This window comes from Dreissena polymorpha, chromosome 1 (genome assembly GCF_020536995.1).
Source record: "Dreissena polymorpha isolate Duluth1 chromosome 1, UMN_Dpol_1.0, whole genome shotgun sequence".
Taxonomy (NCBI): Eukaryota; Metazoa; Mollusca; class Bivalvia; order Myida; family Dreissenidae; genus Dreissena; species Dreissena polymorpha.
Window position 1 is genome coordinate 179,663,865 of NC_068355.1, and position 143,949 is coordinate 179,807,813.

Genomic DNA, 143,949 nt, shown 5'->3' on the forward strand with positions numbered 1-143,949 from the left:
AGCTAAGTATTACAATCATGTACATCCTAGTTCATGCATACAACTACAACCAAATTAAACACGATAAAGAGTAAACCACTTTACAGTCAATTCAGATAATTGCTTAAAATTGTTCTTTTTATTGGTAGCTTAGGGTTAATACAAACAGTGCGAATTATTATCAGAAAACACAAGTGGGACAGCCACATTCATTCTTACAAGAAAAGCCTAGCAAGGCAACATTAAGGTTATACAATTATCTACAACATAACATGTCTGCGCATTTTAATACAATTACCTAACAAGGGATGTTTGTGAAACATGCATGCCCCCCATATGTGCTCTCAGTTGTAGTGACAGCCATTTTGTAAATATGTTTTTTGTCACTGTGACCTTGACCTTTGACCTAGTGACCTGAAAATTAATAGGGGTCATCTGCGAGTCATGATCAATGTACCTATGAAGTTTCATGATCCTAGCCATAAGCTTCCTTGAGTTATCATCGGGAAACCATTTTACTTTTTCGGGTCACTGTGACCTTGACCTTTGACCTAGTGACCTCAAAATCAATAGGGGTCATCTGCCAGTCATAATCAATGTACCTATCAAGTTTCATGAACCTAGGCATAAGCGTTCTTGAGTTATCATCTGGAAACCATTTTACTATTTCGGGTCACCGTGACCTTGACCTTTGACCGTGTGACCTCAAAATCAATAGGGGTCATCTGCGAGTCATGATCAAACTACCTATCAAGTTTCATGATCCTAGGCATAAGCATTCTTGAGTTATCATTCAGAAACCATTTTACTATTTCTGGTCACTGTGACCTTGACCTTTGACCTGAAAATCTATAGGGGTCATCTGCCAGTCATGATCAATGTACCTATGAAGTTTCATGATCCAAGCATAAGCGTTCTTGAGTTATCATCCGGTAATCATTTTACTATTTCGGGTCAACGTGACCTTGACCTTTGACCTAGTGACCTGAAAATCAATAGAAGTCATCTGCCAGTCATGATCAAACTACCTATCAAGTTTCATGATCCTAGGCATACGCGTTCTTGAGTTATCATCCGGAAACCATTTTACTATTTCGGATCACCGTGACCTTGACCTTTGACCTTGTGACCTGAAAATCATTAGGGGTCATCTGCGAGTCATGATCAATTTACCTTTGAAGTTTCGTGATCCTAGGCATAAGCATTCTTGAGTTATCATCCGGAAACCATTTTACTATTTCGGGTCACTGTGACCTTGACCTTTGACCTAGTGACCTGAAAATCAATAGGGGTCATCTGCGAGTCATGGTCAATCTACCTATCAAGTTTCATGATCCTAGGCATAAGCGTTCTTGAGTTATCATCCGGAAACCATTTTACTATTTCGGGTCACCGTGACCTTGACCTTTGACCTAGTGACCTGAAAATCAATAGGGGTCATCTGCGAGTCTTGATCAATCTACCTATCAAGTTTCATGATCCTAGGCATAAGCGTTCTTGAGTTATCATCCGGAAACCATTTTACTATTTTGGGTCACTGTGACCTTTGACCTAGTGCCCTGAAAATCAATAGGGGTCATCTGCGAGTCATAATCAATCTACCTATCAAGTTTCATGATCCTAGGCATAAGCGTTCATGAATTATCATTCGAAAACCATTTTACTATTTCGGGTCACAGTGACCTTGACCTTTTACCTTGTGACCTCAAAATCAATAGGGGTCATCTGCGAGTCATGATCAATGTACCTATGAAGTTTCATGATCCTAGGCCTAAGCATTCTTGAGTTATCATCCGGAAACCACCTGGTGGACGGACCGACCGACTGACAGACCGACCGACCAACCGACCGACATGTGCAAAGCAATATACTCCCTCTTCTTCGAAGGGGGGCATAACAATTGTTTATATTAATTTTGTATGAGAGAAGTTTGCCTAATTGCTCCAGATGTATGTTGTTGAAAAAATATAAATACAGAAGAAATGTAATGAAGTAGTTTTTGGATAATTAACATGTATTAACTTACAAAAATGAGGTCTATGCCCTGCCCTGTTGTAACCTTCTAGCTCTTGAGCAATATATCAAAGGGAACATATAACGCTGCCATTTGAAAAACTCAGATATCAACAAGAACAGCAAATGAACGCAAAATCAATTCCATACATTACTGAAAAAACTAATTTCTTTGTCATGGTCTGGATCGCCATGATTTAGTTGTATTATGCAGCAAACACAATGACCTTATTGTTGTTTTATGCAGTGAACACGTTGGTCTCATTTACATGTATTTGTATTATGCGGCGAACATGTTAACCTTATTTAATTGTATTATGCAGCGAACACGAGAACTGATTGTTGTTTTATGCAGCGCCCCCACATCAATTTATGTAGATCATTTCTAAGGGGTTAAACAATGTATGATCATCATCATGCTTCTAAGTGTATAACAGTCCTGCAAATCCCTCTTAGAGTAATATTTACCTCTACCTTTAATCTTGATTAACATCACAGGCATCAGGGTGTTATATTTTACTACACAAATAACACAATTGTACCACACAGGCTTTTTTATTTAAACAAAGCAGAAGACCACAAAAGCAAATAAGATTATAAGAAACATACAAATATTGCTACATTTATGAATATAATCAGTCAATATGTTAGGGTCGAATGGTATAGCAAGAGGGTATACAAAATCAAATAAAATTCTGCGACAAAATTTGCTTTAATTTCCTTTGTTAAAATTATAAAGTAGTTTACTTAAGTTCAAATACATGTACTTCATCAGAATGTGATTCAAACAGAAGAAAGGGAGAACAAACACAAATGTATGTTTCTCTCCTACCAGTTGATAATTAATTTACAAATTATAATAAGTTTAAACTAAGTGAGAAATTTGAGTTGTAACCTATGTTACTATTTTTTATAACAGACAATGGGTATATTAAATATTCTAGTCTGATCGGGATATATGTTATTCCAACTTCATGGCACATTTACATTATTCAGGGATTGGTTGCAATATTTTACAATTGGAAGCATGAACTTATGATTTTTTTCAACATAAGTTATTGATTACAAATGATTGCAGGACTCCTATTAAGGGTTTCAGAATGCATTTTCTGTTTGTTTAAATGAATTACTCCGCGTATTTGTTAATGATTTTTATTTCGGAACAAGGAATTGCAAACTTTTAAATAATGCTATTGGATTTCTATCCAAAAACTGGTACTATGAGATTACTGGTTAAAATGCTCACATTCCAAAAAAATATTTATAATTCTGATGTTTATTCTTGAAAATGTATCTTCTTCACTAACAATAAATGCCACTTTTGCTCAGAAAGAACAGATACTGATGCTTAAGTTGTTTTTTGTTTTTAATTTCAATCAGCATAAAGCCTATTTTCAAGTGCATTGTATATTCAGCAACAATGCAGAGTTCATTGACTATTTTATACTGAATAAAAACATGTTCAAGAAAAGTGAAACATTTCATTAAACACTCCATGTCTATTGTCTAAACAACAAAATAAAGGCAAAGTAATTGACATATCAGGTACTTCCTAATAGTAACATGACAATCCCTAAGGATGGCACCCTAGCAACCCAGTGATTAGTTCCTATGTTCCAATCAATCTGTTATGTCATTATTTTTTTTAGGAAAACATTTTATGTTTGTAATATTTTTTTAATAAATTAATAATCAGTGATTTTTTTGGCCAGAAATTACAGCTGATATTCGGCTGCTTCCCAATTGCAAAAATTGACGTTTTTTCCCAAAAATTTGATTAAAATTTCCCAAAAAAAGACAAAATTGTCCCAATAAAGTCAATAAGATTACAATGTAATTAAGCAATAATTTCGAACGAGTGCCGATCGAGTTGCCAAGTCGTCGCCGAACAACAACTGACTTACGTATTGTTCGCGAATTTAGCCGAATACGATTTTACGTTGCTATCCACATCTCTCTCTATATTGCGGGGGATACCGACGATAGCCGATGTATCCCGATTGTAAACGCCTGTTTTTACACACGCCCAAGATGGCGGCAAGCAGACAAGAAATTTGCGATGAGCGGCGAAAATGATAAATAACATTCAAATTAACAATGCCTGAATGGATATCATATGGTTATTACGGAATAATTTAATGCGTTTGTCAATTAACGCAAAATATAACGTTTGAGATAAAAACAACAAATATTTATTACAAATCTTCACAGTGAATGTGCATCACGGAAATCAGTGTTGGGAAATTGGAATTAGTCTACCGTTACTCACAAAGTTAAATGCATTTTAGATGCGCATCGTTCGAAAATGGAGACAAACATGATATGATTTACCGTAAAAAGTTGTGTATAAGGCGCACTTTTTTACCCCAAAATTTCATTTTAAAAACTTGATGCGCGTTATGCACAACTACAGCCATGCCAAGACATTTTTTCGCTGTCAGTTACCCAGTAGCGGTAATTCGCATCATTCTGTTTTCCGGTGTTTTAACTGTAACTATGTTAATAATAGTGTTATATTGACGATCTGAATAAGATGAACAAACATTATAAAGTTAACATATATATTTTCTATCTTTTTCAGGTACGTACAGAGCATTGAAATCAAATAAATTTGAAGAAGAGAATGAAAAACGAGGAAGCCATTTTTATTTAAATGTTATTGTTTACTTTTCCCACAATATTATACCCCACTGTACTAGGGTTACACAATTTATTTGGGGGCACTTGTCGATTTACAATAGTATGTCGGCAAGGTATTTCCCGATATATTTAAGATTATTTTTCTTGCTTTTCAAATGTGTTAATAAAATTGATGCTGTGTTTGTTTACACGTTTTCATACGTCTTGTCAAGATTGAGGATGTGATTATTGAGCAATTTGCGTCACCTGTCAAGTTTTGTGTAGCTGGGCTATTATCAAAACATGCGAACCGGCAAACGGCTTCACACCTCCATTGTTTCTTTATCGCCGGTAATGTCGTGATGGTGTTGAGAAGTTTGAGTCGTTAAAGTCTCCTGTCAATTTTAGACACTCGAAAAGAACGCATGATATCGGCATTGTAAATAAAACGCGCGGTTGTGAATTAGTCATGCATGAATAACCAGGTGACAATACCAATCAATAATGTCAGTTTCTTAGTTATAACTAATCCATCCGTTATGTGTCCTCCACGATAAAATCGTGGACAGTTACTTCGGAGACATATGATGAAAACCTTGATGGTATCCTCGTGGAAAGTGTGCATTTCATGCATAATTCATTTAAATCCAAACATTTATTTTTACGCATAATATGATTAAAAAAAAAAACCAACTAGTTGTATCGTTATCGTTTTAAAAATAATTTATAATTGAAGCAATAAAAGAATAAGTAAGATCGGCAATGTAAATATAAGGATTTTCAGTTAGCCTGCGGAACGGAATTTTTCCCCCGATTTTTTTGCTTCAAAAACTTTTTTTCCCGATTTTTTAGCTTTAAAAAGTAGATGCGTGTTATACATAAATGCGCGTTATACACAACGTTTTACGGTATATGTTAGTGGATCTATGTAAAATCAGATTCATATGCATATTCTGCTTTATTATGTTTGTCACGCTTTACAGTTTACTGAAATAGCATTGAAGTGCAAGATGTTGAAAGGTAAAGAAATGAAATAAATTATTTTAACTCCATATAATACATCATTAACATAGCAAGACCACTAAAGCGTTTTTTTATATAAATATTTGTGAATGTTTTCACCGCATGATATTTAATTTAAAAGAATACTGAATTAAATTCTTACTGTTAAAGAGTTTATGATTAAATGTTATATCAGGGACCTATACAAACAAATGTTTGTATAGGTCCCTGGGTATATTTAAGAATCTATATAGATTATTGCAAGTTCAATATGAATGTGGAAGGATATTAACTTAACATTGTCTTCATTGTAAGAACACATTAAATTAGTACTTTATAATATAAAAATGCTGTCAAACATACTTTAATAATTTTAATTCTGTTCTTATAATCATATTTAGTATGTTTCCCAATTTCATGGTTTATCGCGCTATTTTTCCCAATTTCATGGTTTATCGCGCTAATTTTCCCAATCCAAAAGGCACAGGCTGTAAGAAAAAAAATCAAAAAAAATCACTGATAATGTTTTAGACTAATAAATAAAATCGTACTGATTTAAAGTGAATATTCTAAAAATTATTGGCATTTTATTTTACATGTGTAGCAAATTTAGCTAAATCTTAAATAAAGGCCTTTTTTCCAAACTATATATAATATTAATATTTTGTTAACAAAAAAATAAATTACAGTAAGGCCAAAGCGGCACAAACATAATCCGCGGCTATGCCACGGCCAGATTATTAGTCCGCGGCGGCCGAATTGTGTGTTCACGCGGAGTATCGCCGTGGCACTCGGCATCGATCCGCGCAACGAAGCCGAGTCTGTATTAACCTTGCGTACTTTCGCGGAGTAAATCCGCCGCATACGTACGCGGCGGATCGAGTGAAAAGATATCCACATACATGTACATACATGTATGTGTAGCGTAGAATTAATTACGCGCAACTGTTTATGTTTCGTTCAATTATCATTATTAAATTTGTAATCCGAAACAAACACACTTTTGAATTTTAATGCTAACGCGTCCTTTGGCAAATTCTAGCGTCAAATAAACAGTGCTTAAATATCCTTTGTTTCATAAAAAGCCCGCGAAAATTATGCAGACATATAGAACGTCGTTTGGAAAGTTTGGGTGTATTTTGTGTTGTATAATACATGAAAATCACGTCAGGCGTAAATCGCGTCTTCATTGGAAAAAAAAACGCCCCGATTAGACGTTATTTCATCATCTCTATAAATAGTAACAAATGCCAAAATGTATTTGATACTTAAGGAAATATCGAGAATGTTTGTGTATCGTAAATATTTACCAGCATTTGCTTTAAAACTGGAATATACAGGATTATCGGGTAATTAGTAGCGATATTAACTGTATAATATAAACAAAATAAAACGTGTTTATATTAGTGCTGCAACAATATACCGGTATATCGGTATATATCGCAATACGAAATCCGCATATTGTATTGCGATACGATTTTCATCATACCGGTACGAAAATTTTACAAAAATTCATTCACATTTCGTCCAGAAAAGCCATCCGAAATAATGATAGCAAGGTAAACAAAACAAAGCAGTGTAAATATTTTTTTTCGTAAAAATAGCATTCTGAAAGTTTATTATCTGGAGTAGTGTTGTTACATCGGAGCATTTGTTCGATGCTTTTGAACAGATTATCGTTGAATTATTGCGCACAGCTGTAAATGTTTCGTTTGATTCTGAATTGAGCATTATTAAATTTGTAATCCTAATTTCGGAAATACGCTTCCAAATTTTACTGCTAATGCGACAATAAAAAATTCTAGCGTCAAATAAAAAGTTCTTTATCCTTTGTCTCAATAAAAAGCGCGCGAAAATTATACAGACATGTAGAACGTTGCATGGAAAGTATGGGTGTATTTTGTGTTGTATAAAAACGGGAACATCATGTCAGGTGAATTACGCGTGTTCAGTGGAAAAAAACGCCCCGGTTGGACGTTATTTCATCACATCTTAAATAGTAACGAATGCCAAAATGTATTTGATACTTAAGAAAATTTGCGAATGTTTGTGTTTCTTGTTATTCTTGAGCACATTTATAGTAAATATATACCAGAATTTGCTTTAAAACTGGATTATACGGGATTATTGGATAATTGGCAAGTTATAAATTTGGTACAAGTTAGCAATATATTGCGATATATTGCAATACAGGTTTTTGAACTGACAATATATTGCAATACGGTTTTTGGCGTATTGTTGCAGCACTAGTTTATATACACATATTCAAACAATAGTGATAATTAACAAAACAACAAATACGTCGTCACCGTCTTCATTATTGATGTGGCTTCAAACTGCTAGTTTTCTCAGCTAAAATATAATAGCAGAATCAACATGCAATTAATTTATAAATCCACCATATGCTGGAGCCTTGACCACTTGTATGTGCGAAAACATAATTACGTGACCTTGTTTATGTATAAAAAGATTATATTTTTTTCATGATGCGCATAGACTCGGCATCATGTCGCGGATCCCGGCATGCCTTGGCGGACAGATGCGAAGTTTCGCGGCGAAATGTGACTTGCCGCCGCATACTGACGCGGCTTCAACGACTGACGCGGCATCGACTCGTTTCGCCTTGCCGCCGCGGATCGCGAAATACGTTTGTTCCGCTTTGGCTGTACTGTATGTGATAGCATTTTTAAATACAAAGAAATAACTCAAGATTTATCAGATACATGTATGTGGCATAAAGTCCAAAATAAGTGGGTGGTCGAAGTTATAGGAATTTATGAAACTATCGAAAAAAGAATAACATGAAATATGTAGGGCCTGGGGGGTTCAAATATTGTATGCACTAAATTTGGGGCTTCTTTTTTAAGCAATTATATAAAGACTTCCTGACCAAAATCAAGGTAATATTACTTTTAAATCATTAACGTATTCGCATACACCAAGAAAGTTGTAGAATATTTGAAGGAAAACATACGCATTTATACGAAAACTTGTGATGTGAAATGTCCAATGGTTACAAAAATTACCGATCTTCGTTTTTTGCGAAAAACAGCATGTCGTGGTTTACAAAAAACAAATGACTGCACCCAAATATTTTAATGTTACTGACTATAACGGGTTGATACATGTATGATTTTGCTTCTCATTCAATAAAGTGACAATATCAAGGCCAATACACTTGAAATATGAAGGATATTCTGTCCTTTGGCCTATCCTATCAATACAGTGTATATCAATACGATCGGCAACTTCCGAAACCAATCGGAAAATGTTGCAGCGATTTTCCTTGTCCAATTGGGAAAAGTACCCGTACCGGTCCAATTGGGAAAAATTGAGTCGTGAAAACCTCAAAATTGGGAAAAATCGAGTCGTGAAATCCTGAAATTGGGAAAATCGCGTCGTGAAGTTTGGGTCTTATTGAATACATCATACAGTTCATACTTAATTGAACATACCCATTTAAATAATCATTTGCAGGCATGCCTTAATGACCATTAAGTTATAAAGTTTATATAAATAACAAAATATTATAAAGAACACACCAAATCAATTACTAGTTGTTTTAATCTCTTTTAAAGCAATGTCTCTCTCTTTCATTTTTGTGAAAATTTCAACAATCTTTGATGTTTGATCATCACTCAGTCGCTTGCATCCCTCCCTGCACAGCATCATTATTGCTGTCAATGTGTCCTGTGGTAGATGGTTCCGATTGGTTTTTTGGCATAATATTTGCTATTATGACTCATTTCAAACTACGATAAGGTTACAAACCAACGTAAAACAGTACGCTGGCTGCCTGGCAAAAGAACCGGAAACAGTAACAACTCTATTGATTGAATGCGCTGAATAATAAAACCCGAAATTAATCGAGCGCGTGGTTACACACAACTATACGATTTTCTTTGTTCGCTCGCCGAAAGTTGGTTTTTTACGAAACTTTCTATCGTTTTGAGAAAAAATTCGGACGCTGATTGGGATTTTTCCAGATGCCGATTGGGAATTTGGGAATTTTCGCTCGATTGGGAAAGTACCGTTTTGGGAATTTGGGAATTTTCGTTCGATTGGGAAAGTACCGTTTACCGGTACTTTATAAAGAAGGAGGAAAATCGCTGTGTTGACAGGCACAAAATGTTTTCAAAATTCTTATTTCTGCAAATATTCTACCACATAATGACATTTCTTGTGTATACCAATAAATAAATGATTTTCAAGCAATAGCACGTTGATTTCAATCAGGAACACTGTCTATAACCGTGAAAACAAATATTCCAATCTTTTTGGTTTACAATTTTTGTGATGTAAATAGCTTGCATGTAGCATGGAATTGAATTTTCTGTCAGATAAGTGTTTAGACTTTCTGGAGTGGGTGATTTCAGACTGTTTAATCCAACTAGAAAAAAAGCTCTTAAATGTTAGTTAGACTCATGTAAAGTGAAGTAATAAAGAACCATTTTTTGTCAACAACCCAAATGTGACCTCCCTTGTTGGATCATGTTACATTTGGAAATGGAAGTGACATATTATACGAGTAATGCCAGTCCAAGGGAGATAACTCAAAATTAAATTTTTTACCAAACTTCTCTGTTTGTCCAGGTATTATTACTTAATTTCACTTCATGGAATTGTAGAAGTTCTTAATGTCTTTATTAAACTGAAATACATACTGAATATACTTTTAGACATGAACTAAAGTCATAAACATGATGTTTGAGGTAAATATATGGAATTTATGAAATACTCATTCAAAATAATTTGACCACATTAATACTGGTGATACATAACAGGCTTGATAATGAATTGCTTAGAACAACTTGCTATTATCTGGAATTAATAACTTCAATGTTCAACACAAATTTTCAACACACAGTATCAAATTTGGATTTCTTCTCAATTGGGTAAGGTCTGCAAAGACATTTCCAAATTTTCCTGTGGTTTAAAGGAAGATGGCAAAAGCCAAAAGTGGTACTTGAAATGACAGGCAACACACATTTGACAGCAGACAATGACGGATCACAATATCCCATACCTTAGAACTTATACCATAGTTCAGCACACAACCTGTGATTGGGCTGCATGCCACTGAGGCTGTGGCTGTTATTGAAATATAGTTTATCTTACCTGACAATACTTGGCTTGTAATTATTGACTTGACAACTATCCCAGCCGCAGTCACTTCCACCTCAACAAGTTGGAGGTCAGTACAGGTCCACTGGCTGACTTTAAGTTCAATTCCTGCTGCTCACTTGACAACTTCCACCAAGACATGATGGAGGTCCGTACATGTCTAGTGTCTTGATTTAGTTCTGGTACCACAACTCACTAGACTACTATTCCAACCAGTCAATGTCACCTAGACACTTTGGATCATGTCAGTACATTGCCAGTGTCTGATTTGAGTTCCATTATGCTGCTCAATTGGCAACTATTACAACTACTGTACAGTCACTTCCATATAGACAGGAAAGGATCGGGTTAGTAGTATACTAGTACATGTCCAGTATCTGGCTAGAGTTCCATTTATTCTCAACACTCACAGAATATGTTTCACTGGCTGACCAATCTGCCTTCGGTACATCAACTGTGAATATACAAAAACAAAAATGAATGAGATAATTAATCTGATTTTAGTAAGTAAAATTATTTGTAAAGAAATCCGTTTTGTTCTCTACATACATGTACTACGTGTTAGTGCACCTAAAAGATATGTTTTTTTCAAAAATTCATACCTGTATCTACATTAATTGTATTTATATTCTTTATTAAATACCAAAAACTACTTTGAAATCATGAATCATAGAATAAAAAATGTTCCAAATCTTATTGTGTTGAGTGTTGTTTTTTTCAAATGTTTGTATTATAAGCTCGATTAAATAAGATTTGAAAAATTGGTTATCAATTGTTGAAGACATTACTAGGTTTTCTAGTTTTTGACCACTATTGACTTTAATTCTGACATAGCCTTTATAATGACAAGATGAACATTCTGACCAAGTTTCAATAACATTTAATCATCAATTTAATATTGATTAATCAAAACAGTACAGTTGGATTTCATTTTGTATAGAAATGATTATTTACTTTATTTTGTTATGATTTACATAGTAATGGAATAAAGTATCAATATATTCACATTTTAAATCATGATGCAGTTAAATGTTATATGTTATATTTTATGATGTTTGGGTTTTAAATTATGCATATTCTCTTATACATGGTGTTGATCTAATATGTTATTATTATAGTTTGTTCCCTTTACATTCTTGCAGTAATGTTTGTTGTAAGATATAATAATAAATAAAAGTTAAAAAAATAGCTTCTCTTTTCTTTATGTTATTATCCACCGCCATAGGTGGAGGGATATAGTTTTGGCATTGTCCGTCCGGAACACTTTTGTGTCAAGAGTAATATCAGAAAATTGCTTGAACCGATTTCATGGAAACTTGATATAAGTGTATATATCATAATAGAATGCTGTGTGTAGAATGCTGTTGCAATCCATTTACAAATAACAGAGTAATGGCCCTTTTTACTTGAAAATAAGCACACTTTTGTGTCTGGAGCGAAATCTTGGAACTGCTTGTGCAGATTTCATTGAAACTTGGAATGAGTGTATATATTGATAAGAGGATGGTGAAGGTAAAATTGCAACTCAAACAACTGGTCACTAATGGAGTTATGGCCACTTTTTACTTGAAAATACCTGTTTGTATTTTTACAGCTTTAATGATTACATTAAACCTTTATTTACGTGTATCAATGAATGACTCTAGAGCAGTAGTTGTTTACAGAATTTGGCGTTGCAAGCATTCGGTGGGTGATATCAATTTAACAAACTTGCTTGTTTATTTATATTTTTATCCAAGAATAACAACAACATTCATAGCATAATGCACACAAATTATACTGCTCTACATGTATATTCATGAAACAAAAATATGATTGATAAAAATTAGAATCAAAGTTGACTTTTTCACCAATTTGCTAGATCAAAATTTAATTATTTTCTAATTTCATCTATTATTTATCTATGAATAAGCAGCAGTTTATCATCAGTATTCCAGACTATTAATCACTAAAACTAAAATCCTCACTTTTAAATTTGTATGCAATGATAAAAACAAGATATATATACAGTTAGTGTTGAACGCCTTGTCTGTCTTCTCTTGACTGTTGTAACATCGGCTTTTTCATGGAAATAATGTGGGTTTAAATCATTTGTGCTTATAATAATTTGCTGTGTGCTTGCCATAGTACGCTGTTTGTTTTGGTATGTTGTGTGTTTGTAATGGTATGCTGTGTGTTTGTTTTGGTATGCTGTGAGTGTGTGATGGTATGCAGTGTGTTTGTGATGGCATGCTGTGTGTTTGTGATGGTATGCTGTATGTTTGTGATGGTATGCAGAGGGCCAGATAAGATGCGTATTTGCGTAAAATACGCATGAAAAGAAAGAAAATACGCATGACTTAAAATTTTGTGGAGTAAGTAAACTCCTGGCCAAATTTGGATTACGCATCGTGTACAAGTTCAATGTGTATTAGCCGTGTAAACATGACTAATTCCCGTCATTGTGTCTACACCGGGAAAACTTAGTGACATCACCATCTTTGAATAGAATGTGGTTCCCGATCGAATTTACTCCTCAGTCAGAACGGCATCATTTCATTTTGGCACACGATAAAGGCCGATGTTGACTAAACCCGCTGCATTGTTGAGAATCGATATACGCTTATGTTGAAAACTGTTGACATCACATTTGATAAAACCCGAATTGTCCAACTTCAAGCATATAATTTTTGCTATCAGTTCATCTCTTGTGTGGTACTATGGAAAAACTTTTTCCTTCAAGCACTTTTAAAATGGCAGCCGAAATACACATATAATAAACAAGTTATACGGATATCAGTTCACCCGCTTACCATTCAGACTAAGCACATGTTTAACCTGATAGATATATTGAAATCCGGTTTGCAATCAATGAATCAACTTGAATCATAATGTAATGCGAAAACTTGCTGCTTGCTTATTTTTCATATGACCGTCACGATCTGTGCTGTCCTGACCAGCAGTCTCTGTCTCGAAAGCGCTTAACCTTTTGTGACGTATTCCGCAGCGTCTGCATGTGTTTGTGTTTAAATGTCATGTAAATAAAACAAAAAGTAATGGCGAGCCAGTTAAAAATGGTAGATTCTTTCAAGTCGACATCGTCAGTAGTAACATCAAAAAAAATAGTACACCCTAATATTGACAGTATATTAACAGATGCTATAAAATCGGTGTAGAGAAAGAAACATGACTGAAATAAGGTCACAGAAAAGACTATTTCTAACTGGAAAGAATGTTTCCCGTGGCTCAAAATTGAGCCAGTGTGTGCTTAACAGTGGCTTGCTAAATCAAGACGGAAAAAGATATTAATGGCTGCTTAAGCCAGGGGCAAAAAAAACATAAAAACTGTTAAATAAAACAAAAATGATTGCTTAATTGTGTACAAGACTGCCTGTTATAGCAAGTTAACAGTACATGTACAATGTATTATTAATTCTGAACCTTTGAACATGAATACTCCTTTAAATTATCGGATTTTGATTTTTACTCATCAATTAAAAATTTCATGAGTGAAATACCCATCGGCTGAAAAAATTATCTGGAGCTCTGATGGTATGATGTGTGTTTGTGATGATATGCTGTGTGTTTGTGATGGTATGCTGTGTGTTTGTGATGGTATGCTGTGTGTTTGTGATGGTATGCTATGTGTTTGAGATTTTCATCTTGAAACAAGTAAAACGACACTCCTTACTAAATGAAATGTAAACTAGAACTCCGCGAATTAGCTTTGTCGCCTGATGGCATTGATGTCAAATGAAACGGTAAAAATGGGTTAACCAAGATTTTTGTACAGACTGATAGGACTAACACTATATGCCTCCCGAATCATGGTGATGCCGGGGGCATAAAAAATAATTTTTTTTATTAATGTTTCAAGTAAAGCTCAAGACATAGAAGTTATGAACCTTATTTTTGTCACAGATTATGAAACCTGAACGCTGACCTCAAATTCAAGGTCAAGGTCACAGGGGTCAAACATTGTATGTGCATGGAAAGGTGTTTTCCAGATACACATGCATACCAAATATGAAAGCAATAACTGAAGGGACACAAAAGTGATGAGCCTTTTTCGAAAAGTGTGACACCATGGACGCTGCTGACACCGCCAAAGCAAGTAACACCTATATGTCTTCCTGTCCATAGTCAGGCGACACAAAAATATTGGTCGTGACTAAAAGAAATGTTAACACTATTGGTTCTGACTAAAAGAAATGTAAACAATATCAGTTCATTCCTGGATAACCATATGATATTGATAAAATAATAAAGCATTTGTAATAATTTTTGTCAAAAATCTGGAAAATACGTTGATCAGCGTTTATATTTTGCCTTTAAATACTAAAGCCTGCATGGCTCTGCGAAAGCGTATTAGCTTTAACTTCAAGAGGCCTCTGCTTCGAACTCATAGTATTTTAATCGACTTTATCTTCTCGCTAAAATAATTAGTTTAGGACATTCAAAACATTATAATATATTTTTTGGTCAACATTTTGAATGACATTTTCCCAAAATACAAAATCTGTGAACTGTGACCAATACCCTTTAAGTACACTACGCGACCCGTAGAGTTTTATTTGAACTTTTGAAATGAGTGTAAACACCTAATGCTTAAGTTGATGTACATGAAATGTTTTTAGCTTCGATTCTGAATCAACCATGAATTGAAGCAACAATATTTGAGTTAGCCTTCTACCAGTCAAAACTCGGGGGTGCTTGGATCCCGTTTTTTTCCAACCTTCCATTTCTTATTCAAATCCATGTTATGCAACTTCGTGTATTTTCAGAAAATTCAAAGAAGCCGGCGATCACAGCTTGATTGCTTTATCCGTCTGTTTAACTGATTTTAATCGATTAGAGGTTAAACGACACTCGACAGCTAATTGGTGTTAATCTGTTGTGCAATGTCAATAAATGTGTGAAAACTTGCGAGTCCGTGTTTAGTACATGTTTTCCCTATCAGAGCGGTTTGGTGCGCTAAGATTAATAAGGTAAATGCAAGCGGAATAATTATCAAATTAAAGTTATTTAAAAGGATTACCTGTTTATGTTTTGTAATTATCGTGTATTGTATTTCATTGTATAAACTATGGCTGTGTAAGTGTGTTATCGTTTGTTATATGCTATACGTGCTTGATAAATAAAAAGATCTTTGTGTATGTTTAATGTTTCAGTCAATTTATTTACATGCTAACGCAGTGTAATTGTTAACTGTGATTCACATAAATTTTTGCCCGTTATACGAAAAGTCCACGGAAAGCATGTTTTTTTACATGCTGCGTATGACGCAATAAAACATTTTTTTGTACATGCATCGTATTGCATTCAATCTAAATTTAAATTTGTCGCCCAATGAAAGCTGTGTCCCATAATGCACTGTACTATTTTTCTAAGAAATGGTGCAGGGGTATGAAATTGTTAACGAAATATTGTTGCGTAAGTGATGTTGTAATTATACTGGATTATCGGATAAATGTGCACATTAGAAAAGAGGTATGTATACTGTTATCGTTCAATTCGGTTTATATGCATTTATTTGTGGATGACAACACAGCATGACAATACAGGACCTATATTATAGGCTATACTATACCTGTTTCTATAGCCTCCTTAAATAAATAAGCTCAAAACTTATAACGCTGTCCGTTTATAACGCTGTTGCGTGGCTTGGACCCCGTCATCCGCGTTATATTGGAGTTACAGTGTATTAAGCAATCGCAACCAAGCCTTTTGTGATTACAGTACAGGCGCAGTGTACTTACACAAACTCCACTCGCCGTGATGATCATCTCACTGTGTTCGCTTACAAATATAAACCCCGCGATGGGTGTTCAGATCAAATATGTCGCTGGAGCTGTTTGATATAAGGCGAACACAGCCAATCACTACAGACCCATAATATCTACAGCGGTGTTCATCGTGTTCGCTAAAAATAAAATAATTGAACATAAATGTATTGTCTTGATCCCTTTCATTTAAAAGTGATAATGAATAATGTATTTCACACCCATGCCAAGTTTCCAAGTTTATTAATTTAAAGCTCAGTTCATGCATAACATGACAATATTAGCAACAACAGGGTCTTCCGCAGGCCATTTAAGCGCCCCTTGCCGGGGCGCTTGAATTTCGAAATCAGAGTCCCCGGGGCGCTTGAAATTTTCCGATCAGTGTATTCTTCAGTAAAAGAAAGTGGAGATTGTCCAAAACAATCAAGGTTTCCCTATCAGTGTATCAATATTCCCTGTTTTAAAAGAGCACTCGGTACCTACTTTCACAAGTAATCGCCATAAACACCACATAGGGTAATGGATAGTCCACTGATAAGAGAATAGCATGACGCGCGTATCGATTATTCTAGCCACATTACACGGTCATTTAAATGCTGACAAGGATGTATCTGGTAACTTTCCAGTCGTCAAACTGTGAAGTTCATCGTCCAATCGGTTACGCGAATGCTTATGAGGGCGGGGTTAACTATCGACCATTATTTTTGATTGACGTCAGGCACGAAGTAAGAGTTTATCGCAGCTTGATTAGCAAGAAGTTGTACCATTTGAGTAATATAAAACCGGTAATTAGTACAGTACAGAAGATTAAAGACGGTTTCGGGCATCATCATCACACCTTTTTACTGTAAACAAGTGTTACCTATGACTCATAATTAATACGAGAAATTAATTGCAAGTGGTAAACAATTAATTATTATAGCGAGTTAGTTGTGCAAATGACTCCCAGTTACAATTATGTGATAACAATTAATTTAAATTCAAGTACATGTATATTTCAACATGTCCATTTATAGAACTGATTCACCACTTTTTTCTGACATTTATTCGACACGTAATGCGCTTTAACAAATTTTCGTTGAATTAATTACGCACACTTGTAAATGTTTCGTCCGATAATCGATAGTTAGAAGACTGATGATGGCAACCGGCCGTGATCCTCGTGGACAACGTGAATTTCATGCATAATTCCATCAAAACATTTATTCGACTCGTTAAGTGTGTAAACAAATTATCGTTGAATTTATAACGCAATGGTTAATATTTGTTGAAATCTCAAATGGGAATAATTAAATTTGTAATCCGAAACCCATTACCGTAAGTCTATGTTAACGCGTTTTTAATCCGAAACACACTTCCGAATGTAAATGTTACCGCAACGTTAAATATTTTTGCTTCAAATTAGCAGTGCAAATATATTTTGTGTCGAATCTTTTTCTCAATTAAAAGAGCGCGAAAATTATGCAGCATGTACAACGTCGCGTCTATTGCATACAAATATCGTGTATTAAGCGTTTTAACAAGCACACAACAGGTCAAGGGATTGACGCATATTCAGAGGCAATATTTCATCAAATCTATAAATAGTCACTTAAAAATGGCCAGGTTTGTGTTAAAGAAATAACTGAAAGCTTTTATCGTAAATATTTAACAGAAAGAGATTGATAAAAACGGAATAAACGGGATTATCGGGTAATAAATAGAAACTTGAAAAATAGTAAGTATACAGTAATAGAGTCGGGTTGAAACGGATGTATTGGGGAATCGTTCGAGTCAGGATTTTACTATCTGTGCGGAAAAGTTTTAAAACAATTAAACAATATAAAAAGAATATATTTTTACATGACTGGGGGATTTTTTTGAAGAGTCATAGCGCACCAAATGACGTCTTTTGACGCTGTTTTTTTTTTAGTTATAAAGCACCACAGAAAGTGAATTGACACGTTAAATTAAAAAAATCTACGTAGGGAGGGGACACCCCTCCCGAACCCATCCCCGGGGCGCCTGAACAAATTCCTGGGGAAGGCACTGCAACAATTATACAAAGTGCATCAATAGGTACATAGTTGAAGGGGCTACATACTACACAGCCAGGGCCCTCGACTTCCCCCATGAAAAACAATATCCTTTTTACCCTATTTTGTGGAAAAAAATATCCCTAAAAAAAGGAAAAAAAATAAACACACGCAAAACCCGAAACACTGAAAAGATATTGTAAGTGTTTTCCAGCCTTATCGATACGGCTGTATATGGGAAATATAACGTTTCGCGCACCTGCATGATTCATACATCTACACCGTTTCCGGATAATAAAATAATACACAATGCTAAGTCATACTAAAAAAATGCTTATGAAAACAATGATTTTTTCCTGCAAAAAATAGATTTTCTTTTTAAACAAACTGCATTAAATAGTATTCATAAAAAACCAACAGACAGTTACACACAGGCATCGGCGACCGCGTCATCAAATGACAACTCGATAGAAATTGAAGATGAAGATGTGCAAAATCATGAAACAGACTGTCACACACATGCATCGGCGAACAGGATTGTGATTGTCGAAAATTGTTTTCGTTTGTTTTATTAATAAAGTTATATCTTTATTTATCACAAGTATTTTCTATTTTATTCAGACTTCTCGATACAGTCATCTCTTATCCAACAGTTTATATTTATAAAAAAACATATGCGCTGACTTGTTAAGAGATGAGAAAAGAAGATGTGTCTTTTCAATACTTATTTGAGCACTGCTAATGGTAACTTGCCATAAATAAAATACATGTAAGCGTGTAAAATAGGAAAGAACAACAGAAGTTTCACCTCTGTTTTATATTGACATTTACTTTATAATACATCATAACAGTATAGTCTTGTATGAATGTCAGATATACTGAGTTAAAAAAGCAAAGGAATAAAGTGCAAACATTTACAAAACTTAAAAAGGAAGTAATGAGAAACTACGTAAAAAAATCCCCCATAAAAGGTAATCGATGCGAAAATTACCCCTCATGAGTGATGTGGGTGGCTTCTCCTGGCGACAAGAGAGGGCACTGACAGCAATTAAACATTTAAAGGGAGAGATTATTTATATGTAATACAACATATACAAACAATATTTTAACATTGAGAGCTGATGGGGAACATACAATCATTAAATGTTTAGATAAGCAAACACGTAGAACACGTTATGAATTAAAACTGTATCAATATTTCTTTAACGAACAAACAAAATTTCCTGTATGTACTGTAGTTGTGAGAATCGATGGACATTAGCGATTTAAATGTTATGATATTTGGTCTCGTGTAATATTTTTATCAATGAAACATAATTGCCCATGACAGTGTTTCCTGTATTAAATGCCGAGTATAAAAGAAAACCGAGTTCGCACATAGATGTAGGATACTGTACCTGGAGGAATGATAATTGCGTGTTTACGAAGGCGTCAGTCGATTGAACGCGTATTTGTGGACCGCAGAAACCCACTATTAGTTGTATCAGTTGGAGAAGTAAGAGAAAGTTATCTTTTCATGTGGAAACTGTTTATTTCATTGTTTCATTGGTAGACGATTTCCCGCAGAAAGTTATAAATTAATCTCCTTTTGAAGAACGTTGCTTACATCTTTAACAAGTAACATATATTTAGGTCGAGACGGCAAGTTGAATCGGTCTCAACTGAAATGAGATTTTATGTCGTTCTAGAGCTCTACTTTCAGTAGGCCTACAGGACTCTTAAAGGATCCTAATGGGGGACAGTCTTTGTTCCACTGTACTAATGGGGGGGGGGGGGGGGGAGGTCGAAAAGAAGACATATACAATTAATAGTAATGTATCAATATGTTGATACTTAATAAGTTTGCTTTCAATATATATAAGATAAATAAAACGCCGTGTATTAACTATGTTTAATCTTTATTTACATGGTTATTGAAATTCAACAGTTCAACAAGTAATAAATAAACTCAAAAACCACAATTTTCAAACTGTAATTATGGAATTTATTCAAACTTAGCACTCAATAATGTTGTTCCAAATAGATCCATATTCCAAATGCACTTAACGCACAATCAATAAGCCCTGTTTTTGCAGAGCGCGTCTTCAGTATAAAAAAAGTTAACAAATTGTGATTTATTAACCGATTTACGATGCGGTTTGTTTGTATTGTGTTAGAAATAATTTCCAGAGGAAACTATTTTCTTGCTGAGCGTGTTAACGAGCTGATGATTTATGTTAAACAATTTTTGAAGAAAACATGTTTTTTTATATTATAGTTGGATATTCGGAAGATAACTACTCAAGTATCGCACATAATAATAATACATACACTGCTGATCGTGATCATGATGATATACGGCGGGTTCATGAAATTCGAAAACGATAACTGATGTCAAAATCCTTACAGAAATTACCTTTTTCGGATCGCGGGTATATAGTTTGCTAATGTTCGTTTTCAAAAGTGCATACTGTAAAGCAAACACATTTAATAGTATGTTTATTTAAATACGAATTTTTGAAGTACTTGCCTTAATATTTGAACGCATTAACTAGTTTCGATTTTTATCCGTGAAATATATCACATTAACATAACAAACATACCGATTTGACCCTTTTGAATACAAAAAAATCCTTTTAAGCAAGGTTATGATTGTATATTTTTAGCTCAAAACAGAAAGACATTTATGATGAATACATTCCTTACAAGAAATATCTTTAAAAAAAAGATATACGGCGTTGATTGTGGTCGATGTTTATGAACGATCAAAAGTTATCTCTATGAGATAAAAAGTAGCGGATGCCTTTTTTCTGCGCAGTTCTTAGCTACATCACAAGCAAATCAATTACGGGGTGATGCGCCAGATTTCGTGGCTTATTTTGCTTTATGTGATATTATTACTCAGATATCTATATTTACAGAATAGAAAAACACAAGAAACATGAAAATAAACGAGTGCATATAGGTCAGCCGGCAATACTCGAATCTTATTTAATTGCATAATTATAGTATAGTGAATTATTGTGCTCATGCTTAATAAACTGGTCTAAATGGATAAATATTTCTAACTGATTTTATCAAAATTGGTCCTTATCATGCAAATGTTGAAAACATATTAAAAATCGATGATTGACATACCACAATACTATCGCCGAATATCTTTATTTAATATCTTTCTGATCAAAACAGACTTCAAGTGCACAAAGTTTACGAGACGGCGTTTATGAAGATTTCTGCAACTGACCGCAAACTGACCTTGATACCTTGCGGATTGGAATGCAATGCATTAAAGTTAGGTAACAATTCTGCTGCTGAAACGACGGCTTGTTTACGCCAACTGTACACGACCAAGGCAACAGCTGTGCCTAAAATATTGATATATCGACAAAGCGACTAAACGAACTATTTACTCCATCAGACAAAAATAGCATAGATTCCAATTTTTTCCTTCAATGAAAAGATCGCAACCCCTTCTGCGAACTCCGGTGATGAACTGTATATAAACTCTGACTTTCACAAACTGGCCGCGAATTGACCCGAAACCTCGCGGGTTGAAATGCAATGCAAGTATGTTTCCAATGTTCTGGTGTTACACTCAAATCAGCCAATGGAATAAATGAAGTGTATTCATTCGTACCTAGCCGCGGGAAATTTTATTTGATTATTATTGGACACTTACAAAGGTCAAGTCAGGGTGAAAAGCTGGCTTAATACAGCTTACGCCGAAAAAAAGCACACCTGAGAGATTCTAATTAAACGTTCCTGAAATAAAGTAAACAATAAGGTTGATGTGTATTGATTGATGTTTCTTCACAAATGTTACTTAAATTAGTCCTTCAACAATTGTTATAACACAAAAGACGGACTTCAGACGTCAATCTGAATACAAAAAGATTACGTCACTATATCGCTGACGTTACGCCGTTGTAATTGACGTCAATGACGTCGAGCGTCATGGTAACAGGGTTGAACGTGTTTTGTCAAGTTGTGCCGGTATCAGATGGATAAGTATTATTTATTTATTCATTTTATATTTTATTGTAAGCTTAACCACTTATCATAGCATATATTTGCCTGGAATGAAATTATCATATCATTGTAATATGTGCCAATTATGACGTCCTAAATGTACATTTGTCGAGAGAGGAATCGGCCACTGGTAGAAGAAGGTTGTTTATACAACCATACTCGCATTGTTTTTGTCATATTTACACTTCATTTGAAATATATGATTTATTTATTCAATCTAAAAACAAGTCCATTTAAAGTCCGGTTCCGTTGCCTAGGTAATGCCGAAATCGAGCCAGACGCTTAAGAAAGGCGTAGTGACGGAGGATGAAGTGCGACCGACGTCGTCGGGACATCGGTCGGGATCTCAGTGCTCTTTGCCGACAGGTGTGAGGTAATATTGAACGTGATTCTGATGATGATTTAGATAGTGAAGTGGTGGTGATTTTGATGGTGGTGATTATGATGCGCGAACTACTACTTCTACTACTACTACTACTACTACTACTACTACTAAAACTACTATCATTGTTACTGCTTCTGCTGCTGCTTCTACTGCTGCTGCTGCTACTACTGCTACTGATACTGCTAGTGCTACTGCTACTGCTACTGCTACTACTACTTCTACTACTACTAATACTACTACTGCACTACTACTACTACAACTACTTCTACTACTACTACTACTACTACTACTACTACTACTACTACTACTACTACTACTACTACTACTAATACTACTACTACTACTACTACACTACTACTACTACTACTACTACCACCACTACTGCTGCTTTCTTTTCATAGTTAAACTGATGTTTAATTGGAAACTAGTTTTTCGTCTTTATTTTGCAGCGTTATATTTTAAATAGTACAATCGCACTCAATGTGCGCGTGTAATTGTAATGAAGCTACTGTTGCTATGTTTATAGATCGGGTCCCCTTTGCGCGTTACGTACTTCTAACAACTACCAGCAACTTCAATACTATATACATTATATGAGCCTTGTTCTGAAAAAACTGGACTTAATGCATTTGCGTACAGTGTCATCACAGATTAGCCTGTGCAGTCCGCACAGGCTAATCAGGGACGACACTTTCCGCCTAAACTTGATTTTCGGTAAGGAGGGACTTCCTTGAAACTAAAAATACCAAAAAAGCGGAAAGTGTCATCCCTAATTAGCCTGTGCGGATTGAACAGGCTAATCTGGGACGACACCTTACGCACATGCATTAAGCACAGTTTTCTCACAACGCATCTCATATGTAGTGTTGCATTTTATCAGTCTAATATCAGTATAATAACACTCAATGTGCGCTTGTTTTTTTATTGTTGCTGTTTTTCTTTTCTAAGATCGGGTCCACAGTGCGCGTTCCGTACCCCGGCCCGCTGCAGCATCGTGACCGTCTACAACTTGGAGCAGAGGCTGGTGGGAGTGGGTCGGGACGTGCCGGACCGGGACGCTGTGTATACCCTTGGGCGCGAGTCTGCGCAACTCTTCAGACATCAAACGCTACCGAAGGGTTACACCAACATCCTCGCATTCGATCCGGACTCGAAATCATATCATGTAACCGTACAACGAAGTGTGCCCGACTAAAAATTTGAGAAGGACGTCAATTTGACGTCATGAATTTATTATTTCAACGAAATTCGAAAGTTAACCTTTGTTCAAATGTAAAAAAAGGACTAATATTCATACAATAACAAAGAAAATAATAATAATGAAATGACCTATACTGAAAACAAATCTAGTGTTGACATAATTTTATAAACACATGTTATAGAAAATACGTCAATTGCGGGAGGAAAGGGGAGGGCAAATAAAGACTATTATTCTCGGAAAGCTGATCTTTATGATAATGCATAAAGAGTGATTCTAGATAAGCCTGTGCAGTCCGCACCAGCTAATCAGGGACGAAACTTTCCGATTTATTGGATTTTTTCGTTAAAAGGAATTCTCTTCTGAACGAAAATTCAATTTCTGCGGAGTGTCATCCCTGTAAGCGTTTGCGGACTGCACAGGCCAATCTGAAATGACATTTTACGCACATGAATTAATCCCAGTACGAGGCCTGAACAATCTTATCTTAATAATGCACAATTTCTATTCTCAAAGTGGTGTGCACTGGGCGGGACTGGTTCCTCCACGGAAGTTTATTATGTGAACAGCCGGCCCACTTCCGGCCGATGTCGGCCCTTCGCCGCCGGACCAGACAGATCGTCCATCTCTTTAGAGGTAAATGGTCGGTAATTGAATAGAGCCCGTCTTATAGAGCATCATTTGATACATATGTATGGTCGGTAATTGAATAGAGTCCGTCTTATAGAACTTCATACGATATATATGTATGTTCGGTAATTGAATAGAGCCCGTCTTATAGAGCATCATACGATACATATGTATGGTCGGTAATTGAATAGAGCCCGACTTATAGAGCATCATACGATAATTATGTATGGTCGGTAATTGAATAGAGCCCGACTTATAGAGCATCATACGATAATTATGTATGGTCGGTAATTGAATAGAGCCCGACTTATAGAGCATCATACGATACATATGTATGGTCGGTAATTGAATAGCGCCCGTCTTATAGAGCATCATACGATAAATATGTATGGTCGGTAATTGAATAGTGCATGTCTTATAGAGCATCATACGATACATATGTATAGTCGGTAATTGAATAGAGCCCGACTTGTAGAGCATCATACGATACATATGTATGGTCGGTAATTGAATAGAGTCCGTCTTATAGACATTCATACGATAAATATGTATGGTCGGTAATTGAATAGAGCCCGTCTTATAGAGCATCATACGATACATATGTATAGTCGGTAATTGAATAGAGCCCGACTTATAGAGCATCATACGATACATATGTATAGTCGGTAATTGAATAGAGTCCGTCTTATAGACATTCATACGATACGTATGTATGGTCGGTAATTGAATAGAGCATGTCTTATAGAGCATCATACGATACATATGTATGGTCGGTAATTGAATAGAGCCCGTCTTATAGAATTTCATACGATAATTATGTATGGTCGGTAATTGAATAGAGCCCGTCTTATAGAGCATCATACGATACATATGTATGGTCGGTAATTGAATAGAGCCCGTCTTATAGAGCATCATACGATACATATGTATGGTCGGTAATTGAATAAAGCCCGTCTTATAGAGCATCATACGATACATATGTATGGTCGGTAATTGAATAGAGCCCGTCTTATAGAATTTCATACGATATATATGTATGGTCGGTAATTAAATAGTGCCCGTCTTATAGAACGTCATACGATACATATGTATGGTCGGTAATTGAATAGAGCCCGTCTTATAGAACATCATACGAAATATATGTATGGTCGGTAATTGAATAGAGCCCGTCTTATAGAACATCATACGATACATATGTATGGTCGGTAATTGAATAGAGCCCATCTTATAGAACACCATACGATACATATGCATGGTTGGTAATTGAATAGAGCCCGTCTTATAGAACATCATACGAAATTTATTATAGCAGCGCTCTGAGAAAACCGGCCTTAATGCATGTGCGTAAAGTGTCGTTCTATACTAGCCTGTGCAGTTCACTAGACGTTCGCGAATTATTGTACTGCCTTTAAACAAAACATACCACGCAATCAGACAGAAAGTGACATCCAAGATAAGCCTGTGCGTACTGAACAGGCTAATCTGGGACGACACTTGAGTTTACGCACAGACATTAATCCCAGTTTTTTCCATGCGGGTTTCGTATAAAGTTACGGTTATTTTGACGAAGTACAATAACAAGGTCTCAACCTCTCTGATAACTTACTTTTAATAGTTCTTTTAAATTCCTGACAATAATTTACAATCTCTTTATTTAAGGATATTATTTTGTATTAAGGTGAAATAACAGTGAGCATAAATTCAAGCCGTAACTATAATTATTCGTACAAAATTTGATGACAAATTACCAAGGCAACTTTTGAAACCTAAGGAAATTTCTTAATTTTAATAATGAATATGTCCTAAATCATTGTGTTGGTTCGTTTAGATGGGACATATTTTACACGTTTGTTATGAAGACTCTTTGGATTACACAAAGCTTTTGAATTAAAACACTGAATTTAGTCGTATGCCGGCTTCTCCGTTCCCTTTTAGAAATCGGTGCATGTCTCGTAATTACACTGACTCGACATGTTTCTATTTAGACACGTCACTGGTTTCGAGCATCAAATATGTCACTGGTTCCGATCATGTCTCCGATCAACACATTGTCCTTCTAATAAAAACAACAGTATGCGATGGCGTCATTTTTATCGATTATTATTTTCTTATTTTTTTTTCTAAAAAAAAATTTTTTCGTTTCAATTAGTACAACACGTACGGATGTAGTCAACATTATTGAGATACGTTTTAGGTAATTGACTGCAAACAATATATATAAACACGCTCACAATTATTAAACTTACGACAAGCTCGAAGCAGTTTTCGATCAGCAAAAAGGATATAACTGCTGCGATTACTTTAGTCTGTCGGTCTGTATGATTTTTCTCAATTGATTTAGCGTACTATACAAAAACTAAACTGAATTACGAATAAATGATAAATGTTCAGCGCAAAAATGCAATTAATGAAGACAAAAGTGGTATATTTATTATAACTCGTTTCACATTGATATAAAAAATGAAATATTTCCTATAGTAGTTGTAGTGTCAAACCCGGCTCGAGGCCGATTACTTGGATTCAAATAACCATAGACAAAACAACACAAGACACCATTGAAGGTTCCACAATGTAATCAGCGCCCTCTAAACATGTACATATCAGGGGATGCCACTCTAACAATAATCCTTGTAATATGTATAACAGAATTACTCACCTAAGACCATTGAATACTCATAACATGATACGATACTACAGTAGTGCAATCTTAAGTTTTTCACAATCACTACACAGACAGTATTCTTCTTTTATCGCGATTTCCTTAATTAAAAAAAAACGTTGTTTTGGAAGGTATCCGCTCCGAGCATGCGCAGTTAGCTGACTTCTCATATTTCAGCAGCCGGTCAGTCCTTTCCAGTATCAGAAGTTACTCGCTCTTGGTTTCCGGCCCAGTACCCTTTTGCTGGACCCGGACTGCGTGTATGACGCAACCAGCCACCGCGGTTGTAGTACGCATGCGCCGCGATCCCGGAAGGAGAGCCCGCAGAAACCGGATGCAACAAGCGGGACCGCGGCGCGGAGCGCTGTTGATCCACAAATGTGTCACGTCATAAGTCAATGATTGATGTTTATCATTTGTTCGCTATAACTCGTTCACACGGTGGTCTGTCTGTGGGGTGTTAATTAATCGTTTGTTCGCTATCAGGTTTCCGCATGTCGTCTGTTTAGATCACTTTTCAGTCCATCGGGCGCTATGCAGGATTTTTTTACCGCATTTATATAGCGCCCTTTTTATACAGTGCGTTCAGAAGCGCTTCACAATTACCCCCAGATCACTGGGCCATAAGTCGTCCGTTAACATTCGGCGCAGTATGCAGCCACGACACATTGGCTTATTTCCCTCACAGGTAACCATTTACACATCTGGGTCGAGAGGAGCAAAATGGGGTTAAAGTTCTTGCTCATGAAAATTCCAGTGGTCAGGGTGGGATTCGAACCAGGCACCTCACAATCTCTTTGCCAGCGTCTACCATTAGACCACTGCTCTCATAGAATAACTGCAAAAAAAATCTTCCCTTTTTCCCCGATAAAATTTAATGAGCCTCGTCCTGTGAATTCTAGGCTTCATGCATGTGCGTTAATTGTCATACCAGATTTACCTGTACAATTCGCACAGGCTAATCAGGGACGACGCTTTCCGCCTTACCTGGATTTTCGTTAAGATGACACTTCCTTTTAACATTAATTTCCATTAAAGCGGAATTTATTTGCTTAACACAAAAAAACACGAAAAATAATAAACCGTTATACAGTCATATTAACTCACAGTCTATGCAATTTTTTTTTCAAAAATAACATTTACAATTTTATTAATAATTGTAAAAAGAAAATATGTGTAATGCTTACATAAAATCAGTTGTAAGTGAATAGCAAATGTAACAAATATTAATTACCTTTAAACAGCGTTATTACATGAAAAATGGCGACATCTGTCAAAGAAAACGCCTTGTAATAGTCACTGATGATTTCATTTTAGTTGCCGTTTTTTAAACACTTCTGTTTTTTTGGTTTCATCTGCATCGATGTTTTATACACAAAACGATTTTCACGTGCACGAAAATGTTTTGACAGTTGAACGCACATGCTAATCGTGACAATTTGTAATTAACATTACATGTACTTATTAGAAGAAATGCGTAAGATTATCTCTTTAAACGCAAGTATTTGAAATATGTTTTGTCACGAGTTACCATTTATATGTTTGTCTCATGTTGATTAATGCCCGCCGCTGAAAATTGCATTATCGTTTTTTTTCTTTAACAATTTAGTTAAGTAATTATTATATTATTTTTTCCTGTTTTAAGTCGCTTAAGCCGGTGCAGCCCTCATGGTTTCAGTGACGCGGCAACGCCGGATGATCTAGCTTGCCCGGAGGCCGATGTCATGCGCAGTGACAATATCGACCGGATCGCCCCAAGTCTGCACATGCGCAGTGACACATCACCCAGTCGTCCGAATGCCGCAGTTTTCAGTTTCCGGAACAACGAAAACGTGTCTCACTCGAAGGTAAAATTGTTAGACTCCACTTACACGACCGCATTTTTGTTACATTCTATTTCGAGTTTTTGATTATGTTCGCAAACTTTGTTCCTTATGTAATGATCTGAGGTTAGTTAAAACAAAGAACTTAAATTGTATCTACCAGCTACATATGTTCGATTGGTCATTGTCGGCTCGGGTACTAATTACTAAATGTGCCCCAGATACGAAAAATAAACTAACGCGTACCCAGCCAATTTAGACTGTACCCGAGTTTTACTCCCGCCTAAAATTCGATGTCATAAAACGCGCTACGGAATACGAAACAAAATTTTCTTTGAAAAAAACAAACTCTCTCAAAATGCTTTTTTGAGCAGGAGTTTCGATAGTATAGTGGCCATTTTAAAGAATATTGACATAAATGTGAACATAATTCATTTGTAAAAAAAAGCCAACAACGACCAATATAGCGTTAGAATTTTCGGGTACGTTTCAGTATATTTTCCGCATCCGGGGTACATTAAAGTATACTTAAGGATACCCAGGGTACATTTAAGTAGTACACGAGCAGTCAATGACCAATCGAGCGATACTGTAAGTGATATAAATCATAAAATGTATTATAATTGCAAAGACGGACTTTGATCAAATATATCCGTCATACTGCGTAAGTAATTGTACCACCACCACCACCGACCACCACCACCACCAACAACCAATAATACCACTACTACAACTACTATTTATATAAAATCACGAACAGGTGCAGCACCTTATACAGACTCAACGTTCCAGTGCAAAGTATCCAGTTCAATGCCCTCGATATCCGGTCATCGCGACCAGTTGTCAAATCCTGCTGGGTCGTCGAATTTTGTACTACAGCGGATGTTGAAAAATCTATACAGTTGGGACTTAAGTGGGTACTGACCTGTTGGTGTTTTATCCGCACGATGACGCCATTAGACGCGAAACTGCGACCTATAGAAACTACATGGAGGTTGTTAACGCCCACGCAGTGATCGCAGCGTCTGCTGATAACGCAGTGCGCGGGAAACTTTAACACGAAGTTTACAACGGTCGATGTCACTCGCAACCTTAAAGCTACCATGAAGATATGAGCTAATTGGAATTGACTTTTTATCCCGCGCCATAGGCGGAGGGATATTGTTTTGGCGTTGTCCGTATGTCTTTCCGTCCGTCCTTTCGTCCGTCCGGCACTTTTGTGTCCGAAGCCCTATCTTGGAAGTGCTTTGGCAGATTTCGATGAAACTTGGTATGAGTATATATATGGATAAGAGGATGATGCACGCCTAATGGCATTGTACACCATCTGTTAATAACAGAGTTATGGCCCTTTGTATCTTGGAAAAATGCTTTTTTGTGTCCGGAGCCATATCTTGGAAGTGCTTTGGCGGATTTCAATTAAACTTGGTATGAGTATATATATGGATAAGAGGATGATGCATGCCTAATGGCATTGTACACCATCTGTTAATAACAGAGTTATGGCTCATTGTATCTTGGAAAAATGAGTATATATATGGATAAGAGGATGATGCACACCAAATGGCATTGTACACCATTGGGTAATAAATGAGTTATGGCCCTTTGTATCTTGAAAAAATGCTTTTTTGAGTGTCAAATATAACACTTTTGGGTCCAGAAGCATATTGGCGGGGGATATCAATTCAACGTATTTGCTTGTTGAAACTATGTCATCATGTTAATTTGCGTCCTTTGGTATATGTACCATAGCATGTACCAATAATGACTCGATTTTTCAGGTTAAGATTCAAGAGGGATAATTTCATTACCGCCATTTTAATTCAACCATCCACATACAGGCACAACTAAGCTTCCCTTCTGTAGTTTCAGTTTTTGTTTGTTTTAAATACTCATAAATATAATATATGTATTGATAATAATAACGTATAACATATTGAATCATTTCCCACTTCAAACACACAATTATGTTATGTATACATTCAACAGACTTAGAACAACTATAAATCAGCTTTGTTGTAAAGACATTTTAGTTTAGGGCCCTCTCTTATCAAATAACTTCAGACACATTGTGTGGACAGACCTACCAACAGACAGACAGACACGATGATGGACAGAGGGTTAGCCTACAGCCACCTATATCGGAATACATCTCTGAACACAAAGTCGTGTGTGTTTTTTTGGATCCATACTAACAAAACAATTTATTTTATTTTTTAACATTATATACAATAAACAAATATGACATGACACACATATAATATTTATACTATAAAAACAACATCTTTAATATATCTGCATTTTTAATATATCTTCAAAACAAGATTTTGATACCAAATATATATTTATAATTTATAATGTACCATAATATATTTCCCTTTGGTATCTTTACCATAAGCCATACATACCAATGTTTTTTACACCCTATAAAAATAACAATATATATGAGACACGCTCTGGGAAAACGGGTCTTAATGGATGTGCGAAGTGTAGTCACAGATTAGCCTGTGCAGTCCACACAGGCTGGTCAGGGGTCTTAATGGATGTGCGAAGTGTAGTCCCACATTAGCCTGTGCAGTCCACACAGGCTGGTCAGGGGTCTTAATGGATGTGCGAAGTGTAGTCACAGATTAGCCTGTGCAGTCCACACAGGCTGGTCAGGGGTCTTAATGGATGTGCGAAGTGTAGTCACAGATTAGCCTGTGCAGTCCACACAGGCTGGTCAGGGGTCTTAATGGATGTGCGAAGTGTAGTCACAGATTAGCCTGTGCAGTCCACACAGGCTGGTCAGTGGTCTTAATGGATGTGCAAAGTGTAGTCACAGATTAGCCTGTGCAGTCCACACAGGCTGGTCAGTGGTCTTAATGGATGTGCGAAGTGTAGGCCCAGATTAGCCTGTGCAGTCCACACAGGCTGGTCAGGGGTCTTAATGGATGTGCGAAGTGAAGTCACAGATTAGCCTGTGCAGTCCGCACTGGCTGGTCAGGGTCTTAATGGATGTGCGAAGTGTAGTCACAGATTAGCCTGTGCAGTCCACACAGGCTGGTCAGGGGTCTTAATGGATGTGCAAAGTGTAGTCCCAGATTAGCCTGTGCAGTCCACACAGGCTGGTCAGGGGTCTTAATGGATGTGCAAAGTGTAGTCACAGATTAGCCTGTGCAGTCCGCACAGGCTGGTCAGGGTCTTAATGGATGTGCGAAGTGTAGTCACAGATTAGCCTGTGCAGTCCGCACATGCTCGTCAGGGATTTTAATGGATGTTCGAAGTGTAGTCACAGATTAGCCTGTGCAGTCCACACAGGCTGGTCAGGGATGACACTTTCCACTTCAAGTGTATCGAAATTAAGGCCGAAAGTATCGCCCCTGTTTGGCCTGTTGAGACTGCGCAAGATAATCTGGCACTACACTTAAGCCACATGCATAAAGCCAAGTTTTTCCCAGAGCCAGGCTCAAATAAACAAACAATTCAAACGTATCCCTCTCTTTTGTTTCATTCATAAAATCATACATTAAAACAAACACAAATAATAACAATCACACTGATAAGGAAAGAACACTAGCTGTGGTTATTTTATATTTTAAGTAAAACTGTTTGGTTGCTCACTCGTAAAGATTCTCACATAAAAAGCAATAGATACAAAACACTTGTAGATGGCAAGTTATGCAATTCATATAAGAAAGTAAGTTACAGCAGTAAAGTTTTCCTCATAACAACTAAAATAGATACCAAACACTTGTTGGAAAATAATTTATGCAATTGATTATTAAAGTAAGTTATCGCAAATATTTTACCGAATGAAGATAGTGGGCGTTATACAAAAAAATTGAAACAGGAAAGTTGACTTATTTACCTAATTAAAATAAGAGGTAAATTGATAAATATCTGATTTACCAATTAATTTAAAATAGCACACCAAGCAATAACCTAGAGACAAGGGCTGTTTGTAAAACATGCATGCCCCCTATATGGGCTGTCCGTTGTAGTGGCAACCATTGTGTGAATACGATTTTTGTCACTGTGACCTTGACCTTTGACCTAGTGACCTGAAAATCAATAGGGGTCATCTGCGGGTCACAATCAATGTACCTATGAAGTGTCATGATCCTAGGCAAAAGCGTTCTTGAGTTATCATCCAAAAATCATTTTACTATTTCGGGTCAACGTGACCTTGACCTTTGACCTTGTGACCTCAAAATCAATAGGGGTCATCTGCAAGTCATGATCAATCTACCTATGAAGTTTTATGATCCTAGGCGTATGCGTTCTTGAGTTATCATCCGAAAACCATTTTACTATTTCGGGTCACCGTGACCTTGACCTTTGACCTAGTGACCTCAAAATCAATAGGGGTCATCTGCGAGTCATGATCAATATACCTATGAAGTTTCATGATCCTAGGCCCATGCGTTCTTGAGTTATCGTCTGACAACCACCTGGTGGACGGACCGACAGACCAACCGACATGAGCAAAGCAATATACCCCCTCTTTTTCAAAGGGGGGCATAAAAAATATATGGTTAAATATAAGCATTATGTAACACACTGCTAGAATAGTTTTTTTATGTAAAAAATACTGAATAGCGGCAAGGTTTAGCATTTGATAATATGTACTGTTATCACTCATAAAAAAATAATTGTGAAAAGACAAAAACATCTACGTGTGTTTCAAGTCCTTAAAATGCTCCATTAAAATTTTATTGTAGGCAATATGTTGAGTTTACGGACATAATGAGATATCACAACAAAGCCAAACGTACTTTATTCTATATAAATGTTACTAGCTTGATTTGTAAATAGCAGAAACATTAAAATGTAATCAACCGTTAAGGTATAAAAACAAGCCTTGCTCTGTCAGTAAAGGCGTAATAATGTGTGTGTAAAGCGTCGTCCCAGACTAGCTTGTGCTGTCCGCAAGAAACTTTCCCCAAGACAGGATTTTGCTATGATACTTCCTTAAAAAATTCACAGATATTACAGAATAAACGTACTACCCTTCAGGAAATAATTTATGTAATATTCAGAGTTAGGTCCCTAACCCTAACTCTAACCCTTAACAAATTAAAAGATATTACAGAATAAACGTACTGCCCTTCAGGAAATAATTTATGTAAGATTCATGTTAATATGTACAAGCTAAAGCAATAAATGGAATGTTCATGAACAATATTGACAAGTCACTAGCTCGCACAGGTGTTTTGCGCGTGGCCAAGTCACTTAACCACTATCAATCACTTTGACGTAAAAAAATAAAATAATGTATACAAGAACATATATAATATATCAGATTTTTTTTGTTGGTCATGGCGATGAAAATTGTTTCATGACATATTGATTGTGTCTTAGTGACTCTGCCATGAGCCAAACACCTGTGGCCACTTGGTATGATGACAAGATAAAAGAAAACAATAATTAGGCAACAAATGAACTCCTTAATAAGGGCTTAAATTCAAGATCCAGCTTTATAATTGAGCAGTGCTCAAGGAATAATGGGGTTAAATGCAAGTGCATTAAATGTCGGCCAAAATTGGCCTGTGCAGTTTGAACAGGCTTACCAGGGATGTCCGCTTTTATGGAATTTTTTATTTAAACTAAATTCCAGTCTCTGAAGAAAGTGCCTTTCCTGATAAGCCTGTGCAGTCCTTGGACGACACTTATCGCACAATGCATTAAGCCTGTGCAGTCCTTGGACGACACTTATCGCACCATGCATTAAGCCTGTGCAGTCCTTGGACGACACTTATCGCACCATGCATTAAGCCTGTGCAGTCCTTGGACGACACTTATCGCACCATGCATTAAGCCTGTGTAGTCCTTGGACGACACTTATCACACCATGCATTAAGTCTGTGCAGTCCTGGAAGGACACTTATCGCACCATGCATTAAGCCTGTGCAGTCCTGTGACGACACTTATCGCACCATGCATTAAGCCTGTGCAGTCCTGGAAGGACACTTATTGCACCATGCATTAAGCCTGTGCAGTCCTGTGACGACACTTATGGCACAATGCATTAAGCCTGTGCAGTCCTGGGACGACACTTATCGCACCACGCATTAAGTCTGTGCAGTCCTGGAAGGACACTTATCGCACCATGCATTAAGCCTGTGCAGTCCTGTGACGACTCTTACCGCACCATGCATTAAGCCCGGTTTTCCCAGAGCCATGCTCAATTTAATCGATTTGTTGACACAGTAGCCTCCCTTGCAACTACCCTCAACTAAGTAGCTTAGATTACACTAGACAATGCCAGACACGGACACTCTTACAAGCATAAATGAACCCACAAACATCATTAACACTTTCCCACTCAGAAGCAAAGTGACAATGGCTTTTGCAACCAGCATAAAACCAGAACAGCCTGCGAGTAACTCGCAGTCTGTTCAGGTTGTATGCTGTTTGCTGTAAATCAGGGTTGGAGATGAAGCCTTTAACATTTGAATCTAACAAGAAAGGTCTTTAATTAAATTTAACTCTCTGAGTGACTACAAGTGTGTCAAAATACGTATCTAAGTGGAAAAGGGTATAAAAAATCTTCAAATTGAATCACTATAGACTTTCAACTATTCACAAGCAGAAAACCGTTTAAGCAGGTATCAAATGTAAAAAAATACAACAACAAATGACTCACAAAATCTTAAGAGAACAATACAGTTAAATACAGCTGTACATTTATCTAATTAGTGGACAAACAAATAATGCCGTATAAATATCTATTATAAAAATGGCAATACCATTCAAACAGAGCTGTCAAACAAACAAAGAAGTGGCTTGTCAAGGAAAAAACTAAAACAAATCTTAATTTTATCACTTGGGACAATGTAAGAACAAAATATAACATTGTTTTCTGATTAAATTTTTACTAAAGGGTCATAAAGCTTGTAGGCTTTATTGACAACTGACAACAATTACTTGTAAACTGACAACAATGCCTGTACTTCTAACAATCATGGCTGCACCTTAAAATTCATTTAAATGCTTTAAATGGTATATTAAAGCGAGGGAAGGCCCCTTCTTGCTGTACACAATCAACAAGTTTCACACTTAAACGCATGAATCAAGGGATGAAGATCCCATACTTGGAACCCTTTGGTGATCCCATTATTGGATCCATTTGATGATCTCATTTTTTTCTATCCCTTTTGTGATCCCATTATTGGATTCCTTTGGTGATCCCATGTTTGGATCCCTTTTGGTGATCCCAATCCCAGTCGCAGACTAGATTCATACAGCCACAGTACACAGCTACACACAGCACCATAGCGATCCAATCTCAACAACATCCAACCGTTACAGCAGTAGAACTACATGTACCAGGAACTGTCAACATTCTACACCTGTTGTATATCACACTTTGCTTTCATGTAAGAATGTTTTGTTTTTCAAATTCAAATCCTAATACCCACGACTAACGTTTGTACTGCACCAGTTTTATCGCAATATGTAGTTTAGTAAGAAATACATTTACCGCCAATGATATCATTCCACACGTAATTAGTTTATTTTCTCTAGTTCTGTTACACTTTGTTTTCATGTTAGACAGCATCGAACATTTAAATTGTAATACCTACGATTTGTTTTATCACACTTGAGCTTTTATGTAAGGTTTCGTACTTGAGTTGAACCAGTAAACCCATGATTTGGTTTGATTGAATAGTCCTATCACTCAAGTATGTCACATTTTCATGTCAGAAAATGTCCACTTCTGTCCCTCTGAACCATCACATGGGCCTGAAACATATCGAGTGTATATAATAACATTCAAGTCCAACTTGGCAAGCTCAAGTATACAGATCTATACTCTAGTAATGTTTGTTTAAATACATCCTTAAGTTAATGAGTAGACTAAATAATGCCTGGCTGAAACAAAACCCCTATGAGTAGAATAAGATATGTATTCTTGAAATTAATCCCAATAAGTAAACTTTAACATGTATTGCTGAAATAAATACTTAATTAGTACACTTTCACATGTATTGTTAAATTAAATCCCCAATTAGAACACTATGACATGCATTGTTGAAATAAATCCCCAATTAGCATGCATTGTTGAAATATAATCCCAAATTAGTACTTTTTGACATGAAATGGGATTTGTGACTTTGCATATAGGAAGTGAGGCTTTGTTACCTTGTGTAAAATGAAAGGATGACATTTGTAACCTTGGATAAAAAGTTGGGTAGAGATTTGTAACCTTGAATAAAAAGTTGGGATGAGACTAGTAACATTGCATATAAAGTTGAGAAGAGATTTGTAACCTTGCATAAAAAGTTGGCATGAGATTTGTAACCATGAATTATAAGTTGGGATGAGACTTGTAAGCTTACATAAAAAGTTGGGAAGAGATTTGTAACCGTGCATATAAAAATTGGGAAGAGATTTGTAACCTTGCATAAACAGTGGGGTAGAGACTTGTAACCTTGCATAAAAAGTTGGGGAGATGTGTAACCTTGCATATAAAGTTGGGAAGAGATTTGTAACCCTGTAAAAAAAGTTGGGATGAAACTTGTAACCTTGCATAAAAAGTTGAGAAGAGACTTGTAGCCTTGCATATAAAGTTGGGAAGGGATTTGTAACCTTGCATAAAAAGTTGGGAAGAGACTTGTAGCCTTGCATATAAAGTTGGGAAGTGACTTGTAGCCCTGCATATAAAGTTGGAAAAAGATTTGTAACCTTGCATAAAAAGTTGGGAAGGGATTTGTAACCTTGCATAACAAGTTGGGAAGAGATTTGTAACCAAGCATATCAAAATTGGGAAGAGATTTATAACCTTGCAAATAAAGTTGGGAAGAGACTTGTAACCTTGCATAAAACGTTGGGAAGAGATTTGTAACCTTGCAAATAAAGTTGGGAAGTGATTTGTAACCTTACATAAAAAGTTGGGAAGAGACTTGTAACCTTGCATAACAAGTTTGGAAGAGATTTGTAACCAAGCATATAAAAATTGGGAAGAGATTTGTAACCTTGCATAAAAAGTTGGGAAGAGATTTGTTACATTGCATAAAAATTGGGAAGAGATTTGTAACCTTGCATAAAAAGTTGGGAAGAGATGTGTAACCTTGCATATAAAGATGAGAAAAGATTTGTAGCCTTGCATATAAAATTGGGAAGAGATTTGTAACCTTGCATATACAGTTGGGATGAAATTTGTAACCTTGCATTAAAAGTTGGTATGAGATTTGTAACCTTGCATAAAAAGTTGGTATGAGACTTGTAACATTGCATAAAAAGTTGGTAATATGATTTGTAACCTTGCATACAAGGTTTGGATGAGATTTGTTACCTTGCATATAAAAATTGGGTAGAAATTTTTAACCTTGCATACAGGGCTATCCTTTGACCCGAGCTCCCGAGTTTTGACGCTTGAAAATTACAGAATACCCTAGTTTGACTCTTGAGAAAAATTACATCATGCGTCACATTTGACCCGGGGGAATGTACCGACTTGCGTCAAAGAGATCAAAAGTTATTAAGAGTAAGCGATAATTGGCTTGGGGCAGAGTATCTTTTGGTAGACGCTAACCGTTATCGCCCGTTTCCAATCATTGAAGCACAAGTCCACCCAGTAGGCGGAGTTTTGCCCATTGAGAAATCTAATAATGACCAATTAAAACACTGCTGGTTCGATGACGCGTGTATCAACGTTCCATTATTTATCTGAGCGTTTGTTATCAGCTGTTTGCAGAAACGACATGTATTCAACACACCAAAACAGAATGGACTCACCCGCGTCAGTTTTAATAATATCCAATATATAATTATAACATCCCTATCCACAATATTTTGAGAAATACTTCCACAATATGTCAGAATGTATTTCCAATGCTGAATACAGTGTACCCAACCCTGTTTTATTCCATGTTTGCTCCGTTCAAAGACGCGCGAAAGTTATGCTGGCATATGTACTGTCTACAAAGTAAATTTACACGCTTTGCATCAGAGTTGCTAATAATAACCATAGAACTGGTATAACTGACCGTGTGGCAAAGTGACAAATTTGGATGATGCATCTGCTAATTGATTACAACATAGGTGTAATAATTGACCATTTGAGACTGCATAGAAAATCGACGTGTTTGTCGCACGTCCTCGGTAAAGATGGCACATGAAATAATTAAATCCGGATTTGAGCCGTCCAGGGTCGATTTTGAGATGATAGGAAATCCAATTAGTTAGTTTAAGGAGGTATTTTGATGGTAAACGGCTGGCACTGACATGAGAAGTAACTGACGAAACATCTTTTTGTTTTGTTTTAAAACATCTTCCCTACTTTCCCAAAACCGTACCATTCTACGAACGTTGCTATAGTTGTCCGCCAACTATAAATTATCTATTAGCAAAGTAAAGCAATATCATACTTAAAACAATATGTCAACCGAATTATATATTAATTGCGTATTTGCTAGGTTACTTATTACTGGCTTTCATTTTCTGCAGACAAACAAAACACATATTTTATTTCATTCGCAAAGGACGTATCTACCCGTTTTCGGATACGGTATGGTTCGTTGATTTTAATTTATTTCCAACTGTCTTTATAACATTTTTTATAGAATGACAAATACACATGCGGTGTTACGAATGGTCTTTTGATAAAATTTTGCATTGTACTCGCAAGAAATTGCACATAGACAGAAAATAAAGAATAACAATAAGCAAGGGCCGGAGGGGCTCTGCCCTCTATTCCCTTTATCCTACGGTCTCTGAATCTCTGCTTAATTTTACGTATTTCGAATTTGGGACAATTGACACCCCTGATATATATTACATGTATGTCACTACAAGTGTGAGTGTATTTTTCACAATGTTGGTCACAATGTATGTTTGCATTATCTCTTTTATTGACTGGAATATATTAAGAAATAAATGTTTAGATATTTGTAAATTTGTTGCTTTATATATATATATATATATATATATATATATATATATATATATATATATATATATATATATATATATATATATCTCAGTAATTCGCTTTAAGTACAAAAGATCATTGACTCTCCTGCATTATTATTATGACTCATACAAATTTGATTTTTACTCTTGAAAATTTGGTCCCAAGAGTCATTGACTCTTGAGATTGGAGGTCTAAGGAAAGCCCTGCTTGCATACAATGTTGGGATGACATTTGAAACATTGAGACAGGCTGAATTTGAACTTACTGCAAAATCGTTTATGTATGTTGGCACAAACCTTTGCGCTTTTTTCAATATAATCACTATTTTGTTGATAAGTAAATTGGATTTCAGAATTTGGCAAAGAACAACTTGCACATTATTATCAGTTGGGATCTAAAATTTGCAAATCAGTCTACCCACGAAATCAACGAAAATTAATGTTCCATGATGGCCCTGAGCTTTAATATTATCAAACATGCCAAGCTTGACGTCACATTATTTTTAGGAACTGTCAATTATAAAATGACATACATTGAAAATTCTGCACTCACCTATAGAGGGCGCCTCTTTGTCGGCATCGCTCGCCTTTCCTAGACACTGATTACTGTTCACATGCCGTAACTCATGTGTCTGAAATACAACATGTCTCAAAACCTTATTTGAGCTTCATTAATACCAATGAATAGAAGTGTAAAACATTTGAATCCATCATTACAAATTTAACATACATTGTCACAGTAAAGGGACACTCTTAATTTGAAAATACATTTAATTATAAATATATTTTATTATTTACAAATACATTTTACGGTATGTTATAAGGAATTATTTGGTACAAAAAAGTCTTAACGAGGAATGCTTATCATTTTGATACACGAGATTACACAAATAAAATTTTAAAATCATTTTAAAAAGAAAATAAAAACAGCCCTGAAAAAACTTTCCCCCGGGGACTGGCCTACCTGGCAGTACTTAAGCACATGGACAAGCAATACAGACATCATCCATTGACCCAACATGCAAACATGTACATCATCCATTGAACCAACATGCATACATCATCAATTGACCAAACATGCAAACATCATCCATTGACTCAACGTAACATTGATGATAGCTACCAATCGATACACCACAAAGAAAATTCAGTATTAGTTCATTTAAAGCAGAAAAGGCCAATCATACTTTACTGCATAGATGTTTACAGGCAATTTTTGGCAACCAGCAGATGAGTAACGTCATGCTCTAGCTAGCTTTTATACATGCAAAAAATAATACTGTAAAATCTTTTACATTAATGGGCAAGAAATTATGCCATTTTTCAAAAAATGACTTTCTGGTAGACATGTAAATTGTTTCATTTGTGTAGTTCATTTTCCAATGTGTTTGTGTCACATAAATTCTTTGATTTGTGTTGTTTATTTTCCAATATGTTTGTGCTAAATTTGTGGACTGGTCAACCCCATGAAATCAACAAAAAATAATGTCGCACAAATAACAGTGATTTTACAGTTTCATGCAGTCAGTGTCATTCAATATTAAACGACAGCAAATGATTATTACTTTAGTTGTACAACAGATTTTCCTATGTACAGTCAGCGAAGACATGTCTAACACAGTTTAAGGTAGTCAGTCAAGACATGGCTAACACAGTTTTAGGTACAGTCAGTCAAAACAGTTTAAGATACAGCCAGTCAAGACATGGCTATCACAGTTTTAGGTTCAGGCAGTCAAAACAGTTTAAGATACAGCCAGTCAAGACATGGCTAACACAGTTTTAGGTACAGTCAGTAAAACCGTTTTAGATACAGCCAGTCAAGACATGGCTTACAAAGTTTATGGTACAGTCGGTCAAAACAGTTTAAGATACAGACAGTCAAGACATGGCTAACACAGTTTTAGATGCAGTCAATCAAGACATGGCATTCACAACTTTATGCAGTCAGTTAAGAAATGGCTTATACAATTAAAGATAAAGTCAGACAAGATATGGCTCTGACTCTTTTTTAGGAAAAGTCAGTCAAAACATGGCTAGGGTTTTATGTGCAGTCAGTTGAAGACATGGTTAAAACTGTTTAAGGTATATTCAACCAAGACATGAATGACACAGTTTTGGGAACAGTCACTCAAACAGAGCTCATATATTGATCGATACACACAGCGAAGAAATGAAAAACACAATTAGAGGTACAGTCAGTTAAGACATTGCTAACACAGTTAGAGGTAAAGTCAGCTAAGACATGACAAACGCAATTAGAGGTACAGTCACTTAAGACATGGCAAACACAATTAGAGGTGCAGTCAGTTAAGACATGGCAATCAAAGTTTGAGGTGCAGTCAGTTAAGACATGGCAAACAAAGTTAAAGGTGAAGTCAGTTAAGACATTGCTAACACAGTTAGAGGTGCAGTCAGTTACGACATGGCAATCAAAGTAAGAGGTGAAGTCAGTTAAGACATGGCAAAACACAGTTAAAGGTACAATCAGTTTATACATGGCAAACACAGTTAGAGGTGAAATAAGTTAAGACATGGAAAACACAGTTAGAGGTAGAGTCAGTTAAGACATATCAAACACACTTAGAGGTAGAGTCAGTTAAGACATAGCAAACACAGTTAGAGGTGAAGTCAGTTAAGACATGGCAAACAAAGTAAGAGGTGCAAGTCAGTTAAGACATGGCAAACACAGTAAGAGGTACAGTCAGTTTATACATGGCACACACAGTTAGAGATGAAGTCAGTTAAGACATGGCAAACACAGTTAGAGAAGCAGTCAGTTTATACATGGAACACACAGTAAGAAATACAGTCAGTAAAGACATGGCAAACACAGTAAGAGGTGCAGTCAGTTACGGCATGGCAAACATAGTTAGAGGTACAGTCAGTAGACAAGGCAAATACAGTTAGATGTTAAGTCAGTTAAGACATAGCAAACACAGTTGGAGGTGTCGTCAGTTAAGACATGGCAAACACAGTTAGAGAAGCAGTCAGTTTACACATGGCAAACACAGTTAGAGGTACAGTCAGTTTATACATGGCAAACACAGTTTGAGGTGAAGTCAGTTAAGACATGGCAAACACAATTAGAGGTAAAGTCAGTTAAGACATGGGAAACAAAGTAAGAGGTGCAGTCAGATAAGACATGGCAAACACAGTAAGAAGTGAATTCTGTTAAGACATGGCAAACAAAGTAAGAGGTACAGTCAGTTAAGACATGGCAAACACAGTTAGAGGTACAGTCAGTAAAGACATGGCAAACACAGTTGGAGGTGCAGTAAGTTAAGACATGGCAAACACAGTTAGAGAAGCAGTCAGTTAAGACATGACAAACACAGTTGAATGTATAGTCAGTAAAGACATGGCCGACACAGTTAGAGAAGCAGTCAGTAAAGACATGTCAAACGCAGTTGAAGGTATAGTCAGTCAAGACATGGCCGACACAGTTAGAGGTACAGTCAGTTAAGATATGGCCAACAGCGTTTAAGGAACAGTCACTAAAGACATGGCCAAGCAGTTTTAAGTGTACTTACTTGAGACACAACTTAAACAGTTTAACGTACAGTCATGGCTAGAATAGTTAAGGTACTGTAAGTAAAGTCAAGCCTTACACAGTTTTAGGGACAGTATACACTCGGTTCAGAAAAATAAAATTAGAAGTACAAGAATGGCATGCAAAGCGCAAACAACTCTATATAGAATAATATATAAGTCAAAGGTCAACGATTATCAGTTTCCAAAATTTTTTTTTAACTAGGAATCTATTTGCTGGTTGTTATGTCTACACATATAAGCAAGGTATATAAAGAAACAGCTTGAACGGAAATGTCTGAATATCAGACAGTGTTTCACTTATATTGACAACTTTGAGATTTCAATCACAAGTCTTTTATGTTCATGACTATTGTGGTTAAGTTTAAGATGTTACATGTTAAAAACACCACTCCTCCATGGCCCTCACCATCCATAATATCCCCTGGCGCCTGCATGCGGGATCAGACATTGGTTCCTATGATAAACCGTTCATATGCTAATTTTGACACAAACAGACCTTGGTTCCTACATTATTTTTGACACACCGACACACTGGACAATGATTCCTTAATTATTTTCACAGCCTGGACATGGATTCCTAAATTATTTTGTCCATTTTGTCAAAATAATGTAGGCACCATTGACCAGGGTTTCAAAATAATGTGGGAACCAATGTGCAAGTTGATAAAATTACATAGGAACCAATGTCTGCCAGTATCGACATTATTTTAGGAACAATTGTTAATGGAGCCGATGTCTGGATACCCTGACCAGTAGTGCTACCTCTTTGTTATAGTCCCACTTGGGGCCATCTGCCTCGCACGTCTGGAACTTTATGACGCCCCGCGCTGACGTGATACATACGTTATCATCCATCATTAGTTGACCCTTACCCGTAAAGGCAAACACCTGTGAAAGACACAAGACAACACATCAACGAAATAAGCATGCAAGCCCCATACTGGAGAATTTCGAACCATCCTGCGTTTGTTTTGCAATCCAGATGAATCTAGATGCAACACAACTTAGAACCTGACATGTTCAGATTCAATATTTCATACAGACGGACAGGTGAAATTGTCTTGATTGTTGTTTATATATGAATATGGGCTTATTTGGTTGCTAAGTTCGATGACTGTCACTGTGACCTTGCAAACCTAACAGTTATAGCAGTCTCTGGGTAAGTTAAAGACCATCAGAAAAAGGTCATGAAACCTTCAATATGGATCAGTAAAACTGAAACTGTCTCAGGTCCGGTTGAAGTAAACAACACCCATGACCTACTTTTAATAGGGAAACATGTGAAAATGGTTCATAGGCATGGATTTTTTTTAAAGGCATAGCACTGATGGCTTTCTATAGTACAGTCTAAACCCGATGGCTCAAACTCGGTTGGATCGAATTTTTGGTTTGCTGGAACTCTTATCGAAGCACCAATTTTTATTGCTATATATTCATATAAATTTCTGTCAGATGGCTCAAATTCGCGAGGGTCAATTATCGGATGGCTTGAACTGTTTTCACAGCCCCGGTCACAAATTTCACACGTTCTTTTGTTCATTCGGCTTGAACTTGCTTAGGGTCGCATTAAGCTTTAATCGATAAGGAGCACTTGATTGAAGGCAAGCCATAATGCAAACGTGTCATCGACCAAATCTTTAATGGATAGCACAAGATAATATTTTGTATAAAATCTAGCGTTCTTTTGGTAGATGAAGTATTATTATGGCTGAAATTGCTGCATTACATTATGTACAATGTCAACTTGATGTTATAGAAATCGTTGTATCTATACGACAACTCATTAACAAAATACATACTGACATGATGTTATTCTTTAAAAAAGGAAGCAAATAAATAAATACATGTGGTGCTGTTTAATATTCAGCTACGAGTATAAAGTGCTTATGAATGTTTTGTTTTACGTGCTAATTCTAACATTTACCTGTACATGTAACATGTGCTTATTAAAAAACTTGCAGATACAATATACATTTAGTATATGATATTTTTTAATTGTGTTTGTAGCAGTTTTAAAATATTGATTTATAACAATAGTAAGTAGATATTTGGTTCTTATTCAATCAACATCAGAAAGTAGAAAGGAGTTTAGACAGTATGAATACTCTTCGACAGGAGAGGTAAATCTATTGCAGATTCACGTCAGTAAACATTAAATTTTATAGTGTATAAGAAATAGGATGACTCGAATTCCGGATGGCTCAAACATTTATTGTCGGTCCCGACGAGTTCGAGTCAGCGGGTTTCGACTGTATAGTGATGGACCACAAAGCCTCAAAAAGCAACTAACTGATCAGGAAAGCTGAGGTCTGTTCAATATTATAGTGTGGATTGGGAAGGTAAGATTTAAGGTGTACTTGATTAAGTTTTCTTGGAGAGAGTTCTTGGGACTGTTTATGTAAGTTAAATTGAGCAAACTGAAACAAATGGCTCCTTGCATGATTTTGAAAATTCACAGAGACTGCAGTTAGTAGAAGTATATTTCCCGTCACATGCTACTGTTAGCTGTTGCAAGGCACTAGTGGTTGAAACAGCAAACTCACAATCACTGCCTTATGTGAAGTTTAGAATACTTTGTCAAACATAGAAACTTAATTTGTTAAGATATAGCTTACAAATTCATGTCGTTTGATAATGAAGTGCGTTAAATCCAAACATATTGTTGTAAGTGTTTTTTTATTAGAAAATGTCCATTAGTATTTCTTTCGAAATATTTAATGAATATTGTGATACCAATATACCATTAATGATGTTGGATTAATTATACAGTCTCAATGACTTTTTTAATTAATATATTCTCCTCTGAATTATTTTCAAAAAATCAAGGGTAAAAAAATTATCATAATCAAGTTCGATGTTGTAATCTTAAATCTTACATAAAGCAGTGGATACACAACAATAAACGATATCACCTATCATCTCCAACAACAATGGAACATGGTAAAATGGTAATATGAAAATAAACAGAGCCATCATGGAGAAAGATGGACAGGGATGAGAACGGTTACCATGGTTAAATAGCTTATTTCATTCACTTATTAGTGAACTGTTAAACATTATTATTATTTTGACATACAACTCATTGAATGTTTTATGATTTTTCACACATATACACATTTCGGATCAAATTTGCCTTCTAAAACAACCTATTTTCCTCCATTTCTATCATATTTAGTGAGCCATTTGGAACATTGTTTATTAGATGCTTTTTTAAATATATTTTAACCCAAGAATGCCAATAAAGAAAAGCACTTTCATTAAAATGTTCCTTTCGTAAATACAATGGACCCACAATAGCAGGCTCTGTAACGTTTGCATCCCTGACCAGATAAACATGCTCAAAATACAAACTACAAAATCATGCAAAGTGGTGCACTACAATATTAACAAAGATTATTAGCACTATGCACAGAACATGACGAGCCACAGGCAGGGAAAGGCAGGCAGGCTTTCTTTTCTCAAGGAAGGCAGGGTCAGTTGCAACAGCCATCAGTTTGGTAAACTGTAATTTTAGGCTAGCTTCCATTTTGGACAGCTTTCAGTAAAGGTCATGTGCCTTTAGATCAGTTTGGACCAACTGTCAGTTTTGGTAAACTGAGTCTGAGATTGTCTTGGGACAGAAGGCTGATTAGACCAGCAGTCAGTTTGGGCCAACAGTGAGATTGACCCAGCTGCCAATATTTGACCAGTTTGGGCCAGCTGATTTGTTGGCGCCAGTCCCCGGGGTTGGGGGCGCCTACCTCCCGACTATACTCCCACTTCTGGTTACCCCCCAGCCCGTGACATTGGAACAGCTTCACGGGGCCGCCTATCGCAGACACATCGAGACACACGTCATCTGTCTGCAGGGCCTGCTTACTTGTGTACGAGAATATCTACAAGATCCGCAGAGAAACTATGAAATGGATTTAAGATTTGATGATAGAACTTGTGCTTTCTGACACGATCAAACCCAAAGGCCTGCCAAGTTTCTGGATAATCCATAAACTAAAACTGTAACTGAAAAGATGAAACTGAAGTTTAAACTCATAAGCAGAAGTTTTCCTCTGTCTGAAAAGTAGTTAAAAATGCTAGTTTTTAAACTAAATATAAGCATGTCATAACATAATATTTCTAATGCTAGTATGTATCTCTAATAGAAATATTGTTAAACACGAAACAAACCATGGACAATAAATTCTATGTTACAACTTCGGCACATTCATGTCAATGAATTCATTGAACCTATAACTATAGACAATGATTTCAATGTCACGTCTATATGGCATAACTATGGATAGTGAATTTAGTATAACACCTAGAACATAATTATGGACTGTTTATTCAATGTTACATTTTTTGTATAAATATGGACTTCAATGTTACAACTACGGTATAACTATGGATAAAAAAATTAATGATATGGCATAACTATGTACAATGAAATCAATGTTGTACCTGTGACATAACTATGGACAATTAATTCAATGTTCACCTATAGTATAACTATTGATACTGAATTTAATGTAACACCTATGAGATAACTATGAACAATAAATTCAATATTACACATAAGGACAATGTTTTCAAACTTAAACCTATGGTATAGAAACTGATAATTAATTCAATGTTTCAACTTAGGCACAATAACTGACAATGAATTAAATGTTACAACTATTTCATAACTATGGACAAAGAATTCAATTCAATGTAAAATCATAAGCCCTGCAGTCTATCAAATGAGAAAGACATGTAAAATAGCACTTAAACAGTTACATACAGATTTCTGATGTTGTTTAAGTACATATTAGAGAAACATTTCCATGATAATTGGTTTGTAACATACAGTACATAACAGGTTCTTAATATTGAATCTAGTTGTGAACAATGCACCACATTTTTGGGAATGAATCTGGGGCCATTTGGATTGGGAAAAAATCATGTTGATTTGACTACTATTGGGAAAATTATGTTGTTGTTTTTTTGGAAACAGATACTTCAAAATTGGGAATAAGCGTTTTCCGTATGAGATTTACTAAGGTTAAACTAACAAATCATAATAAGGAGATGAAGTTGAGATTTATGTTACAACAGGAGATGTGTTTGTCAGAAACACAATGCCCCCTATTGCGCCGCTTTGAAGCCATAAATTTGACCTTCGACCTTGAATGATGACCTTGACCTTTAGCCACTCAAAATGTGCAGCTCTATGAGATACACATGCATGCCAAATATGAAGTTGCTATCTTCAATATTGCAAAAGTTATAAACGTTTAACGAAGGTTATATTTTTATGACACACACATACAATGACTGACACAATGACAGACAGACAGACTGACAGACAGGCCAAAACAATATGCCCCCTTCTGCAACGCTTTTACGCCTTATATTAGACCTGTGACCTTTCAGAATGACCTTGACCTTTCACCACTAACAATGTACAGTTCCATTAAATACACATGCATGCCAAATATCAAGTTGCTATCTTCAATATTGCAAAAGTTATGACCAATGTTAAAGTTTTCGGACAGACAGACAGACAGACAGACTGACAGACAGACAGACGGACTGACGGACGGTTAAAAAACTATATGCCACCCTTCAGGGATATAAAAATCAGGGAGTGGGGGTGATACCTTCAATTATGAACGGTAGGCAATCATGTCGTAAAAATATGTACTTTTAAAGATTTGGAATTTTGGCGCCAAATATGACCGCCAAAACGCATTTGATTAAGTCAATTAAGGACATGCAAACCACTGCCTGAGGGTGCCAGGATAAAAGTTAAAAACTCCTCAATGATGGTAGGATAATGATATGAAAATTACACCAATGCCATGATAAGGGCAATGACAATAGAAAACTGATGTCTGACATTACAGGAGGAATGATGACACACAACTGATGTCTGATATGATATGGACAGGTCCGGGCCCCTAGACCGTCAGTTTCATCATACCTGGTTGGGATTTTGCTAAAAACACAAACAGTTAAGAGTTGGTCAAACAAATAAACACATAAACAGATTAATACATAGCTAGTAAGGCTTTTCTAAGATACCATTCCGAAACCCACACTGAAGTTTCTGCAGTCCCTTAGAAAATAAAATGAAATTGAAGACCATTCCTACTTGATTCAAGTTTCAAAGGTTTTACTCCCTATGTCTAAAGTAATAAGTACAGTAGTCTTCACTGGATATGTTTAAGTTTTTCTTAACTTAAAGCATGGTTCTGGGAAAACCAGGCTTAGCTCATGTGCGTGAAGTGCTATCCCAGTTTAGATAAATTAGCTAATCAGGGACGAAATTCTTCGCTTAGACATTTTTCCTATAAACAAAAAATTACATAAAAAGCTGAAAGTATTGTCCCTGATTAGCCTGTGTGGAGGTTAATCCGGAAAGAAACTTAACACACATACCATTAAGCCCAGATAGCCCAAGCCAAGGCTCATACAAATAGTGGTGACAATCCCTACCTGATTTCCCCCCATGCCGTGACAGTGGACCAGGCCAACTTTCTCTCCCGACTTACGTCCCATACTGTCAACACAACCCCCTGTCTGCTTGTTCTTGATCTGAAATCAGAGAGACCAGTCTGGGATCATAGTTTATAATCATTTACATTAAGATAAGCCTGTGCAGTCTGCTAATGTTGGGCGGTACTTTTCACCTAGACTGGATTTTGTTAAGAAGAGACTGCCTTCAAAAAGATCTGTAAAAGCGGAAAGTGTCTTCCCTGATTAGCCTGTGCAGAATCAACAGGCTAATCTGGCATGACACTTCACGCACATAAATCAATAAATATTTTGTCACGCAGATGCCCTATTAATCAACTGCATACCTCCCCCAGTGCATGGTACTCAACCCTGTTAATCAACTGCATACCTCCCCCAGTGCATGGTACTCAACCCTGTTAATCAACTGCATACCTCCCCCAGTGCATGGTACTCGACAGGCATCTGTGATTCAGGGTAGATGTTCTCCAGGTACCTCTTAAAACTCTTGCACTGCTTGTTCTCTCTGAACTCCTTCCGTGCCGACACATCGCCATACTCTGTGTTCTTCACACCTGAAATACGGTTGTATAGTACTTATCAGTAAGATATACCATTTGAAGCCCTTGCACTGCTTGTTCTGGGTGGACTTCTTACATGGCCTGAGAAATTTGAAGTTATTTGCATCAAATTTTATACATCAAAGAAGTACACTCAAAAACTACAAAACCAACCAACAAGGTAACTCAAATCTGAACTCTCCCTGCAGGAGATGATAATGTGTGGGGTGTATCATGGATACAAGGATATTGTAACTCCTAAGTTTACAGACTCTCTAAATGTTCTGTTTAGCCAAAGTAATTATTTTTCAGGACTTTTAATTAGGTTTTTGTCAATCATCAATGCCTCTACATTTATGGACAATATATTTTACAGCTCTATTTTACCAGATGTCTGCACTGTGTTCGTTTATCTTTAGACACTTCAATCATGGATTTTTAGAACCGGATTCAGGTCATAAATCCTGGCAGATGCATGCCTGAGAGCAATGAACCATAACATTTGCATACATGGGTATATAACCATTTTAACCTGTAGAAAACAATTAATTCACCCAACAGCATTTGAACTGATATGGCCCTATAAGGGAAGCAGTATGTTAAATGCTTTAACTAATTTGTTCTGTATCAATTGATTTATTGCTTTTATTTAAATACCATTACAATTTACGGACAACTAATTGTTGTCTCTAAATTTTCGGACACCTGAAATTTTTTTTTTTTGTATCTTCTTTTTCAGAAACACATTTTTTAAATTAGTTTTAAGTATCCGAAAAATTAGAGTACTAGGGTAGAAATGACTTACCAGGGTTGATCTTATAGAAGAAGTCCTTGTACTCGTCCATCCACACCTCCACGATCCTCTGTGTGTTGTGATTGATGATCTTGGCCACGCCCCCTGGCCAAGAGTACGGCGAAGTCTTCCTGAACACATGACCCACCCTGGAGCAGGTGACAATCAGCACCTTACCACCGCACATCCACACCTAAAACACAGAGCAGGTGACAATCAGCACCTTACCACCGCACATCCACGCCTAAAACACAGAGCAGTTGACATTCAGCACCTTATCACCGCACATCCACACCTGAAACACAGAGCAGGTGACAATCAGCACCTTATCACCGCACATTCACAACTAAAACACAGAGCAGGTGACAATCAGCACCTTATCACCGCACATCCACACCTGAAACACATAGCAGGTGACAATCAGCACCTCACCACCACAAATCCAGACCTAAAACACAGAGCAGGTGACAATCAGCACCTCGCCAACACAAATCCAGACCTAAAACACAGAGCAATTGACAATCAGCACCTCACCACCACACAGCAAGACCTGAAACACTGAGCAGGTGACAATCAGCACCTTACCACTGCACATTCACACCTGAAACACATAGCACATGACAATCAGCACCTTACCACTGCACATCCACACCTGAAACACAGAGCAGGTGACAATCAGCATCTTACCACTGCACATCCACACCTGAAACACAGAGCAGGTGACAATCAGCACCTCATCACCGCACATCCACACCTAAAACACAGAGCAGGTGACAATCACCACCTTATCACCGCACATCCACACCTTAAACACAGAGCAGGTGACAATCACCACCTTACCACCGCACATTCACACCTAAAACACAGAGCAGGTGACAATCAGCACCTTACCAAAGATGTCTTTTTACCTGTTTACTTATGGATATCTAATTTAAGCAGGTATTTATGTGAAGTTGTTGTAGCCCGAGTGGTTAAGGCGATAGACTAGATCTTTTGGGATCTTCCCGCGCAGGTTCAAATCCTGCCCACAATGCATACTTTTTACGACACGATTTATTTCTTTTCTAACGTAATTTGATTTAATATAGCATAAGCTGTGTTTATTGTTAAATATGTTGCAATTTTTATGCACATTCTTCAATTTTAAAATAAAAACAACATTATGGCTAAATTGGGTGATTTACTGCTGAAAATACGAATAATACATGTTGCATTTTTATCTTTATTTCAAAAAGTAAATGGTAAATCTGCCTATTTCTTGGTATTTTGGTTGTATATAGTGTAACTATAAAAACTTAGTTCCAAATATTACTAAAATGATACTATTTTGAATTTTATGACACTTTGCGCTCTTCCATAGATAACAAATTATAGATAATAAATGTCTGTAAAATAATACTTATTTCATCTTGTTTAAACTTTAAACACCTTTACTGCATCTGTACACACCAACTGACTGCCCATATTTGGAAATCAGGATGAATTATGGAAGTTTCATATACCCCAGGCCAGGGGTGCAAATAAACTGGACAAAAGCCGAGCATGGGGGTGGTTTTTAAAAAATCAGTATATTTTTTTTAAAGCATGGGGAGCCTACCTAAAAATGTGCATGTAATTCAGTGAAATTATGCTGATAAAGAAAATAATACATTAGATTACCGGTGCGCTACCTTTAATTTGGAAATTTTGGGTGTTGTTTTTACAGTTACAAAAACTGACAATTGACAATAAAAATGGCTTCAATAACATTTAATTAGGCTCAACTGTTTTGTTTTTTTTAAATATCTTCTTTTTTTATATCTTCATCTGTGAGTTTTAAGATGTCTTATTGTTTAAAATATATACTTTTAGAAATTGAGAATGGAGCAAATCTAAGTCCAAAATTTAACACGTGCAAAACACAGAACAAGCACTGACTCTGAATGACATCTCCAGATTCTCTGCTCCCCAGATGTCCATGCCCTCGTCATACGATCCCACTTCGTAAAAGTAGTCTCGGTCTATGGAGAATAGACCCCCGGCCATGGTGGGTGTCCTGAAATACAGCACAATCAGCCTCGTTCTGGTAAAATTGGGCTCAATGCATGTGCGTACAGCACAGTCCAAAATTGCTTATCCTGCAAAAAAAGCGGAAATTTGCTATATGCAACCAGCATAACTCTTTAACAGCCTGCAAGTGACTTGCAGACTGTTCAGGTTTTATGCTGCTTACATAAGTCTTCTGCTCATCAGTATCTAAGGGCTGGAAATGAAGCTTTTAAAACTTGAATCTATAAAGATAGCTCTTTAATTTAATTTTATTTTCTAAGAGGCTACGGGCGTTTTAAAAAACGGATCTGATTGGTAAAGGGTTGACTAGTTTTTCCTTTACTATGACCACAGGTTGCCCTACCTCACAGGCTGTGAGCGGTCCCCAGCACGTCTGTCCAGCTCTCGCTGTGGAACAGGGTACCAGCGGAAGTTCAGTTTCCAGTTGAACCCACCCCACGTCATGTCTGACCCCGTGATGTACTCAAACGTGTCATCACTGATCACGTCTATAATGGGACACGCCACTGAGGTCCTGAAATTATCAATACTAAAATATTAAAACGTTATCACATAATAAAACATTATACACATAAGTAGTTGCAGTGTTTTTGGACTTAAAATTAAAAAACTTAATAATAAGTTGAGCTGCATTCTGAGAAAACTGGGCTAAATGCATGAGTGGAATCCGCACTGGCTAATCAGGGACAAGACTTTCCCCCTAAACTAGATTTTTGTATAGAAGAGACTTCCTTAAAATGAAAATTACTATTAAAGCACAACGTATTGTTCCTGATAAGATTGTGTGGTCTGCACCGGATAATCTGGGACTTTGGGCACACGCATTAAGCCTATTTTTTAAACAGAGCCAGCCTTATATATGCAAATTTTGGGCAGTAATTCTGGAAAAAATATACACTTTTTATGTCCCCCACCACTATAGTGGGGGACATATTGTTTATGCCCTGTCTGTTGGTTGTTTGTTTGTGTGTTTGTGTGTTTGCGTCAAACTTTAACATTTGCCATAACTTTTGCAATATTGAAGATAGCAACTTGATATTTGGCATGAATGTGTATCTCACGGAGCTGCACATTTTGAGTAGTGAAAGGTCAAGGTGATCATTTAAGGTCAAAGGTCAAATATAAAGCTTCAAAGCGGCGCAATAGGGGACATAGTGTTTCTGATAAACATATTTCTTGTTCAGACTTGAAATGGGACCGAATTTTGGCTAAAATTTAACGTAACAAAAACACTGACCTGTCATGGTAGATCTCTGCAATGAGAGGTTCCAGCCAGCCCTCCGTGGCCTCACAGTGAGCATCCAGGAATGTGATGACCTTGCCCTTTGCCTTGGCAGCACCTGCAGTAACATAGCAACCAATAGTAGCACCTTCAGTAACATAGCAACCAAATAGTATAACCTGTGGTAATGTAGAAAGTAGAACCTGAAGCAACATATCAACCAAATAGCAGCACCTGCAATAACATAGCAACCAAATAGTAAAACCTGCAGTAACATAGCAACCAAATAGTAAAACCTGCAGTAACATAGCAACCAAATAATAGTACATGCAGCAACATAGCAACCAAATAGTAGTACCTGTAGTAACAAAGCAACCAGAAAGAAGCACATGCAGTAACACACATTATAACAACAAAATAACAGCACCTGAAGTAAAATACATGAGGCAAAGAGTAAGCAGCAGTAACAGTGAATTTAGTGTTATTTATCACAGAAATGTGATCACCTTGCCTTTTGCCTTCACAGCACCTGGAGTGACATAGCAACCAGTGAACAGCAATAACATAGCAAGCAGTTAACATGCAGTAACTTAGCAACCAGTGAATGGGATCTTTCATAAAGAGTTTAACGGTGTATGTTAGTAAGACTCATTGTCAAGGAAAAACATTATGTGCAAGAAGATCTATGAGAATTAATTGTACCAGGATCCAGCGACCCAGCACTGTCTCAAAATGAAGATGTGTCCACCTAGCAAGTAAGAGGCAGCAGGTTTGATCCAATCTAAATAACATTTAAATACTGGGCTAAAATTTGGCCCTTAAAATTTACCACAAGAGAGCCATGGCCCTGAGACCCAAAGAAACTCAACTATTCTGGGGTGGACTTCAGAAGAATAATGGTATACAAAACTTAAATGTTTAATTTCTAGGCACACATTTTTGACAAACTTTTGATAATTTGTGCTCAGATTGTGCTCAAGTGAGCTTATAACATGCCCTTTGTGTGTACCTTTGAGTCGTGCTCGTATGAGCCATGTGCGCTCCTCTGTACGCAGCACGTAACAGTGGACCGGCAGCGTAGCGAGGTAGGCGTCCAACTTCTCTCCCAGCTCCTCTGAAAGTGTAGCACTTTACCACTCAGATACGCATTTTGTAGTCCCTTAATCCTTTACCAATTAGATATGTGTAGTCCCTTTACCCTTTACCAATTAGATATGTGTAGTCCCTTAATCCTTTACCAATTAGATATGTGTAGTCCCTTTATCCTTTACCAATTAGATATGTGTAGACCCTTTACCCTTTACTACTTAGATACTTGGAATCCCTTAACCCTTTACCAATTAGAAACTTGTAGTCCCTTAACCCTTAACACTTAGATACCTATTTTGACGCATTTGTAGTCCCTTACAAAGTTATATTTATTTAAGACCATTCTTACTAGATTCAAGTTTTAAAGGCTTTATTTTCAACACTTAGATACTGATGAGCAGTAAATAGCTGAAAACCGGAACAGACTGCGAGTTTCTCGCAAGCTGTTCTGGTTTTAGGCTGTTTGGACATAACCATTTTCACTTTGCTACTTACTGGTAAAGGGTTTAACAATTTAACTTAATTTAAGACTTTTCTTACTAGATTTTGTGAACAAATGAGCCTCCTCTGAGAAAACTGGGCTAAATGCATGTGCATAAAGTGTCGTTCCTGTTAGCCTGTGAAGTCCGCATAAACTAATCAGGGATGACACATTTTGCCAAAACTGGATTTTTGCTTAGAAAAGACTACATTTAAACAAAAAAACATTATAAAAGTGTTGTCCCTTATAAGCCTGTGGGGACTGATCTGGCTTATCTGGGATACCAATATACGATCATGCATTAAGTCCGACTTCTCTCTGAAAATGTAACTTAGATACACATGTTGACATGTTGAAGTCCCTTTGAAAATCCAATTAATTTTAAAACCTTTCTTACTATATTTAAGTTTCAACGGTTTCATTTCCAACGCTTAAACACTGATGAGCAGCAAACACCATAAAACCCTAATAGACTTTTCTGGTTTAATGCTGGCTGCAAGTAGCCATTTTCACTTTGCTTCTGTGCAGGAATGGGGTAAGTTTGTGAACAAATCAAAACAAGGCATATAAAGTATTTAATAATATTTTCTTGATTAAAATTGTGCCTTTGACAAAAATAAGACGTGATAAATATGCTGTTTAATACCGTGAGCTGAATTATCTCCCCTGACATACAGTGTTCACTGGCATCATCAACCAGAATTATCTCCCCTGACTTACCGTGTTCACTGGCATCATCAACCAGAATTATCTCCTTCAGTAGCTCGGATGGAGAGCGGTTGATCACACTGTGGATGGTACGTAGCAGTGTAGACCAGGCCTCATTATGGAATACGATCACTACACTCGTGTCTGGCAGCTTGGAAACTGGAGGGTACTTCTTATTTCGACACCTGCAATAAAGGAGGGGTTTTTCATGAGAAAATTTTAGGGGATTGATGTACCCCAACAAGAATCCATTTAGAACTATCATTTTTATAATTTTGAGGGATCTATCTAAAATTAGATCATTTGGGATGTACCTACTATTACATCATTCAAGATTTACCAACAACAGGATCATGTGTGATGTACATACGCTGGAATCAGAGCTCCAGATAACTTTTCTGAGTAATTGGGTAAATACCCACTACTTTTGAGTTCAATTGGGTATTTTCATTTTTCAAAAAAGTCAGTACCCACTACTTTAATTGACAATTGGGTATTTTTGTATTAAATTTGGGTATTTTCTTTGTCTTAAATTCTCAAATGCTTACCTGAATGAGCTGGTTGAAGTTCCACTCTTAATTGATTAGTTTCAGAGATCTTGTGTTAATATGTAGGTGTATCCATAATATACAGTCTTGCTTAAAAAAAAAAGTTTGACGATTTGTTCAACAGTTTTCTAACAATGAAAGCACTGTCAGTGCTTGCCTACGACACAATATCGTCAAAAATTAGTTTCGCTATATTTTCCGCTTCTGATTTTGTGTTGCTCGCGTTTAAATAACTTAAAATTGAGTTTTTTTGTGCCTGGGATACCATATTTTGCTTTTTAGGGCCTCGTGGTTTCAACATTTTCACAACAATAAAACATAGTTACATAGACGCTTTCTTCCGTATATATTATTGTGCTGAAGGTTATACTGAAAGCGTTTGGACGACGCGGAAATTTCCGGGACAGATTTACTTGTTATGCAGAGGAAAATACAATATGTGTAATCGGCAATTTCAATTGGGTTTCGGTATGCAGAGTTTTATTTTTCTATGCGTAATCGGCAATTTTACATTGGGTATTTACGCAAATACGCACCTTATCGGTATCTCTGGGTCAATCATGCAGGATCTACCAACACTGGGATCATTAGGTATTTATCCACATTTGGATCATTTGGAATCCATCTACACTGGGATCAATTGGGATTTATCTACACTGGGATCATGAAGAAGCTACTTACACTGGCATCATGCAGGATCTACCCACACTGGGATCATTTGGTATTTACCCACATTGGGATCAATTGGGATTTATCTACACTGGGCTCATGAAGAATCTACCTACATTGTACACTGAAGTCATGCAGGATCTACCGAACCTAGGATCATTTGGTATTTACCTACAATTATATCATTTGAAATATATCTGCACTGGGACCATTTGGGATCTACCTACGTGGGAATTATTGGGGATCTATCTACACTGGGATCATGAGGAATATACTTACACTAGGATCATGCAGGATCTACCTACAGTGGGATCATCTGAGATCCTCCTTCACTTTCATCATGGAGATCTACACTGGGATTATTTATGATCAACCTACCCAGGGATCCTGTAATCTGGCAGGGTTCTATTGAGGGACATGATATCACTAGCCACAAGGTTGAACTGATGGATCTTGAACTTGTCCTTGGATTCCTCCAGTCTGTCTGCTGGGATACTGACAGGCTTTCCCATGTCACCAGGCATACTTGGCCGGCCCATCAGACCTGGAGTAATATACACATACAGTACAATATTAGCCTTGTTGTGGGAAAATAGGGCTTAATGCATGAACATGCATGCAGAAAGTGGCATCCCATATGAACCTGTGCAGTATGCACATGCTACATGTAATTAAGGACAATACTTTCTGCTGTTATGCTATTTATCATTTATAGGAATATTAAGTCTCCTCTGAGCAAAATTCCAGTGGAGAAAGTGTCACCCCTGATTAGCCTGTGAAGACTGCACTGGCTTATCTGGGATGACACCTTGAACAAATGCATTAAGCCAAGATTTCCCATGTCACCAGGCATACAATGCGTTCAATATATTGAAGTCTTTAAAATTGGCCTACTTTTTAACCTCATGAGACCCAATTTCAAACTTGGCTTAGATATCATTTGGACAAATGTCCTTACAAAGTTTCAAGAACATTGGGCAATAAATGTGGTCTTTAGAGTGTTCCCATGCCAACGTTAACAACACAAAATTAGGCAAAATCTACCGGTGTAATATGTGGAGAAATTTATGGGGCCCGTGGATATTTCGGGACGCTTTTGAAATACGTCCCGGAAGAACTTATTCCACTATTATAATTTTCTACAATAGAACAGTTACTTGCGTAGAACAAACTGTCCTATAATTATCATATTATCATCAGTATTATAATTCTAACCACTTTTAGTGACTTTCAAAGTCAATTTATCTCTCAAGTGTTTGAAATGAATATTGCGTTTAATTTTTTTTGGAAATCTTCAGTTGGGAATTCTGGGTGATCATTTAAGAAAAAAACATATACTTATTGGGAATGACAATTGGGCCAAATTTTCCCCCGTGTAATTGACAAAGCAAATCCACTGCATATTCACACATGAGTCCCTTAAACACATGAAGCCAAATGTCGTCAAGTTATAATATTAAAAACCATACTTCAAAATATAGTTCATAAACAAATCCCTGTAAGACACACAGAGAGAAAATTGACGCCTCCTAACTGCTTCACCAGAAACACTCCAGCGACCACATGACAGTTATCAACTTACCCAGTTAAACCCTTTACCACTTAGATACGTATTTTGACGCATTTGTAGTCCCTTTGAAACTTACATTTTATTCAGGTCCTTTCTTACTCAATTCACGTTTTAAAGGCTTCATTTCCAACCCTTAGTTACTGATGAGCAGCAAACAGAATAAAACCTGAACAGACTGCAAGATACTCACAGGCTGTCCTGGTTTTGTGCTGTTTGCAAAAGGGTTTATAGCGAAATGTATTCAATGAAGGAATTTATTATAGAAATATTTCTGGTGTTGGAAACTTTTATTTGAAAATTGTAGGCCGTCATTTGGGTAAAAATATAATTTGGGTAAAAATATACTAATTTATATGCTTTGAGATTGAAAATGGGGGCCAAAGTTTGATCACAAATATGGTTAAAAAACACTGTGTTCATGTATACATAATTATTCATATTCACAAACAAGTCCCTTAGACACATGAAGCGATATTTTGTCAAGTTACTTTATAACATTACTAAATATCATACTTGAAAATTCCGATGAAAAACATACATAATTCTATGAACAAGTCCCTTTACGACGCATGTAGAGGAAGATGAGGCATGTTCACAGCTATATCAGACACAGTCCAGCGACCATATGACAAGTGACATCTATATTTAGAAGCTTTACACACTCCATAAGACCTATGACATCTACATTTCCATATGTCAGGGACTGTCCAGTCAGACAGCTCTAGTGTTATACAGACATCCACAAGTCACTGGGTGTGGAGAATGTGAGATATTGTGAGGACAACCTGAGGGCAATGTGATGTCAGAATGTCTGTCAATGTGACCAACAGTTGATAGACGTGTTTAATATGAGGAAATAGTATGAAACTACTGCTGAAACCCTGGTCACAATGACCTTGACCTTTGACCTAGCGACCCCAAAATGAGTGTGGCGTGTAGAACTCATCAAGGTGCATCTACATATGAAGTTTCAAAGTTGTAAGTGGAAGCACTTTGATTTTAGAGCCAATGTTAAGGTTTTAACACGACGCGGACGGCAGACGACAAGCTGGCTATGAACAAGAGCAGTCCGAGGACATCGCGCTTGACTATTCGAGTGCTTGACAGTATAACGTAGGCAATCATGGGGAAATTGTTCATATTCAATCATTTATTAGACGATCTTTCAAAACTTAAAAAAGGGGAAAAAATATTTTGGGGAGGGGGGTTAGGGGGATGAGAGGGGGATATAATGTGGGGTGGGGTTATTTATTATACGATCTTTAAAAAATAAAAAAAAAGGGAAAAAAAAAAGGGGGGGGGGTAGGGGGGTATAATGTGGGATGTGGTAATTTATTAGATGATGTTTAAAAAAAGGGGGGATAGGGGGAGGTGGGGGTGAGAGGGGGTATAATGTGGGGTGTGGTAATTTATAAAATGATGTTTAAAAAAAAAATGGGGGGGGGGTTGGGGGGGAGTTGGGGGGGGAAGGGATTCTGGGTAGGGGCGTGGGGTATTGTTTGGGTGGAATCCATTGTGGTATTCAGGTACGTGTTGCTTTGTCAAAGTAATAATTAAATGTGATCATAAATAAAGAAGTTATGGCAATTTAAGCAAAATGTTCAATTATCTAAGTATAAAAGGAGCCATAATTATGTAAAAATGCTTGATACAATGGTCTGCTCTTGTTTATAGGTTGGGGTGATGTTGGTTAACAAGAATGCAAAATATAAAAGCAATATGTCAAAGGATATAGGAAATATTTGGGGTAGTACGCAAACTTTAACATAGATTTATCAATAATATGCATATTCTAAGTATAAAAGGGGCAATAATTATGATAAAATGCTTGATAGAGTTGTCTGCTCTTGTTTATAGGTTGGGGTGATGTTGGTTAACAAGTATGCAAAATATGAAAGCAATATGTCAAGGGACGATGAAAATAAATGGGGTAGTACGAAAACTTTAACATTTGCTGCATATTCTAAGTGGAAAAGGGGCTATAATTATGACAAAATGCTTGAAAGAGTTGTCTGCTCTTGTTTATAGGTTGGGGTCATGTTGGTAAACAAGTATGCAAAATATGAAAGCAATATGTCAAGGGACAATGAAAATAATTGGAGTAGAACGAAAACTTTAACATTTGCACGCTAACACAGACGATCACGCAGACGCTGGGGTGAGTAGGAGAGCTTTATATACAAGTTTTGTATCTTATATACAAATGTGGAGCAGATACAACAATTTTCCAATAACCCTTGAACGATATTTTTTTCCTCCGATGCTTGGAAAAATAGGCCGTGCATGCTCAGCCAAAATAACTTTTATAAGATTTATCCAACAAAAATATGATAAAATTGTTGTGATCTTGTAACAAAACTGTAACAGATACATCACTCGATGATATCCATTAGTAGTACAATACGATTGCAATAAGATAAGCTAGCTCTTGGACATTCAGGATTTGAATTGCTCATCTTGTTTTTACTGCTGTGTTGGTACTACATCTAGTTACTTCAATATCAATTTATTGATGTATCTTTTTCAACTGCAGATCATCATTAAACAAAACAATAATATTGTCAACATTGCGTATTGGAAATGGTGTGCTGCCTAGCTACCAGATCGCCACTAGAGAGACCAAGTACTGGTTCTACCCACGAAACAGACTCGAGAGCGTTTCAATAAGCAGGGCCCTCAATCCATTTTAGGGGAAGCGGGTCGCTACCCATAGCAGGGGAAATTTTTGAGGCGTTTCCCTATTTGGGGGATTTTTAACTTACTCTTTAAATATTACATTTGTACATGTTTGCACTATATTAATTGCTTATTTCATAATTTAGTATGTTTGACAAGATTAAATTAAAATAGAATTGAGTTATAATAATCATGAGACATCTATCTATAAAAAAAAAATGTTTTTTTTTTTTTTTTAGGGGGAATTTTTCCCCCAAAAAGGGGAAAAGTATACTTTTCAGGGGGGGAATGCGGCCAAATTTTGGCCATGGCTTTGACAGATTGAGGGCCCTGATAAGCCTTGGACTTTTGATGCAATTAAGCTCAAATAAAAAGGTCTACAATAAACTACCAATTATTTCACAGTTTCTTAGTCATTTTTCTGGTTTGAAAACTAATTACTAAGCTTTCTTTTTTGTATACATGTAGGTGACTTAATTTATTTTTGAAAATTATATTATTGCCAACATGAGAACAAATAAAAATATGCTAACTCACTTACATTTCCAGCATCACTAGCAACTAACGTTACATAGGATAAATAAATGGGAGGAAAATCAGGTAATATTCAGTGTTCTCCAGAAGCATCGGCAGCTGGGGATTTCATTCTATCTACATGTAGATACTGGCTATTTTCCCAAAATATCAATTGAAATGATGCGCAAATACACCAGTTTTATTGCTTAGTCGCCGGCTTCTTTAAAAATATAACTGGCTTCTGAAATTTTTCTGGAGAACACTGTAATATTGCTTCAGGTAGTATTCAACCAATATTAAACATTACAGATTAGAAGCAGAGTCAGTTTAGTTACTAAATACTGTAAAATCATGTCTATTTTCCGGCGTGAAATTTAGTGTTTTTCACAAATGACCAAAACAATTGTTGATTTACATGTAAGATTTTGAAAATAAAGAGAAATTTTCCAGGTAATTTTCAATATGTTTTAAATATGTGGACAGGTCAACTTGCGAAATCAACAAAAATTAATGTCCAACAAATAATAATGATTTTACAGTATTAAACAAAACACCATGCTAATTTGAAGAATTGGAAAGCCCGATGATTGTTGTCAAGGGATATTATTGCAGAGGGATTGTTGTCAAGGGATTGTTGCAGGTTCTCAAGGGAGTATTGGCCGGGGGGGGATTGTTTTGCAGACACCCTTGTCTCTTTACTGGCAAGCTGCTTTGGAAGGGGTCTATAAAGGAAAGATCTATAGTAACAGAGCACTGATTTATGCTCCTTTTTTCTGTCACCCCCATCCCTACTTTGGACAAGTCAAAACAAAACATGTAAGTCTATTGAAATACAATATATTTTTTGTAAATGTTTTTATGTTAAATGAAAAGATTTTATTTTACCAGTTTAAGTCTTTAATATTTGTGGATATTGCTAATTAAAAGATAATAAATGCTTAAAAAAATCTTGATTATTACAAACAATATAATACATTGGATTAAGCAAATTATTGCAAAATGTCAGCACAATAGATCCAACATGTCCTGCTTCCCCATTTCAGCAGCACAATATTCCTTTAGGGATTTTCTTTGACTTTCAGACAGAAAAACAGATGGACAAAAACAGTGTTGTTGTTTTTTTTTATCGCATTTTTGACGACATTTGGCCCCATTTCAAATCTTAAAAGGTATATATTTTCCAAATGACAGCCCTTGTTCCCACATGAAGATTTACCAAAAAAATTTATTCCCAATTATTAAGCATTTGTTAACAAAACAAACACACAACACCAATTTTCCCCATGTTAGATAAAACAATTCGATTTTTCCCAAATTTAAAGGGTTTGGGCCCCATTCCCAAAATGGTGGAAAAAAGAACACTGTTAAGTCTAAGGAAATCCCTGGCCTTTACTGCTCCTAGATCTTTCCCATAGTCTAGCATAATTGGGATATCTAAAAATAGTACCTGGAATAAAATCAGGCAGTTTATGTGGCTTTGGGGGCTCTTTTGGTTTGGGCATTTTTGTCGGTGTTATGTATTTGATGCGGGTGGGTGGAATGCCTGCTGGTTCGTCCGGGGCGACAGGCTCTGATAAACAACAGAATGTGCTAAATAATGGAGTCATCGATATTAGCACAACTCCTCGAGCTGGCCTTGTTAAGATAGGTGCAAAGAGTTCATTAGTTTTTGAAATCCAGGAGTTAAATGACCCTGTACTTGAAATTTTCAAAATACTTAAGTCTTGAAAATTTGTCTCTGAATCTTTGTTGCTTACTCCACAAAAGTTGATTTGTATAAATTTCAGTAACATTCTTAACAAAATTGTCATATGATAGGTTATAAACTATGCACCATGTATTGTGGCATTTACATGTAATATACTTTAGTAAACAATATCACCTATTTATCATTGTTATAGATAAACAGATATGCTTGACACGCTGAAAAACATTTTATTTTTAATATGTGACAAGAAAACCGGTTGTTATGGCTCTTAACAAAATTGATGCTATAGAAATATTTGCGTGACCAATGGAAATATACATGATTTTATAACATGTCTACACAGGGGGATATATCCTTGATATGGAAATGTAATGCAATGCTTAACTGGAATTGTGGAAGATGTGGGGTGTATATCAATGTCTCTTGTGAGTGTTTTGTGCAACAAGAGCTGTCCCATGACAGACTATTCTTCCTTGTATATACAAGTCGTGTACTGGGAAAATCAGACTTGATGGATGTATATAAAGTTTTGTCCCACATAAGCCTGTGCATTCAACATTGGCAAGTCATGGACAAGACTTTGGGTCTTAACTGGATTTTGTTAAGAAGAGCCTCACTTTACCAAAAATTTCATTAGAGCGGAAAGTGTCAGGGACAACACTTTACGCTCACGCATTTAGCACAGTTTTCACAGTATGATGCTCATAGAATACAAAATGTAATTTTTCTTTCAGTCACCTGATATATGCTAGCAACACATCAAATTCAGTGCAATACCTCAAATCAAACCCAAGTTATTGAGTGCAATTTTCTGAATACTTTTAGTAAGAAAATTTGACCCAACTAGCTCCGAATGCTCTCCTATACAAACTTCACCCAACTGGCTCCAAATGCTCTCCTATACACTTCACCCAACTGGATCCAAATGCTCTCCTATACAAACTTCACCCAACTGGCTCCAAATGCTCTTCTATACAAACTTCACCCAACTGGCTCCAAATGCTCTCCTAAACACTTGACCCAACTGGCTCCAAATGCTCTCCTATACACTTGACCCAACTGGCTCTAAATGCTCTCCTATACACTTGACCCAACTGGCTCCAAATGCTCTCCTAAACACTTGACCCAACTGGCTCCAAATGCTCTCCTATACACTTGACCCAACTGGCTCCAAATGCTCTCCTATACACTTCACCCAACTGGCTCCAAATGTTCTCCTTTACACTTCACCCAACTGGCTCAAAATGCTCTCCTATACACTTCACCCAACTGGCTCCCAATGCTCTCCTATACACTTGACCCAACTGGCTCCAAATGCTCTCCTATACACTTGACCCAACTGGCTCCAAATGCTCTCCTTTACACTTCACCAAACTGGCTCCAAATGCTCTCCTATACACTTCACCCAACTGGCTCAAAATGCTCTCCTTTACACTTCACCCAACTGGCTCCAAATGCTCTCCTATACACTTCACCCAACTGGCTCCAAATGCTCTCCTATAAACTTGACCCAACTGGCTCCAAATGCTCTCCTATACACTTGACCCAACTGGCTCCGAATGCTCTCCTATACACTTGACCCAACTGGCTCCAAATGCTCTCCTATACACTTCACCCAACTGGATCCAAATGCTCTCCTATACAAACTTCACCCAACTGGCTCCAAATGCTCTTTTATACAAACTTCACCCAACTGGCTCCAAATGCTCTCCTAAACACTTGACCCAACTGGCTCCAAATGCTCTCCTATACACTTGACCCAACTGGCTCTAAATGCTCTCCTATACACTTGACCCAACTGGCTCCAAATGCTCTCCTTTACACTTCACCAAACTGGCTCCAAATGCTCTCCTATACACTTCACCCAACTGGCTCCAAATGCTCTCCTTTACACTTCACCCAACCGGCTCCAAATGCTCTCCTATACACTTCACCCAACTGGCTCCAAATGCTCTCCTATACACTTGACCCAACTGGCTCCAAATGCTCTCCTATACACTTGACCAAACTGGCTCCGAATGCTCTCCTATACACTTGACCCAACTGGCTCCAAATGCTCTCCTATACACTTCACCCAACTGGCTCCAAATGCTCTCCTATACACTTCACCCAACTGGCTCCAAATGCTCTCCTATACACTTCACCCAACTGGCTCCAAATGCTCTCCTATACACTTCATCCAACTGGCTCCAAATGCTCTCCTATACACTTGACCCAACTGGCTCCAAATGCTCTCCTATCCTAGATCAGCACAAAAGCTACCTTAACACAAAATGCATGCTGGAAAATTTGTTGTCTGCTAAAATGTTGTCTGCTTAATTTCTAAAATTAGCATTTTCTTCAATTTTTTTTTCAAAGAATATTATCGAAATAGCAAAAATTTTGGATCCTGATGAGACGCCACGATCTGTGGCGTCTCATCTGGATCCAAACTGTTTGCAAAGGCCTTCGAAAATTCGGTTCCCGCACTGAAAGGGTTAACACAAAATATCACAAATCTGTAGGAGAAACAGGGATATGGAGTAGTTTAGTGTAAATGTTAACCTGACTTTGAAAGTAAAAATAGGGGCATACAAAAAGAAGGGCGGGACGATGTGGATATGATATCTGCCTATCCACCTGGGCCCGGTTGCTCAAAGTATCGTTAAGATAACATTACCGTTAAGCTTTACCTCAAGGTCACAGATCCAATCTCCAATGTAAAGTGTTCTTTCTACCTTCCAAAGATGCCAAGCACTGGTTCTGCCCATAAATTTAGCTTAAGAGCGTCTCAAAAATCAGTTGAATACCTGCCTTAGAAACATTGATAAAAAGATGTTGAATATATGCCTTAACGAGAGCATAATGCTGACACAAACATTTGGATGAGTAGTAAAGCTTGGATAATTCCCTGAGTAATCAAGCTCGAAACAGCCCACTGTAGCCATTTCAAAGCAAGCAAGAGAAAACAAATAAACAAAGATAAATAACATATATTTAAGTCTTTTCTGCCTAAAACCAAACCAAAACCTTAATGCAAAAAGCACAAAATGCAAAGTTGAAATCTTAAAACATAAAACACAGAACTTAACCATATAACTGAAGCCCTGTTCTGCAAAAGTAAAGCATTTACAAGGTTACAACAGCAATACTACTGAAGAGACTCACATAAAAGTAAAGAAAAAAGGGTTCCCCCTTGCATGTGTGATCTGTTCTTTGTATCCGAGATTTTACCAATTATTAATCCTAGATTGATCAACCACTTAATACTGAAAGTTTCAATCATCCATCCGTGGTTGTATAAATCACAAATCAAGCGTTCATATTCAAATGTGCATACATTATAATACATTAGTATCATATCATGCGCGTTATAACACGGTAAGGAATGGTACTAGCTACAACAATCACCTGATCAATTCAACCGGTCAATAACCCTGACCAAAATCAATCATTGTTAAATAAATAACAGCCAGGGACTTGGGTCCAACCTACATACGTGTAGCCTGGAGATAAGATAACAACTTACACCAGTCCCGGACATCAATGTAGAAGAGGTGCCAATACACTGCGTTTGTTAAAAGGCAAGAAAATAATTCATGTCATATGATCACATTGACGAACAAAAATTTCAAACCATCTCAGTCCAAACTCAATAGCTAGTGCCCTTGACATGTAGTTACAAATCATAATATTTTAATGTAATATGCCATTGCCAATTGCTGTGGATGAATGCAGGAGTATTTGGAGCTCACTGTGTTTGCATATCTATGACTGAATGTCCATGTCCGTGTGTCTGTGTCTAGGGAAATATTTCCAGAGCTAATGGTCAAATAGTTTTCCCCTTTTTTCAAACATGTGACAGTTGTCCATATATAAATTGGGAATAACCTCATACTTTTTACATTGTGAAATATTTCAAAAATTGTTTCAAGGTGCAAGAAAACAACAATATACAAGATTTATCATTAGTTGTTCGTATTAAAAGATACAGATTCATTTTCTTTTATCAAGCATTCAAGTAACACTCAGAAGTCACCATGCTCCGTTTTATATCTATAGATATGCTTGAACAATCATACGAGTCGTGTTCTGAGAAAACTGGGCATAATGCATGTGCGTAAACAGTCGTCCCAGATTAGCCTGTGCAGTCCGCAAAGGCTTATCAGGGACGACACTTTCTGCCTTAATTGGTTTTTTGCTAAGAAGAGACTTCATTTAAACGAAAAATGTCATAAAAGCGGAAAGTGTCGTCCCTGATAAGCCTGTGCGGACTGGACAGGCTAATCTGGGACGACACTTTACGCACACGACTCATATGTTAATACGAAATCAAATAGTTCTCTATTTTGCAGAGATGTCAGAGATAAATGTGAACCATGTATTAATTATAAGACTAACGTCAAAAACCCAAACAACTGCATGGGCCAGTAGGTCTCCAGAGAGTATTCAGGGGAGATAAACAACTAAAATTTCTAAGTGAAGAACATGGAATATTGAATACCTTTTGGTAAAATCCTCTGCAACAACGACTCCTCAGACTTTTTAACTGGTTTCTCATTGTTATTTGTGTTCTGACAGTCAACGGACGCGTGCGTGGCACAGTCTGTGAAGTACATGAGCAGGACAACATCAAGCAGGAACCAGACAAGGGACGTGGCCAGGATTATCTTGCAGTACTGAAGTTTCAATCGACTCACCATGGTTATTCTAGATGGTGGTTAATATTAGCCTGCAAGACAGAAGAATTTTGCTATATCCAAGTCATCAGCACCTTACAAAAATAAAAAATTACAGCCAACAGTGAAAATACAAAAACTATCAGGAGAGAAATTCTTCTAAAAAGCATAAATTGATTAATACTGAGGTAATCACCTTTGAACAGTATATACAAAGCAGTTGGGGTTAAAATAAATAGGGTTAAACTATAAACTAAACAAGAAGTGCTTTGACAATAGTTTGTACGCTTTCATGTGCATGTATGTGTTATTAAATGGCGCGATTGGTCATTTTTGGCTCGTGGTCTACTTATATGTACCCCGGGTACTCTTAAGTTTACTTGCAGGTCAGCACATAAGGTAGTCGTGAAGACTCAGCGATGACCTGTAAATAAACTCTGACATTCACACACTCTTAAGTATACTTACATGTACCCTGGGAATGGTAAATATACTTAAACGTAACCGGTCTATATTACACTGTTCACAAGTTGTTTTCCTGCCCAAAATCTGATGCCGTAAAACGCTCTACTGATGACCGTAAAACGGTATGGTTTATCTTAAACAAACTTTTCTTAAAAAAAAAAATGCATCAACATGCTTTTTGAGTATGCCTTGTAGTTCACACAAAAATTCCTCAAACTTTGTCAATTTGTATCCATTATGGTCAGGTATTGTCAGCTGACACCAAGAGGGTATTTTTAAAGTCTTTACAGGGCAAATATGCAGGAGGTATAGGTCGAATATATGTCCAAAACTACAGTACAGGCACTGCGTACTTAAACAAAAACGCCTGTCCACGGTGTTCACTTTTCCCTATGGGTGACAACACCCGAAATCGCCGTGATTGCACGATATCGTTAACGGGAACACCTGTGATCACCGCGATGCTGCGCAGCCACCGTTAACACCTGTCTGCAAGAGTCATTCACGCGTTTTAAATGTAAATGTACAAAAGAAAATCATATACTACATGTAGATATTACATGTATGTGCACATGTATGCGTACTTAAATTCAAACATTACGTAGTCGGAAACAAATTAAGCGTTTAGATGATCAATACTATTAACTCTTACGGTGTTAATCAATGCAATTGCCATTTTTAACAACAAATACAGAGTTTCAAAGAAATCAAGAGAGTATTAACTCATTTATTTACTTGTGTCCGACTTTAAGTACTGTCCGAATTTACGTATTGCATCCGTATGTTACGACAATTGTGTGCAGTCAGTATACAATACAATAATTGTTTCAATAATGAAGGAACTGATACAGCGCAACGGTAACGATACAGCGTATTTAAATGATATTTTAGTAAGAGGAAATGGCAATACCAAATAATTCGCGAGATACCCCGGTAATTAAGTTGAAATTCACAACAAAACTTTTAGTGGAAATTAAATGATCTCAATGTTGTATCCGCTACAAAAAATTTTAATTACAAATAAATACACCCACGCCAATTTTCGCGCGCTTTTAGTCTGAACAAAGAAATTCATTTATTTCATGTAGAATTTGTAACCTAAAATAGCTGTACATGATGCTTTCAAACCATGTCAGGTGATTTATGCATGTTGCAATACAACGGTCCTGATTGGGAGCTTTTTTCATCATATCTTTAAATAGAATCATATACCGAAATTCATTTAACACTTTCAAAAATTTCAAACGTTTGTGTTTATGACTCTTATCGTTGATATTACCCACCCATAATTTGATTTTAAAAATGGAAATCGGGCATATATGGGATTATTGCGTAATCGATAAAGATGGGAAAAGTTGCATGTATGCGATTTAGACAGTTGACACGTATGTATCGGGGAATCCAGAGACTCGGGATAATATGATTACTACATTCAGTTATGAGTTCTCCATGGCTTCAAACTGTTAACTGAATAATCACACACTCAATTAACACTCCTCCGGGTGCAGTATCCTACAGCTAGGTGCGAACGCGTTTTTCTTTTATATATGTAACGCGGTGTTTAAAAAGACAGAAAACACTGTCCTCGGGGCATGGGTGTGAAATACATTATTCATTATCACTTTTAAATGAAAGGGATCAATACAATACGTTTATGTTCAATTATTTTATTTTAAGCAAACATGATGAACACCGCTATAGATATTATGGGTCCGCGGTGATTCACGGTGTTTGCCTTATGGCAAACGGCCCCCGCAACATTTGATCTGAACACCTATCTTGCGGTTCATATTGGTAAGCGAACACAGTGAGATGAACACCGTGGCGAGTGGCGTTTGTTTAAGTACACGGTGCCTGTACTGTAGTTGCAATAGTTCAACTTTATAACCGCAAGGATTGCTGAGATGCTGAGAGTTGTAATGCACAATTTTCCTAAGGTGCTAAATTTGATCACCACTGCAAGCACTAAGGAACATTTATACTGCAAAAACTTTTCAGATTTATCTGCACAAACTCCTGAAAATGGTACCATAAAAGCAAGAAATAAATGCTTTTTATTTACTTTGTTATTTTTTCATACGCTCTATCCACCATATTAGAAAACTGTCTCAAAGATGCAGACTTTGTGTCGCTATCAGTTAGGTTGCAGTATGCTATATGCTTGTTGAGTCACCTGTTAGTAATACCCGCAAGGGAAGTTAGACAGTATAGATAGAGTCGTGGGTAACTTTCATAAAGTTGTAACATCACAAATGTCTTATATTATATGACTATGAAGCATCATAAACATAATAATTAACCTTTGGTCTTTTTCAAATGTTTATCGTCTGTAATAATAATAATAAATAATCAATTTGTTGATGGTGTCAAACTGCAAGCATGAAAATAGGTTTCTTGCTGAGCGGTGCATTCTGATTGGCTATTCCAATTTAAAGATTTGCAAATTATAAGTAGCCTTAAAACTGACATTCAGGGGAGGTTAATTGCTTTGTAAAACTTGTCAACAGGCGATGAAGTATGGAAAGTACTCCTTAAATAAACTATTTTGTGTTATTAAGGAACACTCTATGAACAATTTATAAAACAGGAAATAGTTGATAATACATGTAGCTGGAGCACTTCATCAACATACATAATCATTCATCATCATCTGGAAGTTTTTTATGAACACGGTTCCTGATTGAAAGTTTCTACCTATGTTGTTTCTGATTGTTCTATATTTGAAACCGTCTGGGAGGGGTCTTTTAGTCGTCTGGGAGGGGTCTTATAGTCTGAATGACGCAAATGATATTTTTTGTCCTTGATTTGACATTTGAACCGTTTTAACAAGAACAATTAACTATTATGGAAGTTGCTCCTGATTGTTTAAAATAACAATAAGAGCAATTCTCAACAGTTTACTTTGAAAACTGATCCCTTACTCTTCATAGTGCCACAAGATAAATAATATCTTCTTACCAAGTAATATATGAAAGTGTTATATATTGCTCATATAATGGATTTTGTGTGAAGTTAAGCTATAATTTACATTTTAAATAAATGTATGTGTCAAGGTGTAATGTTCAACTCATCTAAACCTGTCTCTGTTTTACCTGAGATACCACCTATATGTGTCTCTGTTGCTAGAATTTTCTTAATTTTCCGTGAATAATGAAATCTGAAAATGATTTCGGATAACACATTTAATTATACGCATTTGAAAATACTTCAATTAAATAATTCATTTTGTTATACAAATGGTCATAACACATAATGTAATAAGTAGGTAAATAACGTGTTTTGGGATTGCTAAACTATGCATATATATAGGTTTACATGTATGAATGACCTGAAAAGTTATATCACGATCCGGAATGAAAAGTAGATCTACTCTGTAAAATTTAAAGAAAGATGCGTTTTTATTCTCAGATATACACTTACACTTTCGCAAACTTTTCTGAAAGGAGGTACATGTAACAGTTTAGATCGAGTCGTTGATTTGTCGTAATGACTAAATATAAACGGTTCTCAATACTCTCAGATCCACAGCTTACCCCAGGGGTTCCAGATTGTTAAATGTACACCTATTGTGTTTGGTTTTACTTTTCAACTCTCGTAATGGTATTATATATACACATGGTATCAAACGCACTATATGCCTATTGCTGAAAGATTGTGGAACACTGGACGTGACCTTTTTCATCGAAAACACACATGTTCCCATGCAGCTGCCGACAACATGCAACTGCAGTCGTTAAAAGACAGTAAATGCAACGTGATTACACAACTAACCGTTCTCCTGGTCGGCTCCTGGTCGGCTCCTGGGGGGGGGGGGCAAATTTATCATACTGCTGCCTGTGCTCAAATCGCGTCACGTGATTTACACATGTTCAATGGGAATTCCCCAATCCAACAATTCAATTCGTATATGCACTTGCGTTAAATGGCAGACGACATTCATCGTCAATATTGGCCGTAATTTGGTTTTGAAAAAAAAGAAATCGTAATAATACTGGATTATCGGGTAATGGATAGAATCGGAACATGCAAAGATCTATCAATATAATATGTTTTTACATTGTACAGTATACTAAAAATGTGAAAATTTTAAAATTTTCTATTCTTTTTAGACCTCATTTGAACTTTTTATGCTCTGAGAATAGCAGTAGTTTGTCCCTAAAATGTCTAGAATTCGTTTTCAGTCGGGGCGGGGGGGGGGCCGGAGGGGGGGGGGGGGCTTTGCCCCCTCCCCTGAACCCCGTACCAGGGCTTTTACCTGGACCTACAAGGAGGCCTATGCGGCCCCCATGACCCCCGGCCGAATCGGTTGCTATTCCAAAATGATCCTTTGTTTACAATCATAATGACAACCCTGAGTCATACCTGGTTCTCGTTATGTCCGATTAATTCGTAAGCAAGCCGGATATTAACATAGGTAATTTTGATCTTCCCGCGATCTGTCAACATCTACACAAGAGTTTGAAGCGATCTGTCAATATCTATAATGGGGTTCGAAGGAAAACAGAGTATCCAGATATATAAGGCCTAAATTAAAATTGAGTTTGTTTGCCCTTCACCGACCGACCCACTTTTTACCCCCTGACCCAAAAAATTTTATTGCGATTTCTGAAAACTTATTTTTTTTATTTTCGTTTTTTTCGACGATGATAAAAGAGCCGAAAGCAATATTTATTCATGCGGGTATTTATGTCTATTATTATCGTCCCTGACCGATCTAGGTCGCTCCGATGGTTGGAATTTCATACGCCCCAGAATAGACAGTAATGCAAGCGTCTATAACCAGCATCGCGATCGGCGGTGTTCCGTGAAAATGGCCGAACGACATCATACTTAACCATTTGTTCGCGAAAGTAGTCGGACATATACGAGTTTACGTTTGTTGTACACATGTTGTTAACGTGATCCAAGATGGCCGACAATTAAAAGAAATAACGATGCTCAGCGAGAACAAATAACTATCGAATTTACGACGGACATCATATAATTAGTATCGATTAATGAAAAGAGCGTGTCATTCTACAATTGAGCATAGGTTTAGATACAAATAAAACTCTCTTTTTTTTGCAAATGTATTAACTGAATGTCACAGAACAAGTGATGAAGTGTTTGAAAATTGGAATGCAGTCTACTTGCAAAAGAAAATACATCTAACAGTAACAGGATTTTTTTTTGTCGAAAATGCAAAATAAAAGACAAACATGATTTGATTTATATGCAAGTGGATCTGTGTTTAATCAGATTCATGTGCATATTCTGCTTTATTATGTTTGCCACACTGAACAGTTTACTGTAATGGCATGTTAGTGAAATGGATATGTAAAGGTAAACTTATTTAATTTATTAATGTCTCTTAGCTAAATACATCAACAACACTCAAGTATATATGTTTAAAGCGTTAGTATATCCACAAACTGAAACTAACACCCACTGTCCTACAGTGGGACTAACCACCCTCTCCCCCGTTGCGCCTACACAGAAAGGTCCTGCAACGTACCTATCCAGATCCAGAATTTATTTCCCCAAATCAAGTTTTCATGCTTATGTTAGTTGCAATAATACAACTCCCAGCTATTGACCCTCTGAGCTGTACGTATGTACTCATAAAAGCTCAGAGCATTCAAGAAGAAATAATGCTTTATAATAATGTTCAGTTTGCACTTTTATGAATTTACTTTTCCATGCTGAGACTATGCACTAACCGGTCAAACACTTAAAATTGAGGCCTGTAAAAACTTCAACAGGCCTGTGAATTGTTTCTCCTGGTAGGCAAGTCTGGCCTGTAAAATGTGATGGTCTTTCGCCACGTCTGAATTTTTCCATTAAAGGCTTTGGGATGTCTTTCTACACTCCTTCAATGCTTGTTGCATGCTAATTAAGCCCAATTTAAGGGAAAGCTGTCTGGCTGTTAAATAATTACAAATGCATTTGAGCAATTAAAATCATATAATGAACAAATATTTGATGTAATAACACACAAGCATGCATTTGATATTAATATATGCAAGAAACAGCAAACAAGATAATGTTAAGCTACATAGGGCTTCGTACACTGCAACAGTGCTTTAATAAAAGTGTTTTAAATATTCATAGACTATTAGTGTATTAAAAATATAATTTTTCAAATAAAATAAAATAATTTTCCTACCTACCTACCCACCTGTAAAATTTAGGGTCGGTAAAGGGCAAACCAACAATATTTTAATTGTGGCCTAACTGGTGATTTCGTTTTCATTTTATTTTTTAATGGCTTTAAATGTTTCCATTAAAATTTGGTGAAGGAGCCAAACCAAACTCTCTCATGATGATCAAACTCAGCACTGCAGATGTTACAGCTTATGACCATTCAGCAGCTGTAGACAAGTGGCTGGTTAGATTTGATGGTTTTATGTAAAATTAAATATTGAATGAGGTTGTTAAGTAACAAACTCAAACCCACATACAGGACCAACAAAGTTTAATCCCTTAATTAAAAAAAAATCATCCGATATTTTCAGTCTCAAAAGCATTGGGATTGACTTTAAGACTGGTATAATATTAAAAGGTATGCTAGCCTACAACAGCTTAGCAAAATGAATTGTATTTTAGGCTCATGATACGGAGTGATGGTCTTCATTGACTAAATAATTATCAGCGTCCACCCAAGTCTATGTCTGATGGTTATCCTACGAAAGAAGATGAGTCAGAGGATGTGTCTTCAGACAAGGATTCAGACATTCAGGATGAAGAGACACATGCTAAAGAAGTCTTGGCAATGCATAATTAAAACATGCATTATTTGCATATTAATATGATAATATTAAAATATTGTTAAAAATCTCATCTTTGTTTTTCGTCGTCATTTTTCCTTTTTGGACCTAAAATGATTCAGTCCGAGCCAGAATGGCTGCATGATTATAGGACCTCATGTAGCTTAAATTGGATATGCTGGTTTCACAATATGGTCACCTACCAGTGAAACTCCACCATTTCCAGTATATTTTGTTTAATTTGTTGCCATCGCAACCATAATTTTAGACGTAGGGACAAAACGAATTGACGTACATAATCTCCATATTGCCATCTGTCCATGTTTCAAGTTTCATGAAAAAATATGAAGAACTTTTAAAATTATCGCAGGATCCAGAAAAGTGTGACGGACTGACAGACAGACTGACAGGCTGACGCACAGAGCGAAAAACATAGGTCCCCTCCGGTTTCACTCAGGTAGGGGACAACAAAGGAAATTACTCTCAAAATATGGAGGATAGAGTTATAACTTTTGTGAACTTTACATCTCTGTGTTGAGGTCTACCACCTTATTAAGTTTCAAGTTGTTACCTCATTTAGTTTTCAAGATATTCTCTGTGCAAAATTGAAATAGACAAATAAACACAGGGCAATAACTTTAAAGATAGAGGAGGAAGAGTAATGGATCAAGTGCACTGCATATTCACCATCTATAAACCTATCTTTCAAGTTGAAACCTTTTAATTTTCAAGACATGCTTGGGACAAAATTTAAGTACCTATAGTTTAAATTTGATCCCTCTCAAAACATTTTGAGACAAGAAATCCAATATTGTTTGCTTTGTTTAGCTTTTTTCTTGAAATAATTTTATTTAACACCAAACTTAGTTTACACAGTACAAAACAAATAGTATCGGAGTACTTGTTATACATACAGTGTACCCTAACGTTTAATTATAAATTATTTCTTAAGCAATTAACAAACGTTAACAAACTTTAATTATCACAATATTTACAATGTAACTTAACACTAATTAAATAGTTCTTGTATTCAATAATCAATAGGTATGAGTGAATGTTCCACAAATGCAAACCAAACAAAGGGCAATTACTCTGTAAATACTTATGAAATAGTTATGTTCCTCGTTCTCTACATTTTTTATAAAAACAATCTTTCAGTATATGAAGTTTTATTTGAATACCTTCAAAACTTAAGCAGATTTGTTCTCCACACAAGAAATAAACCATACAAACAAGAATAATGGAAATTACTCCAACAATACTGCCGTTTTTTAGGCTGCATTACCACGTCATATATCCAATTACAAAAAGTTTATATTTTTCCCCAAGTTCAGTCCAAATTTTCTCAATTAAAGGTTAAAATACCGTATTTTACCATGTATAGCGTGCTTCCATGTATAACGCGCATGCGATTTTTAAAAGCCAAAATGGAGAAAAAAAAATTCAAGACCAAAAACCTGAAAATTGGGCCGAAAATGGCCGCCATTCTTATATTGCGCAATCATTTAATCTAAGTTTTTCGGGCGCTTCATATTTTGTTTTAAAGTAGGGAGCGTTTATACGATCAGGAGCATGGGTTGCAGGGCACTATATTTTCAACAATTTTTAAGATTATTCTCTCAAGAACACCGTACATGTCCTTATTACCGCACACTGCGCGTGTTTTTTCAAGATCCCTGCGCGTTAAATTCGACCACTATGACCTATTCCTCACATTTGAACAGTGCAACATTTTCATAACCTGCCGCTCACAACATCGTATGACATAGTCTTCTGCAGGCCCGCAACATCGCAATGTCCAATTTTACGCAAATCGTCCGTGGATCCCATTTTATTTTTCATCGACTTAAAATATTTCCCCATTAAAAGATGCTCCCATTAAATCCAGTTTGACCCGGTATTTCGCGCCTTCACTGCGTCTAGTTAATTAATTTATGGTGAGACAAACAATACACCCGAACGCTCAATTCCATACAGTTGGCTTTATCGGCGTTATCAGCGTAAAGCCATTAGACAAATATCATTTGTTTGTCTCTATTGAAAGAACATAAAAGGAATCTATATCTCTATTGTTGGTTTGTAACCTACGTAGTATACTCGCACGGTAGCATATTAATGCAGAGATCAGAAAATCATTGATAAATGTATTCGTCGTTTCAATGCTTAGGGCCGAGTAATTTCGGCAAATCGGAATTCAACTTACGTAAAACACTTGCTCAATAAACAGTTAAACTCCACCTCCGTTCTCTGCAAAAGGTTTGAAGGCGGAGCTTTGCATGTGTTATTATTTAATTGGACGATTGCCATTGAGGAACAAACACAGGATTGGTTTGGCATGTTGATTGCTAGACAAAGGAAGTCAATTTTGTCGGCGAGAAACTTGTCGCTTTATTGCTTCAGACAGGAAGCGGCTTTCCTTTGATGACGTCAAACTGTCAATTCACAAAGAGTGTTAATTTTCGGAATTGCTAACATTAAACTTTGGATTAAATTATCAAAATAAAGCAAAAGCAAAGTTGAGAAATATGATTGAAATAATTAGCGTCATTTCAAATACAGTACAGCCAAAGCGGAACAAACGTATTTCGCGATCCGCGGCGGCAAGGCGAAACGAATCGATGCCGCGTCAGTCGTTGAAGCCGCGTCGGTATGCGGTGGCAAGTCGCATTTCGCCGCGAAACTTCGCATCTGTCCGCCGAGGCATGCCGCGGTCCGCGACATGATGCCGAGTCGATGCGATCATGAAATTATTTTTTTTTTAATTATAAGTTACATGTAGTTAACAAATTTTGAAAGAACAATTATAATAATAATTAAAATCATAATAAACTTATTGTGCGCGGATTTTATTAGCATATACATGTAAGCATAGTTAATGTGTCTGGCCAATTATTAAGTTTGTTTCCCGCCCGTAGCGTATGTATTTCACACATAAACAAGGTCACGTAATTATGTTTTCGCACATACAAGTGGTCAAGGCTCCAGCATATGGTGGATTTATAAATTAATTGCATGTTGATTCCGCTATTATATTTTAGCTGAGAAAATTAGCAGTTTGAAGCCACATCAATAATCAAGACGGTGACAACGTATTTGTAGTTTTGTTAATTATCAGCTTATTATAACTATTGTTTGAATATGCGTATATAAACACGTTTAATTTTGTTCATATTATACAGTTAATATCGCTACTAATTACCCGATAATCCCGTATATTCCAGTTTTAAAGCAAATGCTGGTAAATATTTACGATACACAAACATTCTCGATATTTCCTTAAGTATCAAATACATTTTGGCATTTGTTACTATTTATAGAGATGATGAAATAACGTCTAATCGGGGCGTTTTTTTTTTTCTCCACTGAACACGCGATTTACGCCTGACGTGATGTTCATGTATTTATACAACACAAAATACACCCAAACTTTCCAAACGACGTTCTACATGTCTGCATAATTTTCGCGCGCTTTTTATGAAACAAAGGATATTTTAGCACTGTTTATTTGACGCTAGAATTTGCCAAAGGACGCGTTAGTATTAAAATTCGGAAGTGTGTTTCGGATTACAAATTTAATAATGATAATCGAACGAAACATAAACAGTTGCGCGTAATTAATTCTACGCTACACATACATGTATGTACATGTAGGTGGATATCTTTTCACTCGATCCGCCGCGTACGTATGCGGCGGATTTACTCCGCGAAAGAACGCGTGGTTAACACAGACTCGGCGTTGTTGCGCGCATCGATGCCGAGTGCCACGGGGATACGCCGCGTGAACACACAATTCGGCCGCCGCGGACTAATAATCTGGCCGTGGCGTAGCCGCAGATTATCTTTTTGCCGCTTTGGCTGTACTGTAAGACGAGTTTTCATGACAACAAAAACTTTAACAAACAATACCACGACGACGCGGGGATCGATATACCTCGATTTTTTTAAATGAACAATCAATGAAGAAGTGTGAAAACACCAACAAAGACATTTTCTTCATCTTTTATTTTTTGTCAAAACTGTTACTACCCCGTTCATTCCTACCATTTCCCGCTATTTGTTGTTTCGACAACGGCCCCTTCAGTCTATAACATTATAGGGTGTAGTTTTCTGCAATAAAAAAATGGCGGCAATTGTGAAGATTTACGATCACAAAATGGATTTTTTGCAATTTAGCAACCAGGAAAGCGCTGTGTCAATGTATTATGCGCACTGAATTTTTATTTTGAAATTTGAAGGTAAAAAACTGCGCGCTATGCATGGTAAAATACGGTAGACATAAACATTTAACTGATATGTTAATGTTTGGAACTTACAGCTTTATATAAGTTAAATCATCAACAGTTGTAAAATGTTTACAGCAAGCAATTAGAAAATGTCGAAATTTATAGTAAATTGACACTAACATTCCCAATATGAGAGGTATATATCACCTAAATAATGAGACAATTAAAGCCATGAACTGACAACAGAGTTCTGGTTATTGTACTTTGCACTTCATTTCAATGTACAATTATAGGTTTATTTAAATACCTTCATACCGATTGAGTTATGCCAGGCACAAGCAAACTGAGTTAATTTCTCTCACTGCACATATAAACTTGATAGCAGCTTACTGGCTGAACAGATTTAATTTGTTACTTTATTTGTGCAAAAAATTATGGCCAGGGTGATTCAATATTCAGACAAGTGACTTTAAACAGCTACACAAACACACACACAGACCCAAGAAACAAAGTTGCCCAAAAACTTATTACTTTAAATTTAAAAAATTCATTACAAGTAGAATTTAGCAAATAATTATTTGTTTCCAGATAAATGACTATTAATTAAAAAAATGTAACATTAGAGCAGTTTACAATTGTTTTTTCTGATTATCAGTTCTAAATATTAAAATAACAAGAGCACACTCGGCTGCGGGTGCAGTTTTGAATAAATGAAAGTGTGTCAGAATATTTTTTTTGAGGTCACAGTGACCTTGACCTTTGACCTAGTGACCCAAAAGTGGGTTGTAGAACTCATCAAGGTGCAGCTACATATGAAGTTTCAAAGGTGTAGGTTGAAGCACTTTGATTCGAGAGCCAATTTTCAAAACTTTAACAAAATGTTAAGGTTTTAGCATGACGCGGACGGGGGACAACGAGCTGGCTATGACAATACCACAGGTTTTCTACGGAAACAGCCGAGCTAAAAATTGATATGCAATATACCCCACAATAAGCTCTCTCCACATGTTTTTTAAGTGTATTTGTTCGTATCGAACTGTCCTCGTCGATGCCTGAACAAAATATGATTTGGCACGGGGTTCACTTCCAGAAATTGATAACAGCGGTGCTTCATTTAGATTTTGATTGTTTTTTAATTGGCTATACCGGGTTTAAGTATATGTATTGAATCTTTTAAGCACGATTGTCGCTTCATATGCTATTGCCGCTTCATATTACCAGGACAATATGCTAAATAGATTGTACATGCGAACGACAAAGGCTTTATGAAAATAGTGATTAAATATGGGGATAAAAATTACAAAAATACAAGCATTTTTTATATTGTACAAGCAATAGTGTCTATGTTTGCCATTAAATTAGTTTTTAGCATAATAAAAATAATCTTATTTAGCAATCGCACCAAAGTATTGGATAAATTGTGTATTGCAAAGTAGGATATAAACTGTAATCATGCTTTTTAACAAATCTATTATTCCCTTTTGTTTTTAAATTCCGCAAAGGATGGGCCCCACACCTTTCTCCAAAAGGTAAAACAAGAAATTTAATAGATTTAAAAAGATATATGGCGTTGATTGTGGTCGGTGTTGATGAACAATTTAACAATATATCTATCTTCAACAAAGATAGTGAATGCCTTTTTTTTCTGCACAGTTCTTAGCTGCATGATCAACGCAAATCAATCACGGAGTTTTTCGCCAGATTTGGTGGCTTATTTTGCTTTATTAGATATAGATACAGTACACTCCACGCGTTTTCCCCAAAAAACGCGCTCCCTCCGCGGGTTTTTTCTGCTAGCGAGTGTTCACGCGGCGTTGGAAGAGCGAGGTGAACTCGATAAAACGCTCGGCGTTACGCCGCGTTCGCTATTTCCCGCGGCGTGTATTACTTTAGGCTAGTCGGTAAATGCAGACACTTTCCGTTCTTATCAGTGATCGCCGCGCAACGCCGCGTTAGCAGTGTGCTACTGGGCATGCCAAAAAATAAAAACATTGTTATAATAAATTGTTTAAATACTGTAGTACATGTATAAAAAAGATAATTGTATAGAAAATTAATACGTATAAAATTATGTTTTTTAATTCACAGGTACGTCTACAATATGATTTAGTCTAATATAATACATTTGACAAATTAATATTTAAATCATAACACATATGACACAAGAATAATGTTCCGTAAAATTTCCAAATGAGAATAATAATTAGTAATCTTAAACACACTACGATTTTAAATTGTGAACACGAAGTTTACAAATGCTTCCAATATACAGTCCTCATGTTTATATATTTCCCGACAAAAGCGCGCGAAAATTATGCTGCAATGTACAAGGTCAAGGTACAATGTATACTCCTGCAAAACGTGCGTGTATTGATTTTTTTTATAGAAACTTTGTAGCGCAGAGAACATTGAATTTTGTTGATTTCGGTTAAAAGTTTCTTTGGTATTTATTAATGAAATTATATCGCGAATAAGTTGATATTTCCTCTAAAATAATTTCAAATCGAACACGCCGAATCTTTATCGTTACGGTATTTTAGTAGAGTAATTATTTTAACACTAATTGTACTGTAAACTGAATAAAGAAGACATCTGGGCGGAACTGGATTATAAGTGTTTGATGTTATGAAAACACGCAAAGCTTGTCTACTGACCAATTGTGTAGACTGCTGTCTGCGGTGTTTTGACAAAAGGGATTAACATGTGTGAATGTCACTCTGCCGATTTGGTCCATAATTACTGGTAAACATTGTTTAGAATGTCGACGCAACAAGAATACAACTGTGAATATTAAATGCAATTATCAAGTCAATAGTTACCACCTTTTAGCAATCAATGGAATAACCTACAAACAAAGAGAAAATCAATGCATTAGCGAGCAGAGAATTGGCTTTGTTCCGACAATTAAAACCATTCCTTATGCATTCGTTGAACGTGTTCACTTGAGTAAGTTATGCCTTTAGACAGGAAGCGGCTTTTCTTTGATTACGTCAAACTGTCAATTCACACAGATTTGCGAGATATTTAGGGTCCTTGGTCATTTGTATACATGTTCAGTATAGAAAATCACCTGCTAACATGAAAACTTTGGATTAAATTATCAAAATAAAAACAATATTGCAAACTGTGTTTATATTAATTGGTTAGTATTAGTTAAAAGACGACGTTTTATGTGTCGTAAATCAACGAGTTTTTTTACAACAACTACTTCTACAACCACGTCGGGATCGATCAATCTTGGTTGTTTTTTTAAATTGTAAATATTATACTACATGTACATGTATATACTTGTAATAAATGTAATTTTATTTGAAAATCAGGAAGTCAAACAAAATTAAATTGATCGTTATCTCGTAAAACGCGGAGTTTCCCCCGCGTTGCCAACGCCGAGGGCCGCCGCGTCGGCTTATCAGTTTTGCCCATCGTTAACCGCCGCGTCCAAAATCATGCAAACGCCGCGTATAGCGGGATTTTCTAAATCTCCCTCCAGGTCGAAACCCGCGGAGTATGGAGGGAAATTGGGGAAAATGCGTGGAGTGTACTGTATCTATAGTTACATAAAAGAACAACACAGAAGAATGAAAATAAATGAAAACATATAGGCCAGCCGGCAACGCACAAATCATCCATACATATTTGAAATATTTATAGGCGTCAGAAAGACCTGTTTTTGTAGTTTGTTGGACATTGTTATTTGATTCCACTATTAATAGTGACTATAGTGAATCATTGCGCTCATGCTTAATTTATGGGTCTATATGGTTGAATATTTCTAATTAAATTAATCAAAACTGATACTTATGATGCAATTGTTGAAAACATATTAAGAATCTATGATTGACAACGCATGATAATATCACCAAATATCTTTATTTAACATTTTTCTGATCAATATAAACTTCAAGTGCACATTCTTAAAGCAATAGCGTTTATATAGCAATTTCTGTAACTGACCGCAAACTGACCTTGATACCTTGCGGGTTGGAATGCAATGCATTAAAGTGAGGTAACGATTCCACTGCTTGAACGACGGCTCGATTAAAGCGTTATACATTTATGTGTTTAACAGTCAATTTCGATTTTATTTTAAATATATTATGGTAAAAGCGTCTATTAACTTATATGATCTAACATTTATTAGTGCACAGCATGCAATATTGTAGTTATTACCAAATAAAAGAACACAGCCTTTAAGTATTAATGCTCTGGCGATTACAATCATCTAAATATATAGGGGCACACACACTGTTTTGCTGTTGAGAGTTGAGTGTGAAACTGCTCTATCTCTCAAGCCTCATCATTCGGGATCAAATTGTTTCATGCTGAATACGCAGTTAACATCGTTGCTAAACAAGCTGTAGTATCCCTTTTCATAACCAATAATTGAGTGATATTTTTACCTGCGAGTCCTGCGTCCTGGACGCTCAAAAACCTATGGGGCTAAAAAGTTTCCAATTATATGAGTTCCAAAACTGCATTGAACTTTCTTAAAAAATATTGTTTAATATTTGGACTCATTCTTTCAATTCGGGAACTCATAGATTTGCAAGTTATTGAGTTCCAGGACTCAGATGACAAAATTTGAAAAAATAGAACTGATAATTACCAAAATTAAAAAGTTTGTTTAGAGGTCACAGTGACCTTGACCTTTGACCTAGTGACCCAAACTCATCCATGTATAACTAATCAAGGTGCATGTATATATATGAAGTTTCAAAGTTGTAGGTGGAAGCACTTTGATTTTAGAGCCTATGTTAAAGTTTCATATTAGAGGTCACAGTGACCTTGAGCTTTGACCTAGTTTGACCTAAACATGAGTGTGGCGTGTAGAACTCATCAAGGTGCATCTACATATGAAGTTTCAAAGTTGTAGGTGGAAGCACTAAATTGATTTTAGAGCCAATGTTAAGGTTTTAGCATGGCAAACAGCGGACAACAAGCTGGCTATGACAATACCTTGGATTTTCTCCGAAAACAGCCGAGCAAAAATCAGACAATTCATTTATTGAACATCGAATTGAAGCAAAAAGGTGCAATATTGTTTCTACTCTAAAATCCTGTATCAATGGAATTTTATCATTGTTGTGTCAAGTTGGATCAAGTTTGGATTTGACTAAGACTGATTCCACAAAAATATAGTGTGGGTTAATTTGTTATTAAAACAAAATGCCACCAGTGTTGATCTTTTGAATGCCACTTATTAATGAAACAAACGTATTTCGCGATCCGCGGCGGCAAGGCGAAACGAGTCGATGTCAGTCGTTGAAGCCGCGTCAGTATGCGGCGGCAAGTCGCATTTCGCCGCAAAACTTCGCATCTGTCCGCCGAGGCATGCCGCGGTCCGCGACATGATGCCGAGTCGATGCGATCATGAAATATTTTTTTTTAATTATTAGTTACATGTAGTTAACAAATTTTGAAAGAACAATTATAATAATAATTAAAATAATAATAAATTTATTGTGCGCGGATTGTATTAGCATATACATGTAAGCATGGTTAATGTCTGGCCGATTATTAAGTTTGTTTCCCGCCCGTAGCGTATGTATTTCACACATAAACAAGGTCACGTAATTATGTTTTCGCACATACAAGTGGTCAACGCTCCAGCATATGGTGGATTTATAAATTAATTGCATGTTGATTCCGCTATTATATTTTAGCTGAGAAAATTAGCAGTTTGAAGCCACATCAATAATCAAGACGGCGACGACGTATTTGTAGTTTTGTTAATTATCAGCTTATTATAACTATTGTTTAAATATGCGTATATAAACATGTTTTATTTTGTTCATATTATACAGTTAATATCGCTACTAAGTACCCGATAATCCCGTATATTCCAGTTTTAAAGCAAATGCTGGTTAATATTTACGATACACAAACATTCTCGATATTTCCTTAAGTATCAAATACATTTTGGCATTTGTTACTATTCAGGGTTTTTTTTTACTAAGAAAGTGACGCCGATATTCGGCGTCTTCCCCTACCAGAATTTTTCCCCTCAAAATACAATTTCCCCACCAAAAATATCATTTTTCACCAAAATATAATATTTTCTCTCAAAGAAATGTTTATTTTTCCTTTGGGCATTCGACAATTATCCAATTTGCACCATGTACAACGATCTTTCTCTCTCTCTCCAGACGAACACAAAAAATCTGGGAATCCCAGTTATTCTAAATATAGCTCTTAAATAACGTTATGTAAACTGGGCAACTAATCGTAATAATCATGTGACTATTTAACTGGATACCGGTCTTGCGCGAGAAGGGTGTTTCGTCAATAAATTACCAGAAACCAGTCGAATTTTCATCCGGGCTATGTGCAAGCCAAGATATAAACGTGAAAACAGAAAAAAAATGTCTCACAATTGGCGTTCTTACACAAACAAAATAAAACATTCGGAATTGGAAGATACTGAACGCATCGAGGCATTTTTTAAGAAAGAATCATCGAAAACCGTTATAACCCATCAGGATTCTGAGGTAATCAACATCGAACATTGTGAAAGTGAAAGTAGACAATCGGCAGCTGCTGCTCCTTTCCCTTCCAATACTGTAGCAGATCAAGATCGTCAACCCATTCATCATGAAATTGAAATCACAAAATTGACATCGTCCCCCGGCCCCAGTACAGAAATATAGTTGAAAACATTTCCCATAATTAGATCTACACCTGCAACTTAATTAAGGACTTTGACTTTAATACGTGTTAAATGTGTTTAAGAACAAAAAGGACGGAGACAAGCCTCTTTTGATGAGTTATAGACATTGAAATGAACAGTTTTTATTTTTTCCCCTAATATGTCTCTTTCGCACTCGTTTTTCCCCTTTCAACCAGCGTCCAGCGTCTTCCCCTTTCTCTAAAAAAAACCCCTGCTATTTATAGAGATGATGAAATAACGTCTAATCGGGGCGTTTTTTTTCTCCACTGAACACGCGATTTACGCCTGACGTGATGTTCATGTATTTATACAACACAAAATACACCCAAACTTTCCAAACGACGTTCTACATGTCTGCATAATTTTCGCGCGCTTTTTATGAAACAAAGGATATTTTAGCACTGTTTATTTGACGCTAGAATTTGCCAAAGGACGCGTTAGCATTAAAATTCGGAAGTGTGTTTCGGATTACAAATTTAATAATGATAATCGAACGAAACATAAACAGTTGCGCGTAATTAATTCTACGCTACACATACATGTATGAACATGGAGGTGGATATCTTTTCACTCGATCCGCCGCGTACGTATGCGGCGGATTTACTCCGCGAAAGTACGCGTGGTTAATACAGACGTTGCGCGGATCGATGCCGAGTGCCACGGCGATACGCCGCGTGAACACATGATTCGGCCGCCGCGGACTAATAATCTGGCCGTGGCGTAGCCACGGATTATGTTTGTGCCGCTTTGGCTGTACTGTACAATAACTGGCCAATAACAGCCGTGGTATTCCTACTGAACACGCGTATATCGCCTGAGGCGATAATGAATGTATGTGCACTGCTCTAAGGCTAGAATCCATGATGATTTCATGCAACATTTTCTTAAAATCCAGATAAAGTAAAAGTATTTTTAAAGTGTTGTTTTACCACTACAATAGTGCAGTTGACAGCTTCACTTAGAAATTATGTGGACATTTTAATTGAGAGGACTAATAAAGGCATGGAATATGGATACATTCGGGTTATTTTAGTCGATTCAGGAATTTGAGTTTAAACCTATGTAACTATTTTTTATACCACAAAATGGGTATATTAAATATGCTAGTCTGATCAGGATATACAACTGTAGATTAATCCATGGCATATTTGCATTTTTCAGGGATTGGTTAACGAAATGGAAGTGACATATTATACATGTGTATGAGTAATGCCAGTCCAAGGGAGACACTCAAAATTGAAATGTACCAAACTTCTCTATTTGTCCAGGAATTATAAGTTACATTGTAAATTGAGATTTACCATTCACTTCATGAAATTTAAGAAGTTCTTAATGTTTTTATAAAACTGAAATACAAACTGCATATAATTTTAGACATGAACTAAAGAAATGAACATGTCTTAAACATGCTTTCATGTTGGTGGTAAATTTATGGATTTAATGAAATACTCATTCAAAATAATTTAACCCATTTAATACAGGTGATAAATAACAGGCTTGATAAGGACCAACTTGCAACTAACAACATTGCAATGAATAATTCTCTATAATTACAATGTTCAACCCAAATTTACAACACACAGTATCCAATATGGATTCATTCTCAATTGGGTTAAAACTGTTAACACATGTCCAGTTTTTAAAAGTTTTTCCTGTGTTACCAAAACATGACAGGCAACACACATTTGACAGCAGACAATGACTGATCACAATAGCACACATCTAAGAACTTAACCTCAGTTGAGCATGCAATCTGTGATTGGGCTGCATGTCACTAAGGCTGCAGCTGTTATTGATAAGAATGTAATCTTACCTGACACGACTTGGCTTTTAATCTTCACTTGTTTATATTGAGGTTAGTGTGGGGTCAAGTGTTTGGTTTCCGTTACATTTCTGCTGTTTACTGTACTACTGCTCCAACAACAAACACATCCACCTAGGCAGGATAGAGGTCATTTTAGGTCCAGTGTTTGCTTGTATTCCGTTTCTGCTGCTCACTAAAAAACTATCCCAACCACTGTCACTTCCACCTAAATAGGAGGGCCCGCCGTGATAGTGTAAAGTGTTTGGCTTGAGTAACATTTCTACTGGTCACTATATAACTGTTCCAACAACAGCCACTTCCACCTAGACAGGAGGGAGGTCCATAAATGTTCAGCATCTGGCTCAGGTTCTATTTCTCTTGCCTACAATGCTTGCGCCCCTTGCTTGCCAAAGTGTCCTCTGTACATCAACTGAGTATTAGAAACAGAAAAAATAATTAGCTCTGAATGAATTATTTCCCAAAAGGTAAACACAACTCTGTGAATACATACATGTACGCTATGAATGCGTTAATACCTGTTCAACCATAAAACACCTTATCAGGTGCTCAAAGTATGTATACAAAAATCATCTAATTGAAATCAACTAACCAACATTGCTAACTGATTTTGTTCGGGAGGGTGCGGGGAGTGCTTTTATCATAAAATAGTGAAAAAATATTTTATTTCCATTGATATAAAAGTAAAAAACATAATAAGAAATAATTATTAAAAGAAACAAATAATTGAAAAGAAGAGTCTAGAGTAGACCCTCAATTGGAAAACATTTTTGTTGTCAAAATCAAGAACTTCTCTGAGCATTCATAATTCATTAGAATTGAAAATAAAGTTCAATCGACCAGAAAAATCCAATTGACCAACTATGACTAATTTGCAAAATTTTGAGAGATTGGCCTACAAATTGCATGAATAGGTATAAAATATTGGGTATTAATAGCTTAAGACATTATTGGCAACATGTCTGTTTAATTTATATTATCAATATTGTTTAATTAGGCATGGAATATTTATCAAAATTGGGGGTAAAGTCAGCGATTTTCCTCCTTCTTTATAAGGTACCGGTAAACGGTACTTTCCCAATCGAGCGAAAATTCCCAAATTCCCAATCGGCATCTGAAAAAATCCCAATCGGTGTCCGAATTTTTTCTTATAACGATCGAAAGTTTCGTAACAAAACCCAACTTTGGGCGAGCAAACAAAGAAAATCGTATAGTTGTGTGTAACTACGCGCTCGATTAATTTCGGGTTTTATTATTCAGCGCGTGCAATCAATAGAGTCGTTACTGTTTCCGGTTCTTTTGTCAGGCAGCCAGCGTACTGTTTTACGTCGGTTTGTAACCTTGCCTCTGTGGAAAGGGTGTTCAGTCTAATGAACAATCTTTGCACGACCAATCAGAACAGTCTATCACAGGACACATTGACAGCACTAATGATGCTGTGCAGAGAGGGATGCCAGCAACTGATAGATGATCAAACATCAAAGATTGTTGAAATGTTCAAAAAAATGAAAGACAGAGACATTGCTTAATAAGAGATTAAAACAACTAGTAATTGATTTTGTGTGTTCTTTATAATATTTTGTTATTTATATCAACTTTATTATTTAATGGTCATTAAGGCATGCCTGCAAATGATTATTTTAATGGGTATGTTCAATTAAGTATGAACTGTATGATGTATTCAATAAGACCCAAACTTCACGGCGCGATTTTCACAATTTAAGGATTTCACGACTTGATTTTTCCCAATTTTGAGGTTTTCACGACTCAATTTTTCCCGATTGGACCGGTACAGGTACTTTTCCCAATTGGACAAGGAAAATCGCTGAAAGTTCAATCGACCAGTATTGACCAGTAATGACCACTTTGGGAGTATTGACCGGGGCAGTTTTAACCGGTAAAAACTGCTGGTTAAAGCCGGGGGCGGTCGCTTGGTGCCAACCATGATTGAATATAACTGATTTAAAATTAACGTTTTCAAACTATTATTAAACCTTTATCCCAGAAAATGCTGTCCTATTTATAGCTGAGCTCAGAGCTCCAGATAAGAGGCGTATCTGCGTATTTACGCATTGAAAAAATAAACAAACGCATTCAAAATCGGCCCAGTGCGTAACAAAACGCTTTACAAATCTTGGTACGTATTTAAAATCGATTAAAGTTCGTAACCGGTTTAACCAATAATCCAATTAAGTTTTTAGTGTCAGTTAACCTTTGAATCAAAAGTAAGTCAATCAAAATAAGCTTATAATAAAAATGGCCGCCTGTCATGTTTGTGGATCAAAAAGGGACGTTTTAAGCAACTTGCGGGAATATTTTTAAAGAAAGTTTGTTCATGTCGTCATGTTCTGTTTGAATTTAATAATATAAACAACAAATGATAAAACCGGTACTATTTCTAGATTAAACACGCCTTTTACTTTTTCTGTTTTCTATGGAAATGTTAAATACCCCCAAATATTCCTAACCCTTTATGGCTGAAACAAAGGAGTAAAATACGCATTGACAATAATATCAGGGGGTGAAATACCCTTTAGAGTAAATCCTTATCTGGAGCTCTGGTTGAGCTTCCTATACCTTTATCAATGATAATCAGCAAGGTATGCCGATTAGAAAAATCAAGCTATCTCAATCGGACTGGCTCGGTCTTTTACATAGGTCGCCATTGTGAAGAATTTGTTCATGGTATGATAACTTAGACGATGCTTCGCAGCATCGTCAAAAATGCTTCGCAGCATCGTCAAAAACAGTTAACATAATCTCTGAACTAATCCACACAATGCAACATTAAACGATTAACCTTCAAGGAGCTATTTAATTACCATAAAATATAAGTCAAATTTCTTAAATTGCACACTGTTTTGCCATGCAAGAGCTTCTAGTGCATGTAAACAGAAGTAGCATAAACAATTTGCATGGGCAACATAGGGTTAGGGTTATCACAACAAAGGGAGATGATTCCATTGCCATTGGCAATACAATTGCTGTGTTTACACTAGTGCAGTTTTCTGCTTCGCTTTGCAATTTTTGTGGGAATTTCTTCATGGGACCATTTCATAGCCGCTTCATGCAAAATGGGTCTTATGGCATTTTGGCCGCCCTAGCTCAAGCCAATCATGTGCTATTTGCGCAGTCTGGTCAGAGGCAGAGCTACCTCCGATAAAACCACTCAGAGTTGTTATGGTCCCATTATATATCTCCTGACCAGACAGCAAGATGCGTAGGCTGGCTGGGCTATAGCTATAATGGGCACATATGGCATATGACCCATTATTGCATGATGCGGGTCATTAAAAATATAATTGCGTATTGTAAATTGCACATTTTAGCACAATGCTTTTCGATAGAAAATTAATTTCAAAATAGCAAATATAGCAAACTGGTAAATTAGCAGAAACAATTTCAAGAGGTCCTGACCAAGTACAGCAAACATGAGGGTTAGATACACCTGTAATTAAACCACTTCTCTCTTATCGAGATACTACTATTTCAGTAGTGTTGTTTTTTCATCTTGAAATCAATACTGTGTTTATCGATAGTCAATTAAGTCTGCCCCTGACAATTTAGTGACCGAGTAGAGACCCACCCGGAAATTCTGCACGATGGATTTTAACGCGTAATTGTAACTGGGCAACAATATGTGTCTGTGTCGTTTGAACATGCAGAGAGTAGTCTGGAATTCCTTAAACTGAACAGTGTTACAATTTACATGTATATTATTTTCGCTGTGCACAGACGCAGTGATGTGGCCGAAGTTCAAAGGATTTCTCTCAAATCAACCACTTAAATATTTGAATGCATTCCATCGTGTCTGATGGTGTTATGTTTATGAAATGGTCATTAAAGATGAAAAGCTGGGTAAAAATCAGCAAATCAGAAAAAGCTCATTAGTGTTCTGTACTGATGTTATTAAAGGGTAAGGGACTGGTTAACACCGTGTGAACTGCTAAGGTAACAAGTCAACAACAAAGTATCGGTCAACAGAGCCATCTTTATGACTACTTAATTCATGAGTAAAAAGTATTGCTCGCGGATTTATTTTTCATTTATTTTCATCAATTATCTTTTTGTATAATTTGAAATAGTTTATGGTGTCAAAAAGATAACAGTTTTCTAAAGGGAGTATCTATCATGAAATAGGTGTCATCAATATTCCAACAATTTTCATATAATAACCTTCTTTCCTATCTATTCTTTCAACCCTTTAATTTTGGCCACCCCCTTATTTTGGTAATTATGAAATATTTCTGATAAAACTTAAGTTAGTTATGCTTATTTAAAAATATTTATAACATAGACATTGTATTTTGGTTAAAAACATGTGAATTTTAGATTTTTTAAGGGAAAAATTAAATTTAGGTAAAAATTAAGTAAACATGGCTACACATTCTGCGTAAACACCAATAATTCTGAAAATATTCATTTTGAAACAGTATTTTCGTGTTTTTTAGTCTTTAAGCATATTTATTTAATGATTAATATCCAAAATACTTAAAAAGTGTTATGTTTTCCTACAAAAATGATGACTAAACAGATAGATAGGAAAGATACCAACAAATCAGGGTGCCAGGGTGCCCACCTAGAATCGGCCTGTTACTAAGGAAATATGTGCGATGTAAATTATTTTGCCATACTTTTGTGAAGAAGATATAAAATGTTTAATTGAATGTCTCACTTGTGCTGAAAATCTTTTCTTTCAGTAGAAAAAGTCAATTTCACTCTTAAGTGGCCGAATATACAGGAAAAGAGGCTATAATGGTGATTGCAAATTTTCTTTGCTTATAACCTAATTCTAATTATATCGAGGGTTTGGCGCAAAACTATTGTAACTCACATTTTTAGAATTTTACAGGAGATCAAAAAAACATCCTTGTTTCCCTAATTTTCACTTCCTGATAAAAACCAGGCTAAAACTTGTAGTAAATAACTGTATTTAAACATAACAGTTAACAATTTGTTTAAATATTGATTCATTTAAATGTATTTGATTAATATCAAGATACAATACTGTTGCGTTAAAATTTATTCCTTTTTAGCCAATATAATTTGGTGCAAAACTATTGTATCTAAAGATACATTACTTTTGCACTAAGTTTTTATCTAAAATTGATGGTTTTGACATATCCAAGAAATATTGTAACTATAAAGGAAGATTTTTAATGGACATGTCCTTTTGTTTATAACCTTAATTTTATAACGTAATTATAAAGAAGGGAAGAAATCTTTTAATGACATTAAATTAAGTATACTTCGATGGACGGTTGGTTTCATTTCAACTGTTACAGTAGAAAATGCACACCATGACTGGCCAGGTACTTACAACTGACAAGACTGGTATCTTACAAAATAACATTCCATCAAAATAAACAAATTTAAATGAGTGTATTATGATAATAATATCAATAATCATTGATACAATGCCACATAACAGTTGCAAGTGAAAATAAACACTTAAGTCTTGATATGATAGGTATCTTTAATATTTACAAAAGTAGATTTACCTTAAGTACCTTTAATATAAAATTAAAATATGTTATTTCCTTAATCTTATTTTTTTTTATTTAGCAAAGATTTGTTTAATTCCCATTGTATGCCATTATACTAAAATGCCATAGTTATAATCAAATAATGTATAAAGACAGTCATTTAATTGCAGAACTTGTGAAATAATTGGCAATTGATATGTGAATTAAAAGTCTGCATTATGCAATTAAAACATGTATTGTTATAATTACACACTATTCCTATATTTCTTATGTTTAGGTCCATAACTTCATTATAAACAAACAAAACAAAAAATCCAAAACATTAAAATGATACTTAATGCTAACATCCAAACATTACTTCATCAGTAACTTTCATACAAAATTTTCATAAAGGAGGAGAAAGAAGAATGTATGGTGGACACCAATGGAATGGCATGAGCTTTGCAAAGCATTAAATGTGCCTTTTTCACGTTTTGGTAAATTGAAAAAATCAAAAAAAGTTGTTTCAGATTTGCAAATTTTCGTTATAGTTATGATATTTGGTGAGGAAACAGTAAAATTCGGAACAATTACGATGCTCTAAATTATCCATTATGCATCTTTTGACAATTTAAAAACCTGAAATTATAAAGCGTTGCAACAGGAAACAAATGAATAATTTGGAGAGTTCTGTTGTTGTTTTATATTTTGTTAATCTACGAGGATTGCTTACGGTATATAAAATATCAAATACATCAATCATTGTATAAGCACAGATGGCCGAGTGGTCTTAGCGGTAGACGTTTACTCCAGGACTCCAGGGGTCAGTGATTCCAGCTCAGCTGAGGGTTACTGTTTTTTTTCTTCTTTTTTTTATTTCATTCTTGTTTTACTGGAGTTTTGTTGATCCAATGTTTACAATTATCAATATAAAGCATTTAATGACAATCTTCAATACATGCCAAAATCTGTGAAAAGGCCCCTTATGAGGTCTCTGTCTTTTTCCCATTTCAATTTGATTCAACAGAATCCTCCTTTGAATTTCTTGGTCGTTGCATCAGATTTAACTCATGAAACCATATCGGTACTGATAAAACACCAATACCCGTGTCCATTTAACTTAATTGTACTAAATGTTATTTATCATAGTCAGCAAAACCATACGTTGACTGATGTACCCGACCGTGTAAACTCAAACATCCTTAATGTTATTCATCAAAGTCAGAAATATCATACCTTGACTAATGTACCCTTGTAAATTCAATCATCAAAATGTTATTTATCATAGTCAAATATGCCATACCTTAAATAATGTATCCGTTTAAATTCAAACATCCTGAGTGTTATTTTTCATAGTCAGATATACCACACCTTGACTTAATATGTACCTGTGTAAATTCAAACATCCTTAATGTTATTTACCATAGTCTGAAATATCATACCTTGACTGATGTACCCGTGTAAATTCAAACATCCTAAATGCTATTTATCATAGTCAGGAATACCATACCTTGACTAATGTACCCATGTGATTCAAATATCCTAAATGTTAGTTACCATACTCAGAAATACCGTAACTTGACTAATGTACCAGTGTAAATTCAAACATCCGAAATGTTTTTATTTATAGTCAGATATTCCATACCTTGACTCAGATGCACCCGTGTAAACTCAAACATCCCAAATGTTATTTATCATAGTCAGATATACTATACCTTGACAAATAAACCCGTGTTAATTGAAACATTCTAAATGTTATCTACCACTGTAAGGAATGCCATGATACCTTTTCTAATGTACACGTGTAAATTCTTACATTCTAAATGTTATTTATCATAGTCAGATATACCATACCTTGACTAATGTACCCGTTTAAATTCAAACATCCTTAATGTTATTTATCAAAGTCAGGAATACCATACCTTGACTAATTTACAAGTGTAAATTCAAACATCCTAAATGTTATGTACCATAATCAGAAATACCATACCTTGACTTATGTACCGGTGTAAATGTAAACATCCTAAATGTTATTTATCATAGTCATATATACCATGCCTTGCTTTATAAACCTGTGTAAATTCAAACATCCTAAATGCTATTTACCACAGCCAGAAATACCATACCTTAAATAATGTACCATACCTTGACTGATGTTCCTGTGTAAAATTATCCTAAATGCTATTTATCATTGTCAGGAGTACCACACCTTGACTAATGTACCTGTGTAAGTTCAAACATCCTTAATGTTATTTACTATTATAGTCTGGAATACCACACCTTGACTGATGTACCCGTGTAAATTCAAACATCCTTAATGCTATTTATCATAGTCAGGAGTACCATACCTTAACAAATGTACCGGTGTTAAAATTCAAGCATCCTTAATGTAATTTATCATAGTCAGGAAAACCATACTTTGACAAATGTACCGGTGTAAATTCAAACATCCTAAATGTTATTTATCATAGTCAGCAATACCATACGTTGACTAATGTACCCGTGTAAATTCAAAAATCCTAAATGTAATTTATCATAGCCAGCAATACTATACGTTTACTCATGTACCCATGTAAATTTAAACATCTTAAATGTTACTTATCATAGTCAGAAATACCATACATTGACCAATGTACCCTTGTAAATTCAAACATCCTTTATGTTATTTATAATAGTCAGATATACCATACCTTGGCTAATATGTCCTGTGTAAATTCAAATATCCTTAATGTTATATCATAGTCAGATATACTATACCTTGACGAATGTACCCGTTTACATTCAAACATCCTAAAAGTTATTTATCATAGTCAGGAATACCATACCTTGACTAATATACCCGTGTAAATTCAAACATCCTTAATGTTATTTATAGGGATGCAAGAAGTAAACCGGCTAACTGGTTAACCTTCTGAAACGACCAGTTAATCGTTTACATTTTCGGAAAAGGTTAACCTAGAAAAAAATATTTGATTATGTTGCTTTTTTCATGGAATAATTCGTACTTGTTTACTTTTTTCGTGTGGCATACTGCCAACTTGCGCTGGCGACTTGTAAGAACAACAGGCCGCACCATTGCCGGTAATAAATAACATGTCAACAAAGTAATAAAGTAATTAATCAATACCTTTGTGATAACAAATAGGGGGTACGTTTTGATAACTGATACTATTAGTCTTTTGACTCGCTAAAATTTAACTAGCGAACTGCGGTGAGTTGGATCTACCGGTATTAGCGAAGACGTAATTGCCACGTTTATTGAACTCGCAATAAAAAACAGTTGAGACATTGGACGGCTTATTTTGATGTTTTGTTAACCAATATCCAACACTGACTGCTCGCGAAAATACCGTGTTTATAAGTAACAATTTTATGAAGAATTGCATTCGTAGTTACAATCTTTACGAGTTAAAAATTAATATCATTGTGATAATGTACGTCCAACAATACGACCATTACTGTCCGATGCAAGTTTTATTTAAGAAAGCAAATTATGAACTAATTAAATTATTAAACATCAAATAGAAATATTTTAAAAATAAACCCATTAAATTTTTTATTCGTGTAATTGCGTAAAATTTGTGCGCTATGGTACGTTTACAAACATACGTAACTATCAGTATTCAAGATCATTATACTTAGTTACATCGCTATTTAATAAATGTACTGATTATATTAAATATTCAACATACATTTCGTTCAAAATTAATTTAATTTGCTTTTGTGTCCTTTATTTTATGCACATTTTTTATTGTAAAATGAAAATCAAACGATACAGCTTCATCTACAAACGATAAAATGCAAACAACAAAATACATTGTATGCAATTATCGAATAAGAAGAGGTGCGGATTCATTGAACACACATAGCCCACTTTACGTCGCATTGAAAGGAAAAAAACATTTCTATATTAAGGCAATTTGAGTTTTAAATATTATAACAGAACGAACAAAGGAATACGCCATTTTTGTGAACGATACGAGGCAAACGTAATATAAGCGGCCCAACCAAAAATAAGTTAATAAAACATAAAAATGAACATTGTGTAGTTCTTTAATTTTTTACTCCTATGCATTTACACAGGAAAAATAGAAAAATATATAGCATACATTTACAAAATTATGAAAATAATTTGTATAGTACATTTTATTATCAAACTGGCATGTTATCAACACAAGCGATTTCAAATTTGAAATAACTTTTGTTTCTACGGAGCGGTTCGAGCTGTATGACATTTTTTACGTACTATAAATTATTTAAACTACATAAGGCTTTTCGGTAACCGGTTAATAACCGGTTACTGAAAAAGATTAACCAGTTAATTATATTTGTAACCTCTTGTATCCCTAGTTATTTATACCATAATCAGAAATTCCATACCTTGACTAATGTACCGGTGTAAATTCAAACATCCTAAATGTTATTTATCATACTCAGATGTACCCGTGTAAATTCAAACATCCTTAATGCTATTTACTACAGTCAGAAATACTCTACCTTCAATAATGTTCCTGTGTAATTTCAAACATCCTAAATATTATTTACCATAGTCCGGAATACCATACCTTGACTAATGTACACGTGCAAATTCAAACATCCTAAATGTTATTTATCATTGTCAGAAATACTATACCTTGACTAATGTACCTGTGTCAATTCAAACATCCTAAATGTTATAAATCATATGGTCAGAAATACCATACCTTGACTAAAGTACCCGTGTAAATTCAAACATCCTAAATGCTATTTATCATAGTCAGGAGTACCATACCTTGACTTTTGTAAATTCAAACATCCTTAATGTTATTTATCATAGTAAGAAATACCATACCTTGACTTATGTACCTGTGTAAATTTAAACATTCTTAATGTTATTTACCATAGTCAGATTTACCATACCTTGAATAATGTACTCGTGTAAATTCAAACATTCTTAATGTTTTCTACCACAGTCAGGAATACCATTCCTCGACTAATGTACCCGTGTAAATTCAAACATCCTAATAATGTAATTTATTATAGTCAGGAATACCATACCTAGCCTTATGTACCTGTATACATTAAAACATCAAAATGTTATTTATCATAGTCAGAAATGCCATACTTAAACTTATGTACCTGTGTAAATTCAAACATCGGTAATGTTATTTACACTGAAAATATATTGGAAAAGCAGTAAAACTTGGTTCATTACTATTGTAACTCAAGTTACAATAGTTTCGACAAAATATATTTATATGAAAATACATGCAAATTAATTTGCAAAACTATTGTATCTTGAGTAACAATAGTGTTGCAATAAAAAGGAAAACATATAACTACTGAGTTTATATGTGCAACACTATTGTATCTATAGATACCATAGTATTGCAATATGACTTTTTGTTTGGATTCAAATATGTTATTGCAACACTAATGTATCTTGAAATTCAATAGTGTTGCAATACATTCTTTACATATTTTAGATACAACATTTTTGCAGGATCACTATAAAATTGTACATGTTAATTATATAACTGTGATATTTTTTTATGGATGCAGGGTATGAAAATATGTACAATTTTAGTGGAAAGTGGTTTTGAGAAAAAATCATAGTTACAATAGTTTTGCGCCAAACCCTCGATATACAGTTTTTATAATATTTTTAGAACGTTTAAAATCGACATTTTGTTGTATTTTGTGTCTAAGTTATCTCTATAACTTAATTAGGGTGATTAACAGTGCACATACATCTTGACCATTCATAAAGACACACTTGTTCTAAATGTGAATGGGTTGTATTTATTTCAATCTTGCATTTAAAAAAGCAATAACCTAATTTTGAAAAATGGGTTGCGTCTAAGATAATGCAATGGCAAACAACTTCGTTGCCTTCATCGCATTGATTAATGTAAACAAAATCATCGATATAAGGCACATTTCTGCACTTGGTCACATAACGATATTAGTGTTTTTTCCAGGCCATTTTAGCGTGGCGAAAAGCCACGCCGCCCTCCCGGATCGCCATGCTGCCCTTTTCAAAGGCAAATTTCGCCACGTGCCCTTTTTTTCAAAGGCAAATTTCGCCACGCGCCCTTATCGATAACATCTTTATTGCTTCCTTGATTGTCTGTGACGCTCCGACTGTGCTTGATTTACTCGAGAGACGTCACGTCTAATCGACTATATTAATTGAGCAGATTTAATCTCTAACAGTGCTCGATTTATAGGTAGGTCTTACTGACTGCTCCAAAGCTGTGAATTAGTCATGCGTGAATAACCCCGTGTCAGTATCAATCGATAATGCCGGAGGCTATGTTATACCAAGCGCACTTTTCGCTCGGCAATGTGTACTACTTTACGATAAAATCATTACTTCGGAGACTTTTGATGAAAAACTCGATGTTATTCTCGTGGCAATTGTGAATTGCATGCATTATTCAGTTATATCAAAACATATATTTTTTACGCATTATTACATTTAAAATCACAAACAAATTTATTCTTTATTGTTTTCGTCTTTAAGATAAATAGATCTAATTATTGAAATAATTACTGAGACTTATACTTATTAACAAAATGCGAATCGCGTATACGATTTAACGTTGCTATGCGCACCTGTCGCTTACATCATTTGACATTTTATCAACATGGCGGACTATACAGAATTAAATTGTGACTTGGCAAAAATGGCAAATAACGTCGTAAACGATCGTATTAAAGATGGAGATTATACATTAAGAAGGAATACATAAAAGGTCTGTGATAATCAACGATACATAAAAATGTTTTAGATAGCAACAATAATATTTATTTATTTGTAATCTACTCGCTGGATGTATGTCACAGAAACGAGTGTTTGCATACTGTTAGCGATCAATTTACTCGCAATGTTATTTGAAACATATGTCGAGATTATTGTTAGAAAATGGGATAAGACAAACATGGTTTCATTTATATGTTAGTGGATCTGTGTATAATCAGATACATATGCATATATATTGCTTTATTATGTTTGTCGTGCTGTACAGTTTATTGAAACAGCATGGAACTTAAATGTACATTGCAAGGTAAATATATTAATATAAATCATAGTAAGTGAAATACATCTACCGGTATTACCATTAAATGTGCTTGTTTATATGATAATTGTTATTTTTTCCACAACTGCTTCTGATGCGATTACATGTTTCCCCGTAATTCAGGTATTCAGGGAACGTTTTTGCCCTTGTTTGCCTAAACTGCGCGCTACAATGCCCTTTTTGAAAGTAAGGCGCCATGCCCCTTTGCCCTCCTGGGAAAAACACTAGATATTTAAAGAAAAGGGGAGCAACTCATTCATCTTTCTTGAAAAAATGTACAGTTTACTATTCATTTGTTTGAGAAATTGACATTGTAGGAATAAGACCATCGTAAATTTGTAGTAATTGAATATAAATACATGTAAGAAACACATATTTACCTTTTTCATTGCATTATAGAAGTTATATTCGTTACTAAAATGCATGTTTCATGTGCGTTCACAAAATGCGTTGTCAAACGCCGCCATCTTAGGTGGGTCGTGCTAAAAGGCGGATAAAAGAGCGGATGATATAGCGTATATAGTAAAGAGCGGATAATATAGACAAAGAAGGATTATCGGAAAGAGCGGATGATATGAACAAAGAAGGAAATAGGAGACGATATGGATTGTTATTGAACGATTGTTTTGTAATTGTTTTCGCGTTATGATTTGGTAAGAGCCAAATTTTGAAAAAAATAGGCCGAAATCGTAAATTATATATACAATAAATTAAATTTTGAAGCAAGTGTAATTAAATATATGGTACATAATATAAATACATATAATAAAAAAGAGTCATACATTGCTATTTATCCCGTATTATATTTTTATATAATAGAAATTATTACATGTTGCAAAAATTAGATAATTATCTATGACGATCAGCCGCCAAAAAAATCTGTAAAGAGCGGATAATATAGACAAAGAAGGATTATCGGAAAGAGCGAATGATATGAACAAAGAAGGAAACAGCGGATGAAATATACAAAGAAGGAAACTGCGGACAATATGAATAATTAATAAATCTGCGGATGATATATACAAAGAAGGGATTTGCGGATAATATATACAAAGAACGAAACTGCGGATGATATGTACAAAGAAGGAAACTGCGGATAATATGAATAATTAATAAATCTGCGGATATTATATACAAAGAACGAAACTGCGGATGATGTATACAAAGAAGGAAACTGCGGATAATATGAATAATTAATAGATCTGCGGATGAAATATACAAAAAACGCAACTGCAGATGATATGTACAAAGAAGGAAACTGCGGATAATATGAATAATTAATAAGTCTGCGGATAATATATACAAAGAACGAAACTAAGGATGATATATACAAAGAAGGAAACTGCGGATAATATGAATAATTAATAAATCTGCGGTTATATATACAAAGAACGAAACTGCGGATGATATATATAGTCTGCTAATCTTAGTATAAGTGTACACAGTATAACCAAAGACCTATAGATAAGAAGGATAAGAAACTCTCGTTTTACCTATCGCGTTTTTCTATACTGCCTCCCAGCAGACGTGATTCCGCGAGAGTCAGGTGCGCGTAGTTTGGAGATGCCGGAAATGGAATTAAATCCGCCGTTTATCGCCATTTTGTTTAATCGAGTGCATCATTCTACATCGTATTTTTCTTACATTTAGCTATATATATATTCTCCTGACTTGAATTGGTAAGTATTTGACACATTCTTGTTGATATTTATAATTTCAATGTCTTATTTGCTATTTTTCGCGACCGATTAGACTAACTCTGAGCTGATTTAGAATTAGTTCAATAGCAGTTAAGTTTCCATTGTTTTGATTTCAATTTCTGTCGGTTTCCGGTTAGTCGCCTGTTATGTTAGAATACAACGGAAACAAGAAAGGACATTATATAGGGTTTTGCGTCATAAATGCTAAAGTGTACGATTTCAAACGCTTTCAATCATGGATGTTTTAAGTCGACGATGTTGTTTTTTTTTAGGAATAATTTCGTCATTCGAAAAATTTGTAAGCAAAGGTATTTTGTGTTAGGAGCAGTTTGTTTATTGCTATGATAGTATTATCCATTAAGCTAACCAATATGGTTCATTTCAATACTGTGCACTTTGACAATTGGCAACAAACCTTATATTTTTTTTTTTGTGTCATCTGACATTGTGAGTTTTTTTTAAAGAGTTACTTGTATCAAATGATGAGGTTTCAGAGGTGAGTCGTTTCTGCTGTGTGAACATTTTAGCCGCTGTTATAAGCTCAATACATGTCTGGTACAAATCGCATTAATGATTAATTTAATAACATTAAATGAATTTAGCAGATATATTGCATGGTGAAAACATATCGTCCAGCGGATGAATTTCTAATTTATTTTAAAGCCGTCATTATGTGCGTTTTTTGTTTAACTTTTTTGTTTCATATATAAAGTATATGAAGCTACATTTTTTCTGCTAAGGCAGATGTTAAGTTAGTGGTACAACATAATAAAGTTTGAAAAAACTTATTTCTTGTTTAGTTCTCAGGCCTTCATGACATAGCAACGGTTCTTTTTGTAAAACTTTTTTGTTAGTCATGCATATTGAATGAAGTAAAAATTATCTGCTAGTAGAGATGGCAAGGTAGTGTTAAAAAAGAAAAATAAAAGAAAAAAAGCATTTTTAAGGATTTTAGCTCGATACAAGATGTTGCACGTCGAAAATTTCAAGTGATGAATTTTTTTCTAAATTTTAAAGCCATTATAACATGGCTTTGGTTCTTTTTGTAAAGCTTTTTTGTTTGTCATGCAAATTGTATAAGGTAAAGTTTTTCTGCTAGGGGAGATGTTAGGCTAGTGTTATAACAGAAAAAATGTTTGAAAAAATGCATTTTTAAGGATTTCAAGCTAAATATATTATTTGTATGTTGAGCATATTCAACGGATGAATTTCTTTCTAAATTCTAAGGCTGTGATGACATGGCATTGGCTTTTTTTGTAAAACTTTTTTGTTTCTCATGTAAATTGCATAAAGTTAAGTTTTTCTTCTAGGGGAGATGTTACCCTATTGCTATACCAGAAAAAGTGTTGAAAAATTGCATTTTTTAAGGATTTTAAGCTTAATATATTATATGCATGTTGAGCATATTCAACGGATGAATTTCTTTCTAAATTCAAAGGCCATCATGACATGGCATTGGCTTTTTTTGTAAAACTTTTTTGTTTCTCATGCAAATTGCATAAAGTAAAGTTTTTCTGCTAGGGGAGATGTTAGGCTAGTGTTATAACAAAAAAAATGTTTGAAAAAAATGCATTTTTAAGGATTTCAAGCTTATTATATTATATGCATGTTGAACATATTCAACTGATGAATTTCTTTCTAAATTCTAAGGCTGTCATGACATGGTGTTGGCTTTTTTTGTAAAACTTTTTTGTTTCTTATGCAACTTGCATGAAGTAAAGTTTTTCTGCTAGGGAAAATGTTAAGCTAGTGTTATAACAGAAAAAATGCATTTTTAAGATTTTAAGCATAATAAATTATATGGTGCATGTTGAATATTTTTTACTGATGAATTTCTTTTTAAATTTGAATGCTGTCATTACATGGCCTTGGTTCTTTATATGTAAAACTTTTTTGTTTGTCATGCAAATTGTATGAAATAAAGTTGTTTCTGCTAGGGGATATGAAAAGCTAGTGTTATAACTTATAACAGAAAAATGTTTAAAAAAAATGCATTTAAAGTATTTTTAGCTTTATGCATAATGTTGCATGTCGAAAACTTCAATAGACGAATTTCTTTCGTATTATAGGTCTTTGGTATAACGCACCAATGGCGGCCGAGCGTAAAATTTGCGATCAGCCGCCAAAAAAATCTGTAAAGAACGGATAACATAGACAAAGAAGGATTATCGGAAAGAGCGGATGATATGAACAAAGAAGGAAACAGCGGATGAAATATACAAAGAAGGAAACTGCGGACAATATGAATAATTAATAAGTCTGCGGATGATATATACAAAGAAGGGATTTGCGGAGAATATATACAAAGAACGAAACTGCGGATGATATGTACAAAGAAGGAAACTGCGGATAATATATATATAAATACGGACCATTAAATAAATAATAATGATCTGATGCAAATAAAGAAGTAAGCTGTGGATAATGTGTACAAAACTATCACTATAGAAATGCACTTTAAATAAATAATAATGATCTGATGCAAATAAGGAATGAGGCTGCGGATAATGTGTACTAAACTATTACTATAAATGAACTTACCGATTTCTGGCACAATTGCTTGTAAAATTCCAGGTGACCGCGCATGAAATCTATCACTTTAAATCCAGGGTATGGGAACACTGGGCACAAAGTGCTCGACTTAAGATACTTAGTCTGTGAATGTCCAATTATCATGGCCATTTCTGCACACACACACACACACACACACACACACACTCACACACACACACACACACACACACACGCGCACGCACGCACGCATGCACGCACGCACGCACGCACGCACACACACACACACACACACACACACAAAACACACGCTTTAATAATATTTATTTATTACGTAAAAACACCGTGTAAAGCTCACTATACTATAGATATGCTGTAAAGGTTTGTAAAAGCTGGATGATTTTGAAATATATATACGCAGTCGACATTTACTCTATCATTACAGCTAATAAAAGGTGTGACATGTGGCTTTGATCATATACTTGTTAATGTAAATTAAAGGTACAACTGACTGACGATCATTACAGTTTGATAAAGGTGTGACCTGTGGCTTTGATCATATACTTGTTAGTGGAACTTAAACGGTACAACTTACTGACAATCATTACTGTTTGTTAAAGGTGTGATATGCGGCTTTAATCATAAAATTGTTAATGAAAATTAAAGGCAAAACTGTCATCATTATAGCAGATCACAACAAATCCAAGTATCAATCTGTGAATAATTACAAACGTTTAACAGATATGGTACCTTAACAACATAATAAAAGTTGATATGTTGAGTATTTGTCTACAGTTGCTTCTAAACAAATTAATTGTTCCTTACTTATTACCTGGTAAGTTGTAAGACTTGGATGATCAAACAAAATTATCAGTAAGCCATGCATTTTGGTGGAAATGTGAGAAAAACATCGAATTAATTAATTCATTCATAAGTGAGCATATGAATTGCGATTACATCGACATATTGTGAATGTCGTTTTTTTTTACTTAATTAGAACGGAAACAAACACAAATTAAAACAACGACAAATATATTATACTTATTTTATTTCATGAAGTTTACATATTCATATTTGCTGCACATAATACATACAGCATTTATGTACTTTTACTTGCATGTGCAATTAGTGAAGATGTCATTAGAAAATATTTCCTTTGAAATTTGTTAAGTTTAATATTTACGTTATCTCATTCATATATTGGTAAAACCGTTATGCTACGCTTTAATGATCTGGGTTACTTGTTCTCAAGATTATTATCAGATTATCAACAATTAGTTTAAAATAACATGCCAATTTCTTGTGTACTAAAGGCAATCGATAATCGATAATGCGCTAAATAGCTTCAGTAAGGACACTAAGAGTGCGTATTAATGATAACAATAGGGAGTCTTAACAGTTGTTGTTTACTTTTTCCAGAAAAAAGATATATATATTATGATGCTTTTGTGGATAAAAATGTAATTCATTATATAAATCTAACATTACTGATGTGTTTATTACCAATAAAGTAATGTCTTCTATTAAAATTGGATGTGCAATAAAACTTGGTTTTACAAAAAATTAATAATCTTATCATCCTTTTTCATTGAATCATAGCCAAACATATTTTAAATACTAATTCTTGTTAGCCAGTCACACCATTCAGTCACGGAGTGTATATTGACAATCTAGAGTCCGTGATTCAGTGTAATATAGTATATTGTCTGTCCATTATCATGTCCACAGTTTCCTTATTTGTTCATATCATCCGCAGATTCATAATGTCCGCAAATTTAAAAATTATTCATATATCCGCAAATCCCTTCTTTGTATATATCATCCGCTGTTTCCTTCTTTGTTCATATCATCCGCTCTCTCCGATAATCCTTCTTTGACTATATTATCTGCTCTTTAATATTTACCCTATATCAAATATATCATCCGCAGATTCCTTCTTTGTATATATCATCCGCAGTTTCCTTCTTTGTTCATATCATCCGCTCTTTCCGATAATCCTTCTTTGTCTATATTATCCGCTCTTTACTATATACCCTATATCATATCAAAGACCTATAATAGAGTGTCTTTGATCATATGTATATTATGATGCTTTTGTGGATAAAAATGTAATTCATTTTATCAATCTAACATTACTGATGTGTTTATTATCAATAAAGTAATGTCTTCTATTAAAATTGGATGTGCAATAAAACTTGGTTTTACAAAAAATTAATGAATAATCTTATCATCCTTTTTCATTGAATCATAGTCAAACATATTTTAGATACTAATTCTTGTTAGCCAGTCACACCATTCAGTGTACTATGGTATATTGCCGTCTTTGTTTATCATATCATCCGCTGTTTCCTTCTTTGTTCATATCATCCGCTCTCTCCGATAATCCTTCTTTGTCTATATTATCCGCTCTTTACTATATACCCTATATCACCCGCTCTTTTATCCGCCTTTTATCCGCCTTTTAGTACGTGCATTCAACTAAAACATTGAGTAGTTGTGTAGCACTCTGTAGTGCGTAATTTCTAAAGAGTTCTTTTACTCTTCTTGCATAACAGCCATTTAACAATATGAGACTTGTATTATGCGGCTATTTCTTACATCCTACATGTGTATTGAGTATTTTGATGACGTCAATTGCATTCTAAGTTAGAAAAAATGAACAAGAAATGTTTTAATTTGCGTTTTCTGTTGTATGGGGCTTTTGTCGAAAAATGCTTGTCGAATATGGCTGCCAAAACGATGTTTGTACTGGGGTCTGCATTCGTATGACGTGCCCTTTTATTGAAATTAATGAACAACAACATATCGATCTTTAGAATTATACCAAGCTTGCAATAGGAGAAAGAAAGGCTTGAAAATTGCTATAAAAGTTTGCAGTATTATAATGCGATCCTTTCGGAATTGGATTAAGTGTAATTTTAATGGTAAAAGCACATATACTGGAATGTTAATGTTGCAGAAATGCATCTAAAAAAATTGTGTTTAATGATTGTTCGACTATTGGAGTGCTAGGCAATATGAGAGATGTGAATATTAGGTCCAAAATGAGTGAGCATGTAAGGTATGGGAAGTGCATTCGGCTGGGAAGGATAAGTGTTAAATTTCCGAATTACCCTTACTAGCAAATACGATGATCGTCATATATTTAAATTTCAGATGGAGAACAAGATTACAAAAATACACAATGACACGCATGTATTCCATTTACGCCATTGTCTCTTACTTCGTAGGCTTGATCTTTTATCCATTAAGCCACATATTTAAGCCACATATTGCGTTACAATCAGTGACAGTCTTGCTATATGCTGGAAGGATGTCATCACATCGTTCAGAACTTTATTTGTTCAAATATCTCAAGTTATTGAAATATGGAATTCAGAATTTGTAAATATAGATTGGAAAAAGGTATATACACTGTTGTTCAATTTAACTAGGGATACATATATTTGATGGTTGCAGTGTAGAATTATCCACAGAATCTTGGGAACAAAATCTATTAGATTCAAGATGAATATTGTTGCCAATAATCTATGTACATTCTGTAATAATGAAATATAAAACATAACACACTTGTTCTGGTACTGCCCCTTTACCCAAGAAATTGTTAAATTTGCTGTTGAAATCATCAAGAGAAGTAGACCTAGCTTACTTACTCAGCTGACATGTCAGGATCTAATACTTGGGATTATAAATTCCAAACTGACTGATATTAACATTGTATGCCTTGATATTAAAAGGTACATTTTTGATTGTCAAAAGAAAAATAGAAACCCCTCAAAATTTGGACTTGTAAATAGCATGTAACAAACATTTGAAATAAACAAAACTACAATAAAAACAGAAGAAAAATCGAATAACTGGTCATTAGTCAAAAGTTTTTCAGACATCCCCTGCAACAACCTTATTAATCATAACACCTTATATATGTATAGTTCATCACATCTGCAGTTTGTTAAATCTGCACCTTAAATTTAATACACATAATGCAACTCAGCAATTCATCTACCTTATGTGCATACTATTTTATAAATAGAAAAAAAATATACACACGTACATGTGTTACTCTACTTTTTTGTTACTTTACTTTTGTAAGTAAACCAATGTTGTTACTTTTACTTTTATAAGTAACCAACATTGTTATTTTTTCTTTGTTTTTTTTTTGTTGCTAAAAAATGAAAGACAAATATATGTTTATAGTTAAACAGGAATGGGATATGAGCGAAACTATGTTAATATTCATTAATGTGAATCTTCAATCTATGAAGTATATACAGAATTTTTCTTTTCTTTCATTTTTCCGAATTTGAATTTGAAACATGTGATTATGTAAATTTTGGATTACTACTCCCGTGGCTATACACACCCTACATGTACGTGTTTATTATTTGCTATGTATGTTGCACGATTTTACATGAATTGTATATGAATGTATGTATTACTATATGGCAAAAATAAAATGTATGCACAAAAAAAAGAAAAAAAAAGAAATATATGCGAAAAAATCTTAAGTGCATAAAAGACAAATGTTATTGCAGTCTTTGCAGTTTGTGCCGATACATCCTTTAATACGTCTGAACACGGAGCGTATATTGAGTCCTCTAGAGTCCGTGGTCTGAAATCGGTGTCAAAATTTCACGTTGCGTTAAGCATATCCGTGCATAACCGTGCAGTACACAAAGCATTTTTAAACAAGAACACATACTTTTTAAATAAAGTAATAATGATTTATTTCACTCTGCAATAAGCAGTATTTGAATCTGTCTTCTATACATTCGTTGTAATTCTTTAGAAAAATTGTTGTATAAAAGTTCTTAAAAATGCACCGATTAATCGGCGTGTTTACAATCATAAACGTTTAATTGGGAACCCAACAAAGTCACGTGATCCTGCACCATGGTATTGATGAAACACTCAATGCTGCAAGTACTTCACTAGTGCATGTCGGTAGTAATTGTTTGCGTTTGTTTTCGTACATTTTTAGAAAGTTCCAATAAGTTCAACAATTCGTTAATCTGTGAATATTTTCATTCAATGAATGTATAAAATGTAAATGAATTTTAAGAATGGTCAGGGCATCGTTAACAAAATAAATAACATAACATTTGCACACTTGTGTTTGTGTTGTTGTGGGTGGTTATGGCTTAATGAGACACTCTAAAGTTCGTTTCTTATGTAGAGCCAGTTATTGGTGTGTTTAGACGTCTTTCAAACGATCTACGATACAATACAGACTTTCAAGCATCCGCTTATATGTCAAGCAGTGAAAACTAAGTTTGACGGAGAAAACGCGAAATTAAAGCAACTATGGATACATACGAAAACTGTCCGTTAAAAAGATCCACGAAATACCAAACTTCAATCAGTGGTTACATCCATATTGGCGAAAGAGACGAAGAGAAACATATTTTTACAATCTTCACGAAGAGTGGTCGTTCCTTGCTCTCACATACAATCTCTGCCATCACAAGAACATCCTACCAGATTTGGAAGGATTATTTTTATATGAAAAGTAGTATAATTTTATTTTGTATTTAAAAAATAGTTTATAATTAGTTAAGGTTCATAAAAATACCTAAATAAAACACGTCAAAATAACAACGGGTAAACTATTGTACCACGTCGCTCGGCTATATCACGTGGTTAGTTATGGAGGCAGGACTTCGATCCAGCTATGCTGGTTCCAGTAAAATCTCTGCGCGGAGGTTGTAGTTTTTGTTGTTGCACGTGTCGTTGAATGATTTTATCGAAATACTGTCATGTGGGTAGTACTCTGCAATAATTATAATGTCAAGTATAATAGCTTTCCGTAGGATTCAAAATCGGGAACTCTGCGAGTCAAATAAAACGCGCTTCCTCTGTGTCTGTCCAGCTTTAATACTCTTCAGCCTATTTAAAGCGCCTTGTAAGAAATAGACGTACGCTCCAAATTATCATTATTCCACTCCAGATTCTTTGCAGACGCTTAACTATATTAATATATGTATTTCCTTTACTGCCCAACCGATTTATTCAACATAGTATATGTTCGAGATCTGAACGGTTACTGTCATACATGATTGAATTAATACCTTTATAATATGGGTAGTAAATATTTCAGTTTTTTGTTTTAAGTTATTCATTTAACATCTCTATGGCAAGCGAAATGCACATTAATTCCTTAAACCACGGTTTAACAGTTAACTATATAGTTAAGATACTTTGAACCCGGGTTCAAAGTGCCGTTTGCACATTAAATCCTTAAACCCGAGTTCAAGAGTTTGAACCGCAGTTCAAAGTGTGTCTAAAAATAGATACAAATCTGTTATTTGAGACAACCAATTAGCGGAGCTTAAACCACAATTAGCTATATATAGAAGGTAAATGCCGCGATTTCATTGGTCCTCTCTTAACTATAGGGTTAAGAGACTTTAAACTGCGGTTCAAAGTCTTAAACTGCGGTTAAGAGGCGCAGAATGCACATTAATTATTTAACAGTTAATTATATAGTTAAGAAATTTTGAACCCGAGTTCAAAGTGCCGTTTGCACATTAATTCCTTAAACCCGAGTTCAAGAGTGTAAACTGCGGTTCAAAGTCTTAAACTGGGGTTAACAAGCGCGGAATGTACATTTATTATCTAACTGTTGAATATATACAGTAATAATACTAGTTGTTAATTCATGTTGTCGTTTTATTACCAAATTTATGGATGTAATCTCTAAATTATCTCAATTTCTTAACCCGGAAGTGGATAGTTCCGATTTATTTACGGAACCACATACATTGATAAATATGAAAAAACACTAGTTTAATGATATAAATCCTTTATTAATCAAAATCATATGTTCAACCTCTCCTATACCACTTTACCATTGTAACGATTTGGAAAACAGACCGGACTAAAACATCCGTATTAATAATAATAATAACAACAAATAAAAGCTTTATTTTCAAAACGTTACACAAAAAAGAAAAATGGAAAAATGACATGACAACATTTTTTTATGACAATTTAACTTTACTAATACAAGAATAATGGTTATGCATTAATTATAAATAATTTAACAAAGCGGGATGCTAAGAGTTCTTTATCGACGCACTCCCACTCAATGAGGTCTATTAATGTATAAAGTTTCAAACTGATGCTATTAATACTTTTTAACGAGACAAACGACGGACAAGTGATCCCTATAAGAAAACATTGGGTAGAAAACATTATTAATGCACAGTATTCGATACAAAAGCATTTGTTCATTAACAGAAAATACTATGATTGTAACATAATTATTCTATGTACAACAACCTCAAGGTATACATAATGTAATACAAATTTGTAGTTGATTAAATAAATAAACTATAAAATGAATCATAAACATAATTGTCTCGCGTTCTGAGAAAACTGGACATAATGCTGGTTCGTAAATTGTCATCCCAGATTAGCCTGTTCAGTCCGCACAGGCTAATAAGGGACGACAATTTGCTCTTTCATGGAATGTTTCGTTTTAATGATGTCTCTTCTTAGCGAAAATCCAGATAGGGCGGAAAGTGTCACTTTACGCATAAGCATTATGCCCAGTTTTCTCAGAACACGACACAATTATGCATGTTCAAAACCATTTCTAGCTACATTTTCCCACATTCTCTTTCACTATTGCTTTAACTTATATTTTAATGGGACCGTTTCATCAAAGATCGTACGACAATCTTAATTTATAACTTAAATTAAAAAACAAAAAATATACAAGCTGTTGATAAATAGCTCCGCAAGATATAAGCCATCGGTAAGAAAATGATGAAATAAATGATTTTACTTGAAAAAAGCAAAAATATGCTTCGGTCTGTTAAAAAAAATGTTTCTTTGAAATTCGTATCGTATTCTAAATTTGTCGTACGATGTTTGATGAAACGGGCCCATAAGAATATAAGTTAAAGCAAGAATTTGACAGTATTTGAGTGATCTCAGCTATATCATACTCTTGGACACACTCAAATACTGTTTACAGAAAATACTATATTTGTAACATAATTATACTATGTACAACAACCTCAAGGTAGACATAAGTGTAATACAAATTTGTAGTCAATGAAATTAACAAACTATAAAATGAATCATTAACATAATTGTGTCGCGTTCTGAGAAAACTGGTCATAATGCTGGTGCGTAAATTGTTATCCCAGATTGGCCTGTGCAGTGTGTAAACTAGGAATAAATCGGCCTTTTTTGTGGAGATAAATAACGAAATACACTTTTGTACAAAGTCTACATCTTAACGTGTCTTTTTCGATCGTAATCACCTACCATTTATTGACCTTTTTGCCATTCAATAAAGCATATATTAAATTAAGAGTACGCTTTATGGAATGGCAAAAAGGTCAATAAATAATAATGCCGGTTTCACGGTCCTGAACAAGGGGTTTCCGCGCGTATATAGGAAAAAAAACTGCATATTTTACAAATTGAACTGTCTTTGCATGTATTTGTATATTGAAATCTGTTTACTAGTGATAATGAGTGACAACAATCTAGCATTTACTGATACCATAAATCTATACTTTTAATTTATTTTACGCAAGTATTTTATATCCCTATTGTGATCAAACGTGATTGCTTGTTTTCATGATATTTCGAACACTGCAGTAACGTACGATCTTTAAACGTAATAGCAGAGGTTACATTTGCCAGTACCCGTTAAATACGTTATTATTATGTTAAAACTGGCTAGTATATATACTATAATACTATGTAGTTCATGTTCATCCATTTCGGACAAATGTCTTTTTGTATGCCCCCGAAAGTGGGCATATAGTGATTGCACTGTCCGTCTGTCTTTCCGTTACACTTTGCGTTTAGGTTTCGAAAAATGTGAAAAAAGGAGCATATGCCATCCTATGGTGGCAAGCATTGTTTAAACATGTTAAAATATTGTATTAAAGCAACTGTTTAGTTATTGGCTTTAAACTTAGGCTTAAATGTCTGCTCAATATGCCAAGAGATGACATGAAGGCATCATAAATTGAGTTTAATGACCTGCCACATGTGGTTTAATTTTACTCAGGGACCTACACAAGTATAGGCCCCTGGAAAGGCCTGGATTTAAGAAACCCTGTTTTAGTCTGGACAGTATCCGATCATATCGAGATAATCGGTTTGTGATGAACGAAGTGGCAATTAAACACTGGGTTAAAAAGGCTTAAACAAAGAGTGTGAAAAGTCGTGTGAACAATTAAAAAAAAACAATAACATTTATCAAGAGGTTTTATTTAATCTGTAACAAGGTAAGTTTTTACAGACATATAAAGGTTCAAATCAGTTAATACTATATGTTGATTGCATAAAATCAATCTTTTTGTTGTTTGTTTTCGTCCTTATTTGTGTTCGTTCATTGAATTCAATTTATTCTGAAAGAATTTCCATTTCTGAATATTTTTTTGTTCTTAAAAATGGTCGCGAAGATGTGCCAAATAGAGATTGTTATGGTAACCGTATCACGATGCGGTTCATCAAATGCAAACATTAGCGAAATGGCCGCTGTCTTGACGGCCAAAACTTGCGCATGTGAAAACCTGACGTCATTATCGGAATCCCCAAAACCTCCTATGATATAAATAAGTAAAAACATCATTTTGAATGAAAAAAAAATCAAATTATAGCGAATAATCAATTTCTCTGAAAACACTATTTTCACTTACAAATATAACAAGGTATTCAACTCAAAATGACCCGAATATAGGGTGCATCGCTTTGAACAGCTATTACTTCATCAAGTGTGCAGCGATTTCCATGAACTCGGTCTTATTAAACGCAGAAATAAGCGATCCTGTAATGGCTGAATCAGTGTACCATGACATTCGCGCTGTAAACAAATAATATTTGTTGGAAATTTAAAACCGCTGGCATGTTTCAATAAGAAAGACATTTGTCTTTCGAGGTTTAATAATTTAATTACTGAATGCATTATGCATACGTTGCAATGAGACTCGGAGTCACTCGGCTTAGCTATCCGTTATACAGTCAAGTTACCATTACCGGATCAGTAGCGCAATAAAGTTGTTCTGACGAAAAGCAATAAATGTTTTGAGACTTCTTTTACATCAGTTTGATCAAATATTACTTTGCTTACTGATTCAGCACATAGTTTTATTTTTAATCGCAGGCAAAATGTATTTGTGATACCTTTTTTTCACCGCAGAATTCATGCATTAACGGATCAGTTGTAGCCATAACGGATCACGTGATCGAAACCACTCCGGGGGCATCTAACATGCTATTTGAATTGTCGACACATGAACTGTGTTGTTTACAATGACCAAGTTACATTGCCAGTTATAAATAATATTCATTATTTTTGTATTGTTTTCTATATGTGATCTTGTATATACACGTTTCGCATGGTGTTCTTGTGTGAATTATCTGTTGAAAAACCTAAATAGATCGAAAAGATGGGCATCTTATAAACCATGTTAATTGTTTTAATCATATCTAATCATCGGTATTGAACATGGAACATAAATAAAACATTACGAGTGAGATCATTTATTGAAAGAATCAACAAGATGTGCATATATTTTAATATATTATATTATCAATACGCATATTATCACGCTTGATCCGTTATTGCCCTAATTCTTCATTGCATTTAAGGTGTTGCAAAATCTTAAACACGAATCAAAACTGAAACGGACTTTTGCAGGGAGAAAGACTACTAAATGGCCTTTAAATCAATGCGTAAACTCTTTACTTTTCAACAGAGTTTTAGAATGTGGCCGCGAATAATGTTAAACCTCTTTTTGGAAACGAGACGGAAGTAAACAAAGTCGTATATACATGTCGCCAAAACATACCAAAATGTTTAACAACGAATAGCTCCAATTACGACTCAATCAATGCATTTAGAAAAAAACGGCCTTGAAGATGCTGTGTGCAAAATATCATCTAAAAATGTCAACTATTTATCGCGATACGCATGGTCTTCAACATCAAAGTGATGCGCTATGGGTAATGATCCGGAATGGTAACTTGACTGTACAGTCAGTCAACCAGTTTAGAATAACCTGGCAAAAAACGTTAATTCACAAGTCCAGTCCACAATAATTTATTTCGGGATTTAGTGTCAATGTGAGATGATGTAAAAATAAAGGGTAAAATTTATTTTGTATGATAACAGGTTAGGCCAGACGGCATATGCATTTTTTTGTCAAAAATAGCCAATTAAAGTTCACCTTTTCGGAAAATTATTTAAAATCTTTCAACTTACAGAATTAGTATTTCAAAACATTATCATGGCATTTGTTTTCAATCAGCAATTTTTGTATTTGAAAATAATAAAGCCTTCTATTTCCATATGCGCATTTCAAAACATAACTCATTCAATCAGTTCTGGTTAACTTTTTGCTGCATTTATCCCCCCCCCCCCCTGTAAGCACAATACAAAAGCTTTCTTACTAAAACTTTGTTACTTTATTCCTTTACCTAATGTAGACCTTAGACACTTATCATTTTTTTTTATTGGGGAATTATGGAAAATTAAATACAAATTAATCGGAACTGCTGATTTTCCAGAGCTGATTGACAAACTGTACACTAATCCGAATCGACTGTATTTCGGTTAGGGGTATTTCTATCAGATTTATACCATAAAAGGATCACAAAGAAATTATATAAATATAACCTTATTTGCTGCAATAACCTCACACTTTTGACGAAGTCTGCGTTGTCTGCAAAACCACTTTGAAGTTTTCTTTCTATATCTTGGAATGCTGTTTCAAACGTACGTAATAATTCACTAACTTCATCCGCCGCCATCTTGATAGAAATGCGCCAGGAACAAAACAATATCACATGACGATATTGGTTAATAATTAATGTGCAGAGACAACCAAACACCTAAAAGTCTTAACCTATTTTTCAAAGTCTTAAACTGCGGTTCAAAGTCTTAAACTGGGGTTAAAACGCGCGGAATGCACATTAATTATTTAACAGTTAACTATAGAGTTAAGAGACTTTGAATCCGAGTTCAAAGTGCCGTTTGCACATTAAATCCTTAAACCCGAGTTCAAGAGTTTGAACCGCAGTTCAAAGTGTGTCTAAAAATAGATACAGATCTCTTATCTACATAATTCAGAGACAACCAATCAGCGGAGCTTAAACCACAATTAGCTATATATAGAAGGTAAATGCCGCGATTTCATTGGTCCTCTCTTAACTATAGAGTTAAGAGACTTTGAAATGCAGTTCAAACTCTTGAACTCGGGTTTAAGGATTTAATGTGCAAACGGCACTTTGAACCCGGGTTCAAAGTCTCTTAACTATATAGTTAACTGTTAAACCGTGGTTTAAGGAATTAATGTGCATTTCGCTTGCCATACTATGCACATTAATTATTAACCAATTAACGCCCGTCCTTTCGTCATGTGATTTGTTCCTGGCGCATTTCTATCAAGATGGCGGCAGATGAAGTTAGTGAATTATTACGTACGTTTGAAACAGCATTCCAAGATATAGAAGGAAAACTTCAAAGTGGTTTTGCAGACAACGCAGACGTCGTCAAAAGTGTGAGGTTATTGCAGCAAATAAGGTTATATTTATATATTTTCTTTGTGATCCTTTTATGGTATAAATCTGATAGAAATACCCCAACCCGAAATACAGTCGATTCGGATTGGTGTACAGTTTGTCAATCAGCTCTGGAAAATCAGCAGTTCCGATTAATTTGTATTTAATTTTCCATAATGCCCCAATAAAAAAATGATAATTGTTTAAGGTATACATTAGGTAAAGGAATAAAGTAAATGCAGCAAAAAGTTAACCAGAACTGATTGAATGAGTAATGTTTTGAAATGCGCATATGGAAATAGAAGGCTTTATTATTTTCAAATACAAAAATTGCTGATTGAAAAAAATGCCTTGATAATGTTTTGAAATACTAATTCTGTAAGTTGAATGATATTAAATAATTTTCCGAAAAGGTGAACTTTAATTGGCTATTTTTGACAAAAAACTGCATTTGCAGTCTGGCCTAACCTGTTATCATAGAAAATAAATTGTACCCTTTTATTTTTACATCATCTCACATTGACACTAAATTCCGAAAGAAACTATTGTGGACTGGACTTGTGAATTAACGTTTTTTGCCAGGTTATTCTAAACTGGTTGACTGACTGTACAGTCAAGTTACCATTACCGGATCATTACCCATAGCGGATCACTTTGATGTTCAGGACCATGCGTATCGCGATAAATAGTTGACATTTTTAGATGATATTTTGCACACAGCATCACCAAGGTCGTTTTTTTTTTCAAACGTATTGATTGAGTCGTAATCGGAGCTATTCGTTTTCAAACATTTTGGTATGTTTTGGCGACATGTATATACGACTTTGTTGACTTCCGTCTCGTTTCCAAATAGAGGTTTAACATTATACGCGGCCACATTCTAAAGCTCTGTTGGAAAGTAAAGAGTTTACGCATTAATTTAAAGGCCATTTAGTAGTCTTTCACCCTGCAAAAGTCCGTTTCAGTTTTGATTCGTGTTTAAGATTTTGCAACACCTTAAATGAAATGAAGAATTAGGGCAATAACGGATCAAGCGTGATAATATGTGATTGATAATATAATATATTAAAATATATGCACATCTTGTTGATTCTTTCAATAAATGATCTCACTCGTAATGTTTTATTTATGTTCCATGATCAATGATTAGATATGATTAAAACAATTAACATTGTTTATAAGATGCCCATCTTTTCGATCTATTTAGGTTTTTCAACAGATAATTCACACAAGAACACCATGCGAAACGTGTATATAAAAGATCACATATAGAAAACAATTCAAAAAATAATGAATATTATTTATAACTGACAATGTAACTTGGTCGTTGTAAACAACACAGTTCATGTTTCGATAATTCAAATAGCATAATTATGTTAGATGCCCCTGGAGTGGTTTCGATCGCGTGATCCGTTATGGCTACAACTGATCCGTTAATGCATGAATTCTGCGGCAAAAAAAGGTATCACAAATACATTTTGCCTGCGATTAAAAATAAAACTATGTGCTGAATCAGTAAGCAAAGTAATATTTAATCAAACTGGTGTAAAAGAAGTCTCAAACGTTTATTGCTTTTCATCAGAACAACTTTATTTCGCAAGGAAAGTGACATAACTGAACTGTACCACTCAATGCGACCAACGGTTCCTGGAGTACTTAGTAGAATTAAGTACGAGTTCAGCGACCATAGCATAACATTGCGGTGTGCTGAAGAGCGCATCAAGGAGTATCTGGAGATCTTCATAGAAGACCATATTGGTGACCTGGGTTTACCTAAACTCTTACAATACTGGACAGCTTCAAACATTCTAGTGGTGCCAACGCTACATGTTTCCTTTACTTCTCAGGAAGGTGCGGGAAGGTGTCCCTTTGTGAACTCGTGCATTGCACAACTCAACCTGAGTAGAATGTTTGTTTCTTGTGAGGAATTTGTGCATGAGTTCAAGTGTTACTTGAACAGTGGGGAAGCACAAGAATTTGACAGTATTTGAGTGTGTCCAAGAGTATGAGATAGCTGAGATCACTCAAATACTGTCAAATTCTTGCTTTAACCTACTAGTATATTCTTATGGGCCCGCTTCATCAAACATCGTACGACAAGTTTAGAATACGATACGAATTTCAAAGAAACATTATTTAAACAGACCGAAGCATATTTTTGCTTATTTCTAGTAAAAGTATTTATTTCATCATTTTCTTACCAATGCCTTTTATCTTGCGGAGCTATTTATCAACAGCTTGTATATTTTTAGTTTTTAAATTTAAGTTATAAATTAAGATTGTTGTACGATCTTTGATGAAACGGTCCCATAAAAATATACGTTAAAGCAATCGTGAAAGAGAATGTGGGAAAATGTAGCTAGAAATGGTTTTGAACATGCATAATTGTGTCGTGTTCTGAGAAAACTGGGCATAATGCTTATGCGTAAAGTAACACTTTCCGCCTTATCTGGATTTTCGCTAGGAAGAGACATCATTTAAACGAAACATTCCACAAAAGCGGAAATTGTCGTCCCTGATTAGCCTGTGCGGACTGAACAGGCTAATCTGGGATGACAATTTACGCACAAGCATTATGTCCAGTTTTCTCAGAACGCGAGACAATTATGTTTATGATTCATTGCATAGTTTGTTTATTTAATTTACTACAAATTTGTATTACATTATGTCTACCTTGAGGTTGTTGTACATCTATAATTATGTTACAATTATAGTATTTTCTGTTAACGAACAAATGCGTTTGTATCGAATACTATGCATTAATATTGTTTTCTACCAAATGTTTTCTTATAGGGATCACTTGTCCGTCGTCTGTCTCGTTAAAAAGTATTAATAGCATCAGTTTGAAACTTTATACATTAATAGGCCTCATTGAGTGGGAGTGCGTCGATAAAGAACTCTTAGCATCCCGTTTTGTTAACTTATTTATAATTAATGCATAACCATTATTCTTGTATTAGTTAAGTTAAATTGTCATAATAAAAAATTGTCATGTCATTTTTCCATTTTTCTTTTTTTGTGTAACGTTTTGTAAATAAAGCTTTTATTTGTTGTTATTATTATTATCAATACGGATGTTTTAGTCCGGTCTGTTTTCCAAATCGTTACAATGGTATAGTGGTATAGGAGAGGTTGAACATATGATTTTGATTAATAAAGGATTTATATTATAAAACTAGTGTTTTTTTCTTATTCTCTGTACAAAGATTGATTATATGAAGATTTGCTACAGTGCATATTTATCAATGTATTTGGTTTCGTTAATAAATCGGAACTATCCACTTCCGGGTTAAGTAATTGAGATAATTTAGCGATAACATCCATAAATTTGGTAATAAAACGACAACATGAATTAACAACATACCTAATATCACATTTTCTTCGCATGCAATGCAGTGTCAACGGCTTAAACTCGTTGAAAATTGAGAAATGTTATCCGACGAGATTGATTTTTTACCCATCATCGTCGCATGTCATTTGCAAGGTCAACCGGTGTTTTGTGAACACTCGCACCGCATAAAACCCATTGAAATAAGTTATATTACACTTCATTTTGATTAATCATTACCTTTACTTGATAGGACATTCGCATGGTGTGTCAAAACTTTCATTTTAGTATTTTTACTGTATATATTCAACAGTTAGATAATAAATGTACATTCCGCGCTTGTTAACCCCAGTTTAAGACTTTGAACCGCAGTTTACACTCTTGAACTCGGGTTTAAGGAATTAATGTGCAAACGGCACTTTGAACTCGGGTTCAAAATTTCTTAACTATATAATTAACCGTTAAATAATTAATGTGCATTCCATGCATCTTAACCGCAGTTTAAGACTTTAAACCGCAGTTTAAAGTCTCTTGACCCTATAGTTAAGAGAGGACCAATGAAATCGCGGCATTTACCTTCTATATATAGCTAATTGTGGTTTAAGCTCCGCTAATTGGTCGTCTCAGATAACAGATTTGTATCTATTTTTAGACACACTTTGAACTGCGGTTCAAACTCTTGAACTCGGGTTTAAGGATTTAATGTGCAAACGGCACTTTGAACCCGGGTTCAAAGTCTCTTAACTATATAGTTAACTGTTAAACCGTGGTTTAAGGAATTAATGTGCATTTCGCTTGCCATAGTATTCAACAACTGACCTGTAAGTGTGATTATGATTTTTAGTTATGCATACATGCCTTGCACTTGACAACACCGTCACCGAATAGTCATCATTTCGGGCATTTAAGTTAAAATGTGCATCGATGATGAAGTTACAATCTGGACAAGATCTGCCAGACGCAATTAACTGAATCGTCATTGTGACGGTTGTTTTATCGAAAAGTATGTTATTAACGGTATATGGTTATTAAAATGTATTTATCAAATTACAACATTCTGGTTCGGTGTAATAATAACGAAATCAAAGAGAAAATAATGCCCATCCCTCTGAAGAGTACTTCCATTGCTTCGGTTATCATCGGTTATCTTCAGTTATCCTCGGTTATCATCGGTTAACTTCAGTTATCATCGGTTATCATCGGTTACCATCAGTTATCATCGGTTATCATCGGTAACCTTCAGTTATCATCGGTTATCTTAAGTCACCTTCAGTTATTCTCGGTTATCATCAGTTACCATCAGTTATTATCACTCTCATCGCATCATCATTAAATATACCACTTTACATAATTCTTTAGTAATATAATAACGATTAGTTAATAAAATATATATCGGTCATTCAAATTTATAATCAACAATGTTTAATAAATGCAAACATTCACATATCAGGAATCAAGCGAACAAAAAAAGCGTTGAATGTTTCTTCATGCCACTTGATGAATCTTTGGGTAAATATGAGCCTCTTTCTGGGAAAACGTGGCTTAATGCATGTGCGTAAAGTGTCGTTCCAGATTAGCCTGTGCCAGACAAGCGTACACACGCCGTATGCTGTTATATGGAGTTGTACGACGCAAATTTCTTCCTACACGGACTTATGATGAATGGCGTTCCACTCTACACTTTCTTAAGGTGATACGCTTTCACACTTTCTTAAGGTGATACGCTTTCTTAAGACTTTTTTTATCTTGTCGCACGTGTGTGTTCATTTTCATTGTCAAATCTTATTTCATATTATTTTATGGCAGCTTTTACACCATATGTTTAGATCAGCAGCAATCTCACTAATACTTTTGGTTAAAATTGTTATGTAAATTTGAATGACAACTTGTATATTATGTGTTTTCAACCTGAATAAAAATCAATCTATCAATCAAAGTAATTTCACTAATATGGAATACGTCTGTCAGAAAAGTTCTCTAAGGTGGAAATTTAATAGATAAATATTGTGTTTTAGATTACATTTTTCGGTGTTAATTGATTTTTTTTTTAAGTTTGACGTACTTTGGGGGGGGGGCGGGGTTGTCCGAGATTTGTGACAGCTGTGACAGGGGGAGAGGAGTTGGGGGGGGGGGGGGTAGTTAACAAAAAAAGCGTGACATTCTTTATGGACGACCCCTAAGCAGAGACGTTAAAATCTAATTATAGCATGAGTTGCGATGTTTCTTTTACTTTTTTCTTTTGTTCTTCTTCTTCTCCATCTAATTCTTCTTCTTCTTCTTCTTCTTTTTCTTCTTTTTCTTCTTCCTCTTCTTATTCTTTTTATTTCTTCGTCGTCGTCTTATTACTGTAATTCATATTCTTATAATTATAATTATCCGTCTTATTCTTGTTCTTGTTGTTGTTCTTCTTGTTCTTGTTCCTCTTCTTGTTCTTCTTGTTCTTCTTCTTCTTCTTCTTCTTCTTCTTCTTCTTCGTCTTCTTCTTCTTCTTCTTCTTCTTCGTCTTCTTCTTCTTCTTCTTCTTCTTCTTCTTCTTATTATTATGATTAATTTTATTATTATTGTTATCATTATTATTAGACTATTAGTAGTTGTTGTATTGTTATTATTGTTGTTATTGTTATTTTCGTAATCTATCAATGGCACAAATAGCAGAAAAAGATCACATGAATCATGGCATGATGTAACCTTTCTTACAAATACAACGTAGAGCTAAGTAAGCTTAGTAAGCAATGTGGAGTCCCTGCGGGTGTTTTCGAAGAATTCTAATTGTAAAATGGATCACACTATATATAAAGGAACTATATGTGAGGTTTGCAAGTACGCTAACACAATACTGAGTGTCTATTGAGGATTGGAGAACAGAGCAGACACAACTCTACAGTGACAGAGCTAATTTTACTAAGATTCGTTTAAATATTTCATTGATTTCTTTTATTTTTATATTCAAATGCATTATTGTTCTCTTTCCGGGATATGTTTTTAGTATGTTGATGTTGCATAAACAAATATAAATGTTAACACTAGAAATAAACAACGGTTGCGATAGACACCTATAGACATAGCATATACTGTTAGATGCGCATTATATCACTTTCAAGTTTAGTACTGTTTCCTTGCAAAAAAGCATAACTACATCAAAAAATTGCAAATCTGAAACATTTCTTTTTTAATTTTGTCAATGTATCAAAGGATTATTCGTGTTTAGGCTTGTGTGAAAATAGATGGGACTTATGAGACTTAAATGTGGAATAGTATCAAAAGCATTGTATGGCGTGTTTTTTGTTTTGTTTATTTAGATTACAAACCAAATATGGAGGCCAAGTTAGTGACAGCTTGTATTTTTCTGCCATGGGTAATGCTGACAGATGGACGACCTTGTACCTCCAACCAGAGAGGTGAATACTTTAAATGGACGACCTTGTACCTCCAACCAGAGAGGTGAATACTTTAAATGGACGACCTTGTACCACCAACCAGAGAGGTGAATACTTTAAATGGACGACCTTGTACCTCCAACCAGAGAGGTGAATACTTTAAATGGACGACCTTGTACCTCCAACCAGAGAGGTGAATACTTTAAACAGCCTCGTTCTGGGAAAACGGAACTTAATGCATGCGCGTAAAGTGTCGAACACTGTCCTCTCAGGCTTATCAGGGAAGACACTTACTGCTTTTATGGTATCTTTCGTTTAAAGGAAGTCTCTTCTTAGCGAAAATCCAGTTTAGGAACAAGACATGTGTTTTATTACAACTTGCACAATGTACATCGTCAGTATAACAAAACAAACAAATCGTGATTAAGGTTCATGTCACGTTAATCCTATAATATATAATTTCAGTACATACGATATATCATACAGTAGATTATCACATGCTATACCCTGTTTTCAATGTAATACAACCATTACATTTTTTTACACATAAGTAATACAACATTTTAAAGCTTTTTCATTGGCTTAGAATTCGTTTATTGACCAATCACATTTTGTTAGTTTGCTGAAATAACGTTGCAACGTCAAATGACAACATTCGGTATTTATCATTATGTTTGCGTAAAATTTATTAAATTTGCTCATTTAAAAGCATGTGATAAAAAAGATCTGACAGGCTAAAGGCTCGCTTACTAGCACAATTCCTAAACTCGTTTAATAAAATATGGTATGATATGACAACTCGTGCCGGATCCTATATTTAAGTCAAATAATATATACTTTCAGTACATACAAGTACCTGGACTGCGACTGAACATGATAATCAGTGACTATACTTAACGCTCATGCATTACACTCGGTTATCTCAGAGCAAGGTTCATTAATTAAATTAACTGCTTAGGATATAAGATAAGCACGTTAACGATAACCGGGTCGAATGCATGTGCGTAAATTGTCGTCCTAAATTAGCCTGTACTGTTTGCACAGGCTAATCAGGGACTACACTTTTCGCTCTCATTGTATTGTTTCGTTTAAAGGAAGTCTCATCTTAGCGAAAATCCAGTTTAAGCGGAACGTGTCGTCCCTGATTAAGATGTGCGGACTGCACAAGCTAATCTGGGACGACACTTTACAAACATGAATTAAGCACGGTTTTCCCATAGCGAGGGTCATTTATATTTGGACCATGAAACATACAGTGAATTGTACGTCAGACTTGATATTAATACAATCTCCATGCGCGTTACATATTAAAGGGAAAGGGTTAACTATGAGTTTTGGGTTTAAATGATTAAACTACCAGTACCATTCAAATGCATTTTAGTTAATAATAAATGTCATTGTCATATAACACACAATAATGAATATGTCAATAAATGCACAGCATCTTGAATTGCCTGCCAACAAATAATGTTGTCACTGTCAGTTATGAGGAAAGAAAAAGATACTGTAATGTTTAAATGATCTCAGTACTCCAAGGCTAATGATAAATTTAATTTATTTGCGCGAATACTAAAGTTAATTCTGTATTCAACTTGGCTTTTAATTTTAGTCTCTGTCTGTAACTTAAGTGTAAACGAGAGAATCAGTATTTACGCGTTCTGTGATGTATATGCATATACTTATGTAACGAAAACGAATCATTTGATCAGTTATACTATTTTAATCTACTTTTATAAGAAAAAAAATCATACGCACTATTGAGTTTTACAAAAAAACAACAACATATTTTACCTTCTTCTTCCGTGTTTGACAATTCAGATTCCGCCATATTTGTTGTTGTTGTCACAATGCGTGTTTATATTTAAATTTATATTTAAAATCTATATTTAGTCGGGGAAAAACCGATCCAAGGGTCAGTGGTTCGAGCCTTGGTGCGGCTTACTTTTTTTCTTTCTTATTTTAACTTTAGTTTTGTTTTATACTGGAGCACGTTATTTGCGATGTTTAAATTTATGAATTTAAAGCATTTAATGAAAAACTTCAAAAAATGCAATTTAAGTGTGAACAAGCCCCTTTAATGGTAAGTTTACTAGTACCAACTTCTCTACACACTACTTCTAGGGTCAAACAAAAATGATCACATTACTACGTCGTGAATGGATATTTCACATGCATCCTTTACTATACAGTACTTCTAGGTTAAAACAAACGTTTTCTCATCACTCTCCTATGAAATTGTACGTTTATAATTGTATATACATCCTGTACTTTAAGATACAGATACAACATCTTCACATCGTTCGATGCTGTGAATAGTAAGTTTATGTGCATACTTTTACACAGTGCCTCAATGGTCAGATGAGATCCGCAGCACGCAATTACGTACTGCCTGTGATTTTGTTATATTACTTACGCATAGTCCAATGCAAAAAGTTGTTATGTCGTCAGATTATCAAAACGTTGTTTACGGTAATCGTATGCTGTGGTCGGCTGAAAACATGCACTCACGAGTAAGTATGTTTTTTGAAATGTTTTGTTCCCAATAGTTGGTTATTACTTGTTACTGAGTCTCTGTATGAACACGCTTTATAATTTAAATAATATGTTATCACGTAATGAGAAACATTGCTTCTGTTTTTAATTGTTAGCGCCAATTAATTATGGCGAAACGTTATTGCATTCTACGCATTTAACTGGAGTGAACTGATGTCACTAAACTTATAGAGAATAACAGGTTACTGTCATATAATCGCTATGACGCTACATTTTAAGATTGATTAAATATGATGTTTAAAGTTTGACGTGTTAATCATTACTTAATACGCACTTGCGATTATTAATTTTTAAAGAGTGTTTTTAGTTGTCGTGTTGCTTTTTGTGTTTTAAATATATTACATTTCGGTATCCAAGTATTTGTTTAGTTGAATCTAATTATTTTTTTACCAAAAATGATGAATTTATAGTTGATTCCGAGTAATATGACCTACCTCCAAACATGACGTGATATTAAAGAAATGTATAAGGCAGCGTTATATCAGGCATATATCAATATAGTGGTATAATACAAAAATGGCTTGACTGGTATTATCAATTTCAGATAAGGAGACAGACGCGGACGCATCAATGTTGCTTCCGGTGATAATCATTCCTGCAGCAGCAGCATCCGTTGTTTTGGTGACGTCACTAGCAATGTGTTTATGTCACCCAAAAGCGAGGCGGAACTTAAAATCTGCGTCAGACGGAAACGTTCGTGACGTCACGCGGTTCATTCACAGACAGATCGTTACCACCGACGCAGTTAAGCCGAGTCTTGTTTGAGCTGAGACCTTCTGTTGTATCAAAGATCTCGTAGGAAATTTTATGTTATGGCGTAATTTTGCAGTTTATAACATAGTCGCTTTAATGTAATCTGTATGTACCTGATATAAAAGGGCTTGTGGAAATGACAAAAAACAACTTTATACAATGTCAACATTAGATTTGCAATAGAAATTGGTACTTTAGACGCGCACTGTTTCGAAAATAAAGATATCGTGCTGTGTATTTTCCCTACGATGGTGAATATAATTGTTTGCCCTTCATGGATATAAGGAGAAGAGTACTGCAATATTCAATATGCAGACGAAATAACACAGCGCTGTACCGATAACTTTTACATTACGCATTTGACATGCTGTCCATGCCAACCTCTATCTTGATTTGTGCGCATTTATTTAACGGAATGTTGTTAACTTATTTGTCATTTGTTACATGAATCTCACTCTAGGAAAATCAGGATTGGGGCATGTGTTTAAAGTGTCGTCCCAGATTATCCTGTACAGTCTGCACAGACTAATCAGGGACGACACTTTGCGCTGTTATGGATTTTTTTTAATGAAGTTTTTTCTTAATGCAAATCCAGTTTATTTGGAAAGTTTCGTCCCTGACTGCAAAGGCTAATCTGGGACGAGACTTTACGTACATGCGTTAAGCCCTGTTTTCACAGAACATTGCTTATATAATGATGTATTGATATGCATGTATACATTTTGCATGGCGTGTTTAATTGTTTCTACAATTGATTGTTCAAATTGTTAATTTATGTTAATATACATTTGAACTATGTTCATGTATATACATGTATATGTTACTTTATTACAGTACTTGTTAATTTTTCGTCCATGTAACGTCAAATATTTATTTGAAAATATGTTTACATGTTCATGCATTTTATGGCGATTATTTAGTATGATAAATCCAACAAAACACATATTTTTCTTTCCTTTTTTATCAACGTTTCGGCTTACGCCTTCATCAGGATAATACAAATAATAACAGAAAGCGGATGTTACGTCATTGACTTAACGTACATTAAAATGCGGGAAAATGTACGTCAATAAAATGAACGTTAATTAAATTAAGCTTAACTTTCGGATTCAAGAATACACAATTTCCTATAAAATTATATATAAAAATACTAATAGGAAAAAACAAAAGTAAGCTTAATTAAATTGAAGAGCTAGTCTTTTATGTTAAAAAGAACTTTGTTATTCATACCATTAGGGTGTAATGTTTTAAGTCTATGTATATAGTAAGTTTCTTTACTTTCTTTTTTTATGGCGATTATTTTACACAATAAAATATAAGAAACAACATTAATATAATTATGTATTTGTTAAATTGTATTAGGCATTAGCCACGTTGTTATAGACGTCCTGTCAGATATTTTGATGCGAGTCATCCTCTTTCTTTACATCAGCCGTTCATTTACAGTTGAACGAATCAAATAGGTGCGTGATTTATATTAATAATACAATGTAGCATCTTTGAACTGTTTCTCTTTTGAGTGTGGACTGAAAACAGCAGGATTTAAACAAAATATTTATTGTAAATGTGTATTTGCCGGCAATAAAATTATGTAAACAACATAGTAAAAACTATTTACAAAATAATTTTGTTTTATGAATGCAACGAATAATTGAGCGGATTTTTCAAATCACAATCACATCATTTCAAAATGGAATTTCAACAAAATTACAATACATAATAGTTTTACTAATGCAAGCAATGAACACGTCAATATGGAAGCCTCGTTCTGGGAAAACTGGACCTGATTTCATGTCCGTAAAGTCTCGTCCCAGATAAGACAGTGCCTTAACTGGATTTTCGCTAAGAAGATACTTCTTTTAAACGAAAATTACCGTCACAGCGGAAAGTGTCATCCCTGATTATCCAGGGCGGACTGCACGTGCTAATCTGGGACGACACTTAACGCATATGCATTTAGCCCATTTTCCCAGAACGAGGCGCAATGTTATATAAACACTACCATTTTTTATTTTATCAAAATACTTTTGAACTCCCCATAATTGGGAGACATATCTCCATTAAACGTCAACGACTTAACGTGATGTTAGTGCGAAAGCAAAGTCTCAGTCACGTTAAAAACTGACAGGCTCACACATAAGTCACGTATAGAATCCAAAATTAATACTTTATCATTCCAGATCGAACATAGCACCTTTCCAGACGGAAATGCGCAATGCGGCGACTTTCGGTGAAGAACGAGGCTCGTACGACGTGATTCGAGATCGTTCGAAACTAATTGTCTAAGTCACGCAACCGTGAGATCCCATGGGAAAGATTTCAATTGAAGTAGCTGTAACTTCCGAGAGAATTCCTCGGGCCGGTGTTCTATGGAGAAGGCCAATCGTGATACATCGGCTATCTCGGATTCCTCCGTAAGATAGGCCTCGTGGCTAACGGTCGCCGTCTTGCCGCGTATTACTACTTTACTACCCAAAAGGTTATCAGTCTATTGTTATGAGGCTGTATACGATGCGTTGAATTAGCGCCAAGCTTTTAACCGAATCTATGATATTAAGAGCACTATTAACGTTCATTTGTGTTGCATTTTGACCTATTATCCAAATTATTTACTTTTCCAATATAATTTAATCACCCTATTAGCCAGTTTTTAAGATGTAATTACGTTGTTTACAAAACCAACCAAACCGAAAGTGAAACTGTATGCATACCATTTCGCGATGTAAACATTTAATATTTGTTCAGTTTGAGGAAGCGAATTGATCATAGAAGATGGAATATGTATGCAAAACTTTATCATAAATAAATTGACCATTATTAATGATTGATTGTTAGTCTTCAAAGAGTGACCTGTCGAGGATTAGGAGTGAGCATTAGAATACCGCGAGCACGTTTGTTCAACGAACGTTTTATAGATATGTTTAACAATGTTTTTATCAAATATAAATCAGTTAATAAACTTTCGTGACGCATAAGCGCGATCTTTTCAAACTATGTACAATTAAGCAGAATCGCACAATCTGCCAAATTATTTTTATTGTTGTAAATACTTTTCAGGCAAAACAAAAAGTTCCTATTACTTGATCTGCAAAAGAATACCATGTTTAAAGGGGCCTTTTAACAGAATTTAGGCATGTTTTGAAAATTCTCATTTTGTGCTTTAAATTGGTAAGTGTTTACATCGAAACAAAATGTTTCCAGTATAAGACAAGAATAAAATTAAAGAAATAAAAAAGTAATTTAAACATGTTCTCGATCCCTTGGAGTGATAATATTGCACTCAAAGCACTCGGCGACCCTTGCTGACTTAACAGTACATGCATATCTTAATATAACCAATACTAGTATTTTCACAAAATAAAACGATAACAACCAAATTTTCCAAATTATTCAATCGTTTTGCGGTTGTAACGCTTGATAGTTTTCATATTTTTAAATCGTCAAAAGATGCAAATAATGGTTTTTATTGGTACATGTTTATAATTACTGTTTCCAAGCAAAGAAAGAAAATAAATACAACAAAAATTTGCAAATTGTAAGTTTGTTTTCCATTTTGTCAATTTATTAAAACGTGCAAAGGTCCGTTTAATTTCTCATTGAAAATCAAAGAGAGGTATTGTGTAATTCGTTTATCTGCGGTTACGCATAGCACGAGGAATTAAATGACTAGCTTTGTTGATTTGGTTTTGTAATACAAGTGTTTATGTCTAGTTTTACGACTTAGATTTTGTTAACATGACACACATGTCTGAAAGAGGCGATGACCGTAGACACGTTTTTTAATTATTTAACCTGTACGAATTTTCGGCTTAAGAATGATGTTATGATCTTAATTTAGTGCAAAAACATAACACACATAACACAACAGACACAAACTTTTTAAAGTGACTTGTTCACAATTTTTTTTGTTTAAAAAAATATCATTTACATATTTTACTAACAAAACTGTACTTTTTGGAACAGCTGAACAAAAGAAAAAAAAACACTGTTCTGCGGATAGAAGCTGGTACCTGAGCTTACTCGAAACCATTACACTTAGCACGTTTTTAACATTTACAGTATTGTCCAAACCCTACATTGATAATCCACGTTTTTTGCTCAATTATCGATGAAAAGCGCTACAAACGGTTTACATTTTTTTGTTTAATGTTCATCAATAAAGGAACATATTTGTTTAATGTTTTTCTAGTCAAGGGTGTTATTTTGCTTGGTTATCTACATGCATTCTTTTTTTAATAAATGACATTTTTAGTGTTTATATGTATTATGCCAAACTAGGAACAAGTCACTTTAAGTGCCTGTGAAATTTTATTTTGGAACCAATGATTTGTAGTATACATGACTCAGGTTTTTCCCCGGGCGTTTTCAGCACAGCGGTCCTGCGGTGCTTGTACATGTAAATCAATTTCACAGCGGCGCTTGTATTTTCGGATCATGTCGCGATGCTTGAAATTTTCACAATCAGGGTCCGGTTTAATAAAAAACTACAAAACACGACTGTAGTCGCGCGACTGTGCGGTCGACCGACGGTTGTCGGCCGACAACTGACAAATTGTCGCGTTCACGGAGAAATTTGCCGCGACTGTGGTCGCATAACTGTGTGGTCAGTCGACTGCGGTCGTTGTAGTCGCTATTTTTAGAAAATTATCACTTCCGTCATCAACATTTTTTTATTTATTGTGCGAAAACTCATATCACGAAAAGTGAATCTTAAATTTGTTAAAATAATATGATATTATTTGTTTAAACAGAATTCGCTTGCGGATTCTTCGTCAAAGGTGTGTTTGTAATAATATTCATTAAGTGTTCAAAGTTCAAATACAAAATCTGACGCAATGAAATAAAATTTACTACTATGGTTCACGCGTCTCTGGACAATGTCCTTTCGCGTGTCAAAATTGCAGAACCTCAAACATACTTGCCAACGCAGTTTCAAGATGTTGGTACTAAAGACCGTACATTTATATGAATATTCACCATATACCAATATGAATTAGTGCGCTCGACAAATCGGATGGAAGGAAGGATCGAATGAATAATGCTCGTAGATCGAGGAAAACGCGTGCAAAAACTGCATTGCGGGGTCTGGATGTCTACGGAAGTCTTTAAAACCAAATAACGGGTTTGCAATCAGCTCTGGAATTCACTAATGATTATGGACATACTGCTGAGACATTTTTGTTAAAATGTTCTTTTATATCTTGCTTCTAAATCTGCCCAATAATTATTGCACTTAAAGGTTTGATACATTGCATTATCGTCTGCAAAATTCATATTAATGAGAATCTATCTAAATAAGGTTGATATTTCTATTTTATAGGATTGAACTTATGACACTTTATCTGGGCGATGATCGTTTTGTTAATTATTCATATTTCATTGTAAATTTCACTTCAACTTGATACACATACTCGAATAATATGTATGGGACTCTTCTAAATAAATCTAGGTACATGGTGCTGAGAAAATTGTATTGCGGGGAGTTCGTTCCTGCATATTTTATAATACTGTCAACATATCTGAGATTTGCTTTAATGATACCATGCTGTTTTGTCTGCAGTAAACGGTATTTTTATACAGGATATATTTCACATCTGATCTGAAAAAAAACGTCATGAATTCGTACTGTCGGTACTAGGAGATTAATCAAATGAATATTTGAAGCATCTGTCAGTATTACAAAAAAGTTTACTTACACATATCTTGTCTGTATTTAATATATTAGTCTGATTATTGATGGCTCGAAACTGATCTAGTAATCCGAGTGTTTTTTAGCATTATTTTTGTGATTTAATTTTGTTATTGATGTCTTTATCAATATATCATTTTATTTCTCAACCTACAAAAATGACGTAATGATTCTTGAGGGAAAATACTTGTCCTTTATTTGTTGATATTTGTTTCTGTTTTTCCCTTCATTCGTTGTAACCACAAATTCTTTCTTCTAAAAGCCATTATTCATTATTAATATTGATGTAGGTTATATGACTCATTCAATATTGTTATTATAAAATTAAATTGGTACTGTTTCTTATATATAAACACGAAGTGATGAAGCTATTGTTGGAGTAACATTAAAGTTGTGCACATGTAACTAAGTATCAACACCATTTTACTTTACACTTTACTGCATGTATAAATCATTTGTGCGTATGGTATAAGTATTGCCGTTTTTTATACCATGGTGTATTTTTACAATTTTAAAAGAATGCTATCAATATACATGTATGTTGTCATTCCATATAGTTCAGCATATATATGAGCCGTACTCTGTCAAAAGTGGGTTAAATGCATGTGCGTAAAGTGTCGTCCCAGATTAGCCTAGGCAGTCCGCAAAGGCTAATTAGGGACGATATTTTCCGATTTTATGATATTGCTCGTTTAAAGAAAGTGCCTCCTTAACAAAAATCTTTTTTATGGACACAGTGGCGTCCCTGATTAGCCTGTGCGGACTACACAGGCTAATAGTGGACGCTACTTTACGCTATTGGATTAAACCCCCTTTTTACAGAGCACGGACCATATGTAGAGTAATGCGTCAACGGGACACGTTGAATGTAAAATCAGTGCCTTCAACTGAATTCATCTCAACGTACGTGTACAATTTGCGAATTATAGGCCAAGATAAGTTCCAAAGAAAGTTGCCCTTAATGAGCAGTTTATTGAATGATATTGGTGCACATAAACCCGGGATTATTTGCGCATTGCCTTCCTGTGGGACTTACCTTTAACTTTCAGTGAACAGTTTGCACTCCTCTCTTGTATTAATACTACTCTTTATAAGCCGCGAGAAAAATAAATGACGCGACGTTTAGCATCATAAAACATATTTATCCCATTGTTATTAAGGTTAATCAATTAAGTGCATTTCTTCTAAACTACTGGTATGTATTACTCTCCCTTGCTCGAGACATCCGTGTATTGGATGGGAAATACGCATATTGATGATACAATATTGTATAAATTTCGGAAACGTATTCTAGATCTACAGCAAAGGTGTCTATGAGCTCCAATAGCCCTCTCCTTGGTAAGCGAAATCGACGGAAAAGTTCATCATCATTGTTCATGTCTAATGGATTCAACCTATCTCTAAAAACTCGCTCTCTTCGAAAATGTCTTCACATTCGATGAACAAGTCGCATGGAGGCCGCCATGATTGAACTCGAAACTATCCGCGTTCATTTTGCACGGGTTTTCAATGCCGACAAAGCGTCAAGCGACGAGCAGTCGTGGTGTGAGGGGTAGACTGCGGTCGCTCGACAATATGTCGAACAACGCGCGGTCGATTGACGACCGTCGCTCTCCATTAAACACGGCTATCGTCACACGACGATTATTCGCTGGTACAACCATAGTCGCCCGACCATGGTCGCTCTCATTAAACCGGACCCAGCTATGTGTGTATCAGAGACTTAGACAGGACGTGTGAACGATTTACGAGTCGTTTCTCGGTCAAAAGGCTGAAGCGTGCACGTCGCGACCGGAGAAAGAGACAATCACAGAGGATCTTCTTGAAGACTTCTCGGAAGTAGCCGAGCCGAATGCTAATGGTCGATGGGCGGATCTGAAGAGAGTCGGTTAGGGGAACTTCTGCGAGTGGCTCTGCTAATCACGCGAGTACCGTCATCCCTCCAGTCTGACGTCCTCTGCCGCTGCCTTCGCTGATTCACACAATTTTTAAGAATCGCCAAGCGGAATGCGAAAAGTCCTTATGTGGGTATTCGAAATTCGAATTCCCGGAAATATAATAAAACACGAGATATTTTAGTTAGCGTCGACTTGTAACTAAACGTTTTTATTACAAATCATTTGAACAACCATGGTCGTTATACATTTGTAAGTCTAATAATCACATTTACAAAAACGTTCATTTTGCAACAGGATTTCACTGAATTACCTGTATTAGTTTTTCATCCCTACCAAAGAAAACAATTTCCCCTTTAATATTTGTCGAAATAATACAAAATGTAATTTACGTAAAATTATGTACATTTCAATGGGTATAATTATGCGTGATAAACATTATTAACTAAAGACTTTTTCCGAGTTTAGTCCTCGAACCGTTTACCTCATCTTGTAAGAACGTTATTGCTGTATTTGTGCAACGTATAAGAAAAAAGTATGGATACAATATAACATTAAAAACGCATGTGAAATAATTTGCCTACTTAATTATTTAAAGCAGTATTACGTTAAGGTAGAACCAGACTCATTGAATCGGCAAATATCGGTTCGTAACCAATCGGTTTATCTCGGTATATTGACGGACATTGTCGGAGATGGTATTATCGAAACGAAACATTTTATGACATATCATAACCTACACATTATTGATACAATTAACGTTAATCTATTGTGAAGCTATCAGTTTGAATAATAGCACGATTTCGTTTCGGGAGTATATATATCTTAACATGTATATGAAAACCCGCGTTAACCGTAAACACGAAAATCAATTGTCTCAACACAACAGCTAACCGGCATAAAGACAAGTGAAAATATACTGGTCAAACAAGAGGGGTGACAGAGTAATGGTGCATGTCATACTTGCGAACGTCTTCGGACCTATATATATATATATATATATATATATATATATATATATATATATATATATATATATATATATATATATATATATATATATATATATATATATATATATATATATATATTTAGTTTTTTGAAATGTTTTATTTTGTCTTAACAAATATCGAACATCACAATCATAAAAATACATTCGGCTTAAACAAGACTTTCGCTAGACTACCTTTAAACGAAAAACACCATAAAAGCGGATGGTGTCGTCCTGAACAGCCTCAGCGGACTGTTAATCGGTGTAGATAATATACGCACGTGCATTTAGCTCAGGAACAGAGAATCTGATATTTCAAACACAACATTCAACCGATTAAGTCATCCCTTGAAACACGTTGCCTAAATGTGACTTTAATTAGGATTTATTTAAGATTTCGGAGCATCATATATGAATTTGTTATACTCATTGCAACGAAGTGCATGTTTATCTTTATTTTTTAACGGTGACATGCGGTGATAATGAATTCACATCCGGCCAGTTTGGTAACGTTAGGTAAACGAACGATTCATTGAAGGTTCAAAAAACAATAACTACAATCCGTTTCAGTTTTGTCCGCGTTCTTCCGTAATAATCTTACTTTTCTCACATAACAATTGCAACCTTTGACGCAAGTTTAACAGTGATTGTAGCTTATATTTATCAATCAACGGACGTCTGTGGTGGTGTGAGTTATTTAATAACTTTAATATAGTCTTATGTGAAGTTATTGTTATGCCATTACGTAAACATATACATAATACATTTCAAACCAGCGTGAAGCGCTTGTAGTCAAACCAGTGTCACATAAGTCTGTTGCAGTTACCTTGGTGGTCTGTATTTTAAGAAATTTTTAATGTTTGCTCCGTGTTTAAGCAAAAGTTAAGGCTGTTAAAACGAATCGAGCCGCGCTATAGGAAAAAGGGTTTAAATGCATGTGCGAAATGTGTCGTACCTGATGAGCATGTGCAGTCTTCACTGGGTTATCATGGTCTTCTATTTCGGACAAAACTGGAGTTTCATTTAAAAGATACTTCCTTTAAACGACACAAATCATAAAAGTGGAAAGTGTTGTGCCTGATAAGGCTGTGCGGACTTGTATTTCAACCGAAAACAAGTAAACAGCTTGATTACTATCACGCATATTTCAATATTTTGAATTAAAAAAACAACACAAATGAAAACTATTTTCCTTCGACGTTGTTATTATATATAGTTAGTGGTCGCTGAAATACATGTAATTACGGCCTGACGCGATCGTGTAGTTGCTAACAGTCGACATGACGGTACATCCTTATGTATGACGTCTTTTCTGCAAGCCTAATACCTCAATCACAAATAGACACCGATCACCGTCCGATCAGCGGCCGACGTATTTTTTCGCTCATCGGGCTGGCGATCGGCCGATGATCATACGGAAACCGGGCTAATTCGTAGCATCGGGCGGCGTCCGGATTAATTTTAAGTCTCACTTAAAATTTTACCCGACGTCGGGCCCGGGAAAGAATCGAGTTGAGATCGAAACAAGAGCCGGATGATCAACGCACGGGTATCGCCATGCGATCGCCCGACATCGGCTTCATTGAACCTGTATCGGCAAAAGTAAAGGTATTTCCCAGAGGCATGTACATCGGCCGGCGACCGTCTGATTGCCGAAGGGCCTCAGCACGATGCACGACGGACGCCGGACGATGCTCGTTATGATACACGTACAATGAATCCGATGTCGGGCGCACGCCGGGCGATAACCGTTCGTTGATTTTCCGATCTTTTTTCGATCTCAACTCGATTCCTTCCCAGGCCCGATGTCGGGTAAAACAAACTGTGATATACAAAATTAATCCGGACTCCGCCCGATGCTACAAAATGACCCGATGTGGGTGCGATCATCGGCCGGCGCCAGCCCGATGAGCGGAAAAAACGTCGGCCGCTGATCGGACGTTGATCTGTGTCTATTTGTGACTGAGGTTTTAAACTTTGTCACTCGTCAGACGGCGGACGGCTCCGACGTGTCCAGTCTTCCGGATGTCTGAAGATCGGACACATCGGCCGGCGACCGGATTATTTGTGACTGAGGCATAAGTAAGGTTAATCATATTGTTTGGCCCGAGGTGTTCTATTTTAGTGTAAACGTTAATTTTTGGTTCCTGTCGGATCTGATGAAAGTTTACTGGCTGCATTGATAGAAACATAAGGGTGCAGTTCATACTGAAACAGTGTACAATATATAGCACATGCATGTATTAAATAAAGCACCGTTTCTAGTGTTTGAAGTTAAGAAAAAGAAAAAGTTATCACATTTAGAAAACATTACTTTAAAAATGCAAGAAAATGTGCTTGTTTAGAAATAATTTTAGTTTAAACCTTTGTATTTTAGCTCGATTGCATTTAAAATGCTTTCTACTTGTTTGAAACGCTCTCGAGTCCGTTTCCTGGGCCAAGAGCTAGTACTTGGTGTTGGGGGGAACGCTCCCACGTGGGGTGTTTGGAGGGAACGATCCCACGCGGGGTGTTTGGGGGGAACGCTCCCACATGGTGTGTTTGGGGGGAACGCTTCCACATGGGCTAGTACTTGTTTGTTTGTTGTTGTTGTTGTTGTTTTTGTTTGGGGGGGGGGCGGGAAACGCTCCCACATGGGCTAGTACTTGGTGTTTGGGGGGGGGGGACGCTCCCACATGGGCTAGTACTTGGTGTTTGGGGGGGGGGGACGCCCCCACATGGGCTAGTACTTGGTGTTTGGGGGGGGGGACGCTCCCGCATGGGGAATAAACTAAACTTCGAACCGAAGCAGGTCGGTATGCGGACACCATATCCATGATACCACGGCGACCCTGACAATACTTACGTTTGTCCGTGGAATATTATCTTAGTGCTTGCAGATGGAGTAATGTGCTTACGCTACCGTATACAGTTGGCATATTTATAATGGATTGTTAAAACAGTCGCTTCCAATTTTACCGACATTTACATGTATAGTTAAGAAACTCAATAAAACAAATTTATGAGACAATTTACCAATTTTCAGACTCGCTGCGTTTTTCATGTCACGAAGATTTTTTTACCGTCATACGTACATAAGAAACATTGAATAGTTTAAAATTAAATATTTATATTCCGCCAAATGATATTCGCCTGTTTGTCGGTGACGAAAATATTACAATTGATTATCATTATTTATTGATTGATTATTTATTTTGAAAGATTGATTTTTGAAAGATTGATTTTTATATCAGATTTTGCATATTTTTAAATCCAATGAGCACGTGTTCTGTGTTGATAATAACTTGAATGTTCTTAGGATGTAAGGTTTTATTGTTATTTCAAAAGATGTTTATTTCAAGTTGAAACAGTGTATGCAGACCTTTCAAATATATCGATGGGTCGAGAATGTAAATTTATTTTTTGTGAATTAGAAGACAAGTTTTTAATTTACTTATTAAGAAAGTTTTTATTTTTATTGGCATAGGCATTTATTTTTAAAACAATTTAGTAGAAAATATCAAAAATTCGTCAATTAAAAAAAAAAATTATGTTGTATGCCATCATCAAACATATAGAAAGTACACAAAACTGTTTTGCCTGTACATAGGGACCTTCTTACAGACTGATAATTTAATTGATAGATTTGCATTGAAGCGTAGTGTTCTTGTTAGCTGGTAGTTATTTTTTACCCATGAAGAGTTTTACCATTTTATTTTTTTATTACTAAAAATCATTTTGCAGTTTGTCAAAGTTATTGTCAAAGCTGTATTACATCATTTGAATAGTTAAATAACAAGTTAAAGAACTTTAAACACACAATAAACAATAAATAAATAAAAATGCATTATTACATGCGATGATTTTATGAGATTGCATAGAGTTTTGAAGTCAACAGTATTTGCCTGATATTTCCTATGCGTGTAAAGAAATTGAGCTGGGTTCTTGGAAAACGGGGCTTAATGCATTTGCGTAAGGGGGTCGCCCAAAATAAGCTTGTGTTGTCCGCGCAGGTTAATCAGGGACGACACGTTTTGTTTGTACGTAGTTTTCGTTTAAAGGAAGTCTCTCCTAAACGAAAATCCAGTCATGATGTTATGTGTCGTGTCTGATGAGACTGTGCGGACTACACAGGCTGATCTTGGATGAGACATTTCGCACATGCATTAAGAATAGTTGTCACACAACGAGGCTTAATTATTGATTCCATTTAAGATCATGTGTCTGCGAATAAAGACTCCGAAGATAGCGTGAAATATTTCCTGAAGTCACTGACAAGGTATAGTATATTCATTGTCACTCGTGTCTTTAATTATCAACATTTATTAACAGTAAAGCTGCCTTGGTAAGTTATTTAAGATAAAATGTGCGATTTTGTCCTAGAAATTTAATAAATATCGTTAAGGCAATTTGTTGGATTCGCAGCGTATGAGGCATATGTGTAAGCTATAACACGAAACAAAAATATATGCATACAGGTCGCAGTGGCGAAGTAAATAATGTGTCCGAGATCAGAAGGTCACGGGTTCTAGACCTACTGTGGGATCTTGCTTTAGATTTCCCCAATAAACACCAAATATTGGTTCTAGTCCCTGGAAGCGGACTTGAGAGCGTTTCAATTAAGCCTTATGCTTTCTATGCAATCGAGCTAAATGAATATTTTTTAACTAATAAATACATACGCATATTCAAACACATTTTTCCATTTCATTCAAAAACACAAGAATCAGCAAAGGAACCTGGAAATTTGTTTTCCAATTCGCTGCGAGACGGAGGTTCCCTTTATGCCGACGGTATGACTATAGCCTTCTCCGGCGCCATTTCCGGCGGCGGCAGTGGATCGGATACGATTACTCTCAATGCAGCGAATCATATAATTGACAACATTATGGCCAGTTGCGACACCAATAAACTTCTCGTGGAAACCCTCGAGAAGTTGATCAACCTCCGAGACGTCGTGAAAAATAGACAACAGCGCAATGGAAGTCGGGCGAACGCGGAACTGAATTCAGAACGAGTCGGCATGGAAAATGAACAGTCACAAGCAAAAGGCCAAAAATCAGAACCGGCTGTTGCTGAGCGCGACTTCCATAACAAAAACTGCTTCAAGCTTGGGCAGATCTGCGGCTTCTAACGAGACTCCTGCTCCGCGCGCGATACAAAATGCTGCTCAAACGCACCGCTGTGCTGCATCGGGCTTTCCGGTGGCGGAAATTTCCTCCTAAGTGACAGTTACGGGAACTGCGTGCCGATCTACGACTCCTACACGTGCGAAGAGGATGCAGATGATGTACAAAGATTGGCAGCGTTAAGCGGCCGTTGCACCGGACATGACACAATTTATAGGTGTAGGCGCCTGCTAGCGCGGGCTGTTGTGTTTTTATCATAAGCTCGTTTAACAACGTTGTTCTTCGCGTACGTTAGTTTGTTCGGGGATATTTCAAGAAGAATACTGTATATGATTTGTGATCACTTACTATTTAATGTAGAATGTTCATTATGATTTTGTTGTTTGAACTATTATTAAATGAGTGCTTTAGTATTTATCTTGCTACACATACGCAGGATGCATAGGTTCAGTACAATCGTCATTATTCTGTGACATCGTGATTACTCGTGTGACATCGGGATTACTCGTGTGAAATTTTGTCCCGATACCTAAATGAAATCACGACTATTAATGATGATGCTGATTCTGTAAAAAGTAAGCCTCGATCTGGGAACACAGGATTTTATGCATGTTCGTAAAGTGTTCTGGGAACACGGGGTTTAATACATGTTCGTAAAGTGTTCTGGGAACACAGGATTTAATGCATGTTCGTAAAGTGTTCTGGGAACACGGACATGAGTTAATGCATGTTCGTAAAGTGTTCTGGGAACACGGGGTTTAATACATGTTCGCAAAGTGTTCTGGGAACACAGGATTTAATGCATGTTCGTAAAGTGTTCTGGGAACACGGGGTTTAATACATGTTCGTAAAGTGTTCTGGGAACACATGAGTTAATGCATGTTCGTAAAGTGGTCTAGGAACACAGGATTTAATGCGTGTTCGTAAAGCGTTCTGGGAACACAGGGTTTAATTCATGTTCGTAAAGTGGTCTGGGAACACGGACATGAGTTAATTCATGTTCGTAAAGTGTTCTGGAAACACGGGGTTTAATACATGTTCGTAAAGTGTTCTGGGAACACAGGCGTTAATGCATGTTCGTAAAGTGTTCTGGGAACACAGGGTTTAATACATGTTCGTAAAGTGGTATGGGAACACAGGGTTTAATACATGTTCGTAAAGTATTCTGGGAACACAGGATTTAATACATGTTCGTAAAGTGATCTGGGAACACAGGAGTTAATGCATGTTCGTAAAGTGGTCTGGTAACACGGGGCTTAATGAATGTTCGTAGAGTGGTCTTGGAACACGGAGTTAAATGCATGTTCTTAAAGTGTTCTGGGAACACAGGGTTTAATACATGTTCGTTAAGTGTTCTGGGAACACAGGAGTTAATGCATGTTCGTAAAGTGGTCTGGTAACACGGGGTTTAATGAATGTTCGTAGAGTGGTCTGGGAACACGGAGTTTAATGCATGTTCGTTAAGTGTTCTTGAAACACGGGGTATAATGCATGTTCGTAAAGTGGTCTGGGAACACAGGATTTAATGCATGTTCGTAAAGTGGTCTGGTAACACGGGGTTTACTGAATGTTCGTTAAGTGTTCTGGGAACTCGGGGTTTACTGCAGGTTCGTAAAGTGGTCTGGGAACATGGGGTTTAAGGCGTGCTCGTTAAGTGTTCTTGGAACACGGGTTT

General features: G+C 35.6%; 2 protein-coding genes across 6 annotated transcripts; one reads left to right on the forward strand and one right to left on the reverse strand.

Annotated features, from left to right (window-relative positions):
- Positions 1–21,615: 21,615 nt before the first annotated feature.
- On the forward strand, positions 21,616–53,995 carry LOC127863849 (uncharacterized). 5 transcript variants are annotated; one of them, XM_052403522.1, is made up of 7 exons: positions 21,626–22,501; positions 22,780–22,895; positions 23,856–24,072; positions 24,622–24,741; positions 27,572–27,774; positions 29,040–29,241; positions 29,978–31,365. In XM_052403522.1, exons 2-7 carry the CDS (start codon positions 22,783–22,785, stop codon positions 30,104–30,106), a joined length of 984 nt encoding a protein of 327 aa, XP_052259482.1. In that variant the 5' UTR covers positions 21,626–22,501; positions 22,780–22,782; the 3' UTR covers positions 30,107–31,365. The 5 variants fall into 5 exon arrangements, 4 of the variants coding, with proteins under 4 accessions (XP_052259488.1, XP_052259506.1, XP_052259482.1 ...); XM_052403528.1 differs by having other exon boundaries at positions 21,622–22,895; positions 27,575–27,774; positions 29,978–31,366; XM_052403546.1 differs by lacking the exon at positions 29,978–31,365 and adding an exon at positions 53,878–53,995 and having other exon boundaries at positions 21,623–22,895.
- On the reverse strand, positions 32,503–89,450 carry LOC127863699 (polypeptide N-acetylgalactosaminyltransferase 13-like). The gene is made up of 16 exons (XM_052403314.1): positions 89,304–89,450; positions 69,215–69,442; positions 64,471–64,593; positions 58,640–58,805; positions 57,057–57,229; positions 55,776–55,880; positions 54,782–54,884; positions 53,888–54,058; positions 53,413–53,530; positions 51,508–51,688; positions 50,578–50,717; positions 50,125–50,223; positions 49,610–49,624; positions 44,431–44,556; positions 40,670–40,748; positions 32,503–36,945 (listed from the first exon to the last, which is right to left on the reverse strand). Exons 2-16 carry the CDS (start codon positions 69,411–69,413, stop codon positions 36,890–36,892), a joined length of 1,854 nt encoding a protein of 617 aa, XP_052259274.1. The 5' UTR covers positions 69,414–69,442; positions 89,304–89,450; the 3' UTR covers positions 32,503–36,889.
- Between the last annotated feature and the right edge of the window lie 54,499 nt (positions 89,451–143,949).

Coding starts and splice junctions, on each gene's coding strand:
- LOC127863849 (XM_052403522.1), top strand. CDS start 22,783: ATGCCGAAATCGAGCCAGACGCTTAAGAAAGGCGTAGTGACGGAGGAT. Junction 24,742..27,571: donor GATCGTCCATCTCTTTAGAG/GTAAATGGTCGG, acceptor CTCATATTTCAG/CAGCCGGTCAGTCCTTTCCA. Junction 27,775..29,039: donor AGCGCTGTTGATCCACAAAT/GTGTCACGTCAT, acceptor TCCTGTTTTAAG/TCGCTTAAGCCGGTGCAGCC.
- LOC127863699 (XM_052403314.1), bottom strand. CDS start 69,413: ATGGTGAGTCGATTGAAACTTCAGTACTGCAAGATAATCCTGGCCACG. Junction 54,885..55,775: donor CATACGAGCACGACTCAAAG/GTACACACAAAG, acceptor ATGTTACTGCAG/GTGCTGCCAAGGCAAAGGGC. Junction 36,946..40,669: donor CAAAGAGGCGCCCTCTATAG/GTGAGTGCAGAA, acceptor GATATGTTTCAG/GCCCATGTGATGGTTCAGAG.